The sequence below is a fragment of the Engystomops pustulosus genome, chromosome 11, assembly GCF_040894005.1.
Source record: "Engystomops pustulosus chromosome 11, aEngPut4.maternal, whole genome shotgun sequence".
In the NCBI taxonomy this organism is placed as follows: Eukaryota; Metazoa; Chordata; class Amphibia; order Anura; family Leptodactylidae; genus Engystomops; species Engystomops pustulosus.
Window position 1 is genome coordinate 55,973,957 of NC_092421.1, and position 144,179 is coordinate 56,118,135.

General features: G+C 41.3%; 1 protein-coding gene across 2 annotated transcripts; it reads left to right on the forward strand.

Annotated features, from left to right (window-relative positions):
• The first annotated feature begins 39,959 nt into the window (after positions 1–39,959).
• TLX1 (T cell leukemia homeobox 1) lies at positions 39,960–99,191 on the forward strand. Of its 2 annotated transcripts, none has more exons than XM_072129674.1 (3): positions 39,960–40,582; positions 43,102–43,339; positions 97,815–99,191. In XM_072129674.1, the coding sequence occupies exons 1-3, from the start codon at positions 40,120–40,122 to the stop codon at positions 97,912–97,914; spliced, it is 801 nt and encodes a 266-aa protein (XP_071985775.1). In that variant the 5' UTR covers positions 39,960–40,119; the 3' UTR covers positions 97,915–99,191. The 2 variants fall into 2 exon arrangements, with proteins under 2 accessions (XP_071985775.1, XP_071985774.1); XM_072129673.1 differs by lacking the exon at positions 97,815–99,191 and adding an exon at positions 66,764–67,519.
• The last annotated feature ends 44,988 nt before the right edge of the window (positions 99,192–144,179 follow it).

Sequence of the window (144,179 nt, forward strand, 5' to 3'; positions counted from 1 at the left end):
ACTGGGGTGTGCCACATTTGCCAAACCAGGATCAGCAGGGGTTCCACCACTACTAGCTTAACTACCACCAGTATGCGCAGGCATATGAATGCTAAACACCCCACTCAGTGGCAACAAGCGCGTTCACCTCCGGCCGTGCACACCACTGCTCCTTCCCCTGTGTCAGCTGATAGTCAGCCCCCTGCCCAGGACCCTGCCACAAAAACCCCATCGTCGCCTCCACGATCCTCCACAGCATCCACCAGCGTTCAGCTCTCCATACCCCAGACGCTGGAGCGGAAACGCAAATATAGTGCAACCCACCCACACGCCCAAGCCCTTAATGTGCACATCTCCAGATTGCTAAGCCTGGAGATGCTGCCCTATAGGCTAGTAGAGACCGAGGCCTTTAGCAGCCTCATGGCGGCGGCCGCCCCTCGGTATTCGGTCCCCAGCCGCCACTACTTTTCCCGATGTGCCGTCCCAGCCCTGCACCAGCACGTGTCAGACAACATAATCCGTGCCCTGACCAACGCCGTTTCTGACAAGGTCCACCTGACCACGGACACGTGGACGAGTGCTGCCGGGCAGGGCCACTATATATCGCTGACGGCACATTGGGTTAACTTGGTGGAGGCTGGGACCGAGTCTGACCCTGCGGCTGGTCATATACTGCCGACGCCGAGGATTGCGGGGCCTACCTCGGTCCAGGTTTTTCAGGCCTACTATGCCTCCATCTCCTCCCACCCCTCCTCCACCTCCTCCTCCGAACGACCATCCGTGGGCATGGCGCCATCAGTCGGTAGCTCTAGGCACAGCAGCAGTGCCGTCGCTAAGCGACAGCAGGCAGTGCTGAAACTGCTGAGCCTAGGCGATAAAAGGCACACCGCCCAAGAACTATTACAGGGCATCACGGCGCAGACTGATCTGTGGCTGGCAACGCTGAACCTGAAGCCAGGCATGGTTGTGTGTGACAACGGCCGTAACCTGGTGGCGGCTCTGCAACTCGGCAGACTGACACATGTGCCATGCCTGGCCCATGTGTTAAATCTGATAGTTCAGCGTTTCCTCAAGACATACCCCAATCTGTCTGATTTGCTCACGAAGGTGCGCCGCATCTGTGCGCATTTCAGGAAGTCCAGCACAGATGCTGCCACTCTCAGGGCAGCGCAGCGCCGCCTCCAACTGCCCGCTCACCGACTGTTGTGCGACGTGCCCACGAGGTGGAATTCAACATTAACCATGTTATCCAGAGTTTACCAGCAGCGCTGAGCGATTGTAGACTGCCAGATGTCAACTTCCACCAGAACTGGTAGTCAGGTCAGTCAGCTTCCTCAAGTCTACAATGAGGAGTGGACGTGGATGTCTGATATCTGTCAGGTGCTGAGTAACTTTGAGGAGTCAACACAGATGGTCAGTGGCGATGCCGCCATCATCAGCCTCACCATCCCGCTGCTTGGCCTGTTGAAAAACTCTCTGGTCAGCATGAAGTCGGAAGCTTTGCGCTCCTCACAAGAGACGGGGGAAGAAGATTCCCTTGTTGATAGCCAAAGCACCCTTAGGTCTGTTTCTCAGCGCATATCGGAGGAGGTGGAGGAGGATGAGGAGGAGGAGAATGTTGGCGAGACACAAGAGGGGACCATTGTTGAGTCCTTCACTGTTGAGCGTGTATGGGCAGAAGAAGAGGAGTTGGAGGAGGAGGAAATGGACAGTCAGGCCAGTGAGGGGAGTGAATTCTTACGCGTTGGTACTCTGGCGCATATGGCAGATTTCATGCTAGGCTGCCTATCCCGTGACCCTCGCGTTCAAAGAATTTATTCCAGCACCGATTACTGGGTGTTCACTCTTCTGGACCCACGGTACAAGCAAAATCTTTCCACTCTCATCCCTGGAGAGGAAAGGAGTGTGAGAATGCATGAATACCAGCAGGCCCTGGTGCACAAGCTGAAACAGTATTTCCCTTCTGACAGCACTAGCGGCAGAGTGCGTAGTTCTGCGGGACAAGTAGCGAGGGAGAGTAGGCGAGCAGGCAGCTTGTCCAGCACTGGCAAGGGTACGCTTTACAAGGCTTTTGCCAGCTTTATGTCACCCCAGCAAGACACTGTCACCTGTCCCCAGTCTCGGCATAGTAGGGCTGGTCTTTACAGAAAGATGGTGGGGGAGTACGTAGCTGACCATACCATCGTCCTAAATGATCACACAGCTCCCTACAACTACTGGGTTTCAAAGCTGGACATGTGGCACGAACTGGCGCTGTACGCCTTGGAGGTTCTTGCCTGCCCTGCCGCTAGCGTCTTGTCCGAGCGGGTTTTCAGTGCAGCTGGTGGCATCATCACCGATAAGCGTACACGCCTGTCGACTGACAGCGCTGACAGGCTGACGCTTATCAAGATGAATAAAGCCTGGATTTCTCCTAATTTCCAATCTCCACCAGGTGAAGGAAGCTCAACCTGAATAATTTATCCACTCCTCCTCCTCCTCATTTTCCTCCTTCTCCTCCTCTTTGTACAGTAAAGCAGAGGAAACTGGCTATTTTTTTACAGGGCCCACTGGCTCTAGCTATAGTACTTTATGCATTTAATTTTTATGGAGGGCCACCGACCCGGTCCTCTGTTTTAAACAATTTTTGGGAGTGCCACATACAGGCACTCAATCTATTCAATTTTTCTGGAGGGCCACCTACCTGCTCCTCTGGTTTGAAAACTTTTTTGGACTGCCACATACAGGCACTCAATCTATTCAATTTTTCTGGAGGGCCACCTACCTGCTCCTCTGGTTTGAAAACTTTTTTGGACTGCCACATACAGGTACTCAATCTATTCCATTTTTATGGAGGACCACCTACCTGCTCCTCTGGTTTGAAAACTTTTTTGGACTGCCACATACAGGCACTCAATCTATTCCATTTTTATGGAGGGCCACCTACCTGCTCCTCTGGTTTGAAAACTTTTTTGGACTGCCACATACAGGCACTCAATCTATTCCATTTTTATGGAGGGCCACCTACCTGCTCCTCTGGTTTGAAAACTTTTTTGGACTGCCACATACAGGTACTCAATCTATTCCATTTTTATGGAGGGCCACCTACCTGCTCCTCTGGTTTGAAAACTTTTTTGGACTGCCACATACAGGCACTCAATCTATTCCATTTTTATGGAGGGCCACCTACCTGCTCCTCTGGTTTGAAAACTTTTTTGGACTGCCACATACAGGCACTCAATCTATTCCATTTTTATGGAGGGCCACCTACCTGCTCCTCTGGTTTGAAAACTTTTTTGGACTGCCACATACAGGCACTCAATCTATTCCATTTTTATGGAGGGCCACCTACCTGCTCCTCTGGTTTGAAAACTTTTTTGGACTGCCACATACAGGCACTCAATCTATTCCATTTTTATGGAGGGCCACCTACCTGCTCCTCTGGTTTGAAAACTTTTTTGGACTGCCACATACAGGCACTCAATCTATTCCATTTTTATGGAGGGCCACCTACCTGCTCCTCTGGTTTGAAAACTTTTTTGGACTGCCACATACAGGCACTCAATCTATTCCATTTTTATGGAGGGCCACCTACCTGCTCCTCTGGTTTGAAAACTTTTTTGGACTGCCACATACAGGCACTCAATCTATTCCATTTTTATGGAGGGCCACCTACCTGCTCCTCTGGTTTGAAAACTTTTTTGGACTGCCACATACAGGCACTCAATCTATTCCATTTTTATGGAGGGCCACCTACCTGCTCCTCTGGTTTGAAAACTTTTTTGGACTGCCACATACAGGCACTCAATCTATTCCATTTTTATGGAGGGCCACCTACCTGCTCCTCTGGTTTGAAAACTTTTTTGGACTGCCACATACAGGCACTCAATCTATTCCATTTATATGGAGGGCCACCTACCTGCTCCTCTGGTTTGAAAACTTTTTTGGACTGCCACATATAGGCACTCAATCTATTCCATTTTTATGGAGGGCCACCTACCTGCTCCTCTGGTTTGAAAACTTTTTTGGACTGCCACATACAGGCACTCAATCTATTCCATTTTTCTGGAGGGCCACCTACCTGCTCCTCTGGTTTGAAAACTTTTTTGGACTGCCACATACAGGCACTATCCAAATTGAATTGTCTCCATAGCAGCCTCCACACGTTGTCTCCATTGCTACCTCCAAAAGTCATCCATATAGCTGCCTCCATACATCGTCCCTTTATCAAACGAGGTGTGTCAGGCCGAAATTTGGGTTGTTTTCATGGATTCCACATCAAAGTTGTTAACTTTGTCGCCACCCTGCTGTGTTATCCACAAAATACACTGGCAAACTTTTACCATTTACGGATATTATTTCAGCGCTTCTTGCGCATCTCTTTACATTCCCCTCACCCGCCATATCCTAAACTTATAAGAACGCTACTACACTTGATCTTATACAAAAGGTTCTTAGAAGTGCTGTTTGGGGAGTAGCCTAGAGACAGGGGCTTGGATTGGCGAAAGCTCGCCTGGCAGCGGAGCGCCAGCTCCATGCCAAGAACCAACTAACATAGTTTTAACTGCAGCACCTTTAATCTACTACTAGTTCACTGCCTCCATACATGGCCGCCTTATCAAACGTGCTGTGTCAGGCAGAATTTTGGGTTGTTTTCATGGCTTCCACAACAAACTTGTTAACTTTGTCGCCACCCTGCTGTGTAATCCTCAAAATATACTGGCAAACTTTTACCATTTACGGATATTATTTCAGCGCTTCTTGCGCATCTGTTTACATTCCCCTCACCCGCCATATTCCAAACTTATAAGAACGCTACTACACTTAACTTGGTGCAGGCTGGGACCGAGTCTGACCCTGGGGCTGGTCATATACTGCCGACGCAGAGGATTGCGGGGCCTACCTCGGTCCAGGTGTTTCAGGCCTACTATGCCTCCTCCTCCTCCCACCCCTCCTCCACCTCCTCCTCCTCCGAATTACCATCCGTGGGCATGGCGCCATCAGTCGGTAGCTCTAGGCACAGCAGCAGTGCCGTCGCTAAGCGACAGCAGGCGGTGCTCAAACTGCTGAGCCTAGGTGATAAAAGGCACACCGCCCAAGAGCTATTACAGGGCATTCTGCATCAAACTTGTTAACTTTGTCGCCACCGTGCTGTGTAAGCCACAAAATATACTGGAAAACTTTTTTCATTTACGGATATTATTTCAGCGCTTCTTGCGCAGATGTTTACATTCCCCTCACCCGCCATATCCCAAACTTATAAGAACGCTACTACACTTGATACAAAAGGTTCTTAGAAGTGCTGTTTGGGGAGTAGCCTAGAGACAGGGGCTTGGATTGGCAAAAGCTCGCCTGGCAGCGGAGCGCCAGCTCCATGCCAAGATCCAACTAACATAGTTTTAACTGCAGCACCTTTAATCTACTACTAGTTCACTGCCTCCATACATGGTCCCCTTATCAAACGAGCTGTGTCAGGCAGAATTTTGGATTGTTTTCATGGCTTCCATGTTAACTTTGTCGCCACCCTGCTGTGTAATCCACAAAATATACTGGCAAACTTTTATCATGTACCGATATTATTTGAGCGCTTCTTGCTCACCTCCTTTGGTTCCTCTCTGCCACCCATTGGTTTGAAGCCTGAGTCCATTTGGGGTATGTTGCCAAGACACTCTCTAGCCTGCCGCTGCTGCCGCTGCCTCTGCATGCCGTCCCCTATAGTGTCAGGGTCAATTATTGGATGTTTTAGATGCTATCTAGCCTCATTCGGTCACTCTGTCATGGCCATGCTGTTGCCCATAATTTTGGCATAATGGTGCGATTAAGCAGCCTCAGAGGCATCCATGCATGCTGCCCCTGCTGTTTCCTGTCCATTTCCGTGGTGTTTCCATCCTTTTCTGAGGTTCCCAGGTGTTTGGCCAAGCTTCCCTGTGCAGAGCCTTGGTCCCCTTGAAAAATGCTCGAGTCTCCCATTGACTTCAATGGGGCTCGTTACTCGAAACGAGCACTCGAGCATCGGGAAAAGTTCGTCTCGAATAACGAGTACCCGAGCATTTTAGTGCTCGCTCATCTCTAATTATATGCAGCCCCCTTCTCACCCCACATGCATTATAAGCTCCCCACTATGCCCCGGAGTTGCATTATAATCACTAATTCTTGCACCAAATTATTTTACTGCTTCTACGCTAGAAAACTGTCATACAAATTTCTATAATATACAAAGTAGAACTTACCCTCCAGAGCATCCTCCAGGGGGCAGAGGCTCTGAAACATATTGATGGAACCCAAAAGTTTAAACGATTAGCACATGACTTTTTAAAAAATAACTTATAGGATTGTAACAAATTTGACAGATTTTTAGTAGATCGACGGTTCGCGATCTCCCCATTATTATCACCCATAGTGGCCCCAAGATGATTCATTTGACTGTAATATTGTAATATTGTAATATTTTTAATCTGATCTTCTACCAATATTATATATTGCTATAAGTTATCAAGTTTGAATAAAGGGTTTCAGTCGCCTTTAGATGATATTTGAGCAGTTTTAGAACGACTTTGTTACAATTAACAGCTCCGAAAGTTGAGGTTAAATGAACATAATGAGTAATTTACTCTTAAACTCATTAAAAATAAGATCATTGTTAAGCAATTACTGAAATAAGTTGAGATGCTGAATACAGAGGGACACAGAACACTTTACTAGTCATAAATTACAGCTGTCAAGTGAAATGCATGGGATCAAATGAGCGGCCTAATTATTTACGCTATACTTTATAGAGCAATTAAAAATTCCCCAAATGGTGTTAATTGCCTCTTACATTCTGCAAACGCTCTTCAGGTTTCAAGTGTGTCTTTAACAGAAGCACCAGCTCTTTAGATATTGTTTTGGCTTGCATGGATTTTCTGCTATGTCTCCAGTAAAGGAAACGAATGGGGGGGGGGGGGATGACTGTGATAAACAATGATATAAGAAGCATATAGAACAAAGGCCATTATAATGCAGCATAATACAAAAACTCTTCATACTGCCCCCTTCCACAACAGGGCGTTCAGGAACATCCAAATGCAGGAAAGGGTTAAATATACTTTTTTTGTGTGCCCTCTAAGTTGAAATGTCGGGGATCCGCTCCCGTGGGCTAAGGGGCAGGAACAGTGAGGTCACTAGTGAATACCAATCCTACATCTGTAATCATTAATTAAAGGGCTACCCATCATTGTATTTCCCCATGCTCAGTCTCCTAGTAAACCCAGAATACCCCTTTAACAAAGTAAAATACCCTTCTCCCAGAGTGATGAGGGGGACAACATAAGAGGGGCAGCATGTGATGGGGCCCCAACATGAGAGGAGAAGAGGAGAGACTCACTATGAGGAGTGAGAGAACAGTCTCTATATAACACAGTCCATGTACAGAGCACAGTCTCTATATAACACAGTCCATGTACAGAGCACAGTCTCTATAGAACACAGCCCATACACAGAGCACAGTCTCTATAGGACACAGTCCATGTACAGAGCACAGTCTTTATAGAACACAGTCCATGTACAGAGCACAGTCTCTATATAACACAGTCCATGTACAGAGCACAGTCTCTATTGGACACAGTCCATGTACGGAGCACAGTCTTTATTGGACACAGTCCATGTACAGAGCACAGTATCTATAGAACACAGCCCATACACAGAGAACAGTCTCTATTGGACACAGTCCATGTACAGAGCACAGTCTCTATTCGACACAGTCCATGTACAGAGCAAAGTCTCTATTGGACACAGTCCATGTACAGAGCACAGTCTTTATTGGACACAGTCCATGTACAGAGCACGGTATCTATAGAACACAGTCCATGTACAAAGCACAGTCTCTATAGGACACAGTCCATGTACAGAGCACAGTCTCTATAGAACACAGTCCATGTACAGAGCACAGTCTCTATAGAACACAGTCCATGTACAGAGCACAGTCTCTATACAACACAGCCCATACACAGAGCACAGTCTCTATAGGACACAGTCCATGTACAGAGCACAGTCTCTATACAACACAGTCCATGTACAGAGCACAGTCTCTATTGGACACAGTCCATGTACAGAGCACAGTCTCTATTGGACACAGTCCATGTACAGAGCACAGTCTCTATTGGACACAGTCCATGTACAGAGCACAGTCTCTATTCGACACAGTCCATGTACAGAGCAAAGTCTCTATTGGACACAGTCCATGTACAGAGCACAGTCTTTATTGGACACAGTCCATGTACAGAGCACAGTATCTATAGAACACAGTCCATGTACAGAGCACAGTCTCTATAGGACACAGTCCATGTACAGAACACAGTCTCTATAGAACACAGTCCATGTACAGAGCACAGTCTTTATAGAACACAGTCCATGTACAGAGCACAGTCTCTATAGAACACAGTCCATGTACAGAGCACAGTCTCTATATAACACAGTCCATGTACAGAGCACAGTCTCTATTGGACACAGTCCATGTACTGAGCACTGTCTCTATTGGACACAGTCCATGCACAGAGCACAGTCTTTATAGAACACAGTCCATGCACAGAGCACAGTTTCTATAGGACACAGTCCATGTACAGAGCACAGTCTTTATAGAACACAGTCATGTACAGAGCACAGTCTCTATTGGACACAGTCCATGTACAGAGCACAGTCTCTATTGGACACAGTCCATGTACAGAGCACAGTCTCTATTGGACACAGTCCATGCACAGAGCACTGTCTCTATTGGACATAGTCCATGTACAGAGCACAGTCTTTATAGAACACAGTCCATGTACAGAGCACAGTCTCTATATAACACAGTCCATGTACAGAGCACAGTCTCTATTGGACACAGTCCATGTACGGAGCACAGTCTTTATTGGACACAGTCCATGTACAGAGCACAGTATCTATAGAACACAGCCCATACACAGAGAACAGTCTCTATTGGACACAGTCCATGTACAGAGCACAGTCTCTATTCGACACAGTCCATGTACAGAGCAAAGTCTCTATTGGACACAGTCCATGTACAGAGCACAGTCTTTATTGGACACAGTCCATGTACAGAGCACGGTATCTATAGAACACAGTCCATGTACAGAGCACAGTCTCTATAGGACACAGTCCATGTACAGAGCACAGTCTCTATAGAACACAGTCCATGTACAGAGCACAGTCTCTATAGAACACAGTCCATGTACAGAGCACAGTCTCTATACAACACAGTCCATGTACAGAGCACAGTCTCTATTGGACACAGTCCATGCACAGAGCACTGTCTCTATTGGACATAGTCCATGTACAGAGCACAGTCTTTATAGAACACAGTCCATGTACAGAGCACAGTCTCTATTGGACACAGTCCATGTACAGAGCACAGTCTCTATTGGACACAGTCCATGTACAGAGCACAGTCTCTATTGGACACAGTCCATGTACAGAGCACAGTCTCTATTCGACACAGTCCATGTACAGAGCAAAGTCTCTATTGGACACAGTCCATGTACAGAGCACAGTCTTTATTGGACACAGTCCATGTACAGAGCACAGTATCTATAGAACACAGTCCATGTACAGAGCACAGTCTCTATAGGACACAGTCCATGTACAGAACACAGTCTCTATAGAACACAGTCCATGTACACAGCACAGTCTCTATAGAACACAGTCCATGTACAGAGCACAGTCTCTATAGAACACAGTCCATGTACAGAGCACAGTCTTTATAGAACACAGTCCATACACAGAGCACAGTCTTTATAGAACACAGTCCATGCACAGAGCACAGTTTCTATAGGACACAGTCCATGTACAGAGCACAGTCTTTATAGAACACAGTCCATGTACAGAGCACAGTCTCTATTGGACACAGTCCATGTACAGAGCACAGTCTCTATTGGACACAGTCCATGTACAGAGCACAGTCTCTATTGGACACCGTCCATGTACAGAGCACAGTCTCTATTGGACACAGTCCATGTACAGAGCACAGTCTCTATTGGACACAGTCCATGTACGGAGCACAGTCTTTATTGGACACAGTCCATGTGCAGAGCACAGTATCTATAGAACACAGTCCATGTACAGAGCACAGTCTCTATAGGACACAGTCCATGTACAGAGCACAGTCTCTATAGAACACAGTCCATGTACGGAGCACAGTATCTATAGAACACAGTCCATGTACAGAGCACAGTCTCTATAGAACACAGTCCATGTACAGAGCACAGTCTCTATAGAACACAGTCCATGTACAGAGCACAGTCTATATAGAACACAGTCCATGTACAGAGCACAGTCTTTATAGAACACAGTCCATGCACAGAGCACAGTCTTTATAGAACACAGTCCATGCACAGAGCACAGTTTCTATAGGACACAGTCCATGTACAGAGCACAGTCTCTATAGAACACAGTCCATGTACAGAGCACAGTCTCTATTGGACACAGTCCATGTACTGAGCACTGTCTCTATTGGACACAGTCCATGTACAGAGAACAGTCCCTATAAAACACAGTCCATGTACAGAGCACAGTCTCTATAGAACTGAATCCATGTACAGAGTACAATATCTATTGGACATAGTCCATGTACAGAGCACAGTCTCTTAAGAACACAGTCCATGAATAGAGCACAGTCTCTATATAAAATAGTCCATGTACGGATTTCAGTCTCTGTAGAACACAGTCCATGTACAGTCTCTAGTCCCAGTCTCTATAGAACTCTGTACATAGGGCCGATTCTAGCATATTTGCTGCCTGAGGCGAATATTAAAATGCTGCCCCCCCCCCCCGCTCCCTGTTAAGTAAATGCTGAAAACTTTACTAACAAGTAACAACCCTACAGACAGCTCCCTGACACTGTGTGACTGACTACAGGTTCTGAGAGGCATTAGTGACATCTAGTACCTTATAGATGACAATCTCTTCCATCAGGAGAACTTTATTCCGGGTTCTCCAATCCATGACGTATCACTGCTGAATTCACGGCCAGATATCTTCAGCTCCGTGCAGCATCTCCACCCGGCGTCCCTAAAAATACCACAGTCACTTACAGTATGAAGTGTCCTGGATAACAACACTGTGCTCCTAAAAAATATATACCCCTCACAACACAACTGATCGCACGCTACCCCACTTATAACACATCCCTTCATTATATATATTCTATTGGAATTATAGCATACACAGCACCAATCAATATACAACACCCCAATTTATTAATACAGACCCCTAACATTTAGTTTAAATTATGCAAAGTAATATATTGTATCCTATAACTAATATATCCCACCCTGTTATTATGTTACATGATTTTACATACAGTGCTCCCCTGACCAATGTGAATATATAGCACCCCCTAATATACAGCCCCCCCCCCCAGCTTATTTATATACTGTATCCTATACAGCCCCCTCCCAGCTTAGTAATATACTGTATCCCATATACAGCCCCCAGCTTAGTAATATACTGTATCCCATATACAGCCCCCAGCTTAGTAATATACTGTACCCCATATACAGCCCCCAGCTTAGTAATATACTGTATCCCATATACAGCCCCCCAGCTTAGTAATATACTGTATCCCATATACATCCCCCCAGCTTAGTAATATACTGTATCCCATATACAGCCCCCAGCTTAGTAATATACTGTACCCCATATACAGCCCCCAGCTTAGTAATATACTGTATCCCATATACAGCCCCCCAGCTTAGTAATATACTGTATCCCATATACAGCCCCCCAGCTTAGTAATATACTGTATCCCATATACAGCCCCCAGCTTAGTAATATACTGTATCCCATATACAGCCCCCAGCTTAGTAATATACTGTATCCCATATACAGCCCCCCCAGCTTAGTAATATACTGTATCCCATATACAGCCCCCCAGCTTAGTAATATACTGTATCCCATATACATCCCCCCAGCTTAGTAATATACTGTATCCCATATACATCCCCCCAGCTTAGTAATATACTGTATCCCATATACAGCCTCCCAGCTTAGTAATATACTGTACCCCATATACAGCCCCCAGCTTAGTAATATACTGTATCCCATATACAGCCCCCCAGCTTAGTAATATACTGTACCCCATATACATCCCCCCAGCTTAGTAATATACTGTATCCCATATACATCCCCCCAGCTTAGTAATATACTGTATCCCATATACAGCCCCCCTGCTTAGTAATATACTGTATCCCATATACAGCCCCCCAGCTTAGTAATATACTGTATCCCATATACAGCCCCCCAGCTTAGTAATATACTGTATCCCATATACAGCCCCCCAGCTTAGTAATATACTGTATCCCATATACATCCCCCCAGCTTAGTAATATACTGTATCCCATATACAGCCCCCCAGCTTAGTAATATACTGTATCCCATATACAGCCCCCCAGCTTAGTAATATACTGTACCCCATATACATCCCCCAGCTTAGTAATATACTGTACCCCATATACATCCCCCCAGCTTAGTAATATACTGTATCCCATATACATCCCCCAGCTTAGTAATATACTGTATCCCATATACATCCCCCCAGCTTAGTAATATACTGTATCCCATATACAGCCCCCCAGCTTAGTAATATACTGTATCCCATATACATCCCCCCAGCTTAGTAATATACTGTACCCCATATACATCCCCCCAGCTTAGTAATATACTGTACCCCATATACAGCTCCCCAAGCTTAGTAATATACTGTATCCCATATACAGCCCCCCAGCTTAGTAATATACTGTATCCCATATACAGCCCACAGCTTAGTAATATACTGTATCCCATATACACCCCCCAGCTTAGTAATATACTGTATCCCATATACATCCCCCCAGCTTAGTAATATACTGTATCCCATATACAGCCCTCCCAGCTTAGTAATATACTGTATCCCATATACACCCCCCAGCTTAGTAATATACTGTATCCCATATACAGCCCCCCAGCTTAGTAATATACTGTATCCCATATACAGCCCCCCAGCTTAGTAATATACTGTAACCCATATACAGCCCCCCTGCTTAGTAATATACTGTATCCCATATACAGCCCCCCAGCTAAGTAATATACTGTATCCCATATACAGCCCCCCATCTTAGTAATATACTGTATCCCATATACATCCCCCCAGCTTAGTAATATACTGTATCCCATATACATCCCCCCAGCTTAGTAATATACTGTATCCCATATACAGCCCCCCAGCTTAGTAATATACTGTATCCCATATACATCCCCCCAGCTTAGTAATATACTGTATCCCATATACAGCCCCCCAGCTTAGTAATATACTGTATCCCATATACAGCCCCCAGCTTAGTAATATACTGTATCCCATATACATCCCCCCAGCTTAGTAATATACTGTACCCCATATACATCCCCCCAGCTTAGTAATATACTGTACCCCATATACAGCTCCCCCAGCTTAGTAATATACTGTATCCCATATACAGCCCCCCAGCTTAGTAATATACTGTATCCCATATACAGCCCCCCAGCTTAGTAATATACTGTATCCCATATACAGCCCCCCAGCTTAGTAATATACTGTAACCCATATACAGCCCCCCAGCTTAGTAATATACTGTATCCCATATACAGCCCCCCCAGCTTAGTAATATACTGTATCCCATATACAGCCCCCCAGCTTAGTGATATACTGTGTCCCATATACAGCCCCCCAGCTTAGTAATATAATGTATCCCATATACATCCCCCCAGCTTAGTAATATACTGTATCCCATATACAGCCCCCCAGCTTAGTAATATACTGTATACCATATACAGCCCCCCAGCTGTAATATAATATATAGAGCACCCCCCGCCCTAGTTTAAATGTATCTGGCCCCATATAATATACACAATACCCCCCGCCCCAGTTTAAATGAATCTGGCCCCATATAATATATACTGCATCCCCCCAGTATAAAACAATTCTGGCCCCACAAAATATATACAGTACCCCCCCCCCCCCCAGTAAACAATTCTGGCCCCATAATACAATATATACAGTAACCAAACACCCCCCCCCCCCCCAGTATAAAATAATTCTGGCCCCATAATACAATATATACAGTAACCCCCCACCCCCGCCCCCAGTATAAAACAATTCTGGCCCCATGTAATGTATACCCCCCCCACACACACACACACACACACACAGTATATATCAATTATGGCCACATATAATGTATACAGTACTCCCCCCCCCTCCCACGATAATGACACCTCCCCACTCCCCCACATAAAATAAATGACAGTACATGAAAAATAATAATAATTATACTCACCAGCAGGCAGCTGCTCCCTCGGCGCGCGGCCCCGGTCTTCACGGGGCTCTCCTGTGAGCCGCGGCTCCGCAGTGACACAGGCGGTGTGACGTCATGGCGCCCGTGTCACTGATTAGAACGGAGCGACGCAGCTGCCGGAAAGGCGCTGCGTCGCTCCGCATATAAATCGCGCCTGTGTCTTAAAGAGACAGGCGCGATTTATTTAGCTGGTGGGCGATTCGGGTGTAATGGACGCCCGAATCGCCCGCTTTAGAGCGGCGAATTTCACCGCCCTTTACAGGGACCCGCATTCTGCCGCCTGAGGCGAGATTTTCATCTCGCCTCATGGCAGATGCGGCCCTGTCTGTACATGCTTCCAGCTCTCTAGACTGTTCTCCAGATAATAAACTATGCAAAAATGTGCCCATTTGCAATAGAAACCCCTAATATGTATGTTATGCATACCCCATACAGCATTAATTCTGGAGGAACTTTACATAGAATACATTCTGTAGTTTTGCAATTTTTCACCCAGAAATGGGTGAACAACATGACAGTTGTGTATAACATTCTCCAATATCGATGGAGAGTGCCATTAAACTCTCCGGTCCTTCACATCACAGGGCCATTGTTTTTGTCTGTGTTTTATCCGTTTTTTTTAGCTGATGTCTTACTGACACATTCATTACAATGACCCCATGTACAAGAATGTGTTGGAGGTTGTTAAGAACTCAGAGCGGGTCCTATTGCTGCCTGTGTGTCCGGCTTGGGTCTTTCCATAGAAGCCTATGGGAAGATGAAAATACGGATGCCACATGGGTGCCATCCGTGCGCTGTCCGCAGTTGCTTGATAACTCAATCAGGTGACCCTACAAGTGGTTGGGACAAGCTAGTGACATCATTTGCAAGCTTTCCTTTACAAAAATGGACATACATGACACATTTACTAGTTTTGCGGACAAAAAACGATTACACGCTGCTGACATATAGACCGCAAAAATAAAAAAGACTATAGATCCGTTGCTTGTGGACGTTAATGTTCTAGTAACCTCATACTGTCCAATCACTTCTCATTGGAACTATTCAGGGACCCATCTTATTGATACCTCCAGCATGCTGCTTCACCATGTTTCTTATTCTAGGGGGCGCTGTAGGTCATAGCAGCACAATGACCCCATGTATTCCAAATGACTTCCTCTATCGATTTGTAAGAGAAATGAGCACAAAACATGTGTATATGTTTATTCAGATCCGATTCGGCTCCATGACAGAGGCAGTCCTGCCCCGGTTCCCCCTTGCTATTTGCTCCTAAGATTCAGCATTATCTTTTCCAGTTAAATTGGTCTCTAATGACAATACATTTGATTTATAAAGCAGCGGCTTTGGTGATTTTTTTTCCCGGTATCACGGAGAGAAGGGAATACATTGAAAGCTCTTTCACTGTTGTCTTAATCAAACTGACAGATCCCTCTCCAGTGACTTTATTAATCCAGACTGAAGGAATGAATCTAAACGCCCCCTCAGGAGCCCCGGGATCTTATCAGTTAATGTACTGCCATGGTATACAAAAACTAATAAATACCCAGCTCTCCTGCAGACAAACAAAGTCTTTTATTGTCGATTTTAAATAAAATGCTCTGACACACGAGGCCTGACAGCTAACAGCGTCTTATATCATCCTGAATAGAAAACGAAGCGCTCAGTACAAGTCTTCACTGTCACCACAGCGTCAGGCGGCAGCACGTAAAGCAACGGATTCTTCCTGCAGATCTGTGTACAAACAAAATATCCCAAATGCAAATCTTTTACTCTGGACCAGTCAGTTGTGAAATTCTGGCAAAATTCGGTGTTGATTCCATTCCATAATTGTATCCATTTGAAGGACTCTGGAACATTTGAACAAACAGAGGAGTAAAATCCAGGTCAAATACCATGTTTTTACGAGTAGAAAAATGTAACTTGTAGAAAAAAGACGTTAATTTTAGAGGCACAACTCGCTGTGTGAACCGTCCTCGTCAAAAGGCAACTACATTTGCTTGTGATCTCGCCATCACATAACATCTCAATGTAGGTGCATACAACATGTGTTACCGATTCCTAGCAAGCAGCACCAATTGAGGGGGTTCGTTCCAGATTTTTGGGTCTGTCTCGCAGTCCTGAGCAGTAGGAGACATATATCTGCTTCTACTTCAATGCAATGAGGAAGCTCTGCTCCACCTCTGCTGCTGCTGTCGCCTCATAAAAAGAGAAAAAGAAAGCTACTGCAGTGAAACAATGAAAGAGAATCAGATTTTTTTTTATTCACAGCAAAAAGCAGTGGGGAAGTAATAGTAAAAGGAGCATTTTAAATAAGAGGGTTACAAAAATGGAGGCTTTAAACATTTGAGGACTTAGAATTGGAGGTACAACAGGAAAGAAGTGACTGCACCGGCTGCCTGTCTCCTTCCAAATACAGTTTAAAATAATCACCCTCATCCACAAAGCTCTGCATAATGCTGCACCTCCCTTTCTCTCTTCTCTCATCTCAGTCTATCACCCAACCTGTGCTCTTTAATCCACCAGTGATCTTAGACTGATCTCTACCTTAATTCAAACCTCTCACTCACGTCTCCAGGACTTTTCCTGAGCTTCACCAATTCTCTGGAATGGCCTACCCTGGTCTATCAGACTTATACCCAACCTCCAAAGCTTTAAACCATAAGCTTCAAACCAAAGCTGCCATATGACTGTTTCTACTATAATATTATATTTGTATATGTCCCCTATGATTTGTAAAGCGCTACAGAATATGATGGCGCTATATAAAGAATATTATTATTATAAAGGGGTCATATATCTGGGGCTACAAATTGGGGCATTAAAAAGTATTGGGTGTCAAAAGAAGGGGTTAATATACTTTGTATGCAGACTATTTTTAGGGGCAAGTCAAGGCTTGCAGGCTAAAAATTTCGTCCTTGTTTTGAAGTCCCAGAAGTTATCAGGTATTCTGACCTATTATGTTGTACACATAACACATGGACTATGATGGTGAGGCAATAAAATAAGCTCAGCTCACCCAACCTCCATCTGAAACCACTAGTGCTCAATTGTAGCCCCAAATTCCAGAGACCAACACGTGCAAACAATAAAACGTCTCCCTAATATATGATCAAACAATTTGAATGTGCATTCTGCTGTTCCATTCAAAGTCTTTGAGAAAGCTCAGTGTCCGGCTACTTCTGCCTCTGTCATAGACATTGAATGGTGTGACTGTAGGTATGCTTGACTTACTCCTCCAACAATATTCCCCAGGCCTTTCAGACCTGTCTTCAGGTCTGTGTCACTATTTCTGTCACTACTACCTGTTGAAGCAGCTCACAAGGATCCCATCCCAGCCTTTATCTAATCAATTCATACATTAATCATTATAAAATCATATATTCTTTATCATGTAAATGAGGCTGGTCACATGGTCAGAGGCAGTGATGTCACCCCTGTTCCCCCTCCCCTCTCCTCCCCCTGCTTATGTCTGTGTGTAATGTATAGTAAAGCATTGCTAGTGTCTGTGCTTTATCTGCTGACATGCTGCATCCTCCTAATACACAGAGACACAGACATCAGCTACATAAAGTACCTGACATGTTCTGCTGTAACATGGCTGTCTGGAGCTGTTGTATCTCTCCTATACACACACACATGCACACACAGGCTGCAGGGGACACAGCACCAGGAAGCACATCATTATACAGCCTCACATCATTATACAGGCTGCCAGTCAAGCACTGGGGGTGTGGCTGTGCCCCCACTCGTTAATAAGCTGGACAGCTTAAATATGCTAATGACTCATTGGACATTTCACAGGTCATTTGCATACAGCTTTAGGACCTCATTGCTTAGGTTTACAGGCATGTAGAGGGACAATGAAGGGATAGAGACAATGCTTTCTGGTGAGTTAAAGTGTAGACTATGCCGCCCTGCAGGGTGATGAGTGGGCGGGTCAGGGAGATGAGCAAACAGGTGATCCAGGAAAGAGGTGGGTGGGCCAGGAGAGCGGACACAGAGGGTGGTAGCTGGACACAGAGGGAGGGGCCCAGGGCATGATCAGGCAGGCACCGGGCAGTGGAGCCCCGGACCACTTACCCCCGGCCGTGGCAAAGCACTGCATGGAGTGGGACCGTGCATCCCCGGGCCCCTGAACCTCATGGGCCCCGTGAGGCCCTAAGACCTAAGAATGCTTTGAGACATACTGCTCATTACAGGAGAAAGAAGTAGAAAAAAGGGCTCAGAGAAGTTGCTTCACTTAATGAGGTATATTTAGTTTATTAGTATCACCTGCACTGTTTATTTTTGCACTAAAACATAAATTGCCTCAAAGGCAATGTAATTACTTTAATTACTCTTTAAAGGGATTCTCTTAAAATGTTAAAAACTTTTTAAAATGCTAAAAACTTAAATTATTTGGATGATGGAAGCAAGTTGCACAAATCTATTTCAGTCCTGAAAACAGTCATCTATATAAGAATATAAGAAAATGTATTACTAACAATCTAATAAGGAGCAGTATATGGGAACCTCCTATGATGCCATTAGAGCAGGAATGCTGGGAGGTGTAGTACAGCAACAGATGAAGAGTAACATTACAGCCTCCACATCCCTCCCTCTTGTGGAAAGTGATCACTTTATTCAGCTGGGAGGAATGAATTGAGAAAACGTTAAATTGTGTAATGCTATTGACTTTTAGTAAATTTAGGCTTGATGTCAATTGCTGTCTATGGAGCCAAATCGATGGGAAGATTAAATTTCACTGAACAGTTTGACTGAGATTCTCGCCAGACTGCAGATCATTGGAGGTGAAAGCACTCAACACATAGAGACCCGGCTAAATGTTCTACAAGCATCAACTGACAGCAAGAGATGGTCTGAAATGTGTCCAAGGCTCTTTGTAATGATTAGTTTGGATAGAAAAGAAGAGAGATAGATAGATGGATGGATAGAGAGAATCATTCTGTGGGTGTTATTAGAAAGACTGATCATTTTATAGATGCAGTTCAGAAAAATTCATAGGGACAGATTTATCTTAGTCTGATACATGTTTTTTGCTTGTATTTTATTGACTTTTTGGGGGTATTTTGGTATACATGCAATATTTGCACCTTTTTCGAGCAGTTCTCTGTTGTCCGCTGTTTAGCAATTTCCTAGTTTGCTCCTAATTTGTCTATGTAAATCTCCTGTTTCCAGCTGTTTGCACCTTATTTAACATCGATTTGCGCCTAAAAGAGCACAAATTATTGTGCAAGAACACGCCACTCCTGGCCATGCTTAAGAGAGGTAATGGTGTGAACTGCGCCTTTTTTAAAAATTTGCGCCTAATAAGTCTCAACAAAAATCTATATTTGAGAAAGAGCCAAAACTACAAAGAGAAATGCGGTACAAAAATACAGATGGTCCCCTACTTAAGAACACTTAACTTACATATGACCCCTAGTTACAAACAGACCACTGGATATTGGTAATTTACTGTACTTTAGCCCTAGGCTACAATAATCAGCTATAACCATTATTAAATGTGTCTGTAATGAAGCTTTAGTGTTAATCCTGGTTCTTATGACAACCCAACATTTTTAAAATCCAATTGTCACAGAGACCAATAAAGTTCTGGCTGGGGTTACAATGATAAAATATACAGTTCCGACTTACATACAAATTCAACTTAAGAACAAACCTACAGACCCTATCTTGTATGTAACCCGGGGACTGCCTGTACTCACAAAAGGCGCAAAAAGAGATAGATAGATAGATAGATAGATAGATAGATAGATAGATAGATAGATAGATAGATAGATAGATAGATAGATAGGTAGATAGATTAGGCAGTTATCTCTTATGCAAACGTTTTTTTTTTCAAACTGCAACATAGCAGCCTAACTGATCAAAACGGATGAATAAAATTTACATTGATGTCAAGGGGATTTTTAATTAATAGATTAAACCTCCTTTCTTTACTCTTTTAATGGAGATAAGGAACTCAAGTTTGAATGGTGTGAACTTAGCCTTATTCTTGTGCAATACATTGGGGTGTTTGCCTCTCATCTGGCTTATGTTGGGTTATCAGTGCATGCAAAAGATTAGAAAAAAAATTGAGATTAGATCAGTTGATGATAGATAAACAGATACTTGATAGATGGATAAATAGATGGATAACTAGATAGATAGATAGATAGATAGATAGACTATAGAGATGAGCGAACATACTCCTCCGAGCTTGATGCTCGTTCGAGCATTAGCATAGTCGAAACTGCTCGTTGCTCGGATGAATACTTCACCCGCTCGAGAAAATGGCAGCTCCCGCCGTTTTGCTTTTTGGCGGCCAGAAACAGAGCCAATCACAAGCCAGGAGACTCTGCACTCCACCCAGCATGACATGGTACCCTTACACGTCGATAGCAGTGGTTGGCTGGCCAGATCAGGTGACCCTGGGATAGACTAGCCGCTGCCCGCGCTGCTCGGATCATTCTGTGTCTGGATGCCGCTAGGGAGAGAGCTGCTGCTGGTCAGGGAAAGCGTTAGGGTGTTCTATTAGAACAGTGTTAGGCAGGAGTGATTCTACAAGAACCCAACAGCCCTTCTTAGGGCTACAATAACGTTATACTTTTTTTTTTTTTTATTTGCAACTAGTACCATATTGTGAGGAATTTGCATGGGGACTTGCTACCATTGTGTTTAGCTCTTAGTGACACACATATCCACCTCAAACACCAAAGTGGGAAAATTTATTTCAATTAGGCACAGTCTGCCATTTACTTTTTATTTTACGTTTATTTTTTTCATAACTCAGCGTCATCTCATCTGGCATAGTAGTGTGCTTTCATACTTGGCTAGAAAATAGCCAAAGGAGAATCCAAACGGCTTACTTACGCCTACAGTAGCGTTATATATATTTGATTTCTGGTTGATCTGCTGGTGGCTGTAGTTGTTGCAGTGCATCTACTACCAAATTGTGAGGAATTTGTAGTGAGACTTGCGACTGCTGTGTTTAGCGCTTAGTGACGCACATATCCATCGCAAAGACCGAAGTGGGAAAATTTATTAGGGGTTGGATTTCAATTAGGCACAGTCTGCCATTTCCTTTTTATTTTACGTTTATTTTTTCATAACTCAGCGTCATCTCATCTGGCATAGCAGTGTGCTTTCATACTTGGCTAGAAAATAGCCATAGCAATAGGATAGCATCGTTTGGTTTTAAAAACTAAAAAACACAAAAAAAAAAAAAAAAACCACAAAAAAACACAAAAAAAAGTTTAAAAAAAATTAAAGTTATAACTTTCATTTTCTAAATGTTTAACCCGAGGGCTAGGGGTGGAGGACGAGGGCGGGGACGTGGGCGTCCAACTACTGCAGGGGTCAGAGGCCGTGGTCCTGGGCGGGGTGAGACACCGCCTGCTGATGAGGGAGCAGGGGAACGCCGCAGAGCTACACTCCCTAGGTTCATGTCTGAAGTTACTGGGACTCGTGGTAGAGCACTGTTGAGGCCAGAACAGTGCGAACAGGTGATGTCGTGGATTGCCGACAATGCTTCGAGCAATTTGTCCACCAGTCAGTCTTCCACGCAGTCCACCCATGTCACCGAAATCGGCACTCCTCCAGCTCCTGCACCTCAGCCTCCTCCCCCCCAGTCTGCCCCCTCCCAGGAAAATTTGGCATTTGAACCGGCATACTCTGAGGAACTGTTTTCTGGACCCTTCCCATAGTCACAAACCACTTGTCCGGTTGCTGCTGAGCAATTTTCCGATGCCCAGGTTTTCCACCAGTCGCAGTCTGTGGGTGATGATGACCTTCTTGACGTAGTGGAAGAAGTGTGTAAAGAGGTGTCCGACGATGAGGAGACACGGTTGTCAGACAGTGGTGAAGTTGTTGTCAGGGCAGGAAGTCCGAGGGGGGAGCAGACTGAGGGATCGGAGGATGATGAGGTGACAGACCCAAGCTGGGTTGAGAGGCCGGGTGAACACAGTGCTTCTGAGACGGAGGAGAGTCCTCGACCAGAACAGGTTGGAAGAGGCAGTGGTGGGGCCAGACGGAGAGGCAGGGCCAGAGCAGGTGCATCAGCGCCAAATGTGTCACGTAGAGAAGCTCCCGTGGCGAGGGCTCCCGCGGCGAGGGCTAGATTTTCAGAAGTCTGGAGGTTCTTTAAGGAAACACCGGATGACCGACGGACTGTGGTGTGCAACCTTTGCCAAACCAGGATCAGCAGGGGTTCCACCACTACTAGCTTAACTACCACCAGTATGCGCAGGCATATGAATGCTAAACACCCCACTCAGTGGCACCAAGCCCGTTCACCTCCGGCCGTGCACACCACTGCTCCTTCCCCTATGTCAGCTGATATTCAGCCCCCTGCCCAGGACCCTGGCACAAAAACCCCATCGTCGCCTCCACAATCCTCCACAGCATCCACCAGCGTTCAGCTCTCCATACCCCAGACGCTGGAGTGGAAACGTAAATATAGTGCAACCCACCCGCACGCCCGAGCCCTTAATGTCCACATCTCCAGATTGCTTAGCCTGGAGATGCTGCCCTATAGGCTAGTAGAGACCGAGGCCTTTCGCAACCTCATGGCGGCGGCCTCCCCTCGGTATTCGGTCCCCAGCCGCCACTACTTTTCCCGATGTGCCGTCCCAGCCCTGCACCAGCACGTGTCAGACAACATCATCCGTGCCCTGACCACCGCCGTTTCTGACAAGGTCCACCTGACCACGGACACGTGGACGAGTGCTGCCGGGCAGGGCCACTATATATCGCTGACGGCACATTGGGTTAACTTGGTGGAGGCTGGGACCGAGTCTGACCCTGCGGCTGGTCATATACTGCCGACGCCGAGGATTGCGGGGCCTACCTCGGTCCAGGTCTTTCAGGCCTACTATGCCTCCTCCTCCTCCCACCCCTCCTCCACCTCCTCCTCCGAACTACCATCCGTGGGCATGGCGCCATCAGTCGCTAGCTCTAGGCACAGCAGCAATGCTGTCGCTAAGCGACAGCAGGCGGTGCTCAAACTGCTGAGCCTAGGCGATAAAAGGTACACCGCCCAAGAACTATTACAGGGCATCACGGCGCAGACTGATCTGTGGCTGGCACCGCTGAACCTGAAGCCAGGCATGGTTGTGTGTGACAACGGCCGTAACCTGGTGGCGGCTCTGCAACTCGGCAGACTGACACATGTGCCATGCCTGGCCCATGTGTTAAATCTCATAGTTCAGCGTTTCCTCAAGACATACCCCAATCTGTCTGATTTGCTCACGAAGGTGCGCCGCATCTGTGCGCATTTCAGGAAGTCCAGCACAGATGCTGCCACTCTCAGGGCAGCGCAGCGCCGCCTCCAACTGCCCGCTCACCGACTGTTGTGCGACGTGCCCACGAGGTAGAATTCAACATTAACCATGTTATCCAGAGTTTACCAACAGCGCAGAGCGATTGTAGACTGCCAGATGTCAACTTCCACCAGAACTGGTAGTCAGGTCAGTCAGCTTCCTCAAGTCTACAATGAGGAGTGGACATGGATGTCTGATATCTGTCAGGTGCTGAATAACTTCGAGGAGTCAACACAGATGGTCAGTGGCGATGCCGCCATCATCAGCCTCACCATCCCGTTGCTTGGCCTGTTGAAAAACTCTCTGATCAGCATGAAGTCGGAAGCTTTGCGCTCGTCACAAGAGACGGGGGAAGAAGATTCCCTTGTTGATAGCCAAAGCACCCTCAGGTCTGTTTCTCAGCGCATATCGGAGGAGGTGGAGGTGGAGGAGGATGAGGAGGAAGAGGAGGAGAATGTTGGCGAGACACAAGAGGGGACCATTGTTGAGTCCTTCACTGTTCAGCGTGTATGGGCAGAAGAAGAGGAGTTGGAGGAGTTGGAGGAGGAGGAAATGGACAGTCAGGCCAGTGAGGGGAGTGAATTCTTACGCGTTGGTACTCTGGCGCATATGGCAGATTTCATGCTAGGCTGCCTATCCCGTGACCCTCGCGTTCAAAGAATTTATTCCAGCACCGATTACTGGGTATTCACTCTCCTGGACCCACGGTACAAGCAAAATCTTTCCACTCTCATCCCTGGAGAGGAAAGGAGTGTGAGAATGCATGAATACCAGCAGGCCCTGGTGCACAAGCTGAAACACTATTTCCCTTCTGACAGCGCTAGCGGCAGAGTGCGTAGTTCTGCGGGACAAGTAGCGAGGGAGAGTAGGCGAGCAGGCAGCTTGTCCAGCACTGGCAAGGGTACGCTTTACAAGGCTTTTGCCAGCTTTATGTCACCCCAGCAAGACACTGTCACCTGTCCCCAGTCTCGGCAGAGTAGGGCTGATCTTTACAGAAAGATGGTGAGGGAGTACGTAGCTGACCATACCATCGTCCTAAATGATCACACAGCTCCCTACAACTACTGGGTTTCAAAGCTGGACATGTGGCACGAACTGGCGCTGTACGCCTTGGAGGTTCTTGCCTGCCCTGCCGCTAGCGTCTTGTCCGAGTGGGTTTTCAGTGCAGCTGGTGGCATCATCACCGATAAGCGTACACGCCTGTCGACTGACAGCGCTGACAGGCTGACGCTTATTAAGATGAATAAAGCCTGGATTTCTCATAATTTCCAATCTCCACCAGGTGAAGGAAGCTCAACCTGAATAATTTATGCACTACTCCTCCTCCTCATTTTCCTCCTTCTCCTCCTCTTTGTACACTAAAGCAGAGGAAACTGGCTATTTTTTGACAGGGCCCACTGGCTCTAGCTATAGTACTTTATGCATTTAATTTTTCTGGAGGGCCACCTACCCGGTCCTCTGTTTTAAACAATTTTTGGGAGTGCCACATACAGGCACTCAATCTATTCAATTTTTCTGGAGGGCCACCTACCTGCTCCTCTGGTTTGAAAACTTTTTTGGACTGCCACATACAGGCACTCAATCTATTTCATTTTTCTGGAGGGCCACCTACCTGCTCCTCTGGTTTGAAAACTTTTTTGGACTGCCACATACAGGCACTCAATCTATTCCATTTTTCTGGAGGGCCACCTACCTGCTCCTCTGGTTTGAAAACTTTTTTGGACTGCCACATACAGGCACTATCCAAATTAAATTGTCTCCATAGCAGCCTCCACACCTTGTCTCCATTGCTACCTCCAAAAGTCGTCCATATAGCTGCCTCCATACATCGTCCCCTTATCAAACGTGCTGTGTCAGGCAGAAATTTGGGTTGTTTTCATGGATTCCACATCAAAGTTGTTAACTTTGTCGCCACCCTGCTGTGTTATCCACAAAATATACTGGCATACTTTAATGATTAACCGATATTATTTCAGCGCTTCTTGCGCATCTGTTTACATTCCCCTCACCCGCCATATCCCAAACTTATAAGAACGCTACTACACTTAACTTGGTGCAGGCTGGGACCGAGTCTGACCCTGGGGCTGGTCATATACTGCCGACGCAGAGGATTGCGGGGCCTACCTCGGTCCAGGTCTCAAAGGCCTACTATACCTCCTCCTCCTCCCACCCCTCCTCCACCTCTTCCTCCTCCGAATTACCATCCGTGGGCATGGCGCCATCAGTCGGTAGCTCTAGGCACAGCAGCAGTGCCGTCGCTAAGCGACAGCAGGCGGTGCTCAAACTGCTGAGCCTAGGTGATAAAAGGCACACCGCCCAAGAGCTATTACAGGGCATTCCACATCAAACTTGTTAACTTTGTCGCCACCCTGCTGTGTAATCCACAAAATATACTGGCAAACTTTTATCATTTACCAATATTATTTCAGCGCTTCTTGCGCATCTGTTTACATTCCCCTCACCCGCCATATTCTAAACTTATAAGAACGCTACTACACTTGATCTTATACAAAAGGTTCTTAGAAGTGCTGTTTGGGGAGTAGCCTAGAGACAGGGGCTTGGATTGGCGAAAGCTCACCTGGCAGCGGAGCGCCAGCTCCATGCCAAGATCCAACTAACATAGTTTTAACTGCAGCACCTTTAATCTACTACTAGTTCACTGCCTTAATACATGGTCCCCTTATCAAACGAACTGTGTCAGGCAGAATTTTGGGTTGTTTTCATGGCTTCCATGTTAACTTTGTCGCCACCCTGCTGTGTAATCCACAAAATATACTGGCAAACTTTTATCATGTACCGATATTATTTGAGCGCTTCTTGCTCACCTCCTTTGGTTCCTCTCTGCTACCCATTGGTTTGAAGCCTGAGTCCATTTAGGGTATGTCGCCATGCCACTCTCTAGCCTGCCGCTGCTGCCGCTGCCTCTGCATGCCGTCCCCTATAGTGTCATGGTCAATTATTGGATGTTTTAGATGCTATCTAGCTTCATTCTGTCACTCTGTCATGGCCATGCTGTTGCCCATAATTTTGGCATAATGGTGCGATTAAGCAGCCTCAGAGGCATCCATGCATGCTGCCCCTGCTGTTTCCTGTCCATTTCCGTGGTGTTTCCATCCTTTTCTGAGGTTCCCAGGTGTTTGGCCAAGCTTCCCTGTGCAGAGCCTTGGTCCCCTTGAAAAATGCTCGAGTCTCCCATTGACTTCAATGGGGCTCGTTATTCGAGACGAGCACTCGAGCATCGGGAAAAGTTCGTCTCGAATAACGAGTACCCGAGCATTTTAGTGCTCGCTCATCTCTAATAGACTACCATATGTTGAGGATGCCAGTGCTTACTAGAATCCCCAATACCATGAGAGCTACAGATAACAGATCATGGTCCCTCTATAACTCTCAAATCTAATAGGAAGAATCCCCAGTTGCCTTTTCTTCCAGTAATAGAATATAATAGAGTGACACAGCAGTCTGCATTTATCTATGTATATATAAGCGGCCAGGAGGACCCTCACACCTCTCACTGCTGCTAACAGGTAAGAGCTGTCAAGATACAAAACAGGAAAGCAGCACTCCGTGGAAAAATGGTGTTTATTTCGCCAGTGGGCAGATGCAACGTTTCAGCTGTCTCTATGCAGCCATTTTCAAGCATCACATGAGAGATCATCTCAGGTCACAAATTAAATATTTCCCTTTCATCATTGAAATTTAATTACACCTAAATGGTAACAGTAAAACAAATGGACTGTGGAGCTATAAATACCATTGGGCACATTTCTCATACACCGAATGTATGGTGCTAAGTGCGTGAGCGGATGATGATGCCCCCCAGACTACATGGTATAGCCTGTGCATGAACAGGTAGTGCACAGGCACTGAGCTACCAGGCGTAGCCCCTTCATTCCCCACCATACCAAATAGCTGTAAGGGGAGAAATAGGAGCAATTCCTGGACACATTCTGGGAAGCGCACCCATTTCAAGGCTTGTACGCCAGAAAACTGGTAAACAAAGCCTGATAAATGTGCCGCATGTGAGCAAAAATACAATCTACCTGTTGTCTATCTATCAATCTATCCATCTATCCCAATCCCAAATCTATCTAACTCAATGCCAAATCTATCTATGTATCATCTATCTACTGTATCTATCTATCTATCTATCTATGCTTGAAAAAGGTGTGCTACCACACCAAAACGTTGCACTAATGGAATAAAGATTCACCCTTTTACTACGGATGTTGGAGTGCTGCCTCTCCCTGAACTTATTACTGGGACCCTGGCCAAGAGATCTAAGGCTGTTGCACCCACCACTAAACTGTGCTGCCCTGGACTTTTACTATCTATCTATCTATCTATCTATCATTTATCTCTCTCTCTCTCTCTCTCTCTCTGTCTCTCTCTCTCTCTCTCTCTCTCTCTCTCTCTATATATATATATATATATATATATATATATATATAATCTCAATGCCAAATCTATCTATCATTTATCTTTCTATCTATATATCTATCCATCTATCTTTGTAGTTATCTATCCCTGATCTATCTATTGATTGTCGTATCTATCTATCTATCTATCCCAAATATATCTATCTAAAAAATAAAAATAAAGCTGCCACACAGTCGATTTGTAAGTAGACTGAAGCCTCCTGCTAGATCCGACACTGATATACATGGAAAAAGTGATCCTTTATTCCATAACAGCCTGGCTTGAGCCAATACGTCACGTGGTTTGGAATTAAAGGACCACCTTTTCCATGTATATATTATCACTTACGGAGTACAGTTTTTTCCGACTATAAAACATAAGGCAGATTTAGCATGTTGTGCTTCAGGGATCTTCATATTCTATCTATCTATCTATCTATCTATCTATCTATCATATATCCATCCATCTATCTATCTCATATCTATCTATCAATCATCTACAAGTATCTATCTATCTATCTGTCTGTCTATCTATCTATCTATCTATCTATCTATCTATCTATCTATCTATCTGTCTGTCTGTCTATCTATCTATCTATCTATCTATCTATCTATCTATCTATCTATCTATCTATCCATCTATCTATCTATCTATCTATCTATCTATCTATCTATCATATATCCATCCATCTATCCTATTCCTATCTATCTATCTATCTATCTATCTATCTATCTATCTATCTATCTGCTCTTCAATATGGAATAAATCCACCACTACATTTCTGCCACTATTTTTGGCTGTTGTTTTTTCTTCACATATCTATCTACATTTACAGTATTTACAGTATTTACAGTATCTATTTTCCAAAGGAGACAATAAACCATCATTTCTTATGGCCGGGATTATTTGCAGTGAACAGATGGGAAGTTCACTTACAGCTGAAGATCCAAAGCCTTATGTGAAGCCTAAGGGGACTAAGAAGAAAGAATGTATGGCTAGGAGGACATCCAGCATTGCCGGAAAACCCTCCGCTCTGCACTCATTGAGGGGAGGCTTCTCTTGTGCTGAGTTCTCTCTTGGCTGGGACACTCAGGATTAATAATAACCTTACTCAGGGAGGTTGAGCACCACCACTCAATGTCCCATCCAAAGCTGTTCTTCAATCCTGAGCTGTGAGGTGCCACTGACATATGCTGGAGTGTCCTCATAGGCAGCCTGGCAGAACAACAGGTCCAGGCTCATTACTTAACAATGAGGCAGTGTCACATAGTCTCATCTTTTCCAGTGTCCTGCATGTTCCCTTTTCAAAAAAATTCAAGGGCACATAGAGGACATTACAGACCAGGGGTCTTTGGTTATATGTCCATAGCTCCAGACACCATCAGTTTATTATAGTTAATGTTAGAAAAAGGTTAAAGATTAAAAAAAAGTCAGCAAATATTTACAATTCATGTTTTTGCCTTTTTTCACATATTTTACTGACCAGCAGGGCCCATATGGAAAAAGATATCAAGTAATGTGACCACAAGCTGGGTAGAACCAAAATAGAAAAAATGCATTTCTACTCCAATTCTAAACCACAGGGAACCTTTCCCCAGAATTACCCCCATTAAACTCAGCTGAAGTGTGAAATGTCCTTTCTAGTACTTTCTAGAAATTCATCTTATGTTTGAAATCTCATCCATTGAGCTATAAAAATATCTCCAACAAAGTCATGTGGCCAGGGGTGGATTAAAACTGGCATGGCTCATGGACTGTATGAATATTATAGCCCCTACATGTCTGGAATTCATGTCCTACATATGATACAAAATCTAGAATCAACAGGACTGAGTCACTTCTGTATGCTGTCAATCGGCAGTTTCAGGACCTTTGGTGGACCTTTAAAGGTCCTGAAATGGCTTTTGTTTACATTTGTATTGAAAGAAAGAACAGATGTACAAGGATTACATGGGTGAAGGTCCTACTCAGTATAAAATTTGATATGTGGCTTGGGTGGCCATGGGCCCCCTAGTAGATTACCAATCAAACCCCCTATATTATAATCCACTACTGCATTCAAAGAGCAGAGTCAGATTTTGTATGAGATGAGTCAGTTTTAAAGACTGCACAGGGAAGTGTCACTTCATATGCCCCCATCTTCAGTTCTCTATTACCTAGAAGCATTCTTTTGGTGTCATGTTAAAGATAAGAAGCTTATATTTTAGAGCACATCAGGCTTGTAGTTCTGGAACCTTCAAAACCAGAGTAACCGGCAACTAAATAAATGGGCAAACACTAGATCTTTATCTTCAGCTCATGTTTCCAACTATGTCTTTAACTGTATCTCCTGATCTGTATCTTTTAGAAGCACAAGCTGATGTCATCTGAAAGATGAGATTCTTATCTTTAATATGACACTGCGTTCCTGTGGCAACTAAAGCGCCACTCCCCTTCTATAAACGTGACTCATCACAGGTAAAATATGACTCTTCTCAGCTCATTTTCACATGACTTTGGGGGAGATTTTTTTATATCTTAATGTGGAAAGTTTTACATAAAAGAGACAATTCTAAAAAAAAAGGACATTTCATACCCAATCTGAGGGGGCTAGTAGATTAATGATGTAAAATATGGTAATAGGTTTCCTTCAATATCTGATTGTTCTGTGTCATTTTATTATAGTTAATGGGTGGAAAGGGTTAACTCTTTGGGGGCTAATGAGGAGGGGGATGCTTCTTGAACCCTTCGTCAGCTCCTTTCCTTCTGAGTGCTCCTTCCTTTCCTAACCACAAGAAGTTTGGTTGATGGAGCTGGCGCCAGAGGGTTCCCAGCAGAGTTCACTGGGCAGGTAGGGCTGGAAATGTGATCCTTACAGACAGGGGATTCAGGAAGGGAGATCCAGGCAGACAGAGAGCTCATCAGGCCCCATATACACTTATCCAGTGTCCATCACCAGCTAAAGTGGCCTTTCAGCTAAGGTGCCTGCATTCTACTTGTGTGTGCACCTCAAAGGTACAAGGAAATCCTGTTCCTTCCATTAACTCCCAGCTATGGAGTCACTGGAGATTATAAGAGTATAATGACACTGTCCACTATCTGCCAAAAACAAAATATCTTTTCCATGTAATAAATGAACTCTTAAAGAAACAGCACACAAAACCAGGATATCTACACCAATATCCAAGGAAGCTAGCACTTATCTAATACACAGCCATACTCATAGGTTATGCTGAGATCTGTGGTGCTAAACTACAAAGTGAAGCAAATGACAGCTCAAAAGTGGTCAATAATTGACTTGGATTTCTCAGATCCCTTTGGGGTGGACTGAGCCCAGGATCACTTTATAGCAGATGCTTCCTTTGACTGTTACCATATGGTTGTAACATGCTGTGTTATGGGTGCATTGTCTGTCAATAATATCCAGAACCTCAGCCAACCCATTGCTATGTACAAAATTAGCTATTCTTATATGTAATATATTATGTATCATATTCACCTTCAAATCAGATGGAAAGTTGTGACATCAAAATGCGGAGAAGTCATAAAAATAGTAAAAACCTAGAAGTGATACTTAATGTGAATTCATTTAAAAAGTTTCAGGTTGGAAATTAAATATACATAGGCAAGAAAGATAGAGAAATATATAGATAGAGATCATTTAGATTTAAATAAATAAATAATATTTTGGTTATATAAATAATAGATAAGCAAAAGTATTTTATGCATTGACTTATAATAAAAGTACCAATATTTCTTATTTATCATAGTAACCACTAAAAAAGTAATTAGAAATATTTTTAGATATATTTTATTTTCTACATTTCACATGAAACAAGCCAGTATTATTTTTTTTTATCTCTAGCATTACAGTACAATCATAGAAATACATCTTCTAATAGTAAAAGTGTGACATTTTTAGTTTTCGTTATTGGTATTATTACATTAATTTTTTTTATAAATCTTCTCTCTACCAGATCCACATATTTGTAACAATAAAATAAAATATTGTATTAATCATTGTATAAATAATAAATAATAATAATAAATGCTGAACTAAAACATAATTTGCTTGTATTATCATCATTTTCATTGTTTTATCTGTGTTATTATTATTATTATTAATAATAATAATAATAATAATAAAATTTTGGATATATGTTATTATGAATACAATTTAATTTTAAATATTAAGACTTGATTATAAATGGTATTTATTCCACAATAATACAAAAAAAAAATCTAAAAGTCCTAAACAGCTTTAGTGCTATAGTGCTGTAATATTTAGCATGTTTATAAACATCATTAACTATTTTATATTATTTCACTGTATATATATTTTTAGTCAGCTATTATAATAAATATATATTTGTACTAAACATAACTAACTGTTATTATTAGTCACATATGTTATTATTAATATATTATTTCTTATGATTATAATTATATTTCTCACTACTTTATTTTTGTTGGATTATTTCATTTATATAGAGAAAGATAGTAATTTTATTAGTTTATTACTAAAACAAATATATATTATTATCATTATTGTAATTATTAATTTTATTATTATTATTATTACTACTACTCTACTTCGTATTATATTATATAATAAAGAACCAATTGTAAAAACTGGTCACATCATTAATTATCTGCTGATTCATATAATTAATTTAAGGATTAATCCCATAATTCCTGATTCTCCAGGTTCCTCATTACTCCATGTAGCTGTTGTGCATTGGGCGTTTATTCTTGTCTCAGTTTTACCACTGAATTATTTACCTAAAAAGGAAACTGTTCCAAGTTTTCACTTATTGCCTGAAATCTGGAAGGATGATCGTCCTATAAAATCTTAATGCAGGTCAATCGCTGGGCAGAAAAAAAAGAAAATTGTGTATGAAATATTTATATAATAATGCTGGATTTAAAGGGGAACCCCCCACTCCACCATCAAGTGCCAGCCTAATGTGTACAACGCTCTGCAGACAATTTCCCTACAGATAGAGGGGATTTTGCAATGAATTGTGGACTGAGAAAGTGACTCCAAGGCTTGTAACAGGACTACTGTGTGACATCTCATTTCCATGTGGACGTCTTGCAATGTCCTTATACAATTTGGACTGTGCATCTTATTCCTCGAAACAACATACATTTCACCTATTTATTTGTTAAATGTTGCAATTATTTTAATAATATATAACATAAAAACAAACTAATGTAACAACAAATCATAATATATATATATAATAATATATTATATATATATATACACACACACACATATATATATATATATATATATACACACACACGTATATATAGTCCCCTCATGTTTCTATTGTTTAGTTCCATGCAAAAATAAAAACAAAAAATAGGGAGAAAAAATACAAATTGGAAAACAATTGGATACATGATCCTTACTTATATTTATGTGAAATAGAATTGTATGTCTGTTATTATAAAGGTCAGCAGTTCAGCCAAGGTTGATTTCTTAGGACTTTCCACCTTTTTATACAAGGATCATTAAAAGTAAAAAAAAAAAAGTATATAGAATAATAAAGCCTGAAATAATGGGAATGACAGACCCAGATTCTTTCCACCTGGCGCTGCATTGCTATTGGCCACAGCAATAACCAGACAAGGAATTATATAGAAAAACAGACATTATTACCAAATACTGGTGCACAACCCTTCCTGACAACTGGACTTTAACATTGTACATTATGGTCATTTGTGTGTCCCTGTATAGTGTCATGGAGTAGGGATCAGAGCGGATGATAGGGACTATTAGATTGTATTAGTAATGAATGGCCCCACATATACTGCATCTATGTGAATTTACTCTTACAGGATATATTTCACTACATAAAGAGTTTTTGGTTCATGGGCCACGTGTTGCTGGATTTTACGTACTGAACCCTGTTTCCAGGAGGGGAATCCAAGCATCATAGTTATATATGATGCAAGGAGCTGGCGGAAAGCCTCCAGACAGCAGCGCTGTACACTCATCATGATCACAGTCTTCCCCAGGAAAGAAGGGACTCCTTGCATCATAGATCACTATGCTACTTGGAGCATGCTACCCAAGCATAGTTATCAGACCAAACCAATTAGAGCTCAGCATTGATATTATAAACAGAAATGAAATGAAATGAAATGAAATGAAATGAAAGCTGAGCTCTGATTGGTTGTTATGGGAAACTAGAACAGTTCTGCTCTCAGACACTTCTGATAAATTTTCCCCAATATAATGAAATCCTGACACCACAGGTCCATGAATCACAGATCTAGCATGTTTCTGTGTTTTTGGCCTATCCACAGGATATTGCTGCAGCAGAATCATCTGCAGCTAACCCACAGTGATTTACATTAGCAGTAAAGTGTTTGGGGTTTTGTAACAACCTAGATGTATTCATTATTGCTGTGATTGATCCCCACCTCTGTGCTGCAGCAATCCCTCACCATCCCTGGCCTAAGTTAGGGTGATGTCACACATGGCGTTTTTGGTCCGTTTTTAAACATCCGTTTGCAGTCCGTTTTTGGCTGTTTACCATGCATTTGGCTGCTTACAACCTGCATATCTATTAAGATAATTGGGAAAAACTGACCAAAAACGCCATGTGTGGCAACACCCTTAGTATTACACATATATAAAGCTAAGGTTATATCTGCAATTTCATTAACAGATTTCTTTTCTTTTCCATCATAGGACCAACAATGGCAGCTGTGAAGGACCAGGCAGGGTGCAAATACATTTATCAATTGGGTCCAGCCGGCACTAGAACCAGATACATCTATTATCTAATAATAATTCCTTTATTTATATAGAGCTTGTCAAATTGGTCCCTGTCCCCATGGGGCTCACAATCTAAACAACCTAACAGTATGTTCTGGAGTGTGGGAGAAAACCGGAGGACCCAGAAGAAACCCACACAAACACGGAGATAACATACAAACTCTTTGCCTGGGTGGGATTAGAACCCTGGACCCCAGCGCTGCAAGGCAGGAGTGCTACTCACTCAGCCACCCATGATGCACACATCCAGCACCTATAGGGAGAGTTCAGTGGATCAAAAAACACTTATTATTGACTTACAGACAGAAAACTGGCAAATATTTTTTCCCTTGGTGCACAGGTTACACTACATTTATTACATATCGATATTGATGCTTTTTCCGATACATATAAATTCATCTTTTTTGGGCTCAAATTTTTGGTTTTGGTTTGGTTTTGGTTTTTGATCCCATAATCTGACATCCCATTATAGTACAAATCATGCACCAAAACAAGAACCCCATGCTACAACTGATAAATGTCCCACTTCATGTAGTGATTTTTTATCTGAATCCAACATTGGTTCTCCTGATCACTGGATGACAGAATGGATCCCAAATAAAATATGGGATCTGTTTTGGCATTAGTTTTCCAGCCCAGGTCAGATGGACTTTGCCACTAATGGCAGAAATATGTGAACGCTCCCTCACATGATGGACACCGATGGCTCCTAATGGATCTCATTGGGGGTCATTTTTTTTTGGAATTTCTTTTTTTATTACTTTATTTTTTGCGCGTTTTAATATTTGTGCAAAAATGTACAACTTTTTCACCTGAATAGCGAAGTGCACCACAACCTTTTTGTGAAAGTGTTACCCCTAAGATATCTTTAACATCCTGATGTGGATGTATAAAAAGTACCAAAATTTGGACAATTGCGGGAAATACTCAAATGCCAAAAATATCCCCCACTAAGATAAATCAAATAAGTCAAAAACCCAGAAAAAAACGATAAGTGCAAATGTCCTGACTAAAGATTAGGCTTATAATGGCATCTATTGATTTGGGTTACACTGTCCCTATGCTGCACACTGTGCTGTTTTTTGATGACATATTTAACAATTGAGGTTCCTGATGGAAAAGTCATGTCCTTTATGTCCAGCATCTCTAACCTTAAAAACATGTCCTATTAAAGTGTTGTCTCAATGTTGGTCTCCATATTGTTTTAATTTTGTCCTGCTTGACTATAATGGACACCGTGGTGGCAGATGACCAGAGCCTTACTCTAGTACTATGCATTGGATGGATGGACTGATATTCCCTGGTGCTTCACTATTAGAGCCATAGCTTCTTCCATACAGTATCATAGAACAAAATTGGAAGGAAACCGATGCCAAATCTGATTATGTCAAGTTAGGTCCCCATATATCCAGTCTGTCTCTCCAGGGAGGTAGTAAAGCATTGGGACCATAACTATCTCTATAATCTATGGGGGCGTCTAGAACATGAGTGGTGGTGCCAGCCTGAATCCTTATTGCATTTTACCTATATCATTATTATAATTAGTGGACCATATCATTGTATGAACTAATTCTGGATAAAAGGACATGAATATCTATCAATTTTACTCCAGGATATTATAGATGGATGTCGTATGAATCTCTAATGTGGCACCCATAGAGTATTTTACTGTAATGTCTTACACCATTACACATCACATCTCACTAGAATCATGCTTCACATGTATAAAACAAGTTATTTTATAGATCAAGGTTAAATACAGATACAGTGCTCATCCAATGCAGGCTCCCAGCACACCCATAACTGACATGTGTAATGACGTGTAATAAATATTTGGCAGGGGAGGTTAATGTACCTGTCTACATAGATATTTATTATTGTAGTTTATTATTATTGAGGAATATGTCTCCAGGAGAACATCTCTGCATCTCATGTAAATACATATACCATGTAAGAAAGAAGTGCAAGTGACTATTAGAAAATGAAGCAATCTATCCAATTTATACAATTTATTGTAAGCATTTTATAATCATTATCTAGCTATCCATCCAACCACCCAATGATGATAACCATGCAAAATGGTCCCCTTGAAGGTCTAGTACATAGAATGGAAGGAATTTCACATCTATTCATCATCATCCATTATTTATCCACATATCTATTTACTTCTATCTTTATATGCAGTAGTATATGGTGCAGTACTATTTTATTGTTATCTTACATAAGGAATAATTGTGTGTCTTAATTTATCTAAAATCGAAATATATATATATATATATTTTTCTATGTGTCTGTCGTCTAGATCTTTTCTCTCCATCTAGTGATTTAACACTCCACAATGGTCTCCTAGGAGGTCTCCTCAATGAAATGGCCCAAATTAGATAAAGAAATTAAATTTCAATTCTATTAATGTTTTTATATACCTATTCAATTATATGTAAGATATGCAATTTGCTAAAATAGTATTCAATTGATATCTTATATTGTTGTCTAATATCATAAGAAGTAAACATGTGCATCTATCTCTTTCATATCTATCTATAACCTATCTATTTCCTATTTATCATCAATATATCATAATAGAATAAATGCAATGAAAATGAAATAAGTGTAATGCAGTGGAATTAATGATTCATCTCTGATTTGGAATATACTTCAGAGTGGTACCTCATTGGATTTACTATCTATATGGTTTTCTCACCTTATGTCCATCTATCCATAATACAATCTAGTTATTAATCTCATGCTAAAGCCATATAAATATTTATCTATATTATCAATATCATAACTAGCTATACTTTAAAGATAACTAAATAGATATGATAAAGATTATAGCTAGTTAAAGAAATAGATAAATGAGATGACAGATGGATAGATAGAGAGATAGATAGAGAGATAGATAGATAGATAGATAGATAGATAGATAGATAGATAGATAGATAGATAGATAGATAGATAGATAGATAGCAGACAGATTTTAGATAGATGACATTTCCACAGTGTCTGATACATGTGTAGGACATTACAATGTATTGATGGGTCTCTTTGTGTTGTCTTGAAGAGGATAGAATGAAGACAGTAGCAGACTGGTGGGAGATAATATTCTACTGGAAAAACAAAGCACAGACACCAGTTAGGTCTGGAGAAGAGAATGACTAATGATGGCCCAAGGCTGGAGAGAGGACCTCTGCCTCCATGCAATGTTATCTGCCCTGTAATGAGTGGGGCTCAGCTTACATCTCACTCCTGGACTCAGCTCCTTACAGAAGTGCAGTTTGTAAACAATCCAAATGGCCCTAATTAAGAAAAAGTAAACTGAATTAGCAGAATCCTGAGAAAGTGATTACTTGTCCTGGTAGAGATCGTGTCTATAGCAATGACAGGGGCAGATGAGTTGGTGTCAGAGCCCCTATAATGTACAGAGGAGGATTATACACAGGGGTCAGCAGATAAGTAAATAATACAAGACATGAATCCTAACAAGATCCTCATCCATTACTCACTGCTTAATGACACAATTGAAAGGGAATTGACATAAATTGTGTATAGAAGATGTATTACCGTCTGCAAAGCAAATTACACTGATAACTGTTTATACATTTATACCATTTTCTACTGTCAACTTCATCCTAAAGGCTCCAATTATTTTACATGATCGCAGAAACCCTGCAAGCAAAATCTAGGCTATAATAACAATGCTCCCTGTAATATAGGCATTTATGTATCTTATTATTATAGGAGGTGATAAGCAAGGGCAGGATGAGAGAGATTCTCTGACAACCATTTAGTAAATGACTGTATGGATAATATATATCCACGGCAAAAGTAAAATATTTGTTGAAGATGGAATCAAAAGTAAAAGATGATAAATGCATATTATTTAGAGTAAATAGATACATACGACTATTGACAGATAGAGAGATAAACAGATAGATATAGTACATAAATATGAGATAAATAGCCGAATGACTGTTTTTATCATGAATAGCTAATAATATAATTAAAAAAGTACAACCATAGACTATCTCTTTTTATCTATTTCTCTACCTCTATCTGTGTGTGTAATATATCTACCATCGAAACATAACTACCATTATGTTATAACAATCATCTATAGGATTGTTGTATACTGTATACTATCTGCTCTTTTCTGTATACTTTCTACTCCTCTCTTCTGTATACTATCCGTACTTCTTTGCTTTATATCATCTGCTTCCTTCTTCTGTATACTATCCACTCCTTTCTGCTATATACTATCTTCTCCTCTCTGCTATATACTGTTTGCTCCTCTCTGCTATATACTATGTACCCCTCTCTGCTGTATACTATCTGCCCGCTGTCCTGTGTGCCCTGCTGGTTTGCCAGGTCTCTGCTATATACTATCTGCTCCTCTCTGCTATATACTATGTGCTTCTCTCTGCTCTATACTATCAGCTCCTGTCATGTGTGCCCTGCTGGTTTGCCATGTCTCTGCAGGTCTCTGTTATATACTATGTGCTCTTCTCTGCTATATACTATGTGCTCCTCTCTGCTGTATACTATGTGCTCCTCTCTGCCGTATACTATGTGCTCCTCTCTGCTGTATACTATGTGCTCCTCTCTGCTATATACTATGAGCTCCTCTCTGCTGTATACTATCTGCCCCCCTGTCCTGTGTGCCCTGCTGGTTTGCCATGTCTCTGCAGGTCTCTGCTATATACTATGAGCTCCTCTCTGCTGTATACTATCTGCCCCCCTGTCTTGTGTGCCCTGTTGGTTTGCCATGTCTCTGCAGGTCTCTGCTATATACTATGAGCTCCTCTCTGCTATATACTATGAGCTCCTCTCTGCTGTATACTATCTGCCCCCCTGTCATGTGTGCCCTGCTGGTTTGCCATGTCTCTGCAGGTCTCTGCTATATACTATGAGCTCCTCTCTGCTGTATACTATCTGCCCCCTGTCCTGTGTGCCCTGCTGGTTTGCCATGTCTCTGCAGGTCTCTGCTGTGGCACATGGAGGCTGCAGGGTTTGGCTGTGTAGCAGGAGGCTCCTTCTTCAGGCTGTCAGTCATGTACTTTCTGTCCTGCTGCAGCCAATAGGCAGTGAGTTGTGGAGGCAGAGTCCTGGCTCCTCTGTCTCAGGCCTCCTGGCTGGGTGATTGATGTCACAGTTTGCACACAGAGCACTAACCAAATGCAAAAAGCACTTTCCACTTCAGCTCTTCCTTTGCTCTTTTTATCCTGCCCCAGGAATTGGAAGCAACTGAGGCGAGACCAAGCTCCATTTTTTATCTCCTAAGTGATCAGAGCTGTGGGGCTGGAGCTCCACCATAGTGTGGGAAGGCAGCATGGATCACATAGGGGCTCATCACCTGCACCAGAGCCATGCAGAACCCATCAGTTTTGGAATCGATCAGATCTTGAACAATCCAGATCAAGGGAGTTGTATGATTTCCAGTTCCAGGCTCCAGGATTCGGACTATGGATTGGGATGCATTGTCAGCAGTGCCTACAACACAATGACAGGCAACTACAGCAATAACAGCACCGGGGGATATAACAACAGTGCCTGCAGCATGGCCTCGTATAACATGAACATGGGGATGAACATGAATGGGAACAGCCTCAATTCTGCTGGGGTCATTAGGGTTCCTGCTCATAGACCTCTGACCGGCGGTGTGCACCAACCTATTTCCACTGGAATGCCTACTGTGCCTAGTGTGGGGGCAATGAACAATATGAACAACCTCACAGGGTTAACCTTCCCTTGGATGGAGAGTAATAGGAGGTATACTAAGGACAGGTTCACAGGTAGGTCCCTATAAGCTCTGCTTGGCCTCTGTGCTTTACACTGCTGCTACCTGCACTTTCTATGCACATCACCTGTGTGACAGCAAAGGAAGTTACCTGTAGTGTCCTCTGACCAGCAGGACTGGAGGTGTGAGGAAGGTCTCAAAAAAAACTTCATCAGTTACTATAAATATTATTAGAACGAGTGTAATTATTATTGTTTGTGTTTATATTCTTATCATTACTAAATATAATGCTATCATAATGGCATTATCAGTAGTAGTATTTTTATCAATAGTATAATTATCATCATCGCCTTTTTAAATTATTTTCTCGTTCATTATTGTTCCAGAAATAATGTAATATTAATTGAAAAAATGAAAATAAATTAAACTAAGTTTTAACGTAGAATAATGGGATTATTATTGTGTTTCCTTTTTTGAAACTAATTACTAAATTAATTTGTTATACATATGACGATTATTTTATATTCATTTTATAGTAGAAATAAAAAAGCAATAATCATAATAATAAAAAGAATTATAATAGCAAATATTTTTCCAGTATTTGGAATTTGTTTTATTTATTACACATTATGATATAGAAACATTCTTTAAAACAAAAGACTCACAGTTGCAATTTATTGTAAAATATTTGGAAACATTTCAATACATAAAATTGCACCCATAGATTTTTCGACTTTTGCAATTACTTCTGAAATTATAGGATTATATTGACGTAGCCATATGTCAATATATGTCCATACTTTTTGTGATGCAGGATATCAGGTTGACAAAACTGTACAAAAAAAAGTTTTTAAAAATTTAAATAGCTATTAGGTTGCTGTTTGTGGTGTAAGTCCAAACGGGTCGGGCCTAGTGACAGGAATAATGCTAAAATGACAACAGGTAGATTAGATAGGAAGGTTCATCTAAAGACAATGTAAATACTATTATGCATACATGCAGCTATGTATTGTATAATATATGCTATACACACACAAATATGCTATATACACACACATATATGTGTGTGTGTGTGTGTGTGTGTGTGTATATATATGATTGTAATTGTGTGTAGATATGATTGATACAGAAAATATAAGCAGCAATAAAATTGTGTCCATACTAATAAATCAAACAATTATACACTACGATAGGAAGGTGGTCTCTGATACACTAGCTATTGTTCCTCAAGATAACGAGAGCATTACCCTTATTATTAATGTTACTGTTCCTAAGATCATGTAAAATAAACAAGTAAAAACTGGAAATAAAAACGGAAATATATAAGGGAACTAATAGAATCCGACACTGCAATCCACTGGATGATACATTTGAAGCAAAATACAGTAATGAATCCAATTATTCCAGCAATCGTCAAGTCTATTTATCTATTCACAGTAAAACATAAAAATCGCAAATATGTATTATCATTAAGATCACAAAGATGTTTAATAATTCCATAACAAAAGTGAAGAGGGGAAACATTTATTTTTTATTGCATAAATTGGATCTATTTGTAATTTTATATATGTATTTCTTTTACATTTTTACCTTCTTTAGTTCTATTCCTAGACTTTTTATTTTAGTTTTATTTATAGTTTTAATTAGTATATGTGTATTTAATTGTATCTTACCGATATGAATATGTTTTTGTTTGTGTATATATATATATATATATATATATATATTGTAATGTGTAGGTGTATACTATACAGTGACAAAAGATATTTACCCACATACAATATATATATATATATATATATATATATATATATATATATATATGAATTATTATCATTATGTAGTAATGTGTAGATATATGCAGTTTATAATGACATTACATCTCCTGTATGTAGTAACGTGTAGGTATATGCAGTTTATGGTGACATTAGATATATTACACATTTCTATCTCCTGTATGTATTACTGCGTAGGTGTATGCAGTATATGAAGTATAAAGTTACAGTAGGATGTATATAGTGACAGTAGGATGTATATGTACAGTATATAGTGAAAGTAGGATATATATATAGAGAGTATATAGTGACAGTATCATTTATATATCTAATATATAGTGACAGTAGGATGTGTATATATACAGTATATAATGACAATAGGATGTATATATACAGTATATAGTGACAGTATGAGGTATATATACAGTATATAGTGACAATATCATTTATATATCCAATATATAGTGACAGTAGGATGTATATATACAATATATAATGACAATAGGATGTATATATACAGTATATAGTGACAGTAGGATGTATATATCCAGTATATAGTGACAGTAAGGTGGATATAGAGTATAAAGTGACAGTATGATGTATATATACAGTATATAGTGACAGTAGGATGTATATAGAGTATATAGTGACAGTATGATGTATATATCCAGTATATAGTGACAGTATGATGTATATATCCAGTATGTATGTGTCCTGCAGTACTTGCTGTATGCTGAGCCCTGTCTCTGTCTCTCTCCGCTGCCGCTTGTGCCCTCTGTGCCCTGTGTGCCCGCTGCAGTGGCCCTCTCACCCTTCACTGTAACACGCCGTATAGGTCACCCCTACCAGAACCGCACCCCACCTAAGAAGAAGAAGCCTCGGACGTCGTTCACACGGCTACAGATCTGCGAGCTGGAGAAGCGGTTCCACCGGCAGAAGTACTTGGCCTCCGCCGAGAGAGCTGCCCTGGCCAAGGCCCTCAAGATGACCGATGCCCAGGTCAAGACATGGTTCCAGAACCGCAGGACCAAGTGGAGGTAACCGGGAGAGGGGCGGACACATGTATTTCTATACCTATATATGACATACACATGGATATTACTGTATATATGTGACATATGAGGACACCAGGAGTCATTTCCGGGTTCTATCCATGTGACTGCTGAGGCTTTTCTACAGCACATACTGATAGATAATAGATTAATGTGGTGTAGATGGCAATTCTAGCTTTAGACAGATGATATACGTAGTTGTAAATAGATACATTATAGATAGATTCCACATGCATTAATTTATAAAGAAATGTAGATATGAAATAGATTGAATGTGATCCAGGAAATAAATAGATCTAATATTTCATTTCTGTAGATGTTTCATAGCTCTGTACAGAAATTGTATTACATCAGACATTAGGTCCCTGGTCCCATTGGATCTCACAAGGTGAATACTAATATTATGATAAATAAATAAATAGATTAATAAATTTTCTGCTTTTCTAAAGTTGGAGTGCTTGATCCATAGCTAGAAAGAAGAAGTAAACAAAAAAAATACAAGGATAGATATGAAATAAAAAAAGATAGAAAAATTAAGAAAACAAAATAAACCAAAAAAAGAAACCAAGCACCATGTTTTTTTTTAATACATACAGACGATGGACGTATATGATTGCAGTGCAAAGTGCTGATTACTGACTACATACAGATCTACAAATCCTTAATACCTGACAACTTACATTTCAACTCAACACGGATATAATACCTTCACACCCTACTGTCATTGTAAATACATTCATATGCTGTATGATGTACTTAATTAATTCATATAATACATTAACACACTGTACATCACTGTACTGCACTCAATACTATAATCAGATTTCTATACTGTTCTCATGTAACATTCATACGTGTACTCGATACATATACTAGAGTAATATAACACATTCATATACAGCATTCATAAAATAAACTAACATGCTGTACTTGTATAATACATTCATACACTGTACTCCATACATATATATATATATATATATATATATATATATATATATATATATATATACAAGAGTAATATAACACATTCATATACAGTATTCATAAAATACACTCATGCTGTACTTGTATAATACATTCATACACTGCACTCCATATATATATATATATATATATATATATATATATATATATATATATATATACACATACATACATACATATATATTAGAGTAATATAACACATTCATACACAGTATTCATAAAATAAACACATGCTGTACTTGTATAATTAATTCATACTCTGTACTCCATACATGTATATATATATACTAGAGTAATATAATACATTCATACACAATATTCATAAAATACACTCACATTCTGTATTTGTATAATACATTCATACACTGTATTATTATACTGCAATATTTCTATACCGCGATCATATAACATTCACATACTGTACTCATATAATACATTGATATGCTGGATTCATACAGCTAAATTTCGTTTGGTTGTGTAGAAATCGTTCTCAATCTTAAGATCATATTTCCATTTAACGGTGCACATCTATGAAAAGCATAGGGGGGATATAGAGCATCATAGGTAAATACCCCCTGAAGGACATGTGGTCCGGTTGTCATTCTATTCTGTTCTCTGTCTGGGACATTCTATTTTACCTTTTATCTTAGTATCGATTTCTAATAAAGTCTGCCAATAATTGACAGAAGCCCCATATTCAATCGCTTGGGTCCTAGTGATGTATAACTAGGTGCCATAATATGTGACATTATTACATTTTACATCGTTTACATTTAGATTTACATTGCATACAAGTTTCTGCATTAATCCATCATTTCTGAGATGCTTTACCCATCTATACAAAGTAACGAGTAGATGGTAAATGTCGGAACATTGATTAGTCATCTCAACATAATATGTACATGAGATCCATGTAGCTTAGCAGTAATTAATGCATATGCAATATTCTGTATCTGGGTGCAAAAGTTTAATTTGTTTTTTAAATAGTTGAAGGGGTTGTGCGCTTTCAGAAAATAATTGATAATGTTTGTATAAGGAAAAATTATACAATGTTCCAATATACTTTCTGTATCAATTCCCCACCGTTTTCTAGATCTCTGCTTGCTGTCCATCACATGGACAGATTATTACCACTGGAAGTAAATAGAAAAGCTTTTTATAGAAGTACAGCAAGCAGAGATGTAGAAAACCATGAGGAATGGATACAGAAAGTATATTGGAAAATTGTATAACTTTTAATTATACAAAAAATATAAAATATTTACTGAAAGTGGCCAACCCCTTTAATTATAGACATTTGTACAGATAGCTGTATATATGTGTATATATATATATATATATATATATATATATATATATATATATATATGGGGATGGGATGGTTGTAAAGCTGAAGCAACTTCTCTGAGGAATTTTCCATTTATTTTATTCCATTGTAAATAATTTTTTTTATCTATATATTTATATCTATCGATCGTCTATCAACGATTGCAAAGAGATATAGCTAGATGCATATATATGTATATATATATATATATGTGTGTAATAGAAAGATACATTAGATATTAGAAAAAGAGATGGATATTCTAAGTTAGGTTTTCAAAAAATTCTGTGTATCAGTATTCAAAGTTATCGATCTTTCTGTGATCAATCTTCTATCTATATCATATATCACATCTATCAGATAGACCTCACACTTTGTATGATATAAGCTCATGACTTCTGTTATTTTCCACTGGAGCCTAATACCTCGTGACCCATATAGGGAATTTTGCATTTAAATGAAACTGCAATTAATTTGTACAATAAATGAATGAGAAGAAGCCTTTTCATTCCATTGGTTCATAATTACCGCCATCATTACAAGAGTAACCCCTGGAGTGCCGGAAAAATTCCGAGTGTCACCATATTTTATAGTTCATTGAGTGATTTTATGTAGCGGGCTGTGGAATAATTTAAAATCGCAGCATGTATATAATATATACAGTATAGAGCAGTTTGCAATTTTGTATTTATCAATGTGTCTATCCATGAGAGAAGCATATGGTTGTGTGTGCATATTGTAACTTGTATTGACGATTTATAGCTGTTAAATAATACATTTTTGCATGCAATATATAACTACAAGTTGCCATACTCGGATGCGTGTTATATAGGAAAAAAGGGCTCAGAATTCTCTACTGTGACAACTCTGTAATAATTGCTGTGAGCCACACTGCCATAAGTCACCTGGGAAATCACTGCAGACAGGTGACATTTTATGTACAGCTAAAATATCCATTGTCTCATGTTATAGATATATCCAGTTCTGTACATTTAATACTAGAATATCCAGTGCTGTATATATAATACTAGACTATCCAATGCTGTATATATAATACTAGACTATCCAGTGCTGTATATATAATACTAGACTATCCAATGCTGTATATATAATACTAGACTATCCAGTGCTGTATATATAATACTAGATTATCCAATGCTGTATATATAATACTAGACTATCCTATATATTATACTGGACTATCCAGTCCTGTACATTTAATACTAGAATATCCAGTGTTGTATATATAATAATAAACTATCCAGTGCTGTATAAATAATATTAGACTATCCAGTGCTGTATATATATTACTAGACTACCCAGTGCTGTATATATATTACTAGACTACCCAGTGCTGTATATATAATAATAGACTATCCAGTGCTGTATATGTAATACAAGACTATCCACTGCTTTATATAATACAAGACTATCCAGTGCTGTATATATAATACTAGAATATCCAGTGCTGTATATATAATAATAGAATATCCAGTGCTGTATATATAATACTAGAATATCCAGTGCTGTATATATAATAATAGACTATCCAGTGCTGTATATATAATACTAGACTATCCAGTGCTGTATATATATTACTAGACTACCCAGTGCTGTATATATAATACTAGACTATCCAGTGCTGTATATATATATACTAGACTACCCAGTGCTGTATATATAATAATAGACTATCCAGTGCTGTATATATAATACTAGACTATCCAGTGCTCTATATATTATACTAGACTATCCAGTGCTGTATATAATACAAGACTATGCATTGCTGTATATATATATATATATATATATATATATATATATATATATATATATATATTAGACTATCCAGTTCTCTATATATAATAATAGACTATCCAGTGCTGTATGAATAATACTGGACTATCCAGTGCTGTATATATTATACTAGACTATCCACTGCTTTATATAATACAAGACTATCCAGTGCTGTATATATAATACTAGAATATCCAGTGCTGTATATATAACAATAGACTATCCAGTGCTGTATATATAATACTAGACTACCCAGTGCTGTATATATAATAATAGACTACCCAGTGCTGTATATGTAATACAAGACTATCCACTGCTTTATATAATACAAGACTATCCAGTGCTGTATATATATTACTAGACTACCCAGTGCTGTATATATAATAATAGACTATCCAGTGCTGTATATATAATAATAGACTATCCAGTGCTGTATATATAATACTAGACTATCCAGTGCTGTATATATAATAATAGACTACCCAGTGCTGTATATATAATAATAGACTATCCAGTGCTGTATATGTAATACAAGACTATCCACTGCTTTATATAATACAAGACTATCCAGTGCTGTATATATAATACAAGACTATCCAGTGCTGTATATATAATACTAAACTATCCACTGCTGTATATATATCATTAGACTATCCAGTGCTGTATATATTATACTAGACTTTCCAGTGCTGTATATATAATACTAGACTATCCAGTGCTGTATATATAATACTAGACTATCCAGTGCTGTATATATAACAATAGACTATCCAGTGCTGTATATAATACAAGACTATCCAGTGCTGTATATAATACAAGACTATACATTGCTATATACATATAATAATAGACTATCCAGTGCTCTATATATAATAATAGACTATCCAGTGCTGTATATATAATACTAGACTATCCAGTGCTGTATATATAATACTAGACTATCCAGTGCTGTATATATAATACTAGACTATCCAGTGCTGTATATATAATACTAGACTATCCAGTGCTGTATATATAATACTAGACTATCCAGTGCTGTATATAATACAAGACTATACATTGCTGTATATATAACAATAGACTATCCAGTGCTGTATATAATACAAGACTATACATTGCTGTATACATATAATACTAGACTATCCAGTGCTGTATATATAATAATAGACTATCCAGTGCTGTATATATAATAATAGACTATCCATTGCTGTATATAATACAAGACTATACATTGCTGTATATATAATAATAGACTATCCAGTGCTGTATATAATACAAGACTATACATTGCTGTATATATATATATATATATATATATATATATATATATATATATATATATATAATAGACTATCCAGTGCTCTATATATTATACTAGACTATCCAGTGCTCTATATATTATACTAGACTATCCAGTGCTCTATATATTATACTAGACTATCCAGTGCTGTATATAATACAAGACTATGCATTGCTGTATATATATATATTAGACTATCCAGTTCTCTATATATAATAATAGACTATCCAGTGCTGTTTATATAATGCTACACTATCCAGTGATATATAAGATATTAGACTATCTAGTGGTGAATATATTATACTAGACTATCCATAATAGAAATTCTGTACTATTAACCTATTAATAATAATAATTCTAACAATAATTATAACTTATACACCACTTCTACTACTAATAATAATAACTGATGAATAATTATTATTATTTTCCTACATACCATAAAATCCGTCATAGATATTATTATATTGGAGCAAATAGGGCTTTTTATTATATTAGACTGTAAAGAACAGTATAGTATTTTAGTAGTGCTGTAAATATTGTGCTCGATAATCCAGTGTTGCATTATTGCATTAAAGTATATGCCTCCGTCTTGTGGAATCTCCCTTTAAGGGAAATCTACCATCAAAATCCATCATGATAAACCTGGGACAATTACTCATATATGGTGACTGTGGAAATCTGCTTATATTTGGTATCCATGGCCTCCTTACTTTTAAAATCAACTTGTACAATTATGCTAATTAGTCTGAATGGGTGTTGTGGGAGTTACCAGAGCCCCTTGCCACTTTTCACAGGCTGTTACACAAACTTACCCTCCTTCTTGCTTTCTCAGCTCAGACACTCCCAGCCTCCTCCTTCTGCCTGCTGTAATCTCACTGGGGAGTGGGAGGGGAGATGTGCTTCTGCACAGTGTAACAGCCTGTGAAGCTGCAGCATGGTGGGGCTCTGGTAATAACCCCCAGAGCCCTTCTGGTTAATTAGCATAATTTGAAACATTGATTTGAGAAGGAAGGAGAACATGGATAACAAATATAAGAAGATTACCCCAGTCACAGTGCCTGGATCTATGAGTAATGTCCCTGGTTTATCATGATTGATTTTAGTGGTAGATGTTCTTTAAATGGTCGTTCGTCCTTTAAAGAATGATATATTCAGCCTGGGGTCATAGCACGAGAATAGCAGAGGGAGAACTCCGTCTCTTTTAGCATAGTGTCATTGTGTCAATCAGCTGTGTGGGGGGGGGGGGGGGGTGTGCGTAAATTCATTATTGTCTGAGCCATGAGGTGCTAGGTAGAGCTCCTCAGCCTAATTTGCATATGTTATAAAGCTCTATTGGGCAGATTTAGCAAGCTGTCTGAAAGTCAGAATATTCTTAGTTGCCCATGTCAACCAATCACAGCTCCCCTTTAAAATATTCACGAGCACTGGTAAAATGAAAGCTGAGCTGTAATTGGTTGCCATGGGCAACTAAGAATATTCTGACTTTCAGACAGCTTAATAAATCTGCCGCTATGTCTATGAAACCCAGGCATTCCTAGAGTATGACAAAAGAATCTTATTCCTGTTCGGGATGGGACATGGAGGTTAGTATGAACATCTACTATCAGTTTATTTGATGGTAGATGTCCTTTAAGTTGAAATTGCATGTAAGTCAGAAGTGGTGTATTTCATAATTGTAGCTCCAGACCAGCCCAAAATGGGCCACAATTATCAGAACTAGTGCAGTCTGTACTATGTGCAGTTTGTCTGTGGAGTGTGCAGGGGGCGTCAGATTAATCCAAACTGTCGCCTCCTGCACTGCTCAGGAAATAAATGTGGCGCACAGTCCGAAACTGCACCGGAACACCGGACACAACACAGCCGCGACTCAAAACTGGCGCAGACACTTTATAAATACTTCTGCAAGAAGTTTCCATTTACTTTTCATGGCAAAGTCAGACAGTAGTTTCATGGGCAAACCCCTTTAAGTCGGGGACCATCTGTAGTAAAAGTAGATCCATGTAAAATATAATCTGTATGAGGTTGATGTGTCGTGAAAATATTCTTATCCACTGGCATAATCCCTGCTGTGGTAACTGAAAGTTATCTGAAATGTGGCGTTGTGACTAAGGTAAAAAAAAATGTATAAGAATATCACTTTTAGCTTTTCCTGCAGCAGTGGGTGGAATCAAAGGTTCTTTGCCTCCAGATTTTACCCCATTAAACAACCATAACCCTCAGGAAGGGTATGGAATATCCTTTCTAAAATATTCTCTCCACCAAAGTCATGTGGAATTTGATGGCGCTGTATAAATAAAGATTATTATGTGTGCAGCGTAAGTAGAGAAGAGTGATATTTTGCAGAAAAGAGGCAATTCTAGAATGGACATTTCATACCCTACTAAAGGGTGCTGGTAGTTTAAAGGGGTTAAATCTGGTGATGGGGTCCCTTTAAATCTTTTCATTGCGAATGGCGTGATTGTAAATTGCTGTTGTTAGATGTCACCAATGTCCACAGCCTAAAGAGATTTTATACGGTTCTGGAGGAACATGCTCCGTGTTGTTCTTCATCTATATGGAGATCCGTGAAAAATCTACTAGTTATGAACCAGCAAATAAATGATCATTGGTTTTGCACAGATTTTTCCAAATTGTCAATAATTTAACTTACCTTTTGTGTAAGTTTGAGATGTTACTCTCTCATCTCAAAAGTGTTGCCCAACAGACCCAATGATGTGTTGTTCTGGCACATGTGACCACTGAGCCCATCTGCCCTGGCCACAAGAGCAAAGTTTGCTTAAAGGGGTTGTATGAAGTTTGTACCAAGCTTAAACGGGGCAGTACCCTACCCTCACCGTTCTCACTAATCGAGGGAGCGGCTAGTCGAGCATGTGCCCTCAACTCCATTCAATATTATGGGATACCGGGGGTACAGCGCTCGCTTATCTCTGACTCTCCCAAAGACACTGAATGGGAATGTCGGAGATACCGCTGTGCCCAGCAATTTCCTTTGCTCCCATAGTTTTGAATGAGCGACAGGACGCATACTCGACCTATCGCTCCATCAATAAGTAAGAATAGGAAAATTGATTTCATGATCAGTGGGAGTCCCAGAGGATAGGCCCCCACCGATCAGATTATTATCCCCTATCCTGTGGCTTGCACATATTAATCAAATTTGGCACAACCCGTTTAACCTGGAAAATAATTTAAATTCTTCAATCGTAGCTTCAGTATGGGGAGAACAAATTATTGATACACAATTTATCCCAATACAGTTTACCTTTGATGGCATCAGTCACCTAGGAACAGTTATTATTGATAACTGTCCCAATAATTGTACCATGTCCAGGGGTGTTACTTGAGGGGGTACATTCGCAACCGGGTCCAAGAGGCCTGGGGGGCCCATATGGTGTACCTTTCCTGTATGAGAAGACTACTAGAAGACTACTACTATAAACAATTATAATTGGGGGTCTGGCACACATTTTACATTGGGGCCCAAAAGCTTCAAGTGTGAACAGAACCTTATCTCTAAAAAAGATGAAATTTCATCACATGAAATTCATGGCTCCTGGGCTGCAGATTAGGGATTAGATCAAACTATTGTTTTGCAATGTCATGAAAACCATGATTGGTGTGTCTGTAGCATCTTCCTGGTGTATTGGAAAGCTATCATGGTATATGATGCTGATGGTGTCACGTGGTTCCAACTTCACAATGATGTATTATGTGATATAATTTACTGTATTTGGCAATTGGTAAGACTGATGTACCAGTATCTGCTGTCCAGATAATAATAGGTTTTCAGGTATAATAATAGGTGGCGAGGATAATTTTGATTTTAATACTGTGCTAACTCCAGGTGAAGGTAACACGTATGTCATTCCGGTGACTTATACAGAAAAACTGTGAGCACTTGTGAGTGTGTGAATGAAAGGTGGAATAGTAGGATGATTTTGTAATTTTTGCCTTGGGCATCCCCAGATGTGGTCGCTGTAGGATGTAGTTGTTAGGCTTAGTGTATCCCTAGGAACGAGTGCGTCTCACATGACTCAGCTGTTCTGTCCAGGGTAAGACCCGGGCTGTGCTGACAGAAGAGGAGAAGCAGCCTGACATCAGTCATGCCCTATTATATTATAGCTAAGCCGGATTTATTAATGCTACCCCCTTCCTTTCCCTGCAGTATATATGTAGTGATAGGCTGTATCATCCGTATCTTCATGGTTTAAATAGTCAGCAGTATAACCAGAGGCACTTGGTGTAATAGAAATCACATCTCTATGTACTGAGGGGGAGATGAGAGGGGTCACAATATGTGGGGGAGATGAGGGGCCACAATATGAAGGGGAGTTGAGGGGCCACAATATGAGGGGAAGTGAGAGACCACAATATGAAGGGGAGTTAAGGGACCACAATATTAAGGTGAAATGAGAGGCCACAATATGAGAGGGAGATGAAGGGTCACAATATGAGGGGGGGGGGGGGTGATGGGTCACAATATGAGGGGGAGATGAAGGGTCACAATATGAGGGGGAGATGATAGGGCTACAATATGGGGGGGAGATGAGGGATCACAATATGAGGGGGAGATGACAGGACACAATATGAGAGGGAGATAAGAGATCACAATATGAAGGGGAAATGATAGGGGCCACAATATGAAGGGTAGATGATAGGGGCCACAATATGAGAGGGAGATGAGAGGCCACAATATAAGGGGGAGATGAGGGGCCACAAGATGAGGGGAGATGGGGGCCATGATATGTGGAGGTGACAGGGGGCCTCAATAAGAGGGGGAGACAACAAGGGCCCAGTTTAAGGTGGAAGTTACAGGGGCCACAATATAAGGAGGAAATGAGATGCCACAATATGAGAGAGAAATGATGGGGCTACATAATAAGGTGGAAATGAGGGGTAACAGTATGAGGGAGAGATGAGAGGGGGCCACAGTATGAGGGTGAGATGGGGAAAGCACAGATCGTCTTTTTTTTTTTTTTTTTTAAAAGTATTTATTTTTGCAATTTTTGAAATTTTATACAATTACAATAAACAAAACCAGAAAACAAGATTGTCTGCCACATATTTCCTTCCCCCCATTACAGGATTATTATACAACAGCCATGGTAACAATCAGGTTCTTGCTGTGTTACAAAACTACCTGAGGGATATTACACAATAGATAACAGCAGGATACTACAGCCAGACATCTTGATACAACACAAACAACTATTGACACATAGACAATCAGTCACACACACACACACACATACCAGCACGCTCAGTCTCCTTCATCATGGAGAGGAGTATATGTCACATGTGATTATAAGGCTGTATGGGGAGTCGCGCACCATCTGGACCAGATGCGATCAAACTTCTGGGGACACTTCCTGTTGGTATACAGGGACCGGTAGTGGGGAATGACGCTGTTAATAAGTAGTATCCATCTTTTTAATGGAGGGGGCTCCTGGTCCTTCCAGGTCATCACCACCACTTTTCGGGCGTAGTATAAGACAAACCTAAAGAAAATTTTGTCATAGTGGCCATTGACAACTTCATTTATGATGCCGAGGAGACACACAGAGGGAGACATCAAGCGTGGGAAATCAAAGTGTATATTTAGGAATTCCAGCACTTCGGACCAGAAGACATGGACCCTAGGGCAGGACCAGACACAATGCAGGAAGGATCCGACTTCAGCCTGACAGCGAAAGCAAAGATCATTGGGCATTGCTCCCATGCGGAATAGTCTAGCAGGGGTGAAGTATACTCGATGGAGGAATTTAGATTGGATCAGGAAGTCCCTCGCACTCACTACAGATGTGAAGTAGGACAGTTCGACCTCCCTCCAGTCATCATCTGACAGGTCAGGGATATCCTGTCTCCAGCGTTCACAGGCTCTATCAAACGGTCTGGACTTTTGCTCTTGTAGGAGAGCATAGCACTGAGTGAGTGGCTTAGGGAGGTCCGGGGTACTCATCAGAGTCTCTAGTTTGGAGAATTTCACTGTCAGGCTGAAGGAGCCGAATTGGGCTTTGAATGCGTGCCGCAGTTGCGTGTAATGGAAGCTAGCCGTATTGGGTACAGTATGTCTCTCCCTTATCTCGTTAAAGCTGAGTAATTCTGCTTCCGGGGATAAGAGCTGACCTACAAATTTCACCCCCGCCGCCCCCCACATTGTCCAGCCCGGGAGGGAGAGGAAGTGAGAGAGCCACGGATTGAGCCACAATGGGGTCCTGGGCGAGAGGGGGGGAGAGCTGCTCGGCTCTACCAGGGATTGTGCCCTACGCCAGCACACCGCTACCGTACGTAGGGGAAGTGGGGTATCAGATGGGGACTTATACCTGTACAGCAGGTTTGTAAGGGCCTCGTAGGAACCTACCAGGGCACCAGCCAGTGCAGTAGCTGCATTACCCATGTCTATATCTATCCACCACTGGGCATATACAAGCTGGGAAGCCAGGTAATAAAGATACAGATCCGGGGCAGCCAGTCCACCCCTAGACTTGGGAGCCTGAAGCAGCGCTAAACTGAACCGCGGGGCACTACTCTGCCAGTAAAAGGACCTGAGAATGCCGTCTAAGCGTTTAAACAAACTCTTAGGAAGGAGTATAGGACAGGCATGGAAAAGGTATAGAAATTTTGGGAGAAAAATCATTTTAAATATGTTAATACGCCCGTACAAAGACAGGGGGAGAGTGGACCAGGCTTTTAGGCGTGATTCCGTTGCAGTTATCAAGGGTGTAATGTTTAACTCCGTATATGCCTGGACCCTGCGTGACACCTGAACTCCCAGATATTTAAAGGTGGACACCACCTGGACTGGGACGGGGAGGGAGTGTACCCCTACATCAGATAAGGGGAAAAGGACCGATTTGTCCCAGTTAACCCGGAGACCTGAGAACCCCCCGTAGCGTTCTATCAGGGACAGAAGGGATTCCAGAGAGGGGCCCACGTCTCCAAGGTATACAAGTGTATCATCAGCGTAGAGAGATACCTTTTCAATGATAGGACCTCTAGTAATACCCTTAATGCTATCAGAGTGACGGATCGCCACAGCAAGGGGCTCAATGGCAAGTGCGAAGAGGAGGGGAGATAGCGGGCAGCCCTGCCTAGTGCCCCTGGCCATAGGGAGAGTAGGTGAGATGTTAAGGTTGGTCCGTACCCTAGCCTTGGGATCATTATACAGTAGTTTAACTAATGCTGTAAATCGAGGGCCAAGACCCATTCTAGGCAAAAGGGTCCACAGATATGCCCATTCCACAGAGTCAAACGCCTTACAATTGTCTAAGGATAAGATAAACCCAGGGTCTGGAGACCGCTCTGCCTCTGCTACATTCAGGTGTAGTCTTTGTATATTTATGTCAGTTCCCCTCCCAGGCATAAAGCCTGTCTGGTCCGGGTGAACCAAGGATAATATCACTTTATTAAGCCTTGTTGCCAGAATTTTTGCTAGGATTTTAACATCTGAGTTTAGGAGGGAAATTGGGCGGTACGAGTCGGGAAGCAGGGGATCCTTGCCAGGCTTAGGAAGAACTACAATAAGGGCCTCTCGCATGGAGTCAGGGAGGGAACCACTGTCGAGCGCATCGGAGTACAGGCTAAGTAGATGAGGGACCAGGGTCTCACAGTTATCCCTATACCACTCACCTCCCAGCCCATCAAGTCCAGGTGTCTTGCCGAGGGGCAACGATTGGATGGCCAGTTCCACCTCCTCCGCCGAGAGCGGAGCATCAAGCTCCGATGACTGTGCCGATGTGAGTCTCCAAAGTGGAAGACTGTCAAGGAATCTGGAAATCTCGACGGAAGAGGCGGACAATCTGGAGCTGTAAAGAGAGGAATAGAATTCATGAAATACCATGTTTATGGCCCGGGGTTCTGTGATCAGGGCTCCACTACTGTTAAGGATAGAGGGAACGGAAGCACAAGGACGTTCAGCCCGCGATAAATACGCAAGCAGCTTCCCATTTTTATCTCCGAATTCAAAGATGGACGCTTCCCTGGCTAGCAGGCGCTTACTGGTGCGCTCCTTCACTACAGCTAGATGGTTCCTCTGCGCCTGAGCCCAAGTCTTTTTATTCCCCGGAGTAGGTTTCTCTAGATACTCCTTTTCTGCATTTACCAGTGCAGCGGTCAGCCTCTCCTCCTGCGCGTTTAGAGACTTTCTATGGCCAGCTACACCTGACATGAATGCTCCCCGCACCGAGGACTTGTACGAGTCCCAGACTAGGAGAGGATCAGGATGGGTTGAGTGTACATCCCAGAACTCGCTGTGCGCTGCCCTAACAGTACTCTGGACCGCTGGGGATTGGAGCCAGGCCGGGTGCAGGCGCCATACGCGGGAGTCGCTGGGGGGGCCTATAAGGAGACTAATGAGCAAGGCGGAGTGGTCTGATGCACTGCGTGGGCAATAGGATACCTGGTCAACGTGCGGCAACATATCAGGGGAGACAAAGGCCAGATCAATCCGAGAGAAGCTCCTGTGCACAGAGGAATAGAATGAATATTCTCTCTCTTGAGGGTGTTTACTACGCCAAACATCGGCGAGGTCTAGAGAAGTGAGCCACTCGTTCAGACGGACCGAGCCTGTGTCCAGACCACTTGTACGATCTAAGGAGGGATTAGGGACTGCATTGAAGTCACCAATGCAGAGTATCGGACTTGGAGGCATAGCAGCCAGCTTACTGGATATTAGGTGCAATACAGCTGGATCAAAGGGAGGGGGGACATAAATAGACGCTATAGTAAAGGTAAAGCCCCACAAGGCACAATGTACGATCACATAACGGCCAAAGTGATCCGGCGCTACCTGTATGACCTCTATGGGAAGCGCTTTGGATATGAGTATGGATACTCCCCTGGCGTAAACAGAGTAGGAGGAATGATACCCTCTAGCCACCCAGGCCCGCTTCAGGGAGAGGACCTTCTGACCCGTAAGGTGTGTCTCTTGGATACATACAATGTGAGGGGCTTGACGCTTAATGACATCTAACATCAGAGCCCTCTTGAATTTAGAATTAAGTCCCCTCACATTCCAGCTCATTACCTTAAGTGAAGACATCTTAGCGGAAGGGAAAGGGGTGTGGGGAAGGAGACGTGAGCAACCAAGCATTCATCCTTTCATACCACAAAGACATAGACAGACAGACAACAGTGAGCATAACAAATATAACAGAACTGAACTAACAATCCCAAGAATACAAACCCCCTGTCTAACACCCTAACAGCAGTAGTGTAGACCTATACCCAATAACAATCAAAGAGTAGAACAGTGGTCCCTAACTCAAGACAAACCTACACCATTTGTCCCGGGACCTTCAACCCTTAATGTATATATGATCAGGAGGTTATTAGGCAGCCATATTTAGAGAAAACCAAAGAGGAGATAGGGGATGGGGGAAGGGGGAGGGGAGGGGGAAGGGGGAGGGGAGAGGAGGAGGGGGGGGAATAGGGAAAGAATGAAGTGCCATATGTGGCGCACTGGTCGATATGACCAAACAGAGAACACAAATCAATCACAGGGTACATTTGTGAGGCACGTAATGTGTAAACAAATATTAGAAAACTGTAACAGTGATTTGGGACCCCTAGATAACTATTCAGGACTAAGTCAAGCATTGTCATAGCACATCAGATAAAAGGATATGTGAGTCCAGTCACTCAGGAGGTGCGGGCCTTCCAGCAGGAGCCCGAGGGGCTGCGTCAGCCCAGTGAAGTGCTTCGGTTGGGCAGGTGAAGAAACGAGTCTTCTGGCCGTCCACAATTCGGAGCTTGGAAGGGTACATCATGGAGTATTTATACCCCTTGTCACGGAGACGGGCACGGACCTCGGTGAATTGTGCTCGCTGTTTCCTGACGGATGCAGAGAAATCAGGGTAGAAGGACACTCTGCTGTTGGCATAGAGAATTTCTCCCTTGGTACGGACAGCCCTGAGGATAGAGTCCCTGTCCCTAAAGTGCAGCAGCCGGGCCAGGAAGGGTCTCGGATTGCCCCCTGGGGGGCCAGGGCGGGATGGCACTCGATGGGCCCTTTCCACTGTGAAGAACGGGGAGAAGGTATCTGCAGGAAGCATATTTTTGAGCCAATTTTCAAAAAAGGATACAGGGTCAGACCCTTCCACTTTTTCGGGGAGACCAACCACTCTGACGTTGTTCCGTCGCAGGCGGTTTTCGAGGTCATCAGCTCTGTCGATGGATGCAGACATTTGGCGCTGAAGCTCTCTGATCTGTGTCGGCATAGGCCTCTGGACATCCTCCACCTCAGATATTCTGCGTTCAGTTTCGGTGATTCGCTCTTTGGCTTTGTGGACATCATGTCGTAATAGAACAAAGTCCTGTCGCAGCTCATCCACCTTGGTGACCAGTTTGGATTGGCATCCGTTAATGGCCGCCAGCACCTCTGCAAATTTCCGATCCAACTCCGTGGCCGCGTCAGACGGATCAGCACCCTCTTCATAGCTTACAAGCTGTGGCGGGCTCTGGGAGCCTTCAAAGAGGGAGGGAGAGGAGTTTGGGGACCCCTGAGGAGAGCAAGGCTGTGTGCGGGAGAATCTCCCTAACTTTTTGGCAGCGTTTGACTGTATCTGCTCCAGAACGGCTTGTGATGTGGAGCATTCCTGCGCATCCAGGGGTTCCAGGGACTGGAATGGAGGATCCCCATGGACGGATTCATCATCCGAAGGAGGTGCAGACACCCCGGACGCTGCTTTGAGCATTTTAGCCGTCTTCCTCCGATTACCCATGGCGTCTGGGCAGGGGGGGGCCAGTGATAAACAATCAGGAAGCCTAGCGTCCAGTAGTTAGCAGAGATACAGTCCAAACCCGCGTGGAGTATTGCAGCAGGACTGCAAGGGTTAATATAAAACAGAACCCAGGAACAGGGGATCTCTGGGAATATGGAGGACTCAGTGCTGGGCTGTATAGCTTGGGGTCCCCAGGGCAGAGGTGGGCAGCAGCAGGGGAATTACTTCCCTACCTGGTCCTGGATCAGTCCAGCAGTGACAGGGTTAACCCTGCGCGCCTAGGCCTCAGGCAGCGCAGGGGAGTCCACAGGATGGCGCCTCCAGCAGGATGCAGTGCTGGCTGGAGCGCTGTCACAGTGCCCTCGGCGGTGGGAGCGATGTCCAGGCGGCAAGGTGCAGGAAAATGTCCCCGGCGATCGGTTTACCGCTGCACCGGGCGGCTAGGAGCGGGCCGCCGCGCGGGTCACGTGGTCGGCCGCGGGGGAGCACGGAGGAGCGGCGCGGTGTCCGTAGCCGCCTCCAAAACGGCACCGGAGGACAGTGGCAGGTGTGTGGGGCACCCCGGGGCGGAGGGGAACGGGCACAAGTGAGGGATGGCTGCCTTAGGAGGGAGATGGGGTGTCGGGTCCCGGGAGCTCCGCGGCGCACGTCCTTCTCAGTCCGGCATCAGGCCACGCCCCAGATCGTCTTTAATATGAGGTCCTTATGTATGTTGGACATTAAGACCATTTTTGCGGTCCATTTGCGGTCTGTAACATCTCCCCATGTACCTTGTTTATATGGGCTCATACCCACCGCTGAGGATTTCACGTCCTGTGTATGAGCCTAGTGCCCCTGAGAGAAGGCTCAAAGCCTGTCCTATTCTGCTCTGTGTTTGTGCCTCTGCTTTCCTATAGAAGTCTATGGGGCCGTGAAAAAATTACTAATGCGACACAGGTGTCATCCGTGTACCGTCCGTAATTGCGAATCTGTTCCCAGATTTTTGGATCTGCAAAAATGGATGACATACAGATGACACAAGAAGCAGTGAAAAATCTTAAAAAACACAAGGCAAAAACAGTACTACACGCCTTAGTCTGAAGACAAAGTTAAAAATCGTTGGCGTGCAAGAGCCCTGAGCAAAATAAACCGCAGTTATTCGTCCCCTGTAGGCACAGACCTACATATCCTTTATAAGCTCCTTGCTAGAAAGTCCCTTTTAGAATTTCAAACAAAATAACTTGCCTAAAATAGTAGACGTAATACATCTGATACAACAGTATATACAGTTTATATTACCTGGAAACGGAGATCGAAATGATTGTTTCTGTTTTTATCTGAGACTAAGGATCTGTTTACATGCACAAATTTGCCCACGGCAAATACAATGTGTACTTTCCAGATAATCCATAGCAGATAACTGAGGCTGACACTTCACAAATGTACATCTTGGGTGAACAGACTCTTATAGTTCTTATAGATTGCATAATGATCGTGCTGTTATAGAGCATCTTGGGCAGAACCATTGTTTATGGCCAGTTTTACTCTTGCTTGCCTATCTTCTGTATATTAATTCAAGGGCGTAGATGTTATAGCATAAAGCCTTCAAACGTGGGAATGGAAGTAATGCAAACTTCTACTTGTCCTGCAAAAAACAAGCCCTCTTTCAACTACATTGCTTAAAAACTAAACTCTTAAAGAACATCTACCACCAGGATGAAGGGTAGTAAATCAAGCACTGACATACTGGTGTGTGCCCTCTCTTGCAGGATCCGCTCTCCTTTTTACTTCTTATCCCCTGTTTTTCTTTTAAAAAGTGCTTTTAAAATTATACAAATGAGGCTGAGAGGCTCCATGCCACTCGGGCTCATTTGCATAATTTTCAAAGCTTTTTCCCTAAAAAAAACAGGGTATAAGCAGCTTAAAGAAGAGTGAATTCTGTCACAGGGGGAACACACCAGCATGTTAGTGTGCTTGGTTTACAGTCCTTCATCCTGGTGGTAGATATCCTTTAATCTCTTTATATGTGACTACTAAAAGAAAAAATTACCCCCCATTTGGCTTGATCCCTGAAGGGTTAACTAATCCTTCTCATTGAGTTATTGCTTTTTAATGATCGTGACAAGCGTCCATGCAAATAACTCCACCCTGAAACAAGGAGTCCTGAGGATGACTGTGAAAAAAAAGAAAGAAATATGGTGTACCCCTGAGAGGATAACATGTTCTGGATGTTCTTTCATCTAGGTGGTAATGGGAACAATTACATTGCTTTAATTGATGTAATGTCAGGATGAATATTCAGCGATCCATACATCAGATGTTATCACAATCATATCTTTTTTTTCTCACGTTAAAGGGATATTATTAAGACATTTACTTTGCCTGAATAAGAGCAGCATAAAATGTTTAAAAGAAATCTACCATCAAAATCCATCATGATAAACCAGGGACCTTTACTCATAGATCCAGGTACCGTGACTGTAGTAATATTCTTATATTTTCTATGCTTATATTTGCCTTCCTTTTAAAATCAATTTATAAACTAATTATGCTAATGAGCCTGAAGGGCTCTTGGGGGCGTTACCATAGTCCCTTCATGCTGCAGTTTCATGGGCTGTTACACTGAGCATGACTACACTTCCCACACTCCTTATAAGGAAGGAGACAATGGATAAAAAATATAAGAAGATTACCAAAGTCACAGCGCTCAATGCGTAATGTCCCTGGTTTATCATAATGGATTTTGATGGCAGATTTTATTTAACTCTTTAACTTTAAGCAGCGGGAGAATTTTCCCTGAGTACAGCCCCCCACAATATATTCCCTCCCACCACCACTAGACTGACAAGTCTATACATCTACGGGAGAAATCTGTCACTCAAATAAAGCTGGGCAAGGAGACGCTGTCAAGCATACCCCTAAAAGGGGTATGGGGATGAACTTCTGATTGCTGGGTGTCTGATGTCCCGATCAGCAGAATACGGGACCATCATAGGACTTGTGAGATGGGATGACAGATGTCAATAGAGGGTAAGATGGAGCTTTTGGAGCAGTTTTCACACAAATCAAATCCAAGGAATAAATCTGTAAAAAAGGGCAAAAAAATGGCATAATTAAAGAGCTGCAGAGTAGAAAATAGACAGCACCAACTCCAGACTTTACTACTTGGTGTCTGACACTCATAGAAAATTTTAAAACCAGATCTATCTAAAGTGGACACCTGTGAATGCACCCCATTAATCTAGTATCCCCCTCATGTAGGTTATGAAATCCGCTTTCTAAAATTCCCTCTTTAATGTGAAATCTCACCCGTTTCACTTATTTGAAAAATCTCCTCCATAGTCATGAGAAAAGGAGCATAGAACAGTCATATTTTCCCTGAGATTAGGCAAGTTTAAAGGGTTGCAAGGGGAGTGTCACTTCAGACCCTCTATCTTTGGTTCTACGGTACCTAGAAAAATGCTTTTGGGGTCATATTAAAGACAAGAATCTCATTTTTCATATCAAATCAGGCTCATGATCAGGATGATGTGATCTCTAGAACAGGACAAACGGACAGTTAAACAAATAGACATGAGCTGGATCTTTATGTGGAACTCGCATTACTCACTATGGGGCAGATTTATCTAGTGTCTGAAAGTCAGAATATTTCCAATTGCCCATGGCAACCAATCACAGCTCCCCTTTAAAATATTCATGAGCACTGGTGAAATGAAAGCTGAGCTGTGATTGGTTGCCATGGGCAACTGGAAATATTCTGACTTTCAGACTGCTTGATAAATCTGCCCCTATGTCTTTAACTACCTATATCTCCAGTTTGTAGCTCACAGAGGTGAGATTCTTATCTTTAATATGACACCATGATTTAAGCTATGGAACTGAATATAGGGGAGCCAAGAGTCACACTGTCCCCGCAGCCTTTAATAGCGACTCCACTAAAGAAATTCATGACTCTTCTCATCTCATTTTCACATGATTTTGGAGAAGATTTATTATGGGTAAATGTGTGAGATTCCACATTAAAGTGTGAATTCTTGAAAGGATATTTTATACCCTACCTGAGGGGTGTCATTTCAAATATCCCTATCTTAGGTTTTATAGTATCTAGAAACATGCTACATGTTAAAGATAAGAATCTCATCTTAAAGGGAACCTGTCACCACTGTTTGAAAAAAATTAGCATTATACAGGTTCCGGTAGAGCTTTATATGCCTAAGGGTACCCTTTTTTTTAACTAACTTGATCACTGGTCACAAGTGGAGAAAATGAACTTTGATTCTCTGCTTGGTAACCCGGCAGAGAATCCAGCGAGTCGGACTGGGCGTATACTAGCATCCGCCTCCTCATTATGTCATCAGTTACTCTTCAATCCACTCCCCCTTTCCGATATGTCACTTGGCTGTCTTGCCAAAATCTCACGCACACGCATGGGCCGCTTGCCACTGTCATGCGCAGTGAGCATCTGAGAGGTCCGCGTACTCCGCCGCCTCACTGCGCATTCCTCCCCTTCCACATGCGCAGACTCATCTCCTCATCTCATGTGAAAATGGGATGAGAAGAGTAATTTTTGCCTGACTTTAGGGGGTACTTTACATAACTCTAGAAAAGACATCTGAGAGGACCAGTAGTTTAGTAGGGTAAAATCTGGCGACAGGTTTCCTTTATCAAATCGATTATTAGTTCATGCCTACATGCAGAATTTAATGAATTACCAACATTTATGTTATGGATCCTGCATTACGGCGTGTATTATAGCCCAGAGCTGCATTTACAATTCTGCAGCTTTAAAACTGACACAAAATAGGGTCTTGATCTGAGGGGAGGGAGGCATAGCAGTGCTGACTACGTCTTTTAAAGGTGAGGTGAAGTAGCAGTGATGAGTGTGTCATTGTGTCTTATGTACATCTCAAGACGTTTTTCACTCTCATCTCTTTTTTTTAATGTGTCAGATACTAGTAGAATGTTCAGAAACTAAATAAAAGTCTATATAGACCCTATCCCTGATGGTCTAAGCACATTGTCAGCACACAGCATTTCACAGCAAAGAGGAATCATGAAGTGTTTGCTGAGAGAGTCCCCGCTCACACCCAGGTATCTTACACTGACCATCACAGAGAGATAAGAGCTAAAACAGTAATAAAACCGAGTAAAATTGCTAAGTATGGGGTTAAAAATGATCCTTATTGTGTAAACATCACTAGGGGACTGAAATTTCATGGGCAAAGCCCTTTAACCCCTTGAAGCACAATCTAATATCCCAGTGAAAATTTTAGCACGATTTGTTCACTAAAACACAGACGCTGTGCCAAAATTAAAATTTAGAAAAAGTAGTTTTTACATCAGATACCATAAAGTTATCTGCCGAAATTTAGTTTTGTGATAGAATGAAATTGAGGTACTGTAACTCTCATTCCCCTACTCTTTAGGGGGTTTTATTAATTTTGGTGTAAGGTGGCACTATAACCGTGCTATATTTTTCAGTTTGTGGACCCTGGAGATTAATGAATTGGCGCAGGGACTATATTTTTTTAGAACTGAACTGACTTGCCTTTAGCTACTCTCTTTTCGCACCCCAAAAAAACCAAAAAAACGTATCAGAAAAATGGAAGCATCAGAAAATTGGTGCATTCACAAGTGGCGCCCAAAAATAGAACAAGTTAAGAGTGTCGGAAAACACCAATATTGTGGCACCGACACTTCATAAATTCAGGCGCAAGAGGCGCATGTTACAGACAGTGAACCAGGCTCAATAGAAAGTATATTCAAACTTATTGAACATTTCATAGAAATTTATCCTCTACATAAACTATGAATAAATAAAAAGTCAAACCTGCTCCTTAATGGCTGCCAGGCATCTGATATAAATTGATCAATTATAAAAAGACATATTGTACTAATCCGAGAAAATGGATCCAAACTATTTCAGGAACTGATTCATGAATCATCTGTCACATTTATTTGATTTATAGATTAAAAATTGAAATAGGAACATAGATGTAGGAAATTCGTATCTCAGTGATCTGTTTGTTCACATAATTTCTCAGCTAAAGTTCATAAAAAGGTAATTTAAAGGGAAACAATCTCAATAAAATTCAAGTTTAATACATTGTTTTATAGATGAGGAATTACTGAGCAGCATGTTATAGAGCAGGAGGAACAAAGCAGATTGTACATAGTGTCCTATCTGCAGGCAGCATGTTATAAAGCAGGAGTAGCTGAGTAGATTGTACATAGTGTCCTTTCTGCAGGCAGCATGTTATAAAGCAGGAGTAGCTGAGTAGATTGTACATAGTGTCATATCTGCAAGCAGCATGTTATAGAGCAGGAGGAGCTGAGCAGATTGTATATATTGTCCTATGTGCAGGCAGCATGTTATAGAGCAGGAGGAGCTGAGCAGATTGTACATATTGTCCTATGTGCAGGCAGCATGTTATAGAGCAGGAGGAGCTGAGCAGATTGTACATATTGTCCTATGTGCAGGCAGCATGCTATATGGCAGGAGGAGCTGAGCAGTATACAGCAGCATAATATACATATATATATAGACAGGGTTCAGTAGATCTTATTTATTTAATCCTCTGTTCTTTCTAGGCTTAGTGGGCAGACCATCTCAGGAATGGGACCACCCACTGGACTCCTATGAACAGAATGAGCAGAGATGTAAATGAATCAACTACTACTTAATGGGGCACATGTATCTTTTATTTTGCTTGGCTTTATCTTCTTTTTTTGGACTTTCGTTGGGTTAATTACAAAGTCATCTAATAAAAGGGGTTGTTAAAGTTTTAAGAAAAGTTTTATAGGTGCCCTATATACTTATGTCATAAAACAAACGCTTTCCACAGATGATCCAGCACTGCAGGTTCTGGAGTGCTCCTGGTTTTGGGATTGGGGGCTTTTAGTAGATGTGTGGTAATGTTCAATATTCACTGGCAAGATACCATAGAAACCATCATATTCCATGGATTTGTGCCACTTGGCTCAGAACATAGGCTTGGAGAACTGTTGGCCCTATAGTGTTGGATCACCTGGGGTAAAATATATTGGACATCTCCTTGAGACCAGGGCAGAGTCAATAGTAGTCACATGGGCTATACATCCTATATACTATTGTCATCTTGGTAAGGGAAGTGCTGAAGGCGTTGGTCCAGTGCCAAACAGGATCCTCCCATAGATGGCCATAGGCATTTGGTATGGGAGGTATTTAGGTTTATTAGAACATAAAAAAGAATAAAAGCAAAGCTATTTTACTTGACATGCTTGCAACGAGAATGACATTCTTGTTGTTCCACCTACAGAAGACAGACAGCAGAAGAGAGGGAAGCAGAGAGACAACAAGCCAACAGGATATTAATGCAGCTCCAGCAGGAGGCCTTTCAGAAGTCCGTAAACCAGCCCCTCCAGCCAGATCCAATCTGCATCCACAACTCTTCTCTCTTCGCCCTGCAGAACCTCCAACCTTGGTCAGATGACACCTCGAAAATTACCAGCGTCACCTCTGTGGCCTCGGCCTGTGAATGATCAGGAGGACACCATGGGATTTTATAAGGTGAAAGAACTGCTTGAAATAAGGACTTCTCCAGAAATGCAGACGTAGCCACAAGACAAGACTTGTCCAAGCAACAACCACCCCAACCTTCATCGTCTCTACTGAGTCACGTAAAGCCTCCACCCTCGATTTTGGATCTAGACTATCGTATATTCCATTGAGCTTCACACGCAACCATCCAGGATCATATATGCCCCCCAAAATACCTTCACGTTTGGCCGACACTGGGCTTGACCTAATTTTCCCAGAAATTTTAATTTGATATTTTCTTATAATGACTTTTATTTTCTATCAACAGAGGTTGTCCATGATAGATTTTTTTCCTAAAGGCATGGAATGGGGTAAGCTTAAAAATGGTTTAAAGGGAACCTTTCATCTGGAGCCCTCTCTCTGGTTCCCCATGTCCCAGTAGAGAACAGTGTACACATTGGCAAAGTGTTTTTATAATAAAACGTCTATTTCCGATAAAAAGAAAAGCAGAGCAGGGTCCAGTGTTCCATGGGAGTGGCCAGTGAGAAGCGTTTACCCCCAACCTCGGGAAATCGCTCCGCCATGCGTCTATTTCAAATGGAAAAAATCTCTCTCCTATTTGAAATAGACGCATGACTGTGCAGTTTCCCAAAGTTGGGCAGAAAAGCGCTTCTCACTGGCCACTCCCATGGGACACAGAGAGAAAGGTAAACGTTCATCTAACTTATCTTTTTATTGGAAAAAGCCAATTTTATTATAAAAACACTTTGGCACACTATTCTCTATTGGGACATGAGGGAGCCAGAAAAAGGGCTTCTCATGACAGGTTCCCTTTAAAAAATAAATAAAACCCCCTGTTTAATCCTTGTCTCTTCTATGGTTCATTCCAATCACCAGCCTCAACAGTCTTGTACCAAACATACTGATGAGACTGTTGAGTCCAGTGATTGCCCACAGAAGTCATGTGTGTAGACCTCATAAGAGGTTAATAGACAAATATTGGTGCTGCTAGAGGACCTTGTAATTAAATGGGTCATTTTTTAAACATATTAGAACATTCTCTGTCTTTAGAATTAATGTATATATCACAGACAACCACTTTCTTCAGGAATATACATCGATTACCAACTCTATGGATACATCTTTCATGTGTGGTTCTCTTGACTCCATGACTCTACTACCTAGGGGTGCTCAGGGGTCAAATCGAACCAACTAAAATGTACATTGCTGACCTCTCCAGTGTGTTTTCCCAGAACCCTCCAGGTCCTTGTGGCTGGATTAATTCAATTGATTAATTAGATATATTGTTGTGCCATAGGAGTTTGGGATTTCTCCACCATATCCCCGTCCACAATTTCTAGATTGGTCCATATAATTGTAGAGCAGCTTCCTAATTCTTGTGATGGCAAGTCCTATCCATGGGAGGAGATACTGAAACAGTATAAAATCACATTTCTGTTATCTGATTTCTGAACTGCTTTGGTTTCTTGTTTTAGACATGGCTCACTCATCCAAGGTCTGGAAAATGAAGTAAAAAATACATTTGATCCCTTCACTTGAAATCACAATGATTTTTGGGAGGCATGTTATAGAGCAAGATGATGTAGAAGTAGATAACATGTTTACTAATTAAAATTCCTATACATTCTTGGTTTATGAGTCCAGTTCCCAGACCTTAGCAGTGCATACAGGTAAGGCTAAAGAGACTGGCCGCCCACTGGACTCCGCATAAGAAAAAGGAATAAAAATCTACAAATTATGCTGAACCTTTTCTGGGAAAATGACACACTATATCAATCTTATCAGCTTCCCCTGCTCTATTCTACAGACAGGACCCTGCTCAGCTCCTCCTGCTATATAACATGTTACCTGCACATAGGACACTGTATACAATCAGCTCAGCTCCTCCTGCTCTATAACATCCAGTATACAGATAGGACACCATGTATAATCTACTCAGCTCATCCTGCTCTATAACATACTGTCTGCAGATAGGACACTGTATACAATCTGCTCAGCTCCCCCTGCTCTATAACATTCTGCCTGCAGATAGGACACTATGTACAATCTGCTCAGCTCCCCCTGCTCTATAACATTCTGTCTGCAGATAGGACACTATGTACAATCTGATCAGCTCCTCCTGCTCTCTAACATATGGCATACCAATAGGACACTATGTATAAACTATTCAGCTCCTCTTTCTCTATAACATAATGGCAGCACATAGGACACTCTGTACAATCTGCTCAGCTCATCCTGCTCTATAACATGCTGCCTGCTGGTAGTAGACTATGTAAGATGTACTCAGTTCCTTCTGCTCTATAACATGCTACCTGCACATAGGACACTATGTACATTCTCCTCAGCTCTTCCTGTTCTGTAAGATGCTTCCTATCACAGGTCATGATGAGAAGCTCATCATCTTACCCCATCTTACCTGTTTTTTGTATATTATGTATACTATAAATGTATACATGTTTCTATTATACAGTCATTGGTTTTCATGAAAATACAATCAAAGCGACTTTGCCGGGAGCTAATCACAATAATACGAGTGTGTAGAGACATTGGGGCGCATTTACTAAGGGTTGTGCACCAGTTTTGTGTCTGACTTGGGCAAAAGGCTTGTACAGGTATTTAAGAAGTAGTTACAAAGATACTTAACATTTTGGCTATAGAAAGCTGCAGAAAACAACTGGTGCCGGCTTGGGCTTTCTATTGAGATTTGGAACAAGTTGTGATCAATGTGATGGACATATCCACTCACAAATATTCAATTTATTGACCAGATGGAAACTTTATTACTGTTCTGCCTGGAAAATAATATTTTGGAAAATAATATGTTTGCCAAAAACCGTACAATTTTTTTAAAATGATGGATTATTCTTTAAAAAGAATCAAAAGATTTAGCATTGTCACCAAGGAACTATAAAAGGGTCAGAAACCTTTCAACAAGCTTTGCATAAATCAGTGGCTCAAGTGACTACAAGAAACTTTGTACTATATCTTATCAGAGGAAATTCCTTCCTTCTCCACTTACTTTGGCTTTGATAATCCTACCTATTTCTTCCCTCACTCATAGTTTGCTTTTCACTCTAGCAACAAGACAGAAGCTAGCTATAGGTTATTCGTGAACGAGCCAGAACTAAGAACTGTCTTTTTTATGTGAACAACATTTAACCCTGCCCCCAAATCAGGTAACCACACCCCTTTTAACACCATAAACATCGGGTTAAAATTGGTGTGAAGAGGGGTGACTGACTGGCTTGAGACTCCCTATTATACATTTAATAGGGAGCCATTCAGGAGCCAGAAGAGCCGGGTCTTATTAGTGAGCTGAGCCTAATGAGCCAGCTCACTAATAACAGCCGGACTTCCCATCACTAACAGAAGCACACTGTCAGATTACATAGTGGTCTATGTAGGGGGGAGGGGGCGCAGTGAGTCACAGCAGCTATGTATATGCAGGGGGAGGGGGAGCAGCGAGTCACAGCAGCCATGTATATGCAGGGGGGGGGGAGCAGTGAGTCACAGCAGCTATGTATATGCAGGGGGGGGAGCAGTGAGTCACAGCAGCTATGTATATGCAGGGGGTAGGGGAGCAGTGATTTACAGCAACTATGTATATGCAGGACGGAAGGGGAGCAGTGACTCACAGCAGCCTGGTATATGCAGGGGAATGGGCGGCAGTAAGTCACAGCAGCTATGTATATGCAGGGGGTAGGGGAGCAGTGATTTACAGCAACTATGTATATGCAGGACGGAAGGGGAGCAGTGACTCACAGCAGGTAGGTCCCAACCCACCAGTACAGAGAAGGCTTCAAATTCCAACCCAGTGACTGTAGAGATCAGAGCTGCTGAAAAATGAAGACTACGAATCATTATAATAACAGGATTATAATACACACCATGGATTACTGATTTCTGTAAAGTTTGTTGAAAAGTGAGGCCAACTGGGATTAGTAGGTGTAGACATCTGAAAGCCTAATATTTCTGACCTCAGACCCCTGTGCCATCACGAAATAGGCATTCACACAATCCTGTCCGGCTAGCACTTCTGTATGACTATGTATTCCATGACTATACTGCCAGCTCATTGAGATTCTTTCCCTATTGTTCCCATACTTTCCCAACGAGGCACTTAGGAGGTGCTTGTGACTAGGAATGAATTATTCACATGCATTGAGGACTACAACCTTCACATTACTCGTGGACTGTCTGATGCACTGTGCTGACTCGCCTACAGAGAAGGGGAGGGGTGTCCCAGACTTTGCGCAGTATTTTAATCTTTGACCCCCACAGAATGGGTTCATGTATAGGAAGAAGAGTTTATGCACAGAACCCGTTTACTAGGGGACTGAAGTAAAAGCAGCCACATCCAGTATGTGTGTGTGTTTTTTTTTTGTTTATTTTTTTTTTTAGAAATTTTTATTTATTTGTATCTTTATTTCACAGTATCAACTTACCGACTATTTATGTGTTATGTACATTCAACTTTCATTGCAATTTACAGATGGAGATTTAATAACTGCATCATCTTGTGTTGTCTATAAACCGTGTAAATAAAAAGAAGAATTGCTTTTTCACTTCGGTTATTTGATATCTATGTGTGTTTTGGCACCCATCAGGCGCTGTTTTAATCCTATATCGCAATGGACATTGGAAGCCCCCAGCTGAGTTGTGAACTGGTTCCATCATCACATTATCAGCACTCAAATGCACTTTGTTGTTTGGATCTGTAAAGATAAAATCCATGTGCAGACAAGAACAACCTTCACTGGGTCCATTATTTAAATGGCATCACTCAAAGGGAACCTACCACTACGGATCTACCTATTAAGGTAGATCCGGTGGTAGGTGCATCTACCGTACTTTAGGGCTAATCCTTTACTCCGCGCTATCTTTGCTAATCTTTAATCAGGGTTACTGGGGCGTGGAGAAGCCGGAGCTGAGGCTACACGGCACAGTTACTCCACGCCCCAGACATCTTCAGCACGCAGCTACAAGGAGCTGTGGGCACTCATCCGCGAGGCTGGAGTTCTGTGCATGTGCAAAACACAGGCCAGCGGCTGAGCGATCTCGGCTTCAGAGCCGGAGCTACTGTGCATGCGCAGAACCCTGGCTTCGTGGACGAGTGCGCACAGCTCCTTGTGGGTATCTTAATATGTTGATCTGTAGTGGTAGGTTTTCTTTAAAGGGTTTTAAAGGAAACCTATCATCAGGTCTGTGCCCTTTAAATCTTAGGAAAGGTTACGGTATCTTCAAACACACACAACTCAACCTTGTATTTTGCTAAAATCAGTCCGACACTGATTGTAAACCAAGCACACTTACTTGCTCGTGTGTGCCCCTTCTGGCAGGATCCGCTTTCTTTTAGATCCTTATTCCTTTGTTTATACAAATAAAAGGCTTGAAAAATTGGAGCCCCTCAGGTTGATTTGTATATTGTTTAAAACCTTTTTTTTTAAATAAAAAAAGGGCCATAAGCATCTTAAAGGAGAGCGGATCCTGCCAGAAGGGGCACACACCAGTATGTCAGTGTGCTTGGTTTACATTCCTTCATCCTGGTGGTAGATTTCCTTTAATTACTTTATGAAATCTGTCAATTCACTTCTCTGTTCTAGCCTTTTCTGCGCTTTTCTTTTCCTCCTTCCATGAAAGAAACTTGCTAATGCCATAGTTTTTCTTTTCCTCCTTCCATGAAAGAAACTTGCTATTGCCATAGTTTTTCTTTTCCTCCTTCCATGAAAGAAACTTGCTAATGCCATATTTTTGCTGACATATTTCTGTGGATTTTGTGGCACCATTCTGGCAGTTTGCACTAAAAACGGCACAAATCAAACAAGCACATCTGCAACTTAGGGCAAACCTGCAGCAGCAAATATAAAACGTTAATTTTAAACAACCTATTGAAAAAGTACAAAAAGGTGCAAATTAGGCGCAAAAGAGAAAAAAGAAAAGAAGAACTAAGAAAAACGTCCCGTATTGACTTCTATGGGATTGTCCTTTTCAGATGTGCGCTGGGCAGAGGTTATAGTACAAGGAGACGGCTGTGTCCCCCTCTGTCTGGACTGTAAGTGGTGACTTCTATAGTACTGATCTTATCTTTAAATGGAATTCATCATCCTGCAAGTTTTTGAAGAAGCCAGGTTTGCTTTAGACTCCGTTGACCTCAACATAGACCAAATTTATGAACTATTTGATTAATCTGGCCCATCTTCAAATCTGTCCTGAGATCTTACTCCACTTTTTAGAACCCCCCCCCCCCATTACTTGAGTGAGGTTGGGACAATTTTTCAACTTTTTGAAAGAGGAGTAAGTGGAGTAAATTTGCAAAAAGTCACTAAATTTGGGCTTTAAAATGTCCAATTTTGCCTCTTTTTGAGGTATGGTAAATTTCCGCCCACTTATGTGTACATTAAAGACGTTTTCCATTAAACCCCCTGGGCGCTGTGGCAGGTAATATAAAAAAAACCCCTGGAAGTTCTGGCAGGGCACAGGTCCAAAAAGTACCAGAGGAATAGGGAAACTGAGAACCGGAACACAACCGACTCTCAGTTTCCCTGTTTCCCTGGTGCTTTTGGGACCTGCGCCCTGCCAGAAGTTTCAGGGGTTCACAGGATCCGATTCTTCCTATTAGAGGCCTCCTCCGACAAAGGACATCACTTACGTTTTCCAAGGGATTTCACTTTCTCTGTTGTCGCTTGGTTTAAGGAGGCCTCTTATTGGATGAAGTGGAACCCATGACCCTGTGGGACCTTTTGGTCAACTGTAAGGCCCAATCCAGGTGCCAGAGCTGGGGGAAGGGATTTATTGTTATCTATTTTTTGTGAAAGGGTCTGTTGCTGTATAAAGGTATTTTCCTCCTGTGAAGTTCTGCTTTGGAGTTATTTTACAAGCATGTCTGTCTCCGCAAAGCCCAATGTATTTAAGTGGGGCAAGGCTGTTAGTAATTAATGGGTCAACGGAACTGATCAGTCGGGCGCCATAAAAATGCCGACATCAATGAGATGTGCGCCAAAATCTTACATGGACTGCGCCTTAATTCTGCTATCTGACCATTTTTTCCTGGTCTAAAAATTGCGCCTAAAAATGCCAACAAAATACACATAAATGTGGAGGATAAGGTGGAAACGTTAGGCCATGCCCACTTGTGCCAAAAAAAAGACAGAGGAGTCAGGATAGTCGGAAACATCTGTTCTTTCTGGCGCAAACTATATAAATTATAAATGATCCGCAACAGTTCAGCGCCAAAAAACATTAAAATCCCGGCATTTTTTTTGCGCAGATGCGATAATACATGTGCCCCAATGTATTTTTACAGGGGGTCACTATGAAATGAATGGCTCTCTATGTGTTGTGTCCTAGGGTCTTCAAGTACTAGGAGTTGTGCTGGATGAGGTTCCTTTTTAGCCACTAGCAAAAAGCTCTAGGAATCCCAGGGCCTGTCACCCAAATAACTCTCCATGATGAAATGGTGAATAGGTCCAGACTCCAGACCTCTTGTCTGTTGCCCAAGGGTGGAGTTAGGACTTCAGATAACCTGTCTTCCATCTATGGTTTAGATCCTGTCATCTCGGCCCTGAGCTGTCATCTCCTACTAGTGAGGCTTCTAGACACAAGAAAGGGAGTGCAGCTTGTGGATTGCGTGAAGTGAATGTGAAGACACAATAGACAATGGCTGGAGATTGGGCACTTCTCAGAAGAAAAGCCACCAGAGATGTGGCAGATGAGATCCTGCCAGCTCCAGCTATTGTACTACTGTACTACGGAGACATTTACTGGGAATCATTTCCATGCAAAACCTACAGGGGGTAATATGTCATCAGGCCGGCTCCTTGCATCAGTTCTATGTCTGTCTTTGAAGCTCCGCTGCTGTCAGATTCATTAAAGAGGCCTTGATAAATCTGCTGGCAGTGTCTCATGCTTTGTGGGTTGTTTGTGACAGTTGCCTAAAAAGTCTCAAAAAAACAGCAAAAATTGTAGCACATACACCAGGCTGGGGACTGCCATTAATTTGCGCCAAAACTTGTGCCTAAATGGAAAGTCGCTAATCATGAATTCAGTCCTATTATGAAAAAGAGTCAAAAAATAATAAAACTATGCAAATAATGAATTTGGTGCACGTGAGTTTGCATTGTCCTATGTTCATTTGGCGCAATGGAAAGTTATTTGTACCAAAACAACCCCAAACATAACAAAAGAACCAATGATACGATGTTATCTATATAGTTAATGAGGCAGCACATCAAACGTAAAGTAAAAAATAAGTGGTTACTTTATTCACCCAAGTGAAATTTCAGACTCGTAGGATCCTTTCTCAAGGCTTAAGAAATGATCCTAAATAGGATCTGAAACGTCGCACTTTGGGTGAAGTACCCACTTATTTTTCACTTTACGTTTGGATTGCAGCCTCATTTTTTGAACTATTAATCTGGTGTGTCAAGACCATGGGGACATGCACCCTTTATGATATTTATATCTCAAAGATTTTTGTTTGGGTTAAATATGTTACATAAAATTTTAAGAAGAGCAACATCTATAATTGTTGCATAGATACAGAGGGGCACATTTACTTACCCGTCCAGCAAGTGTCGCTTACCCTGAGGTCAGCCGGAGTTCACCTTCTTCTTCCAGATGCAGTAAGTGCTTGATCTTGCAACACAATTTGAATGTAAAATCCCACGCTCAGTCCGAATCAGTCGGATCGATCGACGGTACGTCCCCTGATTTCTGACGCATGAAAGCAGCGCAGCTTTGGCAAAATCTGATTGCGTGCAACCCAATCCCCTGTTAAATACCTGTCACAGCGGTGCAATCCCTGAAAACGGCAGAAAATCTGACGAAAGTGCGGCCGTGGACCCTTAGTAAATAAGCCCCAGAGTTGTTCATAGTATTCTAATACCAACACTTCCATTACAACAGAAGTTGCCCAACAGCGACCTCTATGGGGCAAAACACGAATGTGTTACATATATATGAGAATGTAAAAAGTTTTAAAGTGAAAAAGAATCATATCCGATTGAAAATGCTACTTTATCTGATGATGGCATTTCCCTAAAAAAAAGTCACATAAACACCATATTGTAAAATGTCAAATTATATCTGGATGAACTGTATTTTATTTCACCTTGAAGGGCAATAGAGAAGAAGCAGCTCCATCCCTTAGTCAAAAAGGGAAAGGGTTGAAAATTAGGGACCAAATCTCGAAGTTGCCTGGGTATGCCCACAGTACATTGCAGGAATGGCCGCCTCTATGCATATTTGGAAATTCTATTGACTGCAATGCAAAGAACTATGAGGAGAAACTGAGCATGTGCGTCCACCAGCAAGCGCTGGATTCAAGTCCCAACCAGGTCAACATCTGCAAAGAGTTTGTATCTTCTCTCCGTGTTTGCGTGGGTTTCCTCCGAGTCCTCCAGTTTCCACCCACACTCCAAAACATACTGGTAGGTTGATTAGATTGTGAGCCCCATGGGGACAAGGACCGATTTGGCAAGTTCTGTGCAGCGCTGCGTAATCTGTGTGCACTATATAAATAATTATTATAATTATAATAAATAAGCTCATTAGATGGTCTATACACTGCGAACACCAGGGGGCGCACTTATATGTCATTAAATCTCATCATTTGATTATTTTTAACATCATTAAAATGTCAAATATGGCTCATTTTTATGATTTTTTTGTAGTTCATGGTGGGGCATGTTCTAAAAGTTTATTAAAGGTTTTAGGCATTTGGCAGATTTATTCAAAAATAGAAACAGATGCACAGAGGATTAGATTGTACAATCTCTCACTTTATATATAAAAGAATACAAGGTCTTCATGTAAAATAAAGGCAAAAATGAACAAACAGGGAATAATGGGAAACACAAGCTTCTATGACACTGACTCTTCAAAGACAAGCAGCAGCATTGTTACAGCCTTGTAATGCACAGGGGAGTTTAGAATCAGCTTTTATTAGGGGTATTAACCATAAAGAGGTCGGTTACACAATGTCACTCCATGTCACCATCCGTCACCTGAACTCCTTGTTTTGTCTTCTAGTCTATAGTAAATTCCAATAAAGAGACATAAACCTCACCTCCTTTCTCACCTCAAAGAAACCTTCCATAGCTCTCTGGCAGGTATATGCTCCTCCGGCTGACTTACTAGCTATCACTTTAGAATCATTAGCGTATACTTAAAGCACTTCTACCATTTGCTTTTATGCTTTATGAACCAAACATACCTTGAGAATGCTGTAGCGACACTGTTGCATAAACATATCTTGTGTAATCCCTGAACTGAGTGGTTTTGCTGAAAAAAACAATTACAAAATGATGTCGCTCCTGTGGCTGCCCTGGCGCTTCTCCTTTTATCCTAATTATGCACTGCTTCAGAGAATGATGTATTCACTGTGTTGTCCCTGACAGGCAGAAGTAATCAATCGCTGCACCATCCTCCATCTGCTGTGTACGAATCATCCAGCTAGGGTCGATTAGTCCTGTCTGGGCATGTGTCTACCAGTATGCATCCACCTTTACCAAGGTCCTGAATTTTATAATTGTTTTTTGAGCAGGAATTAAACAAGATATGTTTCTGCATCAGTGTTGCTACAGCATTCTTGTCATTTGGTTCACAATGGATAAAAACAATTGGTAGATTTTCTTTAATGTATAAGTGAAAGCTCTCGCTGCTTCTATCATCTGTGGAGACCCTCATTCATGAACCTGTAGCCACAGGGATGGTGGTTAGGAAAATCTGCTATAGACACGCAAAGAGAAATGAGTTCTATGTATACTAGATGGTAAATTTTTCTGTGGGGGCTTGTTTTTTTTGTGTGAGAGTGCGATCACACGTACCGATTTGATTCCATTTAAAAATTGAACCAAAGCGCACGGGTTGTGCCACAGACTGATCGCATATGAGTTTCTTTGGAAATGCATGTGATCGGTAACCAGCACCCTGTGTATTGCATTGTCTAATGCAAGTGCTAAACCGATTGCATGCGTTTTCATAGAAACGCATATGCGATCTCTCCGTGGCACGTCCCGTGTGCTTTAATTCAGGGTGCTGGCAGGGGCATAACTTGAGGGGTGCAGAGGTTGTGGTCACACCAGGGCCCAGAGGCTTAGGGGGCCCAGATGGTGTCACTTTCCGATATGAGAAGACTAGTTCTATAAACAATACATTATGGTGGGGTTCTGGCACAACTACAAAATACCTCTTTAAACTAGCAGCCCCCTCAGGTAGGGTAAGAAATGTTATTTCTAGAATCCCCTCTTTTATGTGAAATCTCACCCGTTTACCTATAAAAAGTCACCTCCAAACTCATGTGAAAATGAGCAGAGAAAAGTCATGTTTTGCCTCAGATGAGTCACTTTTAGAGGCTGCAGGAGGATAGTCACTGCAGACACCCCTATCTTTGTTTCTGTTTTAAATAAAAACATGCCTCTAAGTTATCATGTAGAAGATAGGATTGCATCAGTCTTATGGTTCTGTGGCAGTTAAATACATCATCGGAAGTGCAAGCTACAGATAAAGCTCCATTCCCCAGCTATTTGTGTAACTTCTTGTATCTCTGGTTCCTGATGTAATCTGAATGATGTGAGTCTTATCTTTAGTGGAAATCTACCATCAAAATCAAGCATTAATAAACCAGGGACAGGCACCGTGGTAATATATTATTACATTATCCATGGCCTCCTTCCCTGTAAAATCAACTTTTAAATTGTGCTAATGAGCCTGGAGGACTCTGGGGGCATTAGCAAAAATTCACTTTGCTCTGGCTTCACAGGATGTTACACTGTCTCACCCTCCTCCACCCCCTGTGCTTTAAGCACCTGTCCCTCTCTCTGCCTGTTGTAATCTCACTGCAGCAGAGAAGGTTTCAGCATGCAGTGGGAGGGAGGAAGTGCTCCTGCACAGTGTAACAGCTGGTGAATCTGCAGCACGGGCAGCATTTCATACGCTGTCATGATACTGTTATGATGTTATATTGTCACAGTTGAGACGTCACACTAGTTTATTCTGCTGCGGAACTCCTTTCAGTTAAAATACTTACGTTTAAGCATTTTGAAAGATTATTTTATTGCATAAGGTATTTAAAAGATAATAGGTGCGTTTTATGATTAAACTTCACACAATGTCCTGGTTAATAGGAAAAGAGACATTCATTGTCAAGCAGGAGGTGACAGATCACAGGGCAGGGAAAATCCGGAGAGACATCTATCATTTATACATTTATAGTGTGCGAGTTCTCAGCCTCCACCTAGGACATTAATCTCCTGCACTGTACTGTGTGTTTTATGGCACCTTGAAGCCGTCGTGATCATTAGGCAGTAATTACCCATGCAGGATTGTAGCAGGTTTTATTTACTAATCTATTTGTTTATTTATGAATTTATTTATCTATTTAGGATTTTTTTGACACAATTTTTTTTTTAGAAACAACTAGAAGTCAGTGTAGAAGTCAGTGTAGAAGTCAGTGTAGAAGTCAGTGTAGCAGGTGATAAGGTGCAGGTGTAACTACATGACATACTTCATTGACCTTTAGGCACATCATCATGTTACTGTACAACTCGGCGCCTGGAATATTGGTGCATTTAGAGGGCATCTACCACCAGGATGAAAGACTGCATGCAAATGAGCCTCAGGTGCTATAGAGTTTGGAGCCTCTCAGGCTCATTTGCATACAGTTCTTCATCCCGGTGGCAGATGCCCTTTAAGTTCTGGCACTTGCAAGGGGTCGGAAGCGCAGAATCTGTCTCCTTCCACTACAGTCACGTTCTGTCTACTCACAGCCACATATTAATAATAATAATAATAACTTTATTAATATACCGCTTAACACCTTAGATGCAGCGAAGAAAACATGAAAAAAAAACATCTGTGTTTTTTTTCTTTATGAGAACCAGTAATATATGTATGTTAATATATATATATATATATATATATATATATATATATATATATATATACAGGGCCGGTTCTAGACAAAGTGGGGCCCTGGGCAAAACTAAAGGTGGGGCCCCAAAATAAAACTATTTTATGATCAGTCACAGTCAGCAAGAGGGCCCTGTTAGTATGGTAAAACACACTGTAATATGGGCAAATTTTATAGGAGATACATAGAGTGCCAGTCAACATCTGCATAGAGTATGTTCTCTCTGTATTTACATGGGTTTCCTCAGGGTCCTCCGTTTTCCTCCCACCCCCAAAAAAATTACTGGTAGGTTGATTAGATTGTGAGCCCCATTGGGGACAAGGACTGATGTGGCAAGCACAGTGCAGCGCTGCATAATCGGTGTGTGCTATATAAATAAAGAATTATTAATTATAATTATTATGATAGAAGTTAAATATGAAAGATGATTTCTAGATGCAGAACTATAAAGTAGATGATATATACAGGAGATGGATATGAGAGATAAATACAGTAGAAGAGAAATAGAAGATTGACTAATAAATAGATAGAGAGAAAGCGAGATTTATAAATGGTCAGATTATAGGAGACAGATAACTAGACAGATAGATGATATGCATCTTCGCTGGGGAATTCAACCAATGGGTATTAACCCTTTCACTACCATTCATTTCTGTATATTTTGTTGCGTTATTGCCCAGAGCAATTTATACAATTACAGCAAAAGGAATTAAAGTAAACCCAAGAAACCACATATTTTCTGAAAGCAGACACTTGCCTCATTTTCAAATTGCATTAAAGAGTTTATAGACATAGGCGCCTTCATGCAAGTTTGATTCAAACTGAAACATTTTATTAAAAATACTTAAAATTTGATTTTGATGGCAAAAGAAGTGCTCAAAACAGTAAATATTTACCATCACATCTCCTAAATGTAATAGATGGACATGTGTAGGGTTCACAAATGCCTCATATTGATATCATTTTGAAAGCAGACAACTAGGCGATGCATTTGGCAACTAACATTCAAAATTTCCTCTAAAATATGTACAAATCCAGATACTTATATAAAGAAAATCTACTTTCCTAAAACAGTAAGATGTGAGGAGATCATAAAATACCCCACATGTGTATTCACCAAAATATGCAGCAAACTATATTTGCAAAAATTGCACTGAGCGTCACACAGATCTATCATTGTATTCTCCCTTACACAGTGGTCACCCAAATAATAACTATATATCCATGAACCAAGCTAATGAGATAATAAAAGTCACTTTTAGATGTGGCCATTGTATTAGCTGCACAATAACAGAACCCTCCGCGCTTCATAAGAATGAGAGTGAGAACGTCATAACATAGGTGTAAATAATGGAGGATGATGGGAAATAAAAACTTTATTCCAGAACATGTGTGTGTTTTTGGTGTTGCATATAACTTTATGGACATGTTCTGGATTGCGGTGTTAATATATAAAAGGGACATTAGGTGAAGAGGATCTAATGTTCCTCGTATCAGTCAATTTTCAGGCAATAAGAGATCAAGTGTGTTCTTAGATAGTTCTGTAAAGAGAAGGGTTAAAAACATGAATATTAGTTGATATTATTCCTTATCAGAATGTAGTAACATATAAAGTGAATATTTCCATTATCTCTAAGGTGCAGCCTGATGGCTGAGAATCTGGAGGGGGGGAGTACATTTCAGGGGGCTGTATCTCTGGCTCTGTGACACATAGAACCTCACTTCCTTTTTTCCTATGAAAGAAGAGAGTCTCCTCTTTTATATGAATCTATGAATATATGAATTTGTGAATTTGTGTTTCTAAGTGTCAGGAAAACTGAGATATTAACTGTTAAACTGCCGTTGGGAGTGATCTTTATATATAAAAATGGCACCTGATATTCTCACTTTAACCCCTTACCGACATGTGACGTAATAGTACGTCACATGTCGAGTCCCGGTACATGGAGAGGGCTCGCGGGCCGAGCCCTCTCCATAGCCGGTAAGTCTTTGCTGCATATTGCCGGCACCGATCGCGGGTGTTTTACCGCTGATTGCCGCCGGCTTCAAAAAGACAGCGGCGCCCATCTTTCCGTGGATCGTCGCTCCCCGTGACGTCATCGGGCAGCGGCGATCCGTCGCCATGGTAACTTCGGGTCTCACGAAGACCCGAAGCTACTTCGGGTTAACCCATTCATTACCATGTGCTGTCAGCACATGGTAATGTATGAGTAGTAAAATCCCCATATACTGCCATACTGTAGTATGGCAGTATATGATAGGATCGATCAGACAACCTAGGGTTAAAGTACCCTAGGGAGTCTGAAAAATAGTAAAAATAAAAATAAAAAAAAAGTTAAAATAAAAAAATTATAATAAAAAAACCTAAAAATTCAAATCACCCCCCTTTCCCTAGAACTGATATAAATATAAATAAACAGTAAAAATCATAAACACATTAGGTATTGCCGCGTCCGAAAATGCCCGATCTATCAAAATATGATAATGGTTTTTCACTGCGTTTAACCCCGTAACGGAATATCGCGCCCAAAGTCGAAAATGGCACTTTTTTGCCATTTAAATTTTTTTTAAAAATTCTATAAAAAGTGATCAAAAGGTCGTACAGTCCTAAAAATGATAACATTGTAAACGTCATCAAAATCCACAAAAAACGACACCACCCACAGCTCCATACACCAAAGTATGAAAAAGTTATTAGCCCCAGAAGATGGCAAATTTCCCCAAAAAAATTTTGTACAGGAGGTTTTAATTTTTTTAAATGTATGAAAACATTATAAAACCTATACAAATTTGGTATCCCCGTAATCGTACCGACCCAAAGAATAAAGTAGACATGTCATTTGGGGTGCACAGTGAAATCCGTAAAAATCCAAGCCCACAAGAATACGGCACAAATGCGTTTTTTTACCAATTTCACTGCATTTGGAATTTTTTTCCCGCTCCCCAGTACACGGCATGAAATATTAAATACCACCATTTTGAAGTGTAATTTGTTACGCAGAAAATAAGCCGTCACACAGCTCTGTACATGGAAAAAATAAAAAAGTTACAGATTTTTGAATGTGGGGAGTGAAAAATGAAAATGGAAAATCGAAAAAGGGCCGCGGCGGGAAGGGGTTAAACCTGAATATCCCTGGATCCCTGGCACCTAGAAACAAAATTCAAGATTCATTTGAAAGAAGAGATTCTCCCTTTTCAGGGGGCCCTGGGCAATTGCCCACTTTGTCTACCCATAGCACCGGCCCTGTACACACACATATATATGTATATATATATATATATATATATATATATATATACAGGGTCGGATAATAGGGAGGGCACCCAGGGCCCCACCACTTTGCAGGAGCAGGGGGCCCCCACCGTCCTGCCTGCGTCTCCTCCTGTTTTATGATCAGCATCATCGGTGTACTATGGTGAGTGCTATGAAGTGCAGGGAGTAATAATATTTCTCGCTCCTGGTCTCAGCCATGCTGGTAAAGGGGTGGAGCTTCATGGGTGTGTGGGTGGAGCCCCAGATCGGGTCTGGGGCCTCCATTGTGCCTTCTAACAGTGAAAATAGGAGCAGTCAGAGCAGCAGGGGCGTGAAGGGATAATATGTGTGGGATGGCGGATACAGGAGTATGTTCTTGGGGGGTGTTAAAGAAAGGGGTGATTTAAGAGATTCTGCAGCAGATGTGTGTATTTTGATTTTCTGAGGTATGAATAAAGAAAGGGGTGATTTAAGAGATTCTGCAGCAGCTGTGTGTATTTTGATTTTCTGAGGTATGAATAAAGAAAGGGGTGATTTAAGAGATTCTGCAGCAGCTGTGTGTATTTTGAGGTACTGAGGTATGAATAAAGAGGTTCTGCAGAAGCTGAGGTGTGAATGAAGAGGTGCTGCAGCAACTAAGTTGTATATTATGAGGTTCTGCAGCAGCTGATGTGTGTATTATGAGGTTCTGCAGCAGCTGAAGTGTATATTATGAGGTTCTGCAGTACCTAAGTTTATGTATTATGAAGTCCTGCGGTAGCTGAGGTATGTATAAATGAATAAAGAGGTTCTGTAGATGCTGAGGTATGGATGAAGATGTTCTGTGGCAGCTGAGGTGTGTATGAAGAAGTTCTGTGGTGGCTGAAGTGTGTATGAAGTGGTGCAGAAGCAGCTGAGGTGTATATTTTAAAGTACTGCATCATCTGAGGTGTGTATAATGAGGTTCTGCAGCGGCTGAGGTGTGTATAAAGAGTTTCTGTGCCAGCTGAGGTGGGTATGAAGAGGTTCTGTGGAAGCTGAGATGTGCATGTAGAGGTTCTGCGGAAGCTGAGGTGTGTGTGTAGAGGTTCTTCAACAGCTGAGGTGTGTATAAAGAGGTTCTGTGGCAGCTGCTGAATTGTGTATTATGAGGTACTGCAGTAGCTGAGGTGTATATTATGAGTTTCCGCGGCAGCTGAGGTATGTATGAAGAGGTTTTGCTGTGGGTGAGCTGTGTATGAAGAGGTGCTGCAGCAACTGAGTTGTGTATTATGAGGTTCTGCAGCAGCTGACCTGTGTAAGTAGAGATCTTGTGGCAGTCTTCTCTGAAAAAGTCTGTACAACTATTATTTTTACTTCATTCAGTACATGAAAGTATCAGAAACCTGATAGAAACCCAACAGGTCTGATTATTATAAATCAGTAAGTGGTCACTCCTTAAAGGCATAGTACCGATAATATGTGAAGCCGGGGTGTAGATGTGAGCCATGTGACACACATTTACTTACCCGTCCCTTGCGCGATCCCCGCTGTGCGTTGTCCGACGATCATAAACTCCGGCCTGATTCACTAAGATTGTGCGCCCTATATCCTGCTTGTGACGCTTCCCTGCTCAGGTCCGCCTGAGTTCACCATCTTCTTCCCAGTGCATGTAAGTACTTGGCTTGTGACACAAATTCAAATGTTAAATCCAGCGTTCAGTCCGAATCTGTCGGATTGTCCGACGGCCACGTCCCCATTTGTGTCGCATGAAAATCTGATCGTGTGCACCACAATCCCCTTTTGAATGCGGCACAAAACGGTAATCGGTATATCCAACAGTTGTGCGGTCCGCAGACCCTTAGTAAATGAGCCCCATTGTTATGCATTAAAGGCGAATGGACACTGATGAGTTAACCCATAACAGCACAAAAATATGTGAGATCACAGCGCCATCTACTGGCTGATGTCCATGATAACAACATACAACTGGACACAACATCTCATTGTACAAATCTGTAATATTACAAAGCGGGATTTGTCCAATTCAAAGGTTTTTTTTTACAGGGAGTCTTATGTATGAAACATAACTATGATACAGATGGAATAAAATTGACATCCTAAATATATACAATAATTCAAGAAGTTCAGATCCATAGAGAGCCAATGGTACATGCAGTAAGGGAGTGTGACAGGCCTGCCTGAAGATATGGGTTTAAAGAGTTTAGTTTGTTATTTATCTGGTTAGTCTGGGGTACGGTATTCCAGAAATAGGTGCAGCTCTGGAGAAGTCTTGGAGATGTGAGAGGGAATTTAGAATTAAAGTAAAGAATAATCTTAGATTATTGGCAGATTGAAGAGTAAGGGTTGAGACTGAGATGACAGAGTTAGGGAGGTGCAGTACTGAGCAGAGCTTTGTGGATGAGGGTGAATAATGCAGAAGGAGAAGGGTAACCAGTGCAGTGACTGGCACAGACTGTAGACATAAAAGACGAGCCTGGCTTCTACATTAACAATAGATTGGAGAGGAGAGAGTTTAGCAGGTGGAAGACCAAAGGCCATAGTCCAGCACAGCCCCAAGACAGTGGGCTTGCTACCTCAGGGTTATTGTGATACCTCAGGCGGAGATGCTAGGGCAGTGATGGCAAACCTTTTAGAGTCCGAGTGCCCAAACAACAACAAAGACCCGCTTATTTATCGCAAAATGCCAACACAAAATTTTAATTTGTGATATATACTCCTTTCTCTGTCACAGTTTTCATTGATACCAGCACCTGAGGACACCAATAAAGCAGAAAATAGTCCCAGGGAGAGCTGTCACTTTAAAATACCTCTGTCCACAGCAGGATTGTAAGTCGCCTTTGCGCATGCGTGACATCTGCCCTCCATTCAGAGGCGTAACTAGGAGAGGCAGGGCCCCATAGCAGACTTCAGAATGGGGCCCCCAAGATATAAACCTTTACGTAATATGGTGCTGCATAACCTTAAAGGGAACCTGTCAGCAGGGTTTCAGTTATCAGGTTAATGGCTGCTGCAGGTCCCGTTATACACTAAACAAATACTGTATGTATTTTTTAAAGATTATTTTTGAGAAATCTCATTTAGAAATGGTACTTATCTCTATTCAGCTTCTGGGGCCCAAGTCATTCAGCAGGAGTCGTGGAGTCACCATGAAACACCTGCCCACATGACTCAGGCTCCAGAAGTTGTATAGAGATAGATACCTTTTCAAACAAGCAGATATATTCAAATACATGTTTCTGTTGAGTATAATGGGGCCCACAGCAGCTGCCACTAACATGATATGTGAAATCCTATCGACAGGTTCCTTTTAAAATACATTTAAAGTTACGTTTTAAAGTCACAAAATATTGCAGCCTTTCAGTAGGATAGATTATTTATGAGAGATGGACCCCTGGCACCAGCGCTGATCAGAGGAGAGCAGCCTCCAGCAGCTTTACTACACACAGAAGAGAGAAGAAAACAGTGCTGTCCATTGTGTAGTGGTGCTTAACCGTAACTGCAGGGGTCACATCCTCCATTTAACTTGACTTTAAATGTATTTTAAGGTTTTGGCAGAGCATATTTATACAGATACCTTCATATACATGTTTATGTACATATACACATATGTATAACCCTTATACACATACAGTTATGCACTGATACAAATACATTTTATACTCATATTTACACACATTCACTCATTTATATACATTATGTGCGTATAATAATATACATTATAATATGAGTTGTATACATTTTTAAACTCATTTATACGTGCAAAATACACTAATATATACACATGTATAAAATCATATACACATATAATTATAGGCTCATATATAAACATGTATACTCATATACACCTTATACACACAATATACACTCATATATAGATTATTCACTCTTATATACACATTATATACACATTATACACTCATATAAACATCATACACACAATGAATAAATTCATATATACACATGATATACTCAAATATACGTTATACACTCATTACATACATTTTACACTGATACACACACATTATACACAATATATACATTATACACTCCTATATACACACATTATATACTCATATATACATTATAAACACATTATATACTCATATATACATTATACACACATTATATACTCATACATACATTATATACTCATACATACATTATATACTCATATACACATTATACACACATTATATACTCATATATACATTATACACACATATACTCATATATACATTATACACACATTATATACTCATATATACATTATATACTCATATACACATTATATTACAAAGAAAGGGGACCAGTTGTCACGGCAGGGAGTTAGTTACATAGGGGAATGCAAAGCTGCCTTAGGCAGAGAAGATACCCATATCCGGACAAACAATATTGTATCTTGTTATAAAACGTCACTTTTATTAAATATCAAAATAAAATAAGGAAAGAATTGTGTGGACGTGTTTACTGCAAAGCGCTTTAGAGAGTTGCAATTAAGAACACAGTAGAGTCGGCTCCATAGGTCAATGAGGAGTATATACTCGCTATTAGTATGTCACATAGACATCATGCCTGCATTGTATAGTCCCGAAGGCATAGCTATAACGTGAGGGGTAGAGTAGTAGACTCTGCTAGGTCTCCAGCACACGGGGTAAACCCCTACGTAACTCGGTCTAAAAGGTTGTGGCAAATGATCGCCTATTCATGGTTATCACAGAGGCAATGCTACTTAGATTTCATAAGGCGTCATACTAATATTCATGTATGAGAGGCAAGAGACCGGTTAGTGCTGACCCCCTTAGGTGTACGTGGGTTGGTCATATAGAGTGACCAGAGCCCTACACAGCACGAGTCTGTAAAATAGTAGCGTATCACTGGCCTCACTAAGCTAAGACTGAGGGCAGCAAGCTAGATGTACATATACTGTGAGTTTGACTCAGAGCCTAACTAATACTGCTGATTAAAAGGACAGAACACATAAGCCCCCCGACATGTTTCACCAGCAAGCTGGCTTCATCAGGGGTAGGGCTATTAGTGTCAGCGGCGAGAAAACGCCAGACATTTAAAGGTGACACTCCTCCCATTTTCAATTCCAAAGGCCTATAGACTAAAGGGAGTAAAAAACACCTCCCACATAACAATACCTGGTAGGTCCGAATTGTGATGACGCCCATAGGAGGACGGCGATCATGGACTTGGTGATGATGCACAGAACGATGTAACAGGTCAGCTGATCATAGTGGATCAGCTGACTGTGTCAGCTGACACATTGGGGCAGATTTATCAAGCAGTCTGAAAGTCAGAATATTTCCAGTTGCCCATGGCAACCAATCACAGCTCAGCTTTCATTTTACCAGTGCTCATGAATATTTTAAAGGGGAGCTGTGATTGGTTGCCATGGGCAATTGGAAATATTCTGACTTTCAGACTGCTTGATAAATCTGCCCCATTGTTGTTGACATCGGGGCAGCGCAGTGTGCGCATGCTCCTGGACTTAGAATAGTCAGTAGGAGTGCGTAGTTAAAGCAGCGCCCGCTTCGGGACTCAGGTAAAAACATCTGAAACCTTATCACTACAAAACATATGGGCAGGTATAATGACCATATGTATATACTGTTGTAGGAAGTGCTGGTATATATATATTGTGATGTACATACAGTATATACATATACACATTTTACACTCATTATATACTCATATACACATTATACACTCATTAAACACACATCATACACACACATTAGATACTTATAAATACATTACACACTCATACACACATTATACACTGCTATATACACCACATACACTGATTTATATACATCATAGGCTACATTCACACTAACGTATGGAGGACGTATATACGGCCAACGTATATACGGCCGATATACGTCCTCCATAGACGTCAATGGGCGCACGGCACCCTACGGGAGCGGCACCGTACTGCTCCGTACTGCTCCATACCCCGGAAAAAGATAGAAAAAAAGATATTAAGCAAAATGCCTTCCTATCATACGCAACTAAATAAAACACCGACAATGTTCTGTTGGAAAAGTGCTGGTCACAGCTTTATTCAAATCTTGTAACAATCTGTAAAACATAACTTTATTAAAACATAATAATATAAATGACATTTTATTCAACAAACATATTAATATTATTAAATTAAGTGGTCGAGTACTTGACAACAAATCTGGATCATTTTAAAATTAAATAATTAACACCTAAGTCCGGCACCATTAGCAACCAAACCATAGTTGTAAATACCGCTCAAAATCACGCTCAGCGTGCAAAACCACAACTACCATATCCACAAGCCGCTAACCTCCTGGCGAGTGGCGAGAGCAGAATGTGGCTACCAACCAAACATATAACCAAACCAACTGCTGAGGTACACCCCCTCAAGCAGTCTATAAAGAACTTTTAATAGTAAAGCCGGACATAACCAAAATCATCACCACCAATTTACCTTCTTACCGGATAACTGTTGCCAAGTACCCGCCACCGCATGACGACTTGACCCCTCAAGGCGCCATGCACCGCCACACACGATAACCGAAATTAGCCACTTCAGACAGTCCGTAGTTAAAAACATCCAGACCCAAGTCAGTCAGATGCACACCATCCTTACCCGTATAGCTGCGATCAGCCTCCAACAGTCCATGCCTAACCACTAGACCACCATTCAACCTTACAAACTTACCCATACACTTGTTAATCTTTATGCGGGCCCGATTCAACGCTGCCACCGATATTGCATTCCTCCATCGCTCCCTCCTCACCATTTCCGACCATACGAGCAACACATCCGGGTATTCCGCCAACAACCACAACACATCTCTCTTCATATCTTTCACCAAATTTCTCATAGGAAAAGAGCCCAAGTCATTCCCGCCTGCATGTATAATCAACACATTCGGCTGACCCCATCTCTCGAAACCACTCCGCAAGCGAGAACGCACAGCTCCCCATTGAAGGCCCCTGTAACCCAGCCAACGTACACTTACCAATTCATCAGGCAGCCCTAATGACCTACCTCCCAGGCGCAGTTGCGCTCTCTTTTCTGCCCAATAAACGAAAGAGTGCCCGAAAATCCAGATGACACCTTTCTTAACACCTATTAAACAAAATGAAACTATCACCGTTAAATTCAAACCCCCCCCCAGACTCAACTAACACTTCACCGCTCCAACCTATGCATGCGCACATAAGAACGAAAACGCCGAGACTCCCATCGCCCAATCCGTTTGATATCCTCCTCCGGCAACCCCCACCTCGCCGCTTCTGTCGCGGCACCAATGCGGAAAGAATGAGAGCAGTACTCCCTCCCATCCAATCCCAATTTCCCCAAACACTTCCTAAAAATCGCAATAAACTGGAAAATGGACAGCGCTGTTCCATCCGCATGCACCAACAAAGAGGTACCCTCTACCCGCCTGGACATGAACTCTTCAAAACATGACACTGGACAACAACTACAACCCCGCACCGGGCCTAGACGCACCACAAACCCTCGACCTGATCTGTCAGTCTTGGATCCCAACAAAACTATGGAAATCACGCCATCAACACATTGAACCTGATCTTTTTGGATGCCACCCGCCCGGAGCCGACTCCTGCTGACCAACTCACCAATACGGAACGCCCCAAAAAATGCCCAGGAATACACCAGCGCAAATAAACAGTATTCATATTCAGACACACAAATCTCCCGGAGCTGCTCCAGTATCTCCTGCAACAACCTGAACGACACTGGACGTCTCCCATCCTCCTGTGCCCGGCCTTTTAGGAAGCCCCTTACCGCCTGCCGAATAACAAAATTCTGTGTGGCATCACCACCCCCTATCAACTTAAACAAAAACGAAAGTGCAGCCAATGCTCGTTGCACCCTTGAACCGGAGCCCTGCATGTCAAACAACCTGCTCAAATAACAAAAAAGGATTGAAGTCCGGCCCGCCTGTAAACCCGCCGGCTGCCATTCATCCTCCAATAAGAACCACTCGCGCCATACCTTCCGATATGACCCCCAAGTCCCAGGGGCTACCGACTTCTGTATCCAAGATAAAAATCTCACCGCACCATCTCCCACAACGGATCCGGACATTGCCTTGGCTCGACCTCCGCTCCAGGCATCAGTTCCTGGAATCTGTACAACTGCAATCGAGACAAAGCATCCGCCACTTCATTATCCACCCCGGGGACATGAACTGCGCGAAACATGACATTCAAACGAAGACACAACAAAACCAGATGCCTCAAGAACACAATCACAGGTGGTGAAGAAGACGTCTGCCTGTTAATCACCTCCACCACCGACATATTGTCACAGTGAAAAACCACACAACGATCCGCCAATCTGTCCCCCCACAATTCAATGGCAACAATGATAGGAAACAATTCTAACAGACAAAGGTTCACCGTCAAACCGTGCTCCCGCCACCAAACCGGCCATTCGCCTACACTCCACTCACCCTGGAAATAGGCCCCATATCCTACTGACCCAGCCGCCTCAGTAAACAGATGAAGCTCCGTATTGGATACCTGATCCGCCATCCACCAAAAGATGGCTGGCCCTTCCTGCCGACCCTTAAAAACCCCTTAACTCCACCCCCAAAAACTCCCACCTCCCCCCTTCACATCCCCCCCCCCTCCCAGCCCGCCCCGTCATGGCCGCGCTCCGCCTACCTGCGGATGGCTCCATGCTAACATTCCAGTGACTGTCTTTCTCTGACACTCCCACTGCAGTACCTGTCTGTCTCTGACACTCCCATTGCAGTGACTGTCTCTGTCTCTAACACTCTCAAAACATTGACTGTCTCTGTCTACGACTGTCACTTTATCTATGGGGAGATTTGACAGAAGTGTCTGAGAGAGAAGTGTTCTAGTTGGCCACGGCAACCAATCAGAGCTTAAGTTTCATTTTCCCACAGATGTTTATAAAATTACAGCTGATCTCTGATTGGTTTCCATGGGAAACTGGAACAGTTTTACCTCGGACATTTCTGATACATCTCCCCCTATCTCTGTATTCTTATGTATCTTACCTCACACATAAGCATCTTATACTCATTGCCTATAGTAACCAATCACAGATCAGAGCTCATATTAATGACCTGTGGCAGAACAGCAGCCAATCACGGCTCAGCTTCCAACTGGCACAGCAGCAGACAATGGCTCCTGTATATGGTCGGTAATAAGTGGATTTTAGAAAGCGCGGGGGGGGGGGGGGGAATTTTGGCTCAAAACCAAGTCTATGACATTCCCTGAGTCACAAAGAGCAATTAGATATTAGATATATAGGCACCAAATAGGATCTGAAGATTTTCAGATTCGCTTTGGAGTAATCTTACTTTTACTTACAAGATTAACTATGGACTTTTAATGGTTTTGGTGTCCACGTCTATAAAGCTCCCATCATTATCATTTTAGTAAAAACTAAAAATGAAGAAATTTGGCAAAATTGAACGTAACAAGATTTAAGCAACATCAGTTCGCACAATATACATTCAAGTCCCTAGGTCACAAAAAATTTGGTAAAGCTTGATTTTTTTCACCTCTAGTAGTTGTTTTACTAGTAATAGAAGATCACTAGAGATGAGCGAACATACTCGTCTGAGCTTGATGCTCGTTCGAGTATTAGCGTACTCAAAATGACTCGTTGCTCTGACGAGTATTTCGCCAGCTCGAGACGAGCTTTCACTTAACGATCATTTAACGATCATTTAAGTGAAGAACACAATGAAGAACACATGACACATTTTATTGGTCCCCTTGAAAAATGCTCGAGTCTCCCATTGACTTCAATGGGGTTCGCTATTCGATACGAGCACTCGAGCATCGGGAAAAGTTCAACTCGAGTAACGAGCACTCGAGCATTTTAGTGCTCGCTCATCTCTAAAGATTATGTATGTTGTATGATTATGTATGTTGTATGATTATGTTGTATGATTACGTATGTTGTATGATTATGTATGTTGTATGATTACGTATGTTGTATTATTACATATGTTGTATGTTTACGTATGTTGTATGTTTACGTATGTTGTATGATTATGTATGTTGTATGATTATGTATGTTGTATGATTATGTATGATTATGTATGTTGTATGATTATGTATGTTGTATGATTATGTATGTTGTATGATTATGTATGTTGCATGATTATGTATGTTGTATTATTACGTATGTTGTATGATTATGTATGTTGTATGATTATGTATGTTGCATGATTATGTATGTTGTATTATTACGTATGTTGTATGATTATGTATGTTGTATGATTACGTATGTTGTATGATTATGTATGTTGTATGATTATGTTGTATGATTACGTATGTTGTATGATTATGTATGTTGCATGATTACGTATGTTGTATTATTACATATGTTGTATGTTTACGTATGTTGTATGTTTACGTATGTTGTATGATTATGTATGTTGTATGATTACGTATGTTGTATGATTATGTATGTTGTATGATTACGTATGTTGTATGATTATGTATGTTGTATTATTACGTATGTTGTATGATTATGTATGTTGTATGATTATGTATGTTGTATGATTATGTATGTTGCATGATTATGTATGTTGTGTTATTACGTATGTTGTATGATTATGTATGTTGTATGTTTACGTATGTTGTATGATTATGTACGTTGTATGATTACGTATGTTGTATGATTATGTTGTATGATTACGTATGTTGTATGATTATGTTGTATGATTACGTATGTTGTATGATTATGTATGTTGTATTATTACGTATGTTGTATGATTATGTATGTTGTATGATTATGTATGTTGTATGATTATGTATATTGTATGATTATGTAGGTTGTATGATTATGGCGACTTAATTTTGCTGCTTAAAACTGCAGGCTGTAGTTGGGATAGAAAGGGACATAACAGTAGAGAGGGACATTGACATGAAATACCCCCAGGGCACAACCCAGCCTATGGTGTTATAGTCTCCTGGCACTGAAATAGTTAATTGCTACTCCCCTACTTCCCCCTAGTTTGCATTTCTATGATGATTGGTATTCTGGGTTTTGGTATTACAGTAAGGCTACACTTTGCTATGAAATCTTCCTCTATGGGGAATGCATTGAGAAGTTTGAAAAAGAATAAAGTTCAGCGTAGGACAGGACAAGTTTTTTAACATGAAAGCTGCTGTATGCCGGGAATAGAAGGGGTAGGCCGGCTGCGGGTAAGCTTGTGGTGAGCTGTACTAGCCGCATGGTGAATAACATTTATACAAATCACATCAACTCTGATAAAAACCTGCAGATAAAATTTACTTCTGCTGTATGTTTCACACTTTTGCATTGAAAAAGGTTGAACCCCCACCCTCTGCGCCATCAAAATCCCAGGTAATAAATGGCAGAACCATCAAATAATGGCCAATGGTTCATGTGTCACCCCTTCATCCTCATAGACTGTAAGCTCTGGTGTCACCCCTTCAGTCTCAGACTGTAAGCTCTTGTGTCACCCCTGCATCCTCATAGACTGTAAGCTCTTGTGTCACCCCTTCATCCTCATAGACAGTAAGCTCTTGTGTCCCCCTCATCCTCATAGACTGTAAGCTCTTGTGTCACCCTCTCATCCTCATAGACCAGTGGTGGCGAACCTATGGCACGGGTGCCAGAGGTGGCACTCGGAGCCCTCTTTATGGGCACCCTCGCCATCACCCCAGGGTAGAGTTTGCCAGACAGGACTCAAGGCCTCTTGCAGTCCCAGGATCCCAGACGGAAGCTACAATGATAATCCAAACTTCTTCTACTTCTTTCTACTGTATTGGTGTCCTCAGGTGCCTATACAATTAAACCTGTGACAGAGCAGGGAGTAATAGGTTACTGCTTAAATTGTTGCATTGGCACTTTGCGAAAAATATGTGGGTTTTGGTTGTAGTTTGGGCACTCAGTGTCTAAAAGGTTTGCCATCACTGTCATAGACTGTAAGCTCTGGTGTTACCCCCTCATCCTCATAGACTGTAAGCTCTTGTGTCACCCCCTCATCCTCATAGACTGTAAGCTCTTGTGTCACCCCCTCATCCTCATAGACTGTAAGCTCTTGTGTCACACCCTCATCCTCATAGACTGTAAGCTCTTGTGTCACCCCCTCATCCTCATAGACTGTAAGCTCTGGTGTTACCCCCTCATCCTCATAGACTGTAAGCTCTGATGTTACCCCCTCATCCTCATAGACTGTAAGCTCTTGTGTCACCCCCTCATCCTCATAGACTGTAAGCTCTTGTGTCACCCCCTCATCCTCATAGACTGTAAGCTCTTGTGTCACCCCCTCATCCTCATAGACTGTAAGCTCTGGTGTTACCCCTTTATCCTCATAGACGGTAAGCTCTTGTGTCACCCCCTCATCCTCATAGACTGTAAGCTCTGGTGTCGCCCCCTCATCCTCATAGACTGTAAGCTCTTGTGTCACCCCCTCAACCTCATAGACTGTAAGCTTTTGTGTCACCCCCTCATCCTCATAGACTGTAAGCTCTGGTGTCACCCCCTCATCCTCATAGACTGTAAGCTCTGGTGTCACCCCCTCATCCTCATAGACTGTAAGCTCTTGTGTCACCCCCTCATCCTCATAGACTGTAAGCTCTTGTGTCACCTCCTCATCCTCATAGACTGTAAGCTCTTGTGTCACCCCCTCATCCTCATAGACTGTAAGCTCTTGTGTCACCCCCTCATCCTCATAGACTGTAAGCTCTTGTGTCATCCCCTCATCCTCATAGACTGTAAGCTCTTGTGTCATTCCCTCATCCTCATAGACTGTAAGCTCTTGTGTCATCCCCACATCCTCATAGATTGTAAGCTCTTGTGTCACCCCTTCATCCTCATAGACTGTAAGCTCTTGTGTCACCCCCTCAACCTCATAGACTGTAAGCTCTTGTGTCACCCCCTCATCCTCATAGACTGTAAGCTCTTGTGTCACCCCCTCATCCTCATAGACTGTAAGCTCTTGTGTCATCCCCTCATCCTCATAGACTGTAAGCTCTTGTGTCACCCCCTCATCCTCATAGACTGTAAGCTCTTGTGTCACCCCCTCATCCTCATAGACTGTAAGCTCTTGTGTCATCCCCTCATCCTCATAGACTGTAAGCTCTTGTGTCATTCCCTCATCCTCATAGACTGTAAGCTCTTGTGTCATCCCCACATCCTCATAGATTGTAAGCTCTTGTGTCACCCCTTCATCCTCATAGACTGTAAGCTCTTGTGTCACCCCCTCAACCTCATAGACTGTAAGCTCTTGTGTCACCCCCTCATCCTCATAGACTGTAAGCTCTTGTGTCATCCCCACATCCTCATAGATTGTAAGCTCTTGTGTCACCCCTTCATCCTCATAGACTGTAAGCTCTTGTGTCACCCCCTCAACCTCATAGACTGTAAGCTCTTGTGTCACCCCCTCATCCTCATAGACTGTAAGCTCTTGTGTCACCCCCTCATCCTCATAGACTGTAAGCTCTTGTGTCACCCCTTCATCCTCATAGACTGTAAGCTCTTGTGTCACCCCCTCAACCTCATAGACTGTAAGCTCTTGTGTCATCCCCTCATCCTCATAGACTGTAAGCTCTTGTGTCATCCCCTCATCCTCATAGACTGTAAGCTCTTGTGTCATCCCCTCATCCTCATAGACTGTAAGCATTTGTGTCACCCCCTCATCCTCATAGACTGTAAGCTGTTGTGTCACCCCTTCATCCTGACAGACTGTAAGCTCTTGGGATCAGGTCCCTCACTCCTATTGTACCATATGACTGTTTGTACTCTGTAATGTAATATTATATTTGTATATGTCCCCTATGATTTGTAAAGCGCTACAGATTATGATAGCGCTATATAAAGATTATGATGATGAATCAATCATTAGAATGAAATCCATTCACTTAGTAGAAAAATAATATCAGTCTTTCCCCAAGTGTAAGGCGCTTAGCACAGTTCAACCATTAACTATTAACTGAAATCCACACCCAGAACAATGAGCACCTGGAAATTTGTGGGAAATGCGCAGTTTCCATTATAATCAAGGGCCTTCCCATATAATATAGTTATGGTATTCACATATTTAAAAAAGTTATTCTAGTTCTGATTTATTGATAATGTTGGTAAATATACATATGAAATATGGATTATTATAATTATTTATTATGATGTATTAGGCTTATCCCTCCGTTTAAAAAAGGTAAAGAATGGAGGTTTAACTTATCACATAAAAATCCCATTTAAATGTAAATTTTATGCAATCCATGTGGTCATTTTGGCAGGGATCCGTTATCCATGCGTTTTTTTCAAAAAGAGGAAAAGTACTGCGGCCTCCGTCATTTTTTCTGTTCAAAAACGGATAACGGATCCCTGCCTAAACGGAACATAACAGATGACGTAAAATTTACATTGATGTCAATGGGTTTTTCAAACCTCCGTTAAACCTCCCTTCTTTGCTCCTTCTTTGTTTTTTTTAACCATTGTAAGGAAGGGAGGTTTGAACTGTAGTGTTATTATTATTATTATTATTATTATTATTATTATTATTATTAGTGTGGAATTAGCCTTATACTCTCTTAATACATGATATTTTCCTGCAGTATACTCTTCTGTCACTAGATGGCAGCGTCCTCTGTGCTGTGACTGCTTCCCTGATGTCTCTCTCTGTGTTACAGGGTCGCTTTTGGGGAAACATTTGGATCTGACCTATCAGTTTGTAACTGCTGTAAAACTGGCGTCCATCACGTTTCACCGTCAGAAGCAGCATATCCCTGAGAACCTAAGGATTCAAGTGAAGACGCAAAAGTGTTAGAAGAAAATTTCAAGCTTCACCCACCTGTCATTTCAAATGGGGATGATAAAAATGAAAAACTAGGCCGTGTTTTGGAACAAGCATCTACATTGTTCCGTGTTTACCTCTGCTTCCGGATGTCCACACTCAAACCCACTGATATTTCCTTACTTGGGCCTGGGGGCAGCTCTTCTCAGGCACATTACTTTTAACTCCACTTCCATATAATGCGCTCTCCTTCCCTCCTAATCTGCCCTTTACTCTAATATCTCAGAAGAATTACTAAAACGATGAAAAGAAATTTACTGAGATGTTAGATTATAGAGAATATCCATGGAGAGGGGAGGGGGAACAGTGAGTCACAGCAGCCAGGTATATGCAGAGGGGGCAGTGAGTTACAGTATCCAGGTACATGCAGAGGGGAGGGGGAGCAGTGAGTCACAGCAGCCAGGTATATGGAGAGGGAAAGGGGAACAGTGAGTCACAGCAGCCAGGTACATGCAGAGGGGAGGGGGAGCAGTTAGTCACTTCTGCCACGTATATACAGAGGGGAAGGGAGCAGTGAGTCACAGCAGCCAAGTATATGCAGAGGGGAGGGGGAGCAGTGAGTCACAGCAGCCAAGTATATACAGAGGGGAAGGGAGGCACCCAACATGTTGGATAAGTTATTTTCCGGCCACAGTGGATCCCCGAGGACACTACACTTATGTAGTATGAATCAAAGGATTTTATTGGAAGCATAAAACATATACGTGCTATGCGCTTCAGCTCAGTATGTGAGCCTTCATTAGCATCTCGTCTGATGAAGGCTCACGTACTGAGCCGAAACACGTAGCACATATATGTTTTATCTGCATAGAGAGGGGGAAGCTGTGAGTCACATCAGCCAGTTATATGCAGAGGGGAGGGAGAGCAGTGAGTCACAGCTGCTGGGTCTCCATCCACCCACCCAGTTAGGAGATTAAACTACAAATGCAGTAATAAAGTCTGTGTCAATAACAAGTCACATAATGCCCACTGTGTAACTCCTCATGTACACTTACTGGACTACCGATTTCTGAACAATTCAACCCCATACAAAAACAACTAGTTTCTAAGTGCACCCAACATGTTTTCCTTTCAATAATTGCAGTTTTACTTGTGTTACTCACTTTATCTAAAATTCTGGTATTATTTTAATGTTATCTATTACCCATGTGATATTTGAATGCTTTTTGCTATGTGATTGTGACTGGATAACCATGTACTTGCTATGCTTATACAATACAATACAACTTATTCTCACCTTATATTCCATATCCATTCAAAATCTCATCTTGAACTCCCAGCAATCACTGCCCGTGGTGGGCAGGGGATATGCCTATTTCGCGTGAGTACCCCATTAAAGGGGTTTTCCCCACTAAGCAAGTTAGGCCCAATCCACTGTTGCGCATGCGTGGGCTGCCCCATTCATCTCTGTGGAGCTGACGATGATAGCAGAGAGATAGAGATAGAGTGCCGTACTCATCAATCTTCTTCAGCTCTATAGAGATGAACGGGGAAGCCCGACCATGTGTGACCGGCTGCTCTGGTCATCTTGGGAAGCTAACAAGGGGTGCGACGGGGGTACATCGGACACCATCGGAGCCCCCATTTTTGTGATCTGTAGGGGTTCTATCACTGAGACCGATCACCAATCAGCAAGTAAAGGATCTATCCTAACTTGCTTGTGGGAAAACCCCTTTACATTGCTCATACAGTTGCCTACAGTTGCTCACTCCAGAAAGCAGCACTCCAGAACCATTTATTCAGATGTGGTACAAAATGCAATGTTTCGGCTGACTCAATGCAGCCATCTTCAAGCAGTGTACATCATAAAGGAACACTCCAGTCACAGCTAATCAATTGAATAATTCATGGTGCAGGGCCTGAAGGGAGGAGCATGACTCTAGGTTCTGGGAATACAATGAAAATGAGTCCTGTGACCGAGCTGCACCATTCTAGAAATGGAAATAAGCTGCAATAGTGAAGCACGGCCACTTTACAATGTATGGAGCCATCTGCGTTCAGCTTCATATAACTGATAAGATCAGTTGAGCAACGTTGGGCTTAACTGAGCACCAATCTCTGGTCAATGGCTAAGCCATGCATGGAAAAGTTGCCTTAAGTTTGATCAAGTTTTATCCAACTGATTTGTGGAGATAAAGAAATTCTGAGGTGCGTACTGAACTGTGGAAGAGGGAAGGACACCAAGTGGGACCACTGCTGCAGGTGAGTCACTGCCCTCAGTGTGTTTGTGTTAGTTAGCAGCAGGACTGTGAAAAATGCATTTATATTCCAGTACTGTAGCTTCTCCAAGGAGAATGAACTACTTAGTTGTGCTATTAGCTCCCTGCTCTGAGATACACTCACTTCTTCCTGTGGTTGTAGTGAACCACAGCAATCAATTACAGGTGGTCCCCTACTTAAGGACACCCGACTTACAGACAACCCATAGTTACAGACAGACCCCTCTGACCTCTGGTGAAGCTTTCTGAATGCTTTACTATAGTCCCAGACTGCAATAGCTGTAAGATGTCTGTAATGAAGATTTATTGATAATCCTTGGTCCCATTACACCAAAAAATGTTTAAACTCCAATTGTCACTGGGGCCAAAATTTTTCTTGTCTGGATCTACAATGATAAAATATACAGTTTCGACTTACATAGAAATTCAACTTAAGAACAAACCTCCGGACCCTATCTTGTATGTAACCCGGGGACTGCCTGTATAACAAGGTGGATGGTGTGTGCAGCCATTCAGGGCAGAGAGCTAAGAGCACAGCAGTGTGAGGACTCATCACCATTGCATTTGGGGAAGCTGCAATCCTAAAATATATATACATTGTTTACAGTCCTTCTGCTATCTATCACTGACTGCAGTTTTATGTGATCACAACTGTTGACAGATTCCCTTAGAGTACATTATATCATGATATCGACCTGACCTTTGACATCCAGGGGTTCAGATGATTCTAAATTTATCACATATGTTGATGGTTGATCATTTTTGTTTTTGCATAGATTGAAACCCTGCAGTAAGAAGAGATAGTAAATGGATAGTAAATCCAGGAACAGCTGCAGGACGCGGCCAGCTCCTACCATAGCAAACATCACCAAGGTTATGGATGGTAAACTTGTTTTTCCCAGTGGTATCACACGGTCTCATTCTTGTGTCATCCGAGACATAGACTCACACCCAACTTCATGCCAGGCTGGGTAATGCATCGCTAAATCATAGAGGAATTAGTGTTACATATTTACACGGCTTTGACATGCTCAGATATTTAAAGGTCACTGAGTTTTGTTGTTTTATCCATTCATAGACAATGTTCACTAGAGGTTTACATAGAGAGATGATCTAATGGTGGGTGGTTTATATGCAGAGGATTTATAGATGGCATGTGTAGCTAGGATGGGCACCAAAGCCTAGGGTGGAGATATAACTACGGGGCCCCACAACCCACTTACATGGAGGGAATATCACCAGAGATCCAGGGTCCAGCATCTCATCCACGTGCTCATCTACACTGCCAGCCTGACAGTAGACAGCCTCAGATCGGTGGTACAAGGTAGCTAAAAGAGGCGTATCCCATCCTAGAAAACTTGTTTGCAGATTTTCCCAGAATCCCCTAGTGGAGCAGCAATTGCTATAAGTCTACACACACCTACACAGCAGCCTTAAAGGGAACCTGTCACCAAGGACCTCATTTTCACTAAAGACAGGTTGCTGAAGCTTATTACACCTGCAAATATGCCTGACCGCCTTTTCTAAGCATTTGCATTACACTACTATTGTGTGTTATAACTTACCTTGCTCCCTGATAAAATCCTAATTAGTCACAGGGGCTGGACTTTGGTTTGGATGCATTTCAAAAAACAACATGCGTCTTGTCTGTGTTACTCCCTCCTCAGAGCTTGGCCCCCACCTTTGTGCTCCTGTACAGCTCTTCCTCCTCCTCCTTCTCATCGGTCACAGCCTGGTCAGCCTGACATCAGTGGGGGAGGGACAAGCTGTACAGGAGCACAAACATAGAGACAACCTGCAGCTCAAACAGGTCACATGTTGTTTTTTGAATGCATCCAAACTAAAGTCGAGCCCCTGTGACTACCCCAGGATTTCGTCAGGGTGCAAGAGTAAGTTATAACACACAATTATACTGTAATGCAAATGCTTAGATAAGGCAGAGAGGCAGATTTAAACTGCAGGTGTCATGGGCTTTTACAATCTGTCTTTAGTGAAAATGAGGTCCCTGGTGACAGGTTCCCTTTAATTGGAAGTCTCTGTAAAGAAGGAGACTCTTAGGCCCCTGTCACACTTGTGTTGCAGATCACGTCAGAGTCTGATCAGGGTGCGATCAGGGTTTGGTCAGTAAAAAACTGACAATTTTCATCAGAGTTCAATCAGTTTTCAGTGTCACAGTTTTTAACACGCAATTTCAATGGCAATTGGTCAATGAATAACACATTGCACTTGCATGTGTCTCAGAGTGCAACACATTTTTGATGCGTCTCCATAGACTTGTATGGTGCATTTTTCATGCTGAGATTTAAACGCGCGTTAAAAAAATGCATGTGTTCAAAAAAAAAATGTAAGTCTGAAAAAGCCCATTGATTACAAGTGCAATGCAAGTTATGCACGTCAAAAGCACACGAAGAACACGTGCGGGAAAAAACGCAAGTGTGAAAGGGGCCTTACTTCCCAATCAGTGAAACTGGACAGTCTACACTTCATATATCGTCTTGAATTACACACGGCATTGCATGGGGCACTGTCAAAACTTTCCACACACAACTCTACAGTTTCCGAGTGAAATGTCCTTTTTAATATTAATTCTTTTCGGTGCTCAAGGGGTGTGGCCCGGTCTGCTGGTGCACATGTTTTCTGATTTGGGACTTAACCATTGTGTAACATGTGCTGCTAAGTTCTCCTAAATCTGTATTCAAAGACTACGTGCCCCTGAGGTTCAAGATGTAGAGAAACAGCACAGCATGGATCTTTCTGGGTCAGCTATTATTGAAAAGGAGACAGCTACCTGGTAGTTTGACTGCAGCAAAGTTTGGAAGTTGAATGGACCCACACCCACCAAATACAGTCATCAAGAAGTGTTTGAGGTCTCCTCTATCATTGCTGCCCAAAGCTACCAGTATTATCTTAACAATATTAGAGATACACTGTGGTCTCAATACAACTAGGACTGTGCCATTTGGAAGTGACATTATTTCTCCATCTACTCCAGAGCTTCAGAGGGACTTCTCCTGGCCTTGGCTGCATAATTGTCCACCCTAATATCTTCATCTCCTTGTTTTTCTAGCACATCTCCACACTGAGCCCCTGAAAATGTCAGTTATTTGCTGAATAAAATGGAAAACTGGCGTTGTTGGTTGTAGCTTTCTACGCCTCTTGCGCCTTAATTTATGAAGTGTCGGCGCCACAATATTGGTGTTTTCTGATACTCTTACCTTTTTCTTTTTTTGTGTGAAAAATATAGCGGTTCCAGCGCTTCCCTGCGCCAAAATTTATAAATGCTCCAAACTATGCTCAGAGTCAGAGACAGAAACTGCTCTTAAGTACATAACATAAAAAGTGGGTCTTGAATGAATTATTAAATACTCAGTGCCCCATTTCCCCTAATTCGTGCTTCTCTGCCACTGAATTCAATGAGAATATATACAGCATCCTACTACTCCCAAAATTGATAATGTAAACATTGTCTCATGCCCCCTAATTTGTGACCCACTGAGCATGACTTAATATAATTAGTACCAAACCCCTCGATTGTGCCCAATTTCCCCTAAATAAGTTGGGTGTATGCAATGCCCTGCTATCCCTACGTTAAATAGAATATATAGAGTATGCAACACCCCTGCCAAAGCAGTGTGTTGCAAAACTAAACTCACCATAGATGTAATAGGAATCAATGAGAATGATTACCTTAGTCAATAGCCTCTTACACAGCCAAATCAGTTCCCTACACTGTACTGAGGAGACCCAACCAGGTCGAAACAGTGCTGTCTACAGTTGGGAGTCTGTTCCTTATGGAATAGATATACTGGATTGGCTAAATCCCACACCATGTTTTTAGACTTCTTGTAGGTCATACTTGGTGGTAGGGGGGCTGCCTTTCAAGGTAGCAAAAGGAGGAATTGTTTTCCATTTAACACCTTGGAAAACTAATTTGCATTCTTCACTGAGGTGCTGATTGGATAACACACTCACAAAGGTGATATAAACATATGGGGTGGTAAGTTCTGGGCCTTTCTACTAAGAAGCTTCCTGGAAGCATATGTGTCTGAGGCTCGCTGCCCAAACACACAGCCTAAATCTAAGGCCTGCAGGTCTCTGAGCCCAAACCAGAACCTGCCATGGAGATCTGCATACCAACTCCTCATCTGCAGCCTGAAGCTCCCTATACCAGGCTGCTAGCAACCTCTCCCGTACACCATCCAACCAGCCACCTGGAACCGGTTGAATTGTTTCTTGCTTTTGTTGCTGAGTTCCCTACACCTACATTGGGGTTGCCCCAGGGAAAGTTAACGAACATCCACAGCATCTCCCTCTTTTCTTGCAAATCCACCTGTAGGATATATGCCCGGCGCGGAAGAGGCATGTTCCTATGGTACACAGCCACCGTGACCTGGATGAGCACTTGGCCATGCTCCGCCAGCCACCCAAAGGACCAACGGAAATCCAGCTATACCCGAACCGAAAAAGGCAAGGCAGCAGTGTGCCCCCTGTATTGTGCCCCAATACACCTAAATTATATAGACTATACACAGTGCTCCAATAATTAAATGGAAAATATATTCACCTCCTGGGACCCATGGGGTAGCTGCCTTGGCAGGCTTAAGGGGAACAACTCAGCATCTAACTAAAATGTTGGGTTTGATTGACACTAATCTGATGGGAATGGGCAGACCCTAGAAGTGTCACATAATCCTACATCAAGTAGATCATGGCTCCATAGGGGAGGTCCTGTATGACCCCATAGATTAGATAGAGTGCTGTGTTACTGCTACATGTTACATAGTATCCTGCATAAGACCCAAAAACATGGCTGCAGACATTACCACCACCACCACGTAAATCCTACTTGTCACCATTTATTCACATCTTAAAAACAAAACAATTAAAAAAAAAATTCTAGGCGCAGGAAAAAATATTCTGCCAAATTTCTGCCTAATTTGTACTTTTGTAGTCTTGATGATTCCAATATTCACAAGAGGCAGAGTACACTGCTCAGTAAGTACAGATTTCTTACATTATTGGCCCCATGCTGTCCACATAATAGTTTGATTAGGTTTGTCACAGGGCATAGGATTTCCTCATTACTGACTCATTTTATTACTGCTGCACGGCGGGAGCTCTCCACAATGGGAAAAGATGGAAATTAAGAGTTTTGCCGAAGAGTTTTGTTGCTGTTAAAAATGAAAATTAGAATGAGGATTCCGAGTCCTTTGGGAATGGTGAAATTTTTTTTACATTGTTCCACCACTGTTTTCTGTCAGCCAAACGCAAAAGGTTTATGTTTAAAGCGGAACATTAAAAAAGCAATTGTTTTTTATTGTTCATAATGTTTCGGAGGCTACATGTTCTTCATGTACAGGGGCAGCCGCAAATTACTGCAACATTATATTTTACTGCATTACAGAAAGAAGGAGCCTGGTGATTATATAAGCGCTCGTTAGCCGAAAATATTTGGGGCATAATTTATAGGTGCACTTCTATCTCCAGGGAACACAAATGGGGGGGGGGGATCTCCTTGGGCTATGGTTGGTCTGACAAAACCTTCATTGCCAAATAATTGTTTGTTGACTTTATTTGTTAGTTTGGATGTTCTGAGATGAAGGTTCCCTTTAAAATGTCCATGTCAATAGGAGGAAGCTGCATGTTCAAGGATCCATAGACCATTGACGAATAAGCATAGCTCCCAACCGTCCCGATTTTGACGGGACTTTCCCGTTTTTCGTACCTCTGCCCCGCGTCACGGGCAGCTATGAGATTGTCACGGATTCTCCCCCCAGGTCCCGCTGTGTCCCGGCGCTGTGTCCGCATAGTAAATACTTTGAAAGTCTGAACTCACAGTACAGAATGGCTTCTACAGACATCGGGAGGGAATCCTTTTCAGAGAAGTGTCGGGCTTAGCGGAGAGCAAGGACCACGTCATCAGCTTCAGATCAGCATCTGTCCACATATGGTCACTGCATCTCGTAGGGTTCCCCAGAGCAGACATCGGGCAGGGAATCCTTTTCAGAGAAGTGTCGGCTTAGCGGAGAGCAGGGACCACGTCATCAGGCCAGATCAGTATCTGTCCATATATGGTCTCCAGGGCTTCCCCAGACACAAGCTATTTATATAATTAAATTACATAAAGTTTTGTCCAGGCTGAGATTCGAACCTGGGACCCTCTGCACTGCAAACAGGAGCTTAACTAACTGAGCTATAAGCCCAGTGATACAGAGCTGAGGATTTCTGGTAACTAAGACATGTTATCAGCCAGTGTTACATTGTGACACAGACTAATGCACTGATATATAGAGAGGGATCTTCTCAGAGATTATTATTGTAATTATTGAGACTATTATTATTATTATTATAAATTTTATTATTTTTATTATTATAGAGATGATTATTAATAATAGTAAAAATAATAATAATAATCATCTCAATAATAATAATAATAATCTCCATAATAATAATAATAATAGTCTCAATAATTACAATAATCTGAGAATACCAAGGCAATATATAGTCATAGTTCTTAGTTACCAAAATTCTCCACCTTGTTAATCACAGAGATTATAGCTCAGTGGGTTGAGGCGCTGTGTTATTATTGAACATGGACACTGCAGGTTCTGGGTTCAAATCCCAATGAGGATAATTTTTTTTTTTTTTAATTGAGATGATTTTTATTATTTTAATATGGCTAAAATTTGGGGCGTGGCCAGGGAGTGATTGGGGTCATAACTCTTCTGCTGCAGCTCCTCCTATTCAGCAGATCTCAGATTTAAGTAAAGAAGCTGAATCTACAAGGCATCAAAGGCACATGGGAAACTTATGTAAAAAAAATGGCCAAACTTTAAAGCCATACTATAGTGACTGAATAGGGTTTCCTAGATCACAGGGCTGGCGGCAAGAGTTTTGTGTTTTTTAACAACAACATGGTATACGTAGCTGACTAAAATTATCAAGTAATCATTGGGGGTTCTAGTAATAGTGCCCACCGACTTTGTGGGTCTCTGAAAAAGGGGCAAAAGATTGGGCTTCTGCCACTTAAACTTTTTAGCACACAAACCGTACCCATGACCCAGCCCTGCATCCTAGTGTGCCCATAAACTATATAACTGGCCCCCAATCCTCCTTTGTGGCCCCTCTAGTGTGACACCTCTTTCTTTTGATAAACCAACCTGTAAAATTCCCCCAACCTGTTCACACATGGTATAATGCTCCCTTTACTGTAGCCCCTCTTTAATGCACCCTCTTTTCTGTAACCCCCTGATTTAGCTTCCTGATTTATTCCCCCTTTACTGCCCTCTTTTAAAATATCACCAAATTGATAATATCCCTTATTTTTATAACCTTCTTTCCATTGATTTGTTTTCCATTGCCGCCCCTCCCCACCTGCTTTCTAGGTTCCCTGCAGCATTCTTCACTTCTGTGCCACCATTATGTACAGCTCTGAAAGTGGCAGACATAATGACATCATCACGTTGCGACTGCCAACCCTTGGCAGAGTTTCATAGGTGAACTGGGAACAGGGGTGTTACTATCACCTAGGCAGCCATACCAACATCTGCTGGGCCTACAGAGTAAGGGGGCCCAGCATGGACTATGTTAGTGGTTTTTGCTGAGCCCCCTGGCCCCCCTGACAGATCCGCTTGAGCACTATTGCACGCCTGACGGAAAAAAAATCAATGGTATCTGTGTCTTTATGACATTCATGATACTATTGATTACATATACACAGTAAGCGCAGCAGGTCTTCATGGTGCTTACCATGAAGATGAGAAGATGGGGGGCGCAACAGAGATGGAGGTAAGAATATATCATTATTTTTTGACTGACCGTTTCAAATTAACTATGAAGCTCATTAATTGGAAGTGGGGTTGATAGTTGTAATGTATTACAGGGGGGTGGGCTGTGCATATTTTATTGGTGAGGGGGGCAGACTATATAGTTAATCAAGAAGGCCATATATATCCATTATTAGTAAGGGGGACCCTGTATAAAATTTACTAGGGGGTTTCCCGTGCTTAGTTAGGAAGGACAGTATATAATTTATTAGGATAGACCGTTATACCATATATTAAGGGGACACAATAGATTATTTACATCATTTGTTAGTACGGTTGAGTAAGGGGGCACGGCATATAATTATTTAGGTGGTCTCTGTATATTATTAATTGTCATGTTATTAATTGGGGGTCTCTATAATGTAATTCACTCAGGGGAGTCATTATTTTATTTAATTTAAGGGAATGTAATTTATTAAAGAAGAACTCAGCATGTGATAAAATATAATCAGACCCTGGAGTGTCATTAGGGGAGGGAAGGGGGCTGATTAAAATTAATTCAAGGAGGCCTGAAACTAGGGTGGTATGGCATATATTAAATTAGTGGGTACAGCAGTATTTTTACAATGTACCCTACATTTTTAAGGGGTCATAGAATATATAAGATTTGGTTGGTTTACAGTGTATATTATATGCGCAGGAGAACTTTTTTAATATATATAAAAGCAGGAGCAGGGTGTATTTTTTACGTGGAAATATGTGTTTGGGTGGCACAGAATGGTCACTTACAGGCTTGGACTCATCAGAGAACCTTCTGCTGTCTGTATTTGAGTGTTTAAATGTGTGTTTAATTACTGGTATGTATTTTTTTTGCGTTTAAGGGGAAGGTGAGCACCATTCAGAATTCTGCTATGGGGCTCATCCTCTCCTAGTTGATGGCTCCTTGCTCCACTATTGCATTCCACTCTACCTGTGTCCAGACTGTCCCGCTCAATCAGGAATGGTTGGGATAAGAGGTGAGTGAATCATCTAAGATTCAATTCTTGTTTCCAAGAAGCTAAAGTTTCCTTCGGATCAAATCATCAAAGTGAATCTGGAAAGATTTGATTTGGTGATGGAAAAAAACGGCAGCTCCAGCTGCTGTAACTGTTCTCCGTCCCCTATACAAAAAGCTTTAGGCTCATTTCACACTATGGTTCCTAACTTAAATCAGAGGTTTAACGTATCAAGTAGAAAACATCAATGTAAATGTTTCATTTAGGCTGGTGTCCATTATCCATACGTTTTTTGGACGCAAAAAATTACGGTGACTGGAGTACTTTTCCTCTGTTTGAAAAAAACACATGGATAATGGACACCTACCAAACTGACCGTAGTGGATGAAATAAAATTTACATTGGTGTCAATGGGATATTTATTTGATCATTGATATTTATTTGATCATAAAACTTTACTTTTTTAATGAAACAAAAGTAGTGTAAAATTAGCCTTAATTTTGATCGGTCACCTCAGGGAAATTCTATCTGACTTGATAGCAAGATTACGGAAAATTCAGCAGAGATTTCATAATAAAGAAGATTTAGGGGAAGATAAGAAGAGCCAAAATAATTGGAGAAAGAGGCATTAGATACATTAGAGTTTCTAATATTTTTTGTGCTGTTCCCCTATGAAAAGGTTATCTTACATACTTACATATTTTTTTCAGAGTTTTTCTTTAAGTGCCAATAGGAAATGTAAACATTGTATTGGGAATCCCTATTGGTCTAAAAGATTTTAGAAAACATTGTTTCTGCTGTACAAATCGTTAAAAAGCAACAAAAAAAAGCCATGAAAAAATGACTTCGGTTTTTATTATTATGTTTCGAGCTTCCAGTCTCACGACAGATCTCATACTATATGTAATGAGTTCATCCACATACAGATAAAAAGAATCCTTTATCATCCAAACACAAAGTAAAGACAAGAAAAGTAGAAAGAAGTTTCTAGGTAGAGCCTCGCCATGGAAACTTTGGATAAGACAATGAAGTTGGGTATAAATCTGGCCACAAGAGGTCAGTGTTGGTCCAGATATTTCCTCCTCTGTTTCCTGATTTATACTGGGACCAAGTTTTGAGTGGTAAATGTTTTTATTGTAATAATTCCTTTATTTACTTTATTTATATAGCTCTCACAGATTACGCAGCGCTGCACAGAGCTTCCCCATGGGGCTCACAAGCTAATCAACCTACCAGTATGTTTTGGAGTGTGTGAGTAAACCAGGGGACCTGGAGGAAACCCATACAAACACGGAGAATACAAACTCTTTGCAAATTTCCCTCGCTCATCTATCTACTTCAAGCTCTGCCTCTCTATATTACTCTCTATGTATTTCATAAAGTGAAGGCTCTTTAAGTAGACCGCCCAATTTAATTTATATTTATATATATTTATTTATATTTTGTAGTCCAAAAATAATAAAATTACCTGGCACTTCAATTGTCAGCCAACAAATGTCGTCAATGTCTAAATTATTACTAATTATGTACCAGCCCTATTTCCTTGGTGTTGTGACCGAGCCCCTCTTGGCTGCACCACCACTACTGCCCTGATGGGGATGTATAGATGTATGTTTAGTGGTATGTGCCTTTTGACAATTGGATTTTCAGAATTTTATGCTGTCATGGGAATAAGGATTATCAATGTATGGATTGTAATGTATTATTAGTTGTCTGTATGTATTATATATAGCTGTTTATACACATATATATATAGCTGTTATATATATATAGCTGCTTATACACATATTTTGCCTTTTTCCATCTCCCTAGCAATTGTTGCAGCAGAAACATCCGTACTTGATGACTGATGGAAACGCTCAGCTGTCGAGTGCATCATTTAGTGGGAAACTTCTCCAGCTGTCAACAGTAAGAGCAGGGGACACGTCTCAATTAGGGTTAAATTATCTGACGTTTCAGCATCAAAATGTGCGTCTTTCTGTGTGCTCACATAGACATGACACTGGTTTGACTGTTTGCTGTACATGTATCAGAAGGACAGGATGCAATTACCTATAGGATGTTCTCCTTATTTCCACTTGCTTGACTTTACAATCCGTCTCATGCCGTCTACTGTTTAAAGACAAAATGTCAGATAAGTTGCCATCTTTTTTCCCATTGGAGGGGGGGTTTAGTTTAGTCTGTGAATAGGTAGGAGAAGACGATTACTGAGAAGAAAGTTAATAAATAGGCTCAAAAGACGAAATATAGACTGGTCACTTCCTAACAATGGCAGCCTGGACACCACCACGTTGATGCTTTGTGGACCACCAATGGAAATATTTGGTTTGTTTTCAGTGAAGAGCCATTTGTGTAGTGGTAGTTCATTTGAAAATAAATAAACGTCTTCATTTCCTGTCTAGGACAGGAAAAGGCGGTGCTTCTGGTGATAGGATGGGATGTCTGTGATTTGTTAGTTTTTCTTTTGAGTTGTACAATTTTCAGCCATAAAATAACTTTTTTAAAGTAGTCAGACTGCCCCTATCTACCATTCTACAGAGAAGTAAGCACTGGAGCTATACTGCATATGGGGAGCTCGTAAAGTATGGTATCTTTTAATTTTTTCATTCTATGGGTCCCATTACAACCACATGGTCTGCCATCAGGTCAACTTGTAGCAAATAGGTAATTTGATGTGAATCCTAAAACAAATCTTATACAAAACTCCTGTCCTCCTCGAAAATAAATATCACCAATAGTTTTATTCTTAGAATGTAAAAAGCTGTAAAATGTCAATCCAACACATTTCAATTGATGTCATATGAAGCAAATGATTGGTATAGGATAGGCCAACCATCCAATATGTAAAGCATATCCCAAGCCTTAATTACCACATGCCGGATCCTAAGTAATCATGGAGATAAACTTCTGATAGATACCTTTCTTCATGGAGATCACATAAATGCTTGACTGAGCCGAGCATGTGCATGGGTGGGCTGGAAGGATAGTTCAACCAAGCGGTATGTAGTCTATCGTCACATCTAGATTAAGTGGAGGGGCAGATCTTGAGTATGGTCTAGTCGCCTCTCCTGCCAATACCTCTCAAATAGCTCAATGGAGACTGACCAGGTATGCATGTCTGCTGTATAAGTATTCCGAAAATGAAGGCTACATGAGAACTTCTCACTACCTCTACCAACTCCAACTCTTTACATCCACTCCACTGATTCAAGGCCTATGAATGTAGCATCCGTTTGGTCGATAAATTTGGTAATATTTATGCTAATTCCCTACTGTCAGATGGCTGGTCCCATACTGTCTGCTTCCTTCCTACCACCCATTTGATGGTTGAGAATCCAATTAGGGTAAAGTGAGAATGAGAAAAATTCCACCGGCCTCCAGTTGTAGTTGATGAAAGGATCCAAAGAGTTGGAGGTGGCTTTGAAAGTTCTTCTTTACCTACTATAGAACTAGATGGCAGTAATATGGGTCCATATTGAAGAATTTCTACCTTCACCATCTTTTATCTAAGAATTATGGGGATGTTATAGGAAATTCAGCAAAACCAAGGTGGATTTTTTGAGTTTCGTTAATCTCTAGAACGGACCCAATGCTTTCAGGGAACGTCAACATTAGAGAGATCCAATATGTCTGCCCTCGGAGCAGCACAGATGCATCCATCTCGTGCTTTGTCCATGTTGATCAGTAATATACTGCCAGAATGTTAATAATGGAAGAAACAATGGCTCTTTGTTTCGCTTGCAGCAAGCACATATTGCTGTGGGTTCTCCTCTCAGAAAATGGTGCAATGGTTTGCGTGACTTGGCATGAATTAAAGTACAGAAGAACTAGAGGGATTCCTTTAATTTGGGCCCCAGTGGTCAATCAGATACATTGGCAGGACTGTGGCAGGACAAGTAGCAATCATTCCAGTTAATAAATGACAGGGTTCTTGGCACGGCATGGGCAGAGCCCGTCAAGCAGCCCAGAGGTGTCAATTATTTTGCAAAATTCTTTCTCTAACTTTCGTCTTCTAGCTCTGATGGTGAAGGTTCCAGCTTGTCCACAGCAGCTGATAATAAATGTTTAGGCCATGTTTATTTACTAAGGAAAATAGGAAAATATTGGGATACATATAAAAGTAATAAGACTAATAAACGTAACATATAAGTTTTATCCCCTTATCATTGCTTATTGTCTACCTTGATGCTGCATTTGTGTATATTTTATGCAGTCTCATGGTTTATTATTATATTATAGAGGGCAGTACACCCAAAATGTCCTGTGATTCCTGAATCACGTAGCTACATGAATTATCTAACGTGGTCTGTAAAAGTTAGAAAGTAGTTAAATACATTGAAATAGGTAATATATAGTCACTTTAATAGAAAAAAAACTTTACAAAAACTGCTGTGGGATGACACAGCTCTATTCACATTTGATTAGCCAGAAAAAACAGAGGTTCTGTTTTGCCCACATTTTAATGCCTGACTGTGGCTCATATCAACTCCTTAAGATAGTAGAGGCTGGACAATGCTGATGGTCCTGCCCTTGCTCTGTCCCTAACCCCACCTTTGAGTGTGCCCACATATTATTACACAACCCCGCCTTTCTGGCCCCAGCATTAGTTAATGGCCACCAAACTGTAAACTGCTCCCTTCCTGCTCCCCTCCCAGTATATAATGATCCCTTTTCTGTAGCCCCTTTCTTATGAAACCATCTTTTCCAATTTAAATGCTTCCTTTTCTCTAGGCCTGTCCTTAGAATGCCTCCTTTACCCTACCCCCTTCTGTAGAATGTTCCTTTTTATTTAGCACTCTCCTCAGAAAACTCCCTTTACCCTAGCCCCCACTTTAGAATTCCCCCTTTACACTAATCCCATCTTTAGAATGCCCCCTTTACCTTAGCCCCCTCTTTAGAATGCCCCCTTTTACCTAGCCCTTTCCTTAGAATGCCTCATTTACCCTAGCCTCCTCTTTAGAATGCCCCCTTTTACCTAGCCTCCTCTTTAGAATGCCCCCTTTACCCTAGCCCCCTCTTTAGAATGCCCCCTTTTACCTAGCCTCCTCTTTAGAATGCCCCCTTTACCCTAGCCCCCTCTTTAGAATGCCCCCTTTTACCTAGCCCTTTCCTTAGAATGCCTCATTTACCCTAGCCTCCTCTTTAGAATGCCCCCTTTTACCTAGCCCTTTCCTTAGAATGCCTCATTTACCCTAGCCTCCTCTTTAGAATGCCCCCTTTTACCTAGCCCCCTCTTTAGAATGCCCCCTTTAACCTAGCCCCTTTTTTAGAATCCACCCTTTTCTCTAGCCCTTTCCCTTTATAATGCTCCCCATTTGTGTTCCCTTCAATTTATGCCCCTTTTCCCAATGTACTTCTATCTGTAATGGCCCCATTTTTGTAGCGCTTTTGTTTTCGCTTTTGTTTCTGTTAGACACTCCATCCCTAATTTTGCCTTTTTGATGTGAAAATATAAAAACACAAATATCAGATGCTCACCTTACCACTCACATAGCTCCCTACATTACCAATAAATTCCAGAGGACACAGATAGAATTAGGCCCAGGACATACCTCCTACCACCCAGGACTGCTCCAAGACAGACCCAAAAGTCCTGTTCAGAGGTATGTTCAATAGCAACTCATTGTTGAGTAGCTCCATTGCACCAGGGTGGGCCTGTGTATGGCGGCACAGTGTATTATGGTCGAACAATGCACTTTCAGTGAGCTCCGCGGACCAGGTAAGTAAATGTGCCACATTGTAACAAACTATAAGACCTCAGATTAGTCTACCATGAAATCCATATCTGATTTTCTTCCTTCTCTGTATTCAGCTTCTGTATGTGGGCAGAGATGTTTCTGTACACTGGCAGCCAGCAGAGATTGATTCACAAAGTCTCTGGAAAAAGTTGCAGGGAATAAAACAAAAGTTTTTGTTTCCAAATGTGACCTTGAATTTTTACTTACAGCTTAGAACGTGCTTTACTTATGCAGAGGGTGAGATAAAATCCAAGAGAATCCGGCTGTAATTTGCCTTCTCGGTAACTAGTTTACATTGAATCTGAGTTAGCAGACAAACTGTGAATGGTGCAGAATTGCTGCGCTTTAGGCGAGCGGAAGGTCCTTCTCAGCACAGTAATCAACACACAGAGGAATAGCGGCAGTAAATGCAATGGTTATTCGCCTCCGTCTTACAATTAGTATGATAAATCAGAGCAGACACAGAAATGAGAGCAGGACGAAACTTCCAAGAGTGGAGGGAAGAGGAGGTTCACAGGGACCAGCATTACTCCTAATGGACTAAGTATTAAGGGAGCACCAACCTGTAGTTACCACTACAATAATACAGGTTTATGCACTATTACACATTTATTCTAATCTTCTATTTGATAAAGTTTACTATGTAAGGCTCAGTCCACACTACCATTCAAATCTCTGTATCCGGCAAGAAAGAAAAGTAAAGTAAAAGGAGGATTAACCTATCAGTTAAAATCCCCATTGTAATGAATGTAAATTTTATGTCAACCATTTTTAATGGAAAAATTGATGGAAAAATGGCTGCAGTACTTTTTAGTTTTTTTTAAAAATCTCATAACTACTGATGTATCAGGATAGACATGTAAAATGTTTATTATATACAATTGCATGAATACTTCCTTTTTTTAGTTCCAATAAAATATTTCTTTAAAAAAAAACTCATGCACAAGGGATGCTCCACCACATCCCAAAGATGCTCTATTGGATTGAGATCTGGTGACTGTGGAGGCCATTTGAGTACAGTGACCTCATTGTCATGTTCAAGAAACCAGTCTGAGATGATTCCAGCTTTATGACCTGGCGCATTATCCTGCTGAAAGTAGCCATCAGATGTTGGGTACATTGTGGTCATAAAGGGATGGACATGGTCAGCAACAATACTCAGGTAGGCTGTGGGGTTGCAACGATGCTCAATTGGTACCAAAAGGCCCAAAGAGTGCCAAGAAAATATTCCCCACACCATGACACCACCACCACCAGCCTGAACCGTTGATACAAGGCAGGATGGATCCATGCTTTCATGTTGTTGACGCCAAATTCTGACCCTACCATCCGAATGTCGCAGCAGAAATCGAGACTCATCAGACCAGGCAACATTTTTCCAATCTTCTACTGTCCAATTTCGATGAGCTTGTGCAAATTGTAGCCACAGTTTCCTGTTCTTAGCTGAAAGGAGTGGCACCTGGTGTGGTCTTCTACTGCTGTAGCCCATCTTCCTCAAAGTTCGACGTACTGTGCTTTCAGAGATGCTCTTCTGCCTACCTTGGTTGTAACGGGTGGCGATTTGAGTCACTGTTGCCTTTCTATCAGCTCGAACCAGTCTGCCCATTCTCCTCTGACCTCTGGCATCAACAAGGCATTTCCGCCCACAGAACTGCCGCTCACTGGATGTTTTTTATTTTTCAGACCATTCTCTGTAAACCCTAGAGATGGTTGTGCGTGAAAATCCCAGTAGATCAGCAGTTTCTGAAATACTCAGACAAGCCCTTCTGGCACCAACAACCATGCCACGTTCAAAGGCACTCAAATCACCTTTCTTCCCCATACTGATGCTCGGTTTGAGCTGCAGGAGATTGTCTTGACCATGTCTACATGCCTAAATGCACTGAGTTGCCGCCATGTGATTGGCTGATTAGAAATTAAGTGTTAACGAGCAGTTGGACAGGTGTACCTAATAAAGTGGCCGGTCATCCTATGAGTATGTTTTGGAGTGTGGGAGGAAACCGGTGTACCCAGAGGAAACCCATTCAAACACAGAGAAAACATGCAAAGTCTTTGCAGATGTTGACCCGGGTGGGATTCGAACCCAGAACCCCAGCGCTGCAAGGCAGAAGTGCTACTCACTCAGCCACCATGCCGCCCTAATTAAATCTCAATATGCTCTTATTTTGCAAGTCACGCACGTGAAAAACGCCCCTTACAAGTCTATGGAGATGCATCAAAAACGCATCGCACTCTGTGCGTTATCTGCACGTGAAAAACGCATTGTAAATGCATTGAAAAAAAAACTCATGAAAAACTGAGACATTGAACAAACTCTGCCTGAAAACTGATTGAACTCTGATGAAAAATGTCAGATTTTTACTGACCAAACCCTGATCGCTCCCTGATCAGACTCTGACGTGATCTGCAACACAAGTGTGACAGGGGCCTTAAACTCCCTACGATATTCAGAGCCTGCAGTTCTGAGTTTTTCCTGAAAGTGGCACAAGAGACCTGTTTCTGATACAATGATCCCCCCCCCCCCCCCCACAATAACAAAACAAGCCATCACATCCAGTTTGTCATTCACAAAAACGAAGTGGAGACATGAGTCCTATTACCTACAGAACATAAGAAATGTGGTCTAATACTATGCAAACAGATACAAGAAACACATTAAAATTATTAATTATTAAAATATTATTTATAAGTTATTCTTTTCTTAACAAATAATATATCCATGTATTGATATCCTATCTTATTGTTTTCGATTTTTCGATTTCGCTACGTCCCATGTGTGAAAGATATAGTTACAGTATCTGCTGTATTAAGGACAGGTCAAAGTAATAAACTTTACTAAGTAAAAAATCTGTGTTTTCCATTTTTTATTGCCAGATTTATTCTGTTTTAGACACTTTTTTCTCTCTTTTTTTTAATGAAAATACAAGAACTGTGACACAGCAAAAAAATATTACAATGAATTTGAAACATAAAAACAAAAAAATAATCCAACCGCCCCACAATCCACACCATAGCACAAAAATCAATGTATGTCCTATGTCCCTATAGACTATTATGTGGACATATCGAAGTAAAAAGGCAACCCCCCCCCCACCTTGCTCCAGAAACCCCCCACACCCCTCCACTGCAGCAGACCCCAGAATGCTCACGGGGCCTAATATTAAGAGATAGAGCATATCATGGGATTTGTGGTTGGAAAAAAAAAGGAAAATTAAAAAATATACTCCCTGCTATTGATGTTTTATGATATTGGATCCGAAAAAGTGTGCCATTTTTTATTTATGTTTCCCTTAATTTTTATTATTGTTTTTTTTGTAATCGTATGTATTCTTTATATTTGTTTTTTTCTTTACCTATATACTATATAGCACACTGCAAATGTACAGGGATCAGACCCCCCATAACAAGAAGCGACAAGCACATACCCCAGGCTCACTACACAGGATATAGGATTATTCTAAATAGTAATCAAATCCATTAAAGTTTCTATTTTTAGAAATGTAACCACAGAACATATATAGACAATATCCTCGTTTTACGAATTTCCGTGAAACTGGACAGTATTGGGTATTTTTTACATTTCAAATTTCTGCAAAAATAAAGTGCAGCTTCTTGTTTCTTTACACTTCTCTCATTCACTCACTTTCCAAAGCGTTGTCACAACTTATGGTGAAAAACCCACTCCTGGTATTACTCCCCGAATAACCACCTAGAATTCTAGAAATCAAAACTGAGAAGAAATTCCACATCAGCCAATAAGAATCAGGTGGCAGCCCCCAATAGGGGGCGCTCACTCCATATATATTTATACCAATATGATTAAAATTTCTACGTAACCAGTATAGAGTATAAATATCTGTCCTCGACTTTCCACTTATCATTTTGTGATCCATTGTCAGGAGCTGTTGGTTGTTGTATGGATCACAGGCTGTCAGTCCATTGATTGGTGATACTGACGATCATAAGGATATTAGTGATAAGGTCATTATTAGGCATGAGGGGATCTGAACTAAGTCTTTGCTGAACATTGGGGATTTGGCCTCTTTAGCGGCTCACCCTGCCAGTAACACCCATGATCAAACCCCAGACTTTAACCAGGTCACCCCCACCTGCAACACCTGTGATTAATGCTGCAATGGATTGTAGGTGCTGAATGCACAATGCCATTTTCCCTAGGATTGTTGCTCCTCATTACGTCATCTGAGAGCGACATTTCTAGGGAAAATGGCATCACCACTGTTAAATAACTGCCTCAAGGATCTGGAACCGGAAGCAAACTTGTGTTCCTGGATCGGCCAAAGGCAGCAAATCCGAACCTGAACGGGTTCAGTCATCATTCATTTCGATGCGATCGAAGCTCTATTGACTTGGTTCAGCCACTACACAGAGGACAGGGATGTCTATTTCTTGGACACAGTTTCAGAAAGACAATATTTTGGGACCTACTGACAGCAAACATATGAGTGGCAGACTGCTAGCTCTCTTCTGGTACTGATGATTTTGGACCAAGATGGTAGGGGCTTCATTTTTTTTATTATGGACCGTAGGGTCGGAACATTGAAGCAATTTACTGACAGTTTTTTAAAGTAAGAAATAGGGAGCACAGTAGAGCCATTTTCATAGGCCAGGGTTGTGGCAGTAACTACCACTGTAACAAATATAGTGGCTGCTATGGGGTCAAAGTTGTTGGAGGCATAGCACATCACAATAATAGGCACACAATAGTGATGAGTGAAGGTTGCACAGCCCTATTATAGGCAGTGCTTCCACCACAATCATCTCCCCCGCCAAAAACATCTGCTTTGATTGGCAAAAACATAACATCATTACACATTATGGTGAATTATCAATAATTGCCAAGCTGAGACTCTACTTAGGTGGCCCAACCACAATTCTGCCATAGGGCCTGCTTACACTCCTGGTTGTGGTAAGGACATAGCGTGTAGACTTGAGTATAAATAGACCCCAGTATGAGCCAAGGCCCCTAATTTTGCCTCTCCCAGTAATGTAACTTCCAAAAGCCTCCCCCAGTTATGAAATGCCCCATACAAGCCCCCATAATAAAATACCCTGCAGAAGACCTTCTAGTAATGAAATGCAATGCATCAGCCCCCCTAGTAATGAAATACTTGATGCAGCCCCCTAGTAATGAAATGCCCTTCAGCCTCCCTAATGATGAAATGCCCTGCAGTCCCCCCACCACTGCTGAAATATCCTGCAGCCAGACCCCCCTGTCGATGAAATTCCCTGCAGCCCCTCGGCGTATAAAAAATTACCTTACTCACCTTCCGACGCTCCCCAATTATCTGCTCAGCTCCTCTTCCTTCATCTCTTCCTGTGTAACAGAGCGGGCAGAGGTGCGTCCATGCCCTCTGCCCACAGGCCCACACTATGACCTCATCAGCGGCAACACCTTTACGTCATAGTGTGAGCCAGTGGGCAGAACACATGGCCGCGCCTCTGCCAGTTCTGTTTCACGTGGAGAGATAAAGGAAGAGCAGCCGCACAGATAATTGGGGAGCGTCGGAAGCTGAGTATGTAAGTTAATTTCTTATACACTCGTTAGGGATTTTTAGAACAATTTTTGTGCTGTAAAACTTGGCTTATACATAAGTATATACGGTAGTTATAATTAGGTGGCAGAGTGAAGGTATTTTTTGTAACAACTCTAATTATATGTACCCAAACATGGTGACATTTAAAATTACCCATGTCCCATAAAAAAACAAGTCCTACAGCAACTGTAGTTTCAAGCACATTTTTTTTTTACTTTTCATTGTTAAGTTGGAACAAAATTCTTCTATTATATTTCTTAAGAGGGCTTGAATTTTGCATTATTAGTTTTATTTTGCTATTATTTTTATCAATTTGGCCAAAAAATGCCCCTGATTAAAATAATACCTTTATTATCCATGCCAATAAAATTAATAGAAGATGGATCGACACAGTCTAGCCGTATGGGTGGTACATTGCTACGGTTGGCCAAGGGCACCAAAATAGAATTCCACAAAGGACACTAAGGGCTGCCCTTCATAAAACTATCAGAAGTATCTATTGCCTAATGCATAGATTGATGCGCCTTGAAACGTCTTAAGCTGGAAAGTCTTGTCAACTAATTAATGGTTACTACATGTCTTTCATTTGGCAGCCGATCTAAAAGAAAAAAAAAAGCAAGAATCCTAAGCGCTGCCGAAATACACTGACAACCTCATCCAGTCTGCGGATGGTTTTATTTTAGAAGTGCTAGCTCGTTGCCCCTGCCAGGTGGTCAGATGCCAGCCAGTAATCATACTCCCTGACTGTAAATCCTTAGGCTGAGCCAGCAGTACACCTGGTAAATTGTAGAAAAAAAATCCCCATCTCATACAAATCCATCCTTCTGCAGCCAGCGCTCCATTTATCAAGCAAAGGCTAAGAAAGAAGTTATTTGCTTGTTATAAACAAGGCCCTGCAGCTGGCGACTGTGCACTGCACCCTACCGGCTCCGCTCTGGACACGAATTAACCCCTTCACCACTGGCGCGGCACAGGTTAAAAATAGCCACCTGTCCGTCCCGTCCGCGGTTATAATTGCTAAGCTTGGAATCAATCCATCCATTATAGACTCAAATGTAACAGAAGCTGGCAAGACAGGAAAGGTTATTTTCTGCCTGTGATTACAGGGACAAGTCGGATTCCATTTAAATGGAAATGATTGTGAAATGCAGACGTACCCGATCCGAAAATAAGACGCGTGCATTTGGTTGTTTTAAACTTAAGTGATTGTCGGAGGGGTGAAACTTGCATATTTTATGGCTAATAGAAAAGCAATTGATGGTTGTTGCAGGGCCGGATGCAGGAAGGAATTGAGTAGGCCTCAATACATAAAATGTGACACTAAAAACCTGCCAGTGGTTATATGATCCCCATATAACAACAACATGGCGCATTTTGGGCCATCAGATAAAATCATTCTAGGGGGTCCATCCTCCAGCAACCTTTCTTAAATAGACCCTAGTAGTTTCCAAATTAGGTTCAGTAATGGGTTAGAGCCTGGGACCACCGGCTCCTGACAGAGCACCCCATTATAGACTCCAAATTGGGTTATCCAATCCTATCCCTCTGGGGTCCAGGATTGAGTTAGAACCTGGGCCCACTGGCTCCTCATAGAGCACCCCTCGGAAATAGACCCTAGTAGTCTCTAGATTGGGTTATCCTATCGTAGCCCTTAGTCGTCCAGGGTTGGATTAGAGCCTAGACCCACCAGCTCCTCATGGATCCTAGTAGTCTCCGAATTGGGTCATCCTATCCCAGCCCCCTGGGGCCCAGCATTGAGTTAGAGCCTGAACCCAACACCCCTTATAGAGCACCCCATAGTTGTAATATGGGGATATAATTCGCTTACCCCTTGTTAAACTATTTTAAAGATATCACTTTAAAAGTATTAGTGGGGCAGTGTAGTCTGAGATTCCACTTCTACTCGTTGTAATGCTGTTGTAAAGGACCTTTTTTCACTTTACAAAGTCCACTATTGTAAAGGAACCCCTGACACAATTAACATTTTTTCCTTAGCCCCCAATTTTAAACAATCATTTCTGTTACATTTATCAGCCAATAACCTAAATAGGCTCCTAACTTTAAAGTAGGTGGCAGTGACTAACCAGCTAATGAGTACAGTAGAAAGTCTAATAGCATATTGGTTACTGATTTATTTGGTGCTGATTGGTGGCAATGGTGGCTAGAAGAAAAAAATCACTGGAGCGAATGGAACAACACCTATATATGGAAGCAGAGAGTCCGAGCTTGTGGAGATGATGAACGGTCCTCTTCATTTATTAGTGTTCATTCACATTTTTTGTATCATTTACATGCTGCCTTCATCTGGGGATCCCCATGGTTTTATGGTTAGTTTTGCTTATGTAATCTTGCACAAATTTTGCCAATATTTTCCATTTCAGGCCAATGTTGACAAATTTCTGAAAAGTGGGAAGAGCAAGGGCAGGGCTTTGCGAATAGGTGGAACACTACCTAGCAAATTTACCAAAAGTTTTACCAAATTTACTATAAATTATACATTCTACTACTGGTATAGTTATTAAAGAATGGAATAGAGATGAATTGGCACATCTCTCAATATTTTAGGGCTATCTCACACCACCAAGATTGGCACTTGAAATTCTACTCTTGGTGCATCTTTCCCATCATGTTCATTTACTTTTTTGCTTCCTAGTCCAATAATAAATTTGGTCAAATGTGTGCAAGAAGAAAAAGGCAAGGTCAGTAGTTTTGAGAACTGATAAAATAGCAGCAGGTTGCAGAGTAAGGTAATTTTTGGATCATCATTTACTAAAAGTAGTAAGGCAGATTGGTACATTTACTAGTGCAATTGAGTGCAACGCGTTCTACAAGACACATAAGTTTACTGAATGAAGCTGTCTGTTCAGCATAGCTTAACAGCACCCTCTGGGCTTTGAGTCAGCAAAGCTCCATCACACTTTAGCAGATTTGTATCTAAGCACTGTCCACCTATGTCCCATTTGGATATCATACTCGCGAAATGACCTTACTACAAGTTCGATGTGGGCAACCAATTTATGACGTTATTTTCCTAAAAATGCTGCCATAGAATGAGACATCCAACCTAATAAAAGTATATACCTTACATACAAAAAAATAGTGGGGTGCAAGTATGTTCTGAAAATTCAATACTGTACTACAGGGTGGCATTGATACTGCAATTTTTTCCCATATAACCTTAAAAAAGTTAAACTAATTTTATGTTTCCATTAATTGTGGCAAAGGATGTTTCCTTAGGTCCTGCAAAAAAATAAAACAAATTAAAGAAGCTTAAAGTGGTTGACCAATGCATGTACGTCTGCATGCACCTCCAACTAATGATATGGGAGTGGTTATGACAGGGGGGGCATGAATACAGTAATGACCGCACTGCCTCCTCCAACTGCCGGAAGCCAGCAGGACACAAGATGTCACAGGAAGTCCTGCTGTCACTTGACTCTTCCGTCCCTACTAGTCTGGAACCTTCTTAAAACAAGGAACCCTTGACTCGCTTCCTGGACCTGGTATGAATGTAGGGTTTACTACACATGTCTGTCCGTTCTCAAAGTCTAGAGTGTACGGACTTGAATATTTTCGGAATTCCCACATACCATGCGGAGCAAACTTTCAATTCATCTCGACCCTGTGAAGGGGTTCAGCAGCAGGGGTGCACCAGCCATGAGGCAAATTGAGCCTTTTGCTTTAGGTAGCACAATATGCAAAAAATAGGGGACAGAATCAGGGGTGTAGTCTCTTAACATACAATGTCCGCATGGATGTGTATGGAGAGCCCACTTACTAAAAAAATAACCTGATAAATTACTATTGAATGGGGCGTAGGGGGCACTATTCTATAGCTTGCCTCGGGCAGCAGATATCCCATGTCAGTGGACCCCATATCTAGCATATAGTTTCAACATATTCTGTGCATAAATACATAAGATGAGACAATGGGGGTCATTGATCTTATTCCCCCCTTCTCTGAGCTCTTTTTGGGTCTTTTCTGGGTCTATTTTTTGCACTTCATTTGTTTGTGTCGTTTTGGCTCTTTGTCAAATTGAGGGCTTTTTAATTGAGCCGTATTAGGTGCAAATTTTTAAAAACGCACAATTTTGTTGCTAAGCTAACCATTGCCTTTCCAAAGCATGGTAAGGACTGGCGTGTTATTGCGCAATTATTTTGACCCATATGGGCCCAAATTAATGTTAAATAAGGCACAAACATCAGGAAGCAGGGAAAATACAAAGACAAATTAGGCGCAAACCAGGATCACTGTTATATGGTGAAAAAGGCACAAAAATTGTGTAAATAACCTAATGTGCCCAAAAAGTCAATAAAATACAACGAAAAAAATCAGCCTTTAATAAATCTGCCACAATATGTGCACAGGATGAGAAAACTCCTTTAAAGAGTACCTGTCACCCCATTTATCCGCACTAGGACCTGCTTACTAAAGTAAGCAGCTCCTAGTGCTTGATCAAACGCTGCAGTGTTAGAGTGATAGCGTTACCAGAAACCTCCGGTAACGCTATCAAACACTGCGGCGGGGTGCTTGCAAAGCTGTCCGATGTATTCATGAGGGGGCGGTCCGAGACACTGCCTCTACCCCGGACAGCCCCGCTTGCTCCATAGGCCGGCATTGACTGCCACGCGCCAGGCGGCAGTCACTGCCCCTAGTCACGCCCCAACCCCGCCCTCTCATGAATACGTCGGACAGCTTTGCGAGTTGTCCGACAATTACACTATACCCTGCCGCAGTGTTAGATAGCGTTACCGGAGGTTTCCGGTAACGCTATCACTCTAACACTGCGGCGTTTGTTCAAGCACTAGGAGCTGCTTACTTTAGTAAGCAGCTCCTAGTGCCGATAAATGGGGTGACAGGTTTTCTTTAAGGACATGGCTTCAGCATTATATCATGGCTTCAGCATTATATCAGTAGTCACAGTGTGTATATATATATATATATATATATATATATATATATATATATATATAGTATTTATGTAGTATATATTTATATAGTATTTTATGACTATAAATATAGAGATTTTGAGACCATAATTTTTCTAAAACTATATTTTTATAGAATTGTCTATTTGGCAAAAATGTCAGCAGCTCACAATGTATTACCCATAGGTAATAATTCTGTGATAGTCATTGATCAATTGAGTCCATTTTTCATTTTACACCTATAATTTAGGTCTTGTCTTGTCTGTGTAATACACTATCATTAATAATTGTCAGCATGAAGGTCCGGTATGACAGGTCCATACCTGCAATTGAAGGTCCAGTATAATGGGTCCATATTCTGCATGTTCTGGCTGCGGGGTGATGTATTTCAGCATGTGTCAGAGGTGAGGTTTATGAATATTTTTATAGGACTACTTACCTCCATATTTGTATCATCCCCTCCACGAAGGAGAGGACTTGATTAAACTTATCAGCTCCTGCACGCAGATCAATAGAAGAGGAGCGGGATTATTGAAACATAAATTTATCATAATTATGATCACCGATAAAACATTACACTGAGACATTTTAATCTAAAGTCAGATTTAGACGGTAAAAAAATCCTTAACAAGCAGAAAAATAACAGCTTTTTTTTTTCTAAAATAATAATAATGATTTTCTAAGAGCTTTATCATTGTGTCCTGACAGATGCTTCATTCGTGATGAGGCTGAGCTATAGAATGGGCTCATAGATCCATACATGTATTTACAATGACCGGGTGGCTAATAACTTAAGTATGTATAGAAAAATAGTTGCAATCAATCACGTCTGGTGGGAGGACCCCTCGCCTCTTCAAGCCTGGTCACCCTACGTTGTTAAGTATATTGCGTTCCGATTCCTTATCCCAGTGTTAGGACAAGATTGATGAGTTTTTCTTTGGATCATAGATTGTGGTGTCTAATACTCGGAATAGAAGGAGTCAAATACCAGATCTGTAAATAATGTTAAGAGAGAGACGGCTCCAGGAATCATATTGACACAGATCATTACTTGTCAATATGCTATGATAGGAAAATTGGACCTTTACTAAGTGTTTATTTTGTTGCACTGCTATTTTTTCGAGGTTTGACATATTAGACTGAGAAAAGCAATTGTTCTATGTATTATATAAAGTCATTCTTATGATATAATGATAATTATCACCAGAGTCGGTGTGTCTACCATCCAGTCCTTGCTCTCTTCCTCCATGCATGCACTGGCCCCTGACTAATGAAAGGACCAGTGTACCCAGTAGGACTCAGACCTAAACCTAAATGACCCTTCCAATGCATAATAAACCTACCAGGTGCCCACTAAAATGAAAAAAGTTCCTGTCACTGTTTGTGCTTTCTGGAGCCCATTGCATGTCACAAAATGGCTGCCATATACACTGTGGGCATCGAAAGACACTCCCCCCTGGATAGATGCTAGATGTAATGGGGCTAATGGACCTTTGTTTATGTCAAGACCAAGTTATAAAATGGATATGTTTGAAAGCAGCTGGTGAACTTAAGAATCCTTTATACCACTAGGGTCTGTTGGCATCTACCTAGAGGTCACGCTATGTATATGATAATACTGTTGCAGCCATTTTGTGATCTGAAGGGATGGATATAGGAAAGGAAGCATTGGGTATATTTACAGTAGGTTGGCTATGTATGGTTCCATTTTTACTTTGGAATAGAGGTTTGCTTTAAGTATCCTTACCAGCAGGTTCTGGGCCAATGCAATAAGGTATTTTTTGGTTCACTTTGGCTTTTTTAGGGGGGTTAGGATTGCAGTAAATTTTTCTGACCTTGTTTGAAATTTTTGGAACAAGTCTGCCAATTTAGACCTGGTGGTCTTGTGCTCCTTTGTGATTATTCTACGGGTAGCAGTATAAATGTTCTCAGTGGAAAATTCTAGACCCCCGTGAGTCACCTCCTTCTAATGTAATCTTATGAAAATCCAATAGTGGTCAAGTGGGACCTTGTCTTCTGACTACCAATAAATGCATATTGGCGATAGTCTTGTTCACCAAGCCATATGGCTTCCATCACACTCTCTTCAACAAAATTTAGGACTTGGGATCCTTAAAGCAGATGACCTTAAGGCCTCAGGCACATGAACGTATGGTTGGGATGTGTACTAGCCATTGTGTTCATTGTACCCGTTTGTAGCCGTGTACACATGGCTATGGATTCCACTAAAATAAGGTGTATTAATAAGAGCCCAATGACAAATGTTGTGACCAAAATGACAGCACTTTTTTAGAAAATGGTCTCTGGTCAGTATTTGTGGGCCAATTTAAAGAGCAGAGTGTCTATCTACAGATCCATTGCCTGGACGAGCTGATTGTATGTACTCATCAATGGCAAACTTATCCGGCCCTTTCTTGAACAGATAGTTCCACCTTCTTCACTTCCACCTTTTGACAATGGAAGTGTCAAAAACAAACTTCTGCCCATTCACCTTCTTTCCTTGGAAATGGTGAATGGGGCAAAATTGTCTAAAATCCACTTAATTTCCATATGACGCTCATTTTGAAGTACATTGTTGTCCACTATCATCAATGATTCTAAAGGAGCATGCCATTGGAACATGCCCATGTGATGCCATGTTATTTTTACATGTAATCCGAGACATATGAATGAACTATAGAGACTATCGGGATCATACTACGGTTCCAATACTCACTTTTTGGTCATATCTGTGGCCTAAAGACCGGTGATGTTAAAATATCATCACTTTGTGATTCCTTATCTGCAGTAACAAATCAAACTGTTGACAATTGCTGACCCGAGCTTCTGGCGTTGAGGAACTTTCGAAGCGCAATTGTGGTAATGAATGTGCGTCACATTAGTGATGCACGGCTGGTTCTCATTTACCCAGGAGATTGAAAAATGCAGTAGACACATGAACAATCATTACGTTTCTATACATCTAGCCTCATCACCATGGATGGAGGATCAATAACATCATTGAGTTATAGAACTTGTAGAAGCACTTGCTTCGTCCCTCCTTAGTAGGCTTTTTTTCCAGGGATGTTTTCTTCTTTCCAAGCAGAAGATATATTGTTTTCTCTTATTGATTGCGGATACAAAACTTTATCAGTGTCTTGCTAATTATCCAAGATGCAAAACCTTGTCACATATTTAGGGGATGATCTGACATATCTCAACAGTTCTGCATTGTGGCCGCATCTAGTAAGAACTGGATCTGGTATGGTTAGGTTCACACATATGTTGTGGTATAGAGGGTAACTGTATAAATAAGGTGCTACAATTAAACAGATTTTCTAAAATTACTGGAAAACCCATCACGGCTGGGGTAGGAGTGGCAAAAAACAAACAAAAATAAAGTGTCCTTGCGCTGCTCCAGCTGCTGGTACTAACATCACACCAGGAACTTAAGATAAGATAAGATAAGATAATCCTTTATTAGTCCCACAGTGGGGAAATTCACAGCGTTACAGCAGCAGAGAGGGTACAGAGAGTGAAGTACAAAGTACAAAATATGACAACAATAATATTAGGGATAAATGAACAAAAAGAAAAGGGGGATAAAAAGACAAAAAAGAGACAGTTTGATGTTTAGTCTGTGGATGGGACCTGCATGGACTGGTTAGGTGGGGGGCGCAGGTTACTTCTGTTTGGGCCTTGTTTGTTGAACAGCCTGATGGCAGCGGGGAGGAATGACTTACGATAACGCTCCCTCTCACACTTGGGGTGAAGCAGTCGGTCACTGAATGTGCTCCTCAATGCCACCACAGTCTCATGCAAGGAATGGGAGCTATTCTCCAGAATAGACTTCAACTTACACAGTGTCCTCCTCTCAGCTACCACCTGCACTGTGTCAAGAGGACCCCCCAGGACAGAACTGGCTTTCCTAATCAGTTTGTCCAGTCTGCTCCTCTCCCTAGCTGAGATGCTGCTTCCCCAACAGACTATGCCAAAGAAGATGGCTGGTGCCACTACAGAGTTGAAGAAGGTCTTAAGAAGAGCCCCCCGCACTCCGAATGCCCTCAGCCTCCTCAGCAGGTGTAGCCGGCTCTGACCCCTCCTGTGAAGTGCATTTATGTTCTCTGCCCACTCCAGTTTATTGTTGAGGAGGACACCCAAGTACTTATAGGACTTCACTGCCTCAATGTCTGTCCCATGGATAACCACCGGTTGAGAAGGAGGACTGTGCTTACGAAAGTCCATCACCATCTCCTTGGTCTTCCCAGCATTAATCCTAAGGTGGTTTCGCTGGCACCAGTCCACAAATTTCCGGATCAGTTCTTTGTACTCCCTGTCGTTCTCACCTGTAATGAGGCCTACTATAGCAGAGTCATCATATAACTTCCGTCATCACTTGACCTCTTTTGGCCAATCTTTTGGCCAACATTCCCTGTTGTGGCCAGTTTACTGTTTTTTTAGTTTTTGCACTTATTTTTATTTAAATGTATTTAATTCTATCATTTGCTAAAATTTCTGCTAACATAGGTTGTTTAGTGTGTTACATTTTATAACTTCAGTATCATTCATTTCATTTAGCAATTTTAAATTTTTAAAATTGTTCACTATTTTTCTATTTATTTTTCTATTTTGTATGGTAAGAAATGTTTTTGTTCATAACACATAACATTTTTTACTTCCCATCCCCTGGCTATTTGTGGACTTGCTTTTTGCAGGACGTCCTCTATTTTTGACTAATGTGATCAATACCAACTGCATATATTTATAATTTGGTATAATTTTTTCAGAATTTGGTATGCAAAAAAATGTACTCTCTGTTTCTTTTTGCTCCTGAACTTTTTGAATAAACCTCATAAAGATAAAGATTATCTAGAAATAAAGGTATCTTGAATACAAAAGTTTACTAGAACAGTCATGTTGGGAGATGACTGGTCAACTTTAAATTCGCCATTGCCTTGTGACTTGCAACCTTTGTGATGGACAGATATAAAGCCGCCAGTCAGAACCTACAGATGTTCCCATAGTACAGTTGCTATTATTCTCTCATTGCTAGGGACGTGTAGGCCTGATAATAGCATATACAAGGCAGAAGTTGTTTCAGTAGTGGATTATATTACAGGTGGCTTAGGTGGTAGCTCGGGGCTCAAACCTTCAAAAAACAGCCCATGGCCATCCAAACCACTCACCAAATTTTATACTGAGAAGGAGCTTTACCCATGAAATCTTTAAACATCTGCTCATGCTCTCAAACCACATGTACTCAAGAGCCATTTCAGGACCTTTGAAGACCCTCCATAGAAACAGCAAAATGAAAGCCGACAGAAGGACCGCATCTTCCGTTCCCCAAGAAGTTTGATTCCACTTCCATATGGGCTATTCATACAGCCCGTGGTAGTCTTAATCCGCCCCTGATCAAGATATAACAAGGCCTTTAAGCCTTTACCCTTGAGAAATTCCTCCAGCTTGGCAACTTTCAGATGAAGTTTTTATAATTCCAGCTCTTTTCGTTTTAATTCTAAACTTCATAGTTTTTGTCCATTTATTTTTATTTTATTTATCTCAGGTATTGGGGACTTTGTGTGCCTCTTATGTAGAAACGTTTGATAATGGCCTCCGGGTGTATATTCTCTCGGGACTGATCAATGAAGGTTGCATGATGGAAATCATAATGATCCTGTCTTAGTTACATCCCTATGAGATTAAGCAGAACTGTTCGCTTACATTGTTTGATGGATTTTGACCATTTTAGGATCTTCGATGACTTCATGGACTGTAAAGCAGATAGTTTATGTGATCTGTTGACAAATCACCAAAGGTGGCAAGGCTTTATTGATGGTTTTCCATTTACCGCTGTTTCTCTGTCTGACAGTCCTCTTTTGTTATGATGTGTAGGTTCAATAAGGATTTCCAAAATACAAATAACAATGATTGTACCCATATCAACCAATTAGATATTAGCTTTTATTTCAAAGTAAGTTGCCAATTAGTCAGTGTGGGTAACTCGACTTGTTGCCTTCTGACGGGAAGCAAAAGAAGTCCTATCTTTGAAGTCCTATCTTCCAACTGGTTGCCTCAATTTCTACAACATCTCAAATCTGGCTTCTGAAGACATGACCACTGGTCATCTTCTTAGTTACCGGTCTTCCTTGCCTACCGACTGATGCTTTGCACTCGTTTGCCCTTGACCAGATATTACCTACAGAAGGACCACTTGAGAAAAACACAATCTGGCTGTTTGCCTGCATTTAAAGCCAGATTTCTCAGGGTTAAAAGATGAAAACGTAGGAGGCCATTAAGATAAAACCTTAGGATTGGCCTAAAGCCAAACCAGTTATTTTGGCACACTCGAGCTACAACCCACTGACCTTCATGAAACCAGGCCTCTTCACATTGACACACCTTGGATATCAATGGATTTGGTAAAATACAGACTCTACAGTCTCTAAAATGAATGTTTTTGTCTGAATATTGGATATCTAGTATTCTGTTGTCCTAGTTATAATCACATATATGAAAAAGATAGTTTATGTTGTTAAAGGAAATCTACTATTTAGATGAGGCATCATAAACCAGGGACACTTACTCATGGATCCAGGGACTGTGACTGTGCTAGCCTTCTTATATTTGTTATCCATTGCCTCCTCTTTAGTCCTACATATGGCTACATAGGAGAGGTGTCCATAAATACTTTCGAATTGACTTTTATAATCAAACACGGCTGCAGGTACCGGAATGAGAGCGGACAGCAGAAAATGCAGACTCACAATTTTTATTAGCAACACAGCCGCATATGTTAAACACAGAAAATCATCTGCATAGGGGCGTAAAAAGGTGATAAAATACTGCAATGCTATAGGCCAACTTGGATATACCAAAAACTCCCCTTTAAGACACTCTTCCAAAATGTTGATGAACTATGTACCGTTTCTTCCAGAGGCCTTGTTCTCATCGAAACAGAATGTTTATACTAATTGTCCTTGTTTCATAGTTTCATAATTTATACGGTTGAAAAAAGACACTTGTCCATCAAGTTCAACCAAGGAAGGGAAGGGATTGGATGAGGAAGGGATTTAGGGGAAACAATCCTATATAGCATAACAATCAATGTTATGCTATATAGTGTTAGCTTTGTGTAAGTCAACAACAGAGAAGCTACAGAAAGACAAAGTAAACAACAGCAAGGACACAGTTATTTCTAAACAGTTCACACAAAATGATGTTAGAATTATCAGCATGACCTCCGCCTAAGACAAGATGGCGTCCTGTTGGACCAAAATGGCCTCTGTAGAGAAATATATCTCCAACAGTCACTATAGGGAAGAGAAGTCTTTCACCCAAGGACCTATGGGATGAAATATGTAATCCCCCCCTTAAAGGCTCCATTTATAATTCCAGAATCTTCTATGTAACAATCTTACCTCGGGCATCAGCGCCCAGGTTTGCCTACTACTTCCTACACTGTTTCCATGTAAAGGGTAAATAGTGATTCTCCCTTTCCAATATATTATATGGCGTTACTGAGGATGAATGAAACCATCCCGCTCCCCAATCTGCTCTATATTACTCTCAGTTAATTGCAGCTCTCGGTTTAGATTTAATGGATTTCTGGACACCTTTAATTCCAGCAAATGACAGAGCGAATCTCTCAATAAAAGTATTCTGAATCATACGTTAAATATTTAAACCCCCAGAAATATTCCCAGAAAATCTATTTAAGGCTGATGACATTCGCTCTGCTCTTAAAAGCATATACTGCGGTTTTATTATGAACACACTGGGAAGGAGTACAAGGCTTGCAACTTTATTTTCTTTAATGAGCCTGGAAGTGCACGCTGCCCTGAAGGGTTTTGTTCATTAAAGATGTAGCTGTAAGAATATTGTCTCATTAATTATCTGGTTTTAATTACACTGTTACTCTTTAAATCCATATATTTGAAAGTTTATACTGTAGATCGCCCTCTTCAGCTCAACAGAGAAGTTTCGGCGAGAATATTAGGTGACACAAGGCAGGAGGAGAGGGTCACAGCTGCTAAATGGGAAATATGGGGTGCGGATTGTCAATAGTTAATTTTTTATGTACAGGTGGTCCCCTACTAACAGACAGACCCCTCCACCCACTGTGACCTCTGGTGAAACTCTCTGGATGCTTTGCTATAGTCCCAGACTTCAATGATCACCTGTGAGGTGTCTGTAATGAAGTTTTATTAACAATTCATGGTCCAATTACAGCAAAATATTTTTAAACTCCAATTGTCACTGGGTCAAATAAAAATTTTGTTTGGAGCTACAATTATAAAATATACAGTTTCGACTTACATACAAATTCAACTTAAGAACAAACCTTTGGAACCTATCTTGTATGTAACCCGTGGACTGCCTATATAAGAAATGATGCAATACTGTAGGCAGAGAAATCTAAACTCTCTGCCGCCTGAGGCAAGCTATAGAACAGCGCCCCCTTCTCCACATCCAGGGTATTTTCTTTTTGGTAAGTGGGTTCTCCATGCAGTGCCTCACTATTTTAGGTGTGAAGTCCTTATTTTTTAGGCAGGTAACTGTGCCCCTGATGCTCCCCCACCTTGATGCATTTGGTGCTGCCTGAAGCAAGAGACTCAACTCGCCTCATGGATGCGGCACCCCTGACTGTAGAGACAATGGGGCACATTTACTAAGAACAGTGCAGAACTATTTGCAGTTTGCCTGTGTATAGTGCAGAGGGCTCCAGATTCAGGATTTCTGGTGTACGTTCTTCATGAATCTGGCGCCCCCTGCACTACACCGACAGAGTGCACCATTTTTTTTTTTGGTGCACTTTCAACATGGGGCTGCACACATTTCTGTTGGACTTTGCATGTTAAATCTGGCGCCCGGTTCAACTGAGCACCGAAACGCCCCGTTCAGTGCAGAAATTAGTGTGGCGTGAAGCATAGTGCAGCCGCGTCACAAAACGCTTGCATCCGACACAAACTGCCCAAGCAGTTTGAGCCCAAAAGAACGTGCAAATTCGGACAGAAAATGGGCGCACGGCCCTTAGTAAATGTGCCCCAATATGGCGCCATAGTTTATTTTGTCATCTAAAATTAATTCAAACAATTATTATAATTACAGATATGATAATACAGGCAGTCCCCGGGTCATGTACAAGATAGGGTCCATCGTTTTGTTCTTACGTTGAATTTGTATGTAAGTCGAAACTGTATATTTTATAATTGTAGATCCAGACAAATTTTTTTTGTTGCTCCAGTGACAATTAGATTTTAAACAATTTAGGTGTAATGGGACAAAGGATTATCAATAAAGCTTCATTCCAGACACCTTACAGCTGATCATTGCAGTCTGGGACTATAGTAAAGCTTCCAGAGAGCATCACCAGAGGTCACAGTGGGCAGAGGGGTCCGTCTGTAACTATGGGTAGTCTGTAAGTTGGGTGTCCTTAAGTAGGGGACCTCCTGTATATTCATATATTCTGTATAATGATATAAACACATGTCTTACTCCAGAAAATCAGAAAATCCAGATCTAAAGGAACTTCTCATTCTCATTTGTCTTTACTATTTACTAATTCTATTCGGACTAAACCAATGTTTCTTCAATTGTCCTGGATCCTCTTTGGTATCCTCTCATTTTCGTAAACTCATTAAATTTTTTTAATTTTTCTCATCCTTTTCCCCTCCCTAAGCTGTGGCATGAATAAAATCAGTATTTAGCCGTTATAATATAGGAAGAGTCCAAAGCGAAGCAGAAAATATTTGGATTCAATTTGGTGCCTAACAATCAAAGATTCGGTACGGTTCGCTCATCTCTCGTTGTGTCATACAATATGCACTAGTAATACAGATTCATAGCTCGATAGCTACAAGAGTTAGCATTTGCTTCTATCCCAGAGACTGAGGGGCAGCAATCCCTCTTCTCCCAAATTTGTCCCTTGCAGGGGCCTTACTTTGGGGGTGCATCTGGGGTGTTGTCTCATGACCCGTAGGGCCTAAAGACTTTATAGTTTGGGGGTGCTTGGTGCATATTTTGCATTGTGGCCCAGTTACACAAGTATTATTGGCATATGCTAATTTGGGGGCCTTAGTACATATTTTGCCTTGGGTTCCAATACATCTTTCACCAACTTTGCATCTCAATGAAGCCCAGACAATTAATGGTGTTGTCCCAGATTAGGAAAAAAGGTGTTTTTTTCCAGGAACAGTGCCACTCTTATCCAGTGGTCATAACCAGTATGGCAGCTCATCTTATTATTTGAGTATATCCGTTCCAAAGTGTAAAACTCCATACAATGGAAGCACATGCGCAGAAAATTAATACTACTTTTAAAAAAGAAATTAAAAAATGTATTTTTTGTTTTTCATACATATATAAAAAGACTTTTCCTTCCAAATAGGTGTTGTCCCAGATGATAAAAAAGATGTTTTTTTTTCCAGGAACAGTGCCACTCTTATCTAGTGGTCCTAACCGGTATTGCATCTTATCTTATTTTTTTTTAACCTCTTATTTTTTAAAACCTTTTGTAGGGTATTATTATGTTGTATAGGTTTAGTTCCAGGCCTGTCCTTTTTCATGTATAAATTAGTATTATCTTTTTTGGTTATATACTTAACAAGGCATAAATAGACAATTTAATGGTGTTGTCCCAGATTAGAAAAAAAGCCATTTTTTCCCAGAAACAGTGCCACTCTTATCCAGTGGTCATAAGCGGTATTGCAGCTCATGTCATTATTTGAGTATAATCGTTCCAAATAGTAGAACTCCATAAATTGGTCGGATTTTTGTCGTTTTGCTGTGTACGATTGCATTCGGTGGCACACAGGTGTTTTTTGGTGATAATAATCTCACTAGACTTTTCCTTCCAAATAGGTGATTACATGTTGTCTCAGATTAGAAAAAAAGGTGTTTGTTTTCCAGGAACAGCGCCACTCTACCCAGTGGTCATAACCGATATTGCAGCTCATCTCATTATTTGAGTATAATCATTTCAAAGTGTAAAACTCTTGAATATAATCATTCCAAAGTGTAAAATACAATTGAAGCACATGCGCACAAAATTAATACTATATTCTTGAAAAAAAAAAAATTGTCATTTTAATTATACATTTATAATTGTAATTATATACGTTTTCAAACTGATATGAAAAAATTAGTCTTCCTTCTAAAATGGGTTTCCATTTACATGGCTCAGACATATTGCTAGCCACAGGACACCACATTTATTCGGCGTTGTATTCGGTGGCACACAGGTGTCGTATGGTAATAATATTCTTACTACAGGATCCCTATGTCATTAATTATCTGCTGCTAAATTGTGCTGTTTCCCCTTTAAATCGCAGACATTTTGACAGGCCACATTAAAGAGCTGCCTGCTCAGGCTGAGCACATCATAAAACTGGACAGGCAATTTCTGTTTTTACCAAATAGCCAGGCTAACCCGTTCTGCATCTTTGATTTTAATGCACTAGACAGGCAGCTAAGCAGGAAAGGAGCACAGGGGAAACGTGTATGAAAATACACAAGACAAAGCTCCGGCTAGTAGGGGGGTGTTATTCCACAATCCCCCCTAAATTCATAGCACACACAGAATTATCAACTAGAATTTGATTAATATGCAAATCCGGGAGAAACGGCTCCATATAATTCTCTCACTGGAGAGCAATTAATCAACAGTTAAAGCAAATTAATACATATATCAATTTTGTCAGGAACATGCTTAGTTCAATCGCCCGTAAAATTGAAGTTTGAAGTATTAAGGGGCTCGACAGAAACGTTATGACTAAAACTTTCAAATTGATCCTATTTAGTAATCAATCAAGCTCTCCCCTCAGGTTAATCTGTCTAATTTTTCATCTCAAATCATACACTTTAGTGGCATGCCATCTAACAAACAGTCGATAGAAAGTTAACAAAAATGATAACGACTCAGCCAGCAGTATTTTCCTTAAAATAATGTAACCCGGGCGCAGTGCACATTACTGTACTTACCACTCACACTTACTGATATATTAGCCGGGCAGGGAAAAGGGATAATTAGTCACCCGATCGATGGGGGTGAAAAAGAAGAACAATGAAGAATAATGTCCTGGTTATGTGTTTATTCATACACTTATAGTTATACCATGTTGTTAATACCTTCACATGTATATAATGATATTAATACCATACATGTATATCCAGGGCCGGTTCTAGACAAAGTGGGGCCCTGGGCAAAACTAAAAGTGGGGCCCCAAAATAAAACTATTTTATGACCAGTCACAGTCAGCAAGAGGCTCCTTTAGTATGGTAAAACAAACTGTAATATGGGAGAATTTTATAGGAGATAGATAGATGATAGGGAGATTTATGGGCAGCATGGTGGCTCCGTGATTAGCACTACAGCCTTGCAGCGCTGGTCAACATCTGCAAAGATTTTGTATGTTCTCTCTGTGTCTGCGTGGGTTTCCTCCGGGTCCTCCGGTTTCCTCCCACACTCCAAAAAATTTGGGGAGGGGGACCGATATTTTCTGAAAGCAGACACTTGCCCCATTTTCAAAATTGCATCAAAGATTTTATAGACATAGGCGCCTTCATGCAATTTTGATTCAAATTGAAACATTTTATTAAAAATACTTAAAATTTGATTTTGATGGCAAAAAATTGTATCCAAACAGAAAATATTTACCTTCACATCTCCTAAATGTAATACATGGACATTTGTAGAGTTCACAAATGTGCCCTATTGATATGTTCACATGAATAAATCCATATAATATCACTAAAACTGTAATAACTAGATATCTGCTTTTCAGCTAGACATTTTTAGACACTCACAACCAACAAAATATATCAATAAAACAGAATAAAAAGTAAAGGCGCCATAAAACCTATAGAATTTTGAAAGCAGACAACCAGGCGATGCATTTGGCAATTAACATTCAAAATTTCCTCTAAAATATGTACAAATCCAGAATACTTATATAAAGAAAATCTACTTTCCTAAAAAAGTAAGATGTGAGGAGATCATACAGACCCCACATGTGTATATTCACCAAAACATGCAGCAAAGGGAACTGCAGAAAATTCACTCAGATGTATAATTGTCTGTTCCTTAGACAATGGTAACCCAAATAAATAACTATATATCCATAAACCTCTCTAATGAGATAATAAAAGTCACGTTTAGATGTGCGCCATTGTATTATCACAATAACAGAACCCTCCCCGCTTCATAAGAATGAAAGTGAGAATGTCATAACATAGGTGTAAATAATGGAGGATGATGGGAAATAAAAACTTTATTCCAGGACATGTGTGTGTTTTTGGTGTTACATATAACTTTATGGACATGTTCTGGTCGCGGTGTAGTCACATTAGGCGAAGAGGATTGAATGTTCATCATATCAGTCAATTTTCCCAACAAAAAATAACTATCACAAAATAAAAGGGAATAAGAGAGAATGGGCCACATTTATCACTTTTGTGCGCATAGGTGTAGTAGTTGCGCCTAAATTCTGGTGCACTGTTTTCCAGAATTATCACAAGCTACAACCATCTGTGATAAGTATATTTCCTGCCTCTTATTAATCACTTTACTTTAACACAGTTTAGGCGCAATGTTGGCGCAATTTTGGCGCAGTTTCGGAGTAATGTTAGATTCAGGCACTTACATGTGATCCTGCTACAAGCTCCTCTCTGCTTCTCCCACAGCCCAGAATGAAGATAACACTCACAGCAGCACCCAGGTGTGTGACACCCTGCACCCAGTGACCTGGAGGGGATCCCCCAGTGCTGATCTCCTGCTGCACCCCTGTAATTCTGCACAGTATCCCCCTCAGAAACACTGGTGATACTGTGCAGAATGACATGGGGGACACCTGTCAGTACTATGTGCAACATTCTGTAACGTTCTCTTCTCTCTTGCTTTGAGCTCAGGATCCTGCAGAATGTTTTGTAAATAGAAGGTGATGAAGTGTAAATAGAGTCTGCAGCTCCTGTCTGCAGAGTATCTAATGACTGTATTATCTGTACTAGTGTCTGCAGAGTATCTCATGTCTGTATGATCTGTTCTAGTGTCTGCAGTGTCTGGATGAGCTTTTCTGCTAGAAATGAGCTGTTCTGCAAAGGGGCTCAGTGCTTTCTTCTCAGTTAACGCCAGCTCCGGGCTGGAGTGTTTTTGCGCCCGTTTTTGCGCCTAAATGAAATGTCGCAAGTGATGGATATCATTAGGCGCATCAAAACATCTGGATTGCTAGGATAAATGAGGGAAAGCTGGTTATTTTTTGCTGCACAGCTAGCATTTAGTCACATTTAGTTGCAAAAATGGCACAAAAAATGGTGCGCCTGAATGAAAAGGCGCAAAAACAACAGAAAAAAAATGATTGATACATGTGGCCCAAAGTGTGTTCTTAGATTTGCATAGAGAAGGGTTAAAAACATGAGTATTAGTTGATATTATCCCTTCTCAAAATGTAGTAACATATAAAGTGAATATTTCCATTATCTGTGAGGTGCAGCAGCTCCTGTGTGCAGCTAATACTCCCTGCAGCCTGATGGCTAAGAATCTGGAGATGGGGGAGACACTTCAGGGGGCTGTATCTCTGGGTCTGTGACACATAGAACCTCACTTCTTTTTTCCTATGAAAGAAGAGATTCTCCTCTTTTATATGAATCTAAACCTGTGTTTCTAAAATGCAGAAAAACGGAGATATTAACTGTTAAACTGCCGTCGGAAGTGATATTTATATATAAAAATGGCACCTGATATTCTCACTTTAAACCTGAATATCTCTGGATCCATAGCACCTAGAAACAAAATTCAATATTCATTTGAAAGAAGAGATTCTCCCCTTTCTCCCTGGGGGCCCTGGGCAATTGCCACCTTTGCCTACCCATAGCGCCGGCCCTGTGTATATCCTCATACCCTCATGTTCATACCTTCATATATATCCTCATATTAATTCAATCGTATTCATACCTTCGCTTTCATATGTTCATATGCTTGTCCTCACATTCATACCCTCATGTCCAAACCTTTTTATTTATATTCTCATATTCATACATTCATGTTCATACCCTTTTGTTCGTACATTTATATACACATCTTCATTTATATTCTCATATTCATACATTGATGTTCATACCCTTTTGTTCATATATTTATATACACATCCTCATTTATATTCTCATATTCATACATTCATGTTTATACCCTTTTGTTCATACATTTAAACACACATCCTCATTTATATTCTCATATTCATACATTCATATTCATACCCTTTTGTTCATACATTTATATACACATCCTCATTTTATTTCTTCATGTTGAGAGCTTCCGATTCATACGCTCATAGTCATACTTTTGTATTTATACATACATACTTATAAGGAAATCTTAAATTCCATGTTTGTACTTTCACATTCATATTCATATTCTCATATTCATACCCTCATTTCTAATTCCTCAAATTCATTACTTCATATTAATACATTCATGTTCATACCTTCATATTCATATTCTCATATTAATACATTTATATTTATACACTCATAGTCATAAACTCGTGTGTATACCTTCAGATTCATACTCTCATATAAATAGCCTCACATCCATATCCTCAGATTCAAACACTTCATACAGTTATATCTGCTTATTCATATCTTCATACCCAAACCTTAATATTCATACCCCCACATTCATACTTTCATACCCTTAATTTCATTAACTCAAATTCATACCTCATATTAATAGGTCATTAAGTCATATTAAGTTATTAAGTCATATTAACTGACTTAATAGTCATACCTTCATATTCATATCCTCATTCTCACTCCTTCATGTTCATACCTTCATATTCATACCCTCACATTCTTGAACTCCAATTTATAACTGTATGTTCATACATTCATACTCAAACCTTCATATTCATATACTTATATTCATGCCAATATTTTCATTTTCTCACATTCTTACACCCAAATTCATATAGTTCTATCCGTACCCTTATATTCATATACTCATATCAAAAACCTTATATTCCTACCTGTATATTCATAACCTCATACTCTTACTTCCATGATGATAGCCTCCTATTCATACACTTATATTTATACCCTCCCCTTCATACCTTGTTCTTATTCTCTACTTCTAGTTGTGAATTATTTGTGTAGATGATATATATTTGCACACAGACCTCTTGGGTTGTAGTATTCATTCATACACACACAACAGTCCATTTACCAGACACAAATATTGGTTATATACAGGAGAGGACACAAGCCATGTGAGGGGGTTTATATACAGGAGTGGACACAAGCCATGTGAGGGGGTTATATACAGGAGAGGACACAAGCCAAGTGAGGGGGTTATATACAGGAGTGGACACAAGCCATGTGAGGGGGTTATATACAGGAGTGGACACAAGCCATGTGAGGGGGTTATATACAGGAGAGGACACAAGCCATGTGAGGGGGTTATATACAGGAGTGGACACAAGCCATGTGAGGGGGTTATATACAGGAGTGGACACAAGCCATGTGAGGAGTTATATACAGGAGAGGACACAAGCCATGTGAGGGGGTTATATACAGGAGTGGACACAAGCCATGTGAGGGGGTTATATACAGGAGTGGACACAAGCCATGTGAGGGGGTTATATACAGCAGAGGACAAAAGCCATGTAAGGGGGTTATATACAGGAGAAGATACAAGCCATGTGAAGGGGTTATATACAGGAGAGGATACAAGCCATGTGAGGGGGTTATATACAGTAGAGGATACAAGCTATGTGAGGGAGTTATATACAGGAGAGGATACAAGCCATGTGACGGGCTATATATAGGAGAGGATACAAGCCATGTGAGGGGGTTATATACAGGAGAGGATACAAGCTATGTGAGGGGTTATATACAGGGGAGGATACAAGCCATGTGAGGGGGTTATATGCAGGAGATGACACAAGCCATGTGAGGGGGTTATATACTGGAGAGGATACAAGCCATGTGAGGGGGTTATATACAGGAGATGACACAAGCCATGTGAGGGGTTATATACAGGAGATGGCACAAGCCATGTGAGGGGTTATATACAGGAGAGGATACAAGCCATGTGAGGGGGTTATATGCAGGAGAGGACACAAGCCATGTGAGGGAGTTATATACAGGAGAGGATACAAGCCATGTGAGGGGTTATATACAGGAGAGGATACAAGCCATGTGAGGGGTTATATACAGGAGAGGATACAAGCCATGTGAGGGGGTTATATACAGGAGAGGATACAAGCCATGTGAGGGGGTTATATACAGGAGAGGATACAAGCCATGTGAGGGGTTATATACAGGAGGGGACACAAGCCATGTGAGGGGGTAGTATACAGGAGAGGATACAAGCCATGTGAGGTGTTATATACAGGAGAGGATACAAACCATGAGAGAGGGTTATATACAGGAGAGGATACAAGCCATGTGATGGGTTATATACAGGAGAGCACACAAGCCATGTGAGGGGGTTATATACAGGAGAGGATACAAGATATGTGAGGGGGTTATATACAGGAGAGGATACAAGCCATGTGAGGGGTTATATACAGGAGAGGACAGAAGCCATGTGAGGGGGTTATATACAGGAGAGGATACAAGCCATGTGAGGGGTTATATACAGGAGAGGATACAAGCGATGTAAGGATGTTATATACAGGAGAGGACACAAGCCATGTGAGGGGGTTATATACAGGAGAGGATACAAGCCATGTGAGGGGGTTATATACAGGAGAGGATACAAGCCATGTGAGGGGGTTATGTACAGGAGGGGATTTAAGCCATGTATGGGGGTTATATACAGGAGAGGACACAAGCCATGTGAGGGGGTTATATACAGGAGTGGACACAAGCCATGTGAGGGGGTTATATACAGGAGTGGACACAAGACATATGAGGCTGCGGTCACACTTGGTGTTAAGGAAGAGGTCAAACGTTGCGTTTTGATAGCATTTTGAAACCTATTACAACAGCTGAGGAGAGGTGATTTGCCTAAATGCATTACTGTTAACATTTGCATTTGAAAAAAGCATAGTAAACGGGACCTGAACACGTGCGTTAACGTTGTGTTAACACAATTTTTTTAACACAATGTTATTGCATGTGTCATTGCATGTGTTAACACAAGTGTTAACACGCGACGTGTGACTGCACCCTCAGAAGTACCCAATACATTTTAATAAAATGTACATGCAAAAATTTCTGAATCATCAAAAAACATGTGCAAAATGTTAAACATTTAAAGCATGTGAACTTATTCCAATTTACATGTTAAAATAAGATCTATGAAAAAAATCCTTCCTTTGCACAAGGTGCAAGTTAAAAAGACCAGAGTAAAAAGTTGCAAAAAAGTCGCAAAAATTAGACAATTTTACTAGCAGAAATAATGATACAATGACAACCAAAATTTTCAACAATTTCTACATAACAGACAGCAGAATGTGATATGAACAGAGCGCCCGGTGATGTGAGAGGAAGGAGAAGCATGTTTTGCATGTGTTTTTTCTTTTTTTTAAATTTCTTATTCAATTTAATGTATTATCATTTCAAAAGATTCAAGTACTGTATTTTTCGGACTATAAGACGCACCGGATTATAAGGCGCACCATCAATAAATACCTACTAAAACATCTAGATTCCTATATAAGGCACACCAGATTATAAGGCGCACTGGATTATAAGGATGAATGACCAGCAGGTGGCAGACCTGTGCACAGATCAAGGCAGCTTTGTCTACAGCTGGACTACAAGGCGCACCTTTGATTTCTGAGAGAATCAAAGGATTTTTTGTGTGCCTTATAGTCTGAAAAATATGGTACCTGTTACATCTTTTAAGCCTTGTCCCTCAGTGGCCCCCACATATATAATAATCCCTTAGTGGAACTAGTTAAATGCCCACTTCTTGCCTCCACACTGTAAATTACCACCTCATGTTTTCCCCACACTATATAATGCCCCATATTGTTTGTGTAAAGTTATAATATTTTTCAGCGTACAGTACTTTCTGTTTTA

Excerpts from the sequence above, each read along its gene's own strand:
- TLX1 (XM_072129673.1), top strand. The coding sequence starts at position 40,120 with ATGGATCACATAGGGGCTCATCACCTGCACCAGAGCCATGCAGAACCC. Across the intron at positions 40,583-43,101 it reads TACTAAGGACAGGTTCACAG|TGGCCCTCTCACCCTTCACT; the intron begins GTAGGTCCCTAT and ends TGCCCGCTGCAG. Across the intron at positions 43,340-66,763 it reads AACCGCAGGACCAAGTGGAG|AAGACAGACAGCAGAAGAGA; the intron begins GTAACCGGGAGA and ends TTCCACCTACAG.